General features: G+C 37.8%; 5 protein-coding genes and 2 long non-coding RNA genes across 10 annotated transcripts; 2 read left to right on the forward strand and 5 right to left on the reverse strand.

Moving 5' to 3' along the window:
- Positions 1–23,264: 23,264 nt before the first annotated feature.
- On the reverse strand, positions 23,265–28,116 carry LOC113058479 (uncharacterized). The gene is made up of 2 exons (XR_003277976.1): positions 26,491–28,116; positions 23,265–24,127 (listed from the first exon to the last, which is right to left on the reverse strand). It is a non-coding gene; the product is annotated as an uncharacterized LOC113058479 (long non-coding RNA).
- On the forward strand, positions 25,395–27,237 carry LOC113058480 (uncharacterized). The gene is made up of 2 exons (XR_003277977.1): positions 25,395–25,783; positions 26,338–27,237. It is a non-coding gene; the product is annotated as an uncharacterized LOC113058480 (long non-coding RNA).
- Positions 28,117–28,201: 85 nt separating the features above from the next.
- On the reverse strand, positions 28,202–32,909 carry LOC113058481 (protein ABHD15-like). The gene is made up of 3 exons (XM_026226421.1): positions 31,856–32,909; positions 29,666–30,018; positions 28,202–29,121 (listed from the first exon to the last, which is right to left on the reverse strand). The coding sequence occupies exons 1-3, from the start codon at positions 32,351–32,353 to the stop codon at positions 28,566–28,568; spliced, it is 1,407 nt and encodes a 468-aa protein (XP_026082206.1). The 5' UTR covers positions 32,354–32,909; the 3' UTR covers positions 28,202–28,565.
- Positions 32,910–54,592: 21,683 nt separating this feature from the next.
- On the reverse strand, positions 54,593–56,998 carry LOC113058484 (refilin-B-like). The gene is made up of 3 exons (XM_026226428.1): positions 56,235–56,998; positions 55,964–56,043; positions 54,593–55,850 (listed from the first exon to the last, which is right to left on the reverse strand). The coding sequence occupies exons 1-3, from the start codon at positions 56,421–56,423 to the stop codon at positions 55,535–55,537; spliced, it is 585 nt and encodes a 194-aa protein (XP_026082213.1). The 5' UTR covers positions 56,424–56,998; the 3' UTR covers positions 54,593–55,534.
- Positions 56,999–57,136: 138 nt separating this feature from the next.
- On the reverse strand, positions 57,137–77,372 carry LOC113058482 (vacuolar protein sorting-associated protein 53 homolog). Of its 2 annotated transcripts, none has more exons than XM_026226423.1 (22): positions 77,208–77,372; positions 76,151–76,231; positions 75,747–75,796; positions 75,571–75,637; positions 71,066–71,152; positions 70,385–70,500; positions 70,174–70,293; positions 68,168–68,246; positions 67,915–68,058; positions 67,683–67,825; positions 65,745–65,886; positions 65,520–65,615; positions 64,997–65,091; positions 63,836–64,078; positions 63,305–63,452; positions 63,132–63,214; positions 62,939–63,017; positions 61,961–62,109; positions 61,783–61,852; positions 61,563–61,700; positions 59,170–59,274; positions 57,137–58,494 (listed from the first exon to the last, which is right to left on the reverse strand). In XM_026226423.1, exons 1-22 carry the CDS (start codon positions 77,292–77,294, stop codon positions 58,321–58,323), a joined length of 2,496 nt encoding a protein of 831 aa, XP_026082208.1. In that variant the 5' UTR covers positions 77,295–77,372; the 3' UTR covers positions 57,137–58,320. The 2 variants fall into 2 exon arrangements, with proteins under 2 accessions (XP_026082208.1, XP_026082207.1); XM_026226422.1 differs by having other exon boundaries at positions 65,520–65,618.
- A 173-nt stretch (positions 77,373–77,545) lies between these two features.
- On the forward strand, positions 77,546–81,044 carry slc35f2l (info solute carrier family 35 member F2, like). 3 transcript variants are annotated; one of them, XM_026226424.1, is made up of 8 exons: positions 77,546–78,015; positions 78,642–78,817; positions 78,901–79,028; positions 79,238–79,397; positions 79,483–79,639; positions 79,731–79,783; positions 79,869–80,023; positions 80,782–81,044. In XM_026226424.1, the coding sequence occupies exons 1-8, from the start codon at positions 77,939–77,941 to the stop codon at positions 81,040–81,042; spliced, it is 1,167 nt and encodes a 388-aa protein (XP_026082209.1). In that variant the 5' UTR covers positions 77,546–77,938; the 3' UTR covers positions 81,043–81,044. The 3 variants fall into 3 exon arrangements, with proteins under 3 accessions (XP_026082209.1, XP_026082210.1, XP_026082211.1); XM_026226425.1 differs by having other exon boundaries at positions 77,934–78,049; XM_026226426.1 differs by having other exon boundaries at positions 77,942–78,015; positions 78,617–78,817.
- Positions 81,045–83,239: 2,195 nt separating this feature from the next.
- LOC113058485 (max-binding protein MNT-like) lies at positions 83,240–100,803 on the reverse strand. The gene is made up of 6 exons (XM_026226429.1): positions 100,532–100,803; positions 95,636–96,176; positions 95,445–95,486; positions 94,669–94,780; positions 85,758–85,950; positions 83,240–85,000 (listed from the first exon to the last, which is right to left on the reverse strand). Exons 1-6 carry the CDS (start codon positions 100,602–100,604, stop codon positions 84,219–84,221), a joined length of 1,743 nt encoding a protein of 580 aa, XP_026082214.1. The 5' UTR covers positions 100,605–100,803; the 3' UTR covers positions 83,240–84,218.
- Positions 100,804–101,846: the final 1,043 nt, after the last annotated feature.

A 101,846-nucleotide genomic window follows, 5' to 3' on the forward strand; every position in this document is an offset into this window, starting at 1 on the left:
TTAACGTACCATGAATCACCCTCAGTCTCTTAAGGCCATTGTATGGTACTGAGTTACAATCTGTGCCACTTAGGTTACATGACACCCACTGTGCAACAGGCAGACTGCGGTACATTGACCCGGTAAAAGCAACATGCCACATGCCTAAGGGCAAAGGTCAGGCAGGATCGCGGGATGCTGGAACAGTGTCGCAACACGGATGTTTCGTCAGGTGAATGATCTCCGGCTTGCATGGAACTCAAGGTAATCTGGTTAAGCAGCTTTAACCCTGCGGATGGGGGGATTTTAGACGAGTTGTAAAACCCCTTTGCACCAAGTCTGGATCTGTTCTCTCTTGCTTGTGTCCAAGCAGTCCATGTGGAGATAAATGTTTCATCAGTCCACCCAAATGGACTTCGTTTCATGAACAGATTTTGTGTGAATGAGTGTGGAACATGGCGTGTGAAACATGGAGTACCAATGAATCTTAAATTCCTATGTTCATTCCAATTTAAATTGAATTAAAGTCTGAACAAGTTGTTCCAGATGCAACTGCTTCATAAGAAAAAATATTATAACTTCAAAGGCCTCATTTATAAAACACATACAATTGGACTTCACAAATATTCATGAATTTTAATCACATTTATTTGACAAATCTGATCTTCTGAAAATAATAATAATGTTATAAATGCCTGCACATGTTAGGCTTGTTTTAGGTTTAATTCTGCTATCCGACCCTGTTTTGACTAGGTCTCACTTGTAAAAGAGGTTTTAACCTCAATGTGACTTTCCCGTTTAAACAAAGGTAAAAAACAAAACAAAAAAAACATGTTGTACAGAAACCAGAACGTCTTTTTCTTTTTTTGTGCATAGATACGTTTTTAAGAACACTTTGGAAACTGTATGTTCAAATTGAAGAACATTATACATCATTATAAATTAGACATCGGACTCCTGAATGGCAAATGGTTCATCGTACAGTATGTGTGGTTAAGGCCCTGTTCAATTTGAACATTTTCTAGAGAACTGAAAGTACATGGAAGATCCCTTGCCAGTGATCTGAGCACCTTTCACCCTGGTGCAAAGTAACTGTGAGGTATCTGACCTCTGCCATTTGGGATTATTTTGAACTAGTGGAGACCTTTCAAGCTCAAGCTTAATTAAACAAAAAGGGCTCTGTGACCTGTCTCACATTGGTTCCAGTTCAATGCAAGAGGTCTGCAAAAATACATTTCGACTTGTACCTCATATGAGAGCAAACAGCATTGACATAAGTCAGTAGTTTATGGGGATCGTAGCGTGCAAAAGATGCTGCCATTTGGCCGGTCCCTTTAAAGAATTATTTGACAGGCAAGATTCAATGAAAAACAATTCCCCGACTAATAATATTTAGATTTAAGAGTGTTTTGTATCACAGTTAGAAGTGAAATCAATTAGTACCACTGTATTAAATGATGGGAAAGAGTCTTTAAAGGCCTAGCTGTAAAACGGCTCCAACATAAGAAGATTAATCATCCTACATTCAACTGAATCTCTGCCTTGTAAAGCTTTCACAAATACAACAAGAAAAACTAAGATGTAGAAATCCTGTTCACATTCATACAGAATTTAGTACCATAACAAAATGTGTCACACATTTCATTTTAAGTAAAAATAAACAAGGCAAGTCTTCCCAAAAGCCATTTTACTTCTTTATTTGAGCATCATATCATTCAGTCACACTTTCCATATTGAAAATTTGGACCTTCATAGTAATCTAATCTAAATATAGCTGTCAACCCTCACTGACTGACTTTAAAGAGGAATTTCTGTTAAGAAGCATACTGTACTTACCACGGCCTAAGTACACCTGCAACACAGACAGGCCGAGCTTCTTACGTGTGCCGTCTCTTTAAGAGCAGCCGAGACGACGACCCTCAACAATCTTTTAATGCACTTGTGGACAGATTGACATTAGACAAGAGCGGATCATGTAGGCGATCGTCGCCCATGACCTGAAGAAGCCCTTGAGAGAAGGTACGGTTACATGTGCAAAACTGTGACGTATGAGAACCTGTTGAGATCTTGTAGATGTTTGGAGAGTAAGGAATGAAGAGCATATTTCCGGCACGCGGCATCTGGGTTTGCTAAATACCTAGAATATTCTCAGTTTTCATCTGGCTGGGAGGATTTAGAGGGATGCATTTTCATATCCTGTTTTCTGTGCTGAAGAAGTCGGCCTTGAGGAATTTACGGCTTGCGTAAGATCAGTTGACGTGATGAGGATGTGAATATAGGCAGATCTGTGTGATAAAGGTTAGATGCGTACATGCACAAACACATAAACACACACACACGCCATACAATGGCCTCGAAAGGGAAAGAGGAAGTTACATTTGCTCTGCAGTCTTTCATCATTGTTCCCTGGAGGATTCCTGCAACTTTAAACACACAAGCACATCAACGCCTAGGGGGCATGTCTCCAGAATGCATGGAAACATCTATAAGTACACAAATTTTAGTAGTACTTTATGTTTCCGCCCACTAAACATCAGGTCCCCTATTTGCTACATCAGAGAGGAAGATGGCCACCTCTGTCAGATTGGTTGAGAGCACAGAATGCCACTCCTGTCCTGCTCCACACCCAAATAAGGGCAAGGGACCCTCACCGGGCCGGGAATGTGACTGAGTCAGCATGGACTCCGTATGGTAGCCTTTGTTTATGCCTCATAATAACGAACGGCCAAGCTCAGGCAGTTCACGTGAGCTGGCTGCTGGAGGGAAAGGCAAAAATGGGATCCGTCTGATCCAGGATTGGTTGATACTGCCTGATAGACTGTCTGGAATTATGCTGTTACCTCTGCATTGCCATCTCTGTGCTGACATGCCAGGAAAGAGCCAACCACAACAGTTCTTCAGCTGGCAGCTTTAGCTGGTACACAAGGACATAAAGCTTGCCAGTGAAGAACTGCTGCAGGTCAGCCAGTGGCCTTCCCAGAGTCTGTTCCCGATACTCCGCAGAAAATGTGGTAATAGGCTAAGGCATGATCTGCAGAGGCAAATAAAGAAAGGACAGTTTGAGGAGAAATAAGATAGGACAATAATAGCAAGTTAGCTGTAACAGTAAAAAAAAAAAAAAAAAAAAGGACAAAGGAAAATATTAAAGTCCATTGTAATTCTTCTTTAAAGGGTTAGTTCACCCAAAATGAAAATTATCCCATAAATTACTCACCCTCAAATCATCCTGTGTGTATATTACTTTCTTCTTTCAGATGAAGTCGGAGTTATATAAAGAGTTATATAAAACGTCACTTTAAATGGCACTCAACGGGTGCATCAGACAAAATAAATGTAATAAAAAAGCACCCATCCAATAAAAAAAACAAAGAACAAACAAAAAATTTTTTTTGAGATTATTAAATTATGAATATGGATCAATTCTTACAAAAACGCTTAGATTCTCTACAGGAGGCCTTTGTTCAACACCCCCCAGAGCCGTGTGAGACACGAAAAAATAACTTGAAGAGTCTTGAAAAATAAAAGACAATTTTTTACATAATTCCGACTGTATTAGTCTGAATGAAGAAAGTCATGTTGACCTAGGATGATTTGAGGGCGAGTAATTTATGGGCTAATTTTTATTTTTGGGTGAACTAACCCTTGCAGATAAGGTAAAATTCAGTCGCCAACACCAAAACCAGTGAAACAGAGTCTTGAAACCAATTTTGATACCAAAGCAAAAATCTAATATGCTATTCAAAAAAAAATTGGATTAAAGAAAATGTATATACATTTTTAAAAATGCTTCATTATCCCAATTTAGGAAACATTGCTTCAATCAATCTAGGAATAAAGAACAAATTAAATTATACAAATATAACAATTATATATAAATTCATTCAGTAAGCAAAGAAATAAATGAAGAGCATTTTACATTCTCTTTTAGGGTTCTCTCGCTAGAGACAGAAAGGAAGAGAGGAAGAGCAGCGGTCTAGTCATGTGTTCTTTGCCCCTGAGGTATTGCAGGCCTGCTACTGCTTCAGCATTCATTCACTCAGCTCAGCTCCTGCATTTAATTGAGTACAGATAGATCTGCTGCCTGTGCACAGGACCCAAGCGTTTGATCATGCTTGAACTGTTCTGCAAGGAGACCATCTAACACTCACACCAAATTAAAAGTCTCTCTTCATCCAATTGACTTAAAGGTTTAGTTTCATTTTCAAACAAGTCTGCTTCATTTAACTAAAGAATCTCCTGTAAGCAGCCAAAAATCAGGCCATTCACTCTTCTCTCGGGGAAGCTCATGAAGTATGGTTTCATTTCCTTTCTGACTTTTTTCTCTCATAGACAGGCCATCTCTGGGCCTCACTCTGCCATTGATCTTGAACAGTGCTAAAGGAGGATATAAAGCTCTGTGCTTTTGCTGCAGTTCAAGGACGAGTGCTGGATGGGCAGGGCCTCTAAGGACCCTCTGATCTCACTGAACCACAGAAAAGGGTCCAGTTTGCAAAGCACCGACTGGCTCTAGACTAGCACTCCCACACACACTCAGCTTTGCTCCATCGGTCTCTTCCACACACACGTTCTCACTGACAACTCGGAAATGCCAACTCTTGCCAAACAGCATGGACGATTTGCCCATACTCCTTGAGCTGCCTGATAGAAAAACAAATTCACAGGGCGTTCACACTGCACAAATACGGATTGGTGTTGGGACAAGACAGACATGTTATGCATTCATTAATGTGTTCAAAACAGCTGTCTTGTTCGCGCTTTCACTATATACTGTAGAGAATGTTACACAATGCACATTAGTATTCATTTCAGACACTCCTGTAGACAACATTCCAAAAACTTCCAATTTCATTCCAAATATAAATAAATTAATTGAATGAATACCTTAATAATAATAATAATAATAATAATAATAATAATAATAATAATACCACACACACACACACTCTCTCTCTCTCTAATTAGATTTTAAACTACATGTGACTGGGAAAGCACAGTACATTGTCCTCAATACTGATAAAAACAAGATTTTTATTTTATGTTCGATACTTAATAAATGACCAATATTAAAATACACGTGTCGAAATACACTAAATTAAAAACACATTTAAAAGTTAAATCAATTGTTTGCACTGTAAATGCTACAAGTGACTTAAGGGAAACCCCATACAATATGAAATATGGAAATTCATTTTTCAGATTTTACTTTAGCAGTATTATAAAATTTTTTACATTAAGTGAGTTTTGGCAAAGGCATTCTAAAATAACCATAAATGTCCAATATCAGCTGATGATAACCAATATTCTATAGATATAACGTGCAACATTAGAAAAATAAAACTAAAATAATTTATTGACCCATTTTGAGTCTAAACAAAGACACAGAAGAAATGGATGCTCACTGCATCTATTTTGTTTGCAGTGACGGAAATTACATTCGGCTGCAGTGCCCCCCTTCCGCTAGGTCATAAGTCTGCTGTTATCAGACACCGGGGCGGTTGAATCGTCCTTTGTCTGAAGGCGGAGATAAGATCCTCCTATGTCCAGGACACTGCAGGAAGGGAGGGCCGTCAGCTTCAGTTACAAGACTTGAACACAATCACAAACTACTGTCCAGAGTCACACTATAATGTGCTCTCTAAAATCGTGACACCCATGGATTTAACCCCACAGAATGGGCGGCACAGACAAAATGGAGCTGGATAACATGCAGTTACGGAAAATCCAGACACTGCTCTCCAACCCACTCCTAGGGTGAAAAAAACCCTGTATTTTCACCGGTCCTTTGCATGGTCTTTGATGTCCCCACCCAGTCAAGACGCTCAGAGAGCAACTGGCTACAAGTAGTCTGCAATGGACACAATGGAGCATGTTTAAACTCTTGCGGTCTCTCTCACACACTATGAATCACCAACATATACAAACACACAATGCCTACAAATCCTGTCGGACAGAACACAGTGTTCCCAAGAAGTGATTTATTTGTAAATCAGTGGAAGCTTCCCAAACAACTACTGTCAGGCTGCTCTGCAAGGCAATGGGAAATTGAGAAGTATGTGCACTTCTCTCGCTCTCTGCACTTTCTGCTAACATTTTCTTCCCTATAGCCCTTCCTACCAATTTACCAATTAATCAATACCCAACTGATGGCTCAAGATGGGAGGTTAGGTGGTGCAAAAAGCACAGTTATACCTCCATTTCTAGTGCTCCTTACTGCACCTAAACTGTTGCATCAGCTCTCTAGCGATGGTGTCCAAGACTGACAGCTTTCTCACATTACTAGCAGACACTGAACAGCAGGTTAAAGACAAAGGTGGTCTTCAATCCAGCTGGCAAAGATGGTGGTATAGGGTCAAATGGGCTTGTCCAACATCTGCAAGACCATGGAAAGAGGTCACAGATCAGATTTTTCGAAGCAAGTCCTGTTACACCCTCGGTATAAACAGATACTTATTCACCTACTTTATTTAGCCATTAGTCGTTAAATTCTTCAATGCTCACATAAATTGTTCCCAAAATGAGCTATGGATCAGTGCATTACTCATTCCCTTCAGCTTCCAGATGACTAATCAGGAAGTGACCAAATGGGCTTGGTGAAGAAGGGAGGGGGTCTTTAATTAAAGTGAAATCCCACATTTATCTGAACAGAAGCAGCGCAAGGTCATTTCTAGAGCCGAGATAATGATTATTAATGGAAACCGGCATTGAAAGACCCAAGCTCGCCGTTCATCAGAGACAAGGCCAATGGTGAAGAGGTTACATTCCTTTCATGCTTGTCCCGTCAAGCAGGGGCTCTCACTGGGACTACAGTAGAGAAAATGAGAGGAGAAAGAGAACACCACACCCAGCAGTTGAAAGTCTCTTGTCTTTCTGCTACTGTGGAAAAATGCAAGGTTGGAACCATAAACTGGCAGAAAGCAGTAAGAATCTCTGGAAGGAAACCGCTAAATCCCTGAGGGATACGAGAATCCATTTTAGTTGTGAAATGACACAGCATGCAAGCAGATAATCTGCATGTGGGGGAAAAAACAGCCCTTTCTTTAAAACCGGAAGTCAGTGGCTGCAGAATTTTTTTTAACAAATCTCCACAAACACACACCAGAATTTAAAAGATCCCAGAGTCTGCCATACAAAGCCACTTTTAGTTTTTCTGAAAGAGAGATCTCCATTTGGTCCTAGTGTCTGAGTGTCCAAAGCTGTTTTTGTGTGACTTTAGGGCAGATGCCTGATCTCATCCAGTCCACTCCATTACCCATTCTCCTCCATGTCCCGCAGGTCTTGTGCATTATTCACCAGCCTTTACATGTGCACAGAATAGAATGACCATTTTCATTTCGGCTCCATCCTTAATCAGGCGTCACTTTGCCTACATCAAACCAGGCAATCACCGTTCCAACAGCGATGCTTCAAATGCTGAGGTGGCTCCAGTAATTCTGCCATGAATCACGGCATGAGTCAACCAGCGGGCAGGGAACAGTGAGAAATGGAGAAGTGCAGACACATTGATAAATGGATGCCATTCACTAATGCACAGATGAAAAGACTAAAACAACCAGCAGACACCAGGAAGGAGAAAAATTTACCTGTACCTAAAGGGCTTTCCAATGACGTTTGTTTGTGAAGTCAACAAGGTAAACAGGACAACTTACCAAGGGCTCGTCCGGGACACAGACTTCATGTATATATCCTGCTCCTCCTCTCAGCTCCCAGACTTTGTCTTGGTACAAGCGTGCTTACCCTGCCAATCCAAAATTGATTAAGTGAGCACGGTCACAAAAAAAATAAAAAGTCTATATATAGTTCAGATGAACACAAATCTTCACGTCATGACCAAGTCATTGCCACAGAAAGCGCTCAAGGAAGGAAATCTTAGCCTTAATCTGAAATGTGTAGCCAAATCTTGATCTTATGTAGGAAGACCACAAGATATCACCCGAGGAACCCCAAAGGAAAAGGGGCGTGGCATATTTAAGTGTGCATTTGCATCCCAGCAGCCCCACCCTGTCACTGCTTCCTCAGAATTAATATGATGGTTGTGCAAGGACTCAAAGAGCTGCCTGCTATTCATGCCTCCGACATCCAAGACAGACCGCTCTAAACCGCTTCCTCCAGACACTTGACAAACAGAAAAACATGCAGGCAAAATAGTTTGATATTAAAGAGGAAATTCCATCTGGGTTATACAATGGAAATGACTGTTGGACAACGCGGAAGCGGCGAAGCCATTTCAGGAATTCATGTAATCTCCGGCTAATCATCAAGACTGAGGGGTGGGGATTCTATAAATCTCGAACAAGAGCTCCTGAATCACACATGTAGCCAGAGGAAGTGGTCAGAGCCTTTAAGAGTGCGATGAGCATCCCACACATAGTCACACTGCTGTTAGAAAGGGGGTCACAACTTTCTGGAATGAATGGAACATACTTACACAACACTGAAATCACAGGCACATGCATAAATGAACTGCAATGACTGCCACATAATGCAAGGTACTGCCTTGAGAAAAATAGGGAAGTTTAGAACTTGGGAGGTAATTGTGCTTTCTTTAGCTCGTTCCTCTGAAATGCAGATTGCAGCACCAAAGAATGCAGAACATCTGGGCAAGATTAAAAACGAAGCTTCAGCTTCTTCTCGTTATTTTGTGAAACACAGCTTGTGGCACAGCCAAATACCAATTTAAACCTTGTTCTGTGAACCTGATGATTTAGGTTCAGTTTTAAAAAAAGAAATAAATAAATAAGAGAGTGAGTTCTGGCACATCATTCTACAGCCCTGCTGCTTGTACGCGTGTGTGCATGAGTACATAGCTTTAGCAAGTCCAGACCTCCTCCCCGCTCCTCTCCAATGCGGTTACACTGGACTACATTCTACAGAAGAACATTCTGTATTAGCAGCTCATGCAAAAGGAAGCTGATGGCAGCTGGTAAACCATGAATAGGCAGTAACTCAAATGAAGCTTCTTTCATAATGTCGGTTGTTGTAATGACAAAGCATTGCCTGTTCTCACCCCACCCCACCCGCCGAACTCTGAATCAATGTTAGCAGATATCAGAGCGGCAGCTGCCTCTCCCAGCACAGCAAAGGAAGCAAAAGCTTTGATTTGACTCGAATTATGCTTTTAATACTGTGCCATGGCACGGCAAATGACTCAGCCAAAATTACTTTCTGAGTGCAACTGATTTGGTGAGAGTATGTAGTACTGCGATTGAAAATGACACAAAGCTATTTAGATATGCACCTGTACCCAAAGGGCTTTCCAATGACGATCGTTTGTTTGTGAAGTCAACGAGGTAAACAGGAAGACTCACCAAGGGCACGTCTGGAACACAGACGTCACAAATACATCCTGCTTCTCCATTCAAATATATCCATTTTAACATTCAATAGTTTTTTTTTTTTTTTTTATGGTAATGAAAGAAGCCTCTTATGCTCACCAAGGATGCAAACAGTTGATGAAACATACAGTAAAAACAGTGATACTGTAAAATTATAATTTCAATAATATATTTTAAAATGTAATTTATTCCTGTGACAGCCAAGCGGAATTATCAGCAGTCAGAATTCCATTCTTCAGTGTCACATGGTGCTTCAGAAATCAATCTAATAGTCAGATTTAGTCTTAAGAAACACGTCTTATTATCAAAGTTGAAAACAGTTGCTTAATATTTGTGTGCAAACCGTAATAAAACTAATTTCAGTATTCTTTGATTAACAAAATTCACTGTCAATTTAATGCATCTTTGCTGAATAAAAGTCTTAATTTCTTTAAAAAAAGTTTTTATTTAAAAAAAAAAATCTTACCCCAAACTTCTGAACTTTTTAATTTAATGTTCTATTTCAGTTAAATAGCTAAAATATACAGATATGAAATCTACAGTCTATCTATCACTTATCCAAGGACTAATTATTTCCTTAAGAAACACTGATGGAATTATATTCAACAGGTTCATTCCTGCAGCTTGCCCTCCCACCCTCTTTTCTCAGTCTCTCACCCTCTCCATTGCACTTTCTGCAGTTCTTTCCGTTGGTCAAGTCTCTGTGCCATGCATTCTTGGGATGCCTGGTACATATGGTATAAATTCCATTCTGTCTGCAGAGGCCCTCCATGCTGTCTGAGATACGCCGTGCTGGACTGACTCCACCCTCCCACAGAGCTGGCCAGCTCACACTCTATACTGCTGAGGTGAACTAGCTTGGCTGCCTTAAAAGACAGACAGACACAGAGAAATAGTCCGCAAGTGAAGTCAACAGGTTTAAAAAAAAATACAAAATGTTTTCTCTGTATAGAATGAATGAGCTCGTTATTTAGAGTTTGGGGCATCGTATGTGTACGCCGCCTTGTATGTCGAGGACAGAAATTCAAAGAAGAACAATAGCACAAAACCCCAAACTGGGTCACTTACATGGCGGTGTGGAACACAAAGCCTGCAGCCCATTTAATCAAAGGGAGATTATACAGGTCCCTCAGGGTAGACAGCAGAAGCAAACTCACTCGAGAAGTCTACAAGTCTCTGACAGTGCAGAATCATCGCCTCAAATAGGCAGCGAAAAGGTACTGCTAGGAATCTAACTGCGTAATGTTACGGGGGACGAAAATGTGGACAGAAGCTCTGCAGGCTCACTTCCTGAAACCTTGTAGCACAAACCCGTCTGTGCGTCCAGCATTTGGTCCCACAGGACTGTGGGGCTGCACAGACGGGAAGCTCCACTGTCCTTGAGACAACAGCAGACCTTCTTGTGAGATCCACCCCTCCCACACTCAAGAAAACTACAGCAACCTGCCAAACAGGCAAATCACTGTCACAGCCGAGCTTCATCTGCAAAAAAAAACCCACTCACAGCCTGTGCTGCACGATACTGCACCAATTACGGAGGCAACAGTGGAATGTATGCCAAAAAAAAAAAAAAAAAACTTTTAAATGTCCACAAATGAGAGTGTAAAAAAAATCTTAATCTCAAAGAGGCCTGCAGAGAAGTGAAAATGTGTAAAATGGGTGTGGTTCCAAAACTCTCATGATAAGACATTTCTCATGTCCACGAATGCAGTTGTCTGAGTTACATGCTGTGTTTTTTTTCTCCAAACAGATTTATTCATGAATCTCCATGAAGGCCCAACGTTAAAGAACCAGCAAAAAATGAACTTAGAAAAGTTCAATGTTTTAGAATGGCCTCACAGTAAAGCCAATAAGTGTCAAAAACTAAACAGAGGAAGCATTTTGAACGGCAGATACCTTAAATAGCGATCAAACATCCTTCTTAGTGATTTCTCCATTTGGTTTACAAACTGTCCAGTGAGATTCAAACTCCTCTGTTATATTTCGGTATATTTACAGCCACGCTTGGATGAAGAATAAACTCAATTAGCAGCGTACACAAGTGCAAGAGCAGACAATGGGTTCACAAAACAAATATTTTCTAGCAAAAAGACTCTTGAACTCCCACCTTTAGCTCCACAGACTCTTGAATCAGGAAATAAGAGTTGCTCTTACTGAACTCATTGCATTGAAAAGATTGCAAGAAAATTAGACCTCTACGCACTGATCTGAGATGTCCAACCTTTCTACTGTTGGTGATTATCCTGGGCAAGAGAACAAATGTTCCTTTTTTTTCCACAAACTGCACTGCGCTGCTTCTTTAATGAGCTATTTCAATCTGAACTTGCTTATTTTAAAGTGGATACAAATGACATGTACGTCATTTAACAGCCCTTAATTTATTCAGACATATTGAATTTATTCAGGGTGGACGCCATTTAAATTTTCACAAATTAAAACAAGGCTGCAAGGAAAATCTTTATAGGCTATATTGTTTTAAGGTCATACATCAAGCTCTTAACACATTTTTTCAGAGTTTGCTTAGAGACAAACAATGTTACATCAGCTGAATGATCGAGACTGAGCTACACAATAACACATTAAATACCTCAGTATAGCCTCGTTTTCATTTGAGAAAATATAAAATAGGCATCTACCCTAAATAAGGTGCGTAGACAGAACAACTTACCACTTAAACTTATGGAATTTAAATAAACATGAATTCTGAATACAGTTATTTAAAAAACATTGATTTATAAAAAAAAAAAAAAAAAAAATCCATTTCTTAAATGTAGTTTCAGTGCATTTAAACAAGTGTCTTAAAAACCGGACAATTATGCATATCATATTCAGTCATGTGACCTTTTTTGCAAGTCTCAGTAAATTAATAAGATTTCATAATCAGCTCTAAGTTCATAAGCAACAAATAAAGGAAATAATGTTCTTAAGCTAACATTAAATAGTCAAGGACTTTCTTAAAATAATAATAATAAATCTTTAGATTAGGTAATCGTGTGGTTTAGATTAAAGATGACTAAAAGGACAATCTGTTTTTAACGTCATAACCTCACTCATCATCTTAATTCTGCTAATGCTGGTAGGTAACAATATGGTACGTCATGACTTAAAATGTATTTTAATTGAAACAATTAACAACGAAACCAATTAAATCAGATACATCAACATGAGTTAAGGATGTTGGTCAACATTTTATTGCTTAACCCGATCCACTAATTCAAGATATAATATATTAGAAAAATTGTAGAAGCTGAAAAGATGATTTGATATCAGTTCTGACATATCACTCTCACCACCGGTAAAAGCCACCCCCTTAACAGTCATATTTCATAACTTACCTTCAGCAGTTGGCCGTCATTCAGATGTAAGAAGAAATCCATAATGGCATACTGTTGAAACGGAGGTCTCCACTCCAGATATTAGGCTGTGTGTGAAAAGGAAAAGTGAGATAAAGCAAACACACAGATAAAAAAGTAAACAAGCAACCTAAAGAGAGAGAGAGAGAGAGAGAAAAAAAAAAAGAGGACAAAACTTGTATATAGCTACAGTATTGCACCGTACAGGGTGGGGTCTTGAGGAATTTACCATGATCACGAATCTGAGACGATGTTTAAGCGTTGTGTCATGGACAAATCCATACTTATACACTACTATCCAGCTACCCAAACTAATTTTTTGATCTTCGCCATCTCTCGCAGACTAAAGCAGAACCTCCTGTTGCTCCTGTTATTCATCTTAAACAGACGTAGACCAAATTCGCCGTGTTATAAGCTTTATCTTAAAGTGACAGTTCACTGTCCTTTAATAACACCCATATTTTTACAAACCTGGTTAACTTTCGATCCGCTGTATTAAAAAAAAAAAAAAAAAAAAAAAACGAGAAAATGTGAGGCGCAATAAGAGGTCAGTCACCTTTCACTTTGCAATATTTCTATATTCAATGAAAGTGGATGGGGACTACGGCTGTCATCCTGCGTTATATCTCTTTTTATGCGGCTCATGCAGGTTTAAAACATGAAGGTGAGTACATTTTGACTAAATATTCATTTAGGTTAATTATCTCTTTAAGGCCTGTTCCTTGCCCTCTTAAGAAAGCTAAAAATTAGCATAAATAGAATACAAATAAGAAAAACAAGCAAAGGAAATAAAAATCACGAAGGAAATACGTCAGGCGATATGAGTTTAATGAAATTAGTGCAACGCCCACTGTAATATCAGTTGTCTGTGTTAATAGGCTACAGTAGCGTTAATTCTCAGACTTAAATAGCGTCAAATCGATATCGGTGCAATATTGAGTTTTTCGACAAATACCTTTGAGCGAAAACTTCTGAATGAGAAATGTGCAACACCTAACGTTACTTACTTCACTGGTAGAATTCTCTATTTCTCTCGTTGATCGATTCGTATGTCACGCTGGAAAGCGGTTCGAAATCCCAGTCACCACGTAAATCTGGCGTAACGTCCTTTATTTTCGCAATGGTTTTTCCCCCTCATTCTGACCGTCTACTAGCGTGCGGCTCACGCCCTGCACGGCTCCACTCTGAACGCTCTCGCGATCTCTTCCAATGGAATGTAACAGATTCCATTTGTTCTAAAGTGGGTTCACACACTTCCGAAAAGTTCGAACGAATGTTGCAACGGTAATCGAACGACTGGTCTCCGTTGTGTAACCGAACGCTTCCTGGATTTAAATATCTCCCCGGTGACACGCGTATCAAATCCTCGCGAAACCCGTTAAAACCCTCATGACTCCGTTCAGACGCAGTTCTGGCGCACAAACGACATTTAAAAGCTCATTGGGAACTCAAGTTCGATTCTGACCCGGGTCATGTCCCGATCCCATTTCCATTCTCTCTCGCCCACTTTAGAGTCTCACACTAACTGTAAACAAAGGCCAAATGTAGAAGAATTAAATATAAGCTCGGCTACAATTTAAGTAAATCGTCTTTTAGCTGAAAGCCACACCTTAACCTCAAATCACTCCTGACATCAAAGAGCTGAAGCGCGACTTAGCTAAAATATCTAATCCTAACCTACTCAAGACAACTCGACAGTGTTACAGAAATCATTAACAATATAATTACTCAACTTCAACATGACACCATTAGTCTTGCGTCCTAAATTTCACAATCTAGCCCACATATCGCTGCGTCCTCAGTCTCCGCTTTAACTCTCCTCATACCGGCTTCTCCTCTCGATCAGCTGGCAGCGCAGTGACGCCAAGAGCAACAGCTGACCAATCAAACCCTAACGTCAAAGAACAGAAGGAACGCCCACTTATGACCAATCATGAATGTCAGGCCTGCACACCAATGCCATGCTCTGACTCAGACGGGTGTAAAGCACACTGTCCAATGACGCGGTCTCTCCCCGACTGGCGTTTCACGGCTCTTCTAAAGAGCAAATGACTGAGCTCCTCTGTAACCAGGACTGGATAACTGTTTTCAGACTCCTATTAAATCTTACTTCACTTTGATACAATTTAGACTTGTGAGTAATGTCTTTAAAATTTCCACAGACGTTGTTTTACTCTTGTTTTTGAGACATAACTCAAGCTGTGAGCAAATTCTTTTTAATAGGTCCATAGTCATGTCCACATTATTTTCTGTTATATTTCCAACCTTAGTAATCTTCCCTATTAAAATGATTTTACACAAATAATTGAATAAAATTATCTTTAAACACGATGCAGGCTACACTGACATAAGATGAAGACTTATATTATATAAGCTGTTTTAGTTTACATGTAAGGGTCTGTGATATGATGGCTGCCATGTTGAGGTCACATGACTAGGAATGTCCCCTTTATTTCTGTAATCCACTTGTTATCAGATATTTGTGGAATTATTTAACATGGCTCAATGCAAATTTCTACAATGGCATTAAAGTAGAATAGGCCAAAATAGAATGAATCAGAATGAATTCAAGATATGCAGAACTGACGACAGTAGTCAGGTGGAAAACTCAGTGAGGAAAAATGCTGCATTTCATTTTCTATAAAAATGATTCCTGAGGTTTCTGGAGAAATTTAAAGCTGACTGCCATTTATGCTATTGCTCATTTTGTGGACGGAAACCTTAATTGGTGGCTTGCTGAATCTAGAGGGATTTTTGAACAAAAATGCAAATTCCTGCCACTGATGGAGAGAAAACCATAGAAAAATACAGGCTTTTATTCTACAATCAGAATTGTAGACATTGCCGTCCTTTGTTTTTGGCTACAAATATAGGATAATGGAGGAGAAATAAGGAACATTGTGTTGTATGGAATTCAGGAGGAGGATAATTAGAATTAGTTTTTTTGTGTTATTGTGGACATTGGTTTCAGAAACTCCAAAACATTATCAATAACAACAAGTTAACTTAAACGTTTGCTTGTGTGTAACCCAAAAAAAAAAAAATGCATGCAATGCATGTGCATTAACTCAAGAATTTAAATGCCATTCCATTCATAATTCTTGTACTGCACAGTCAGTTCAAAATAGTACAAAAAAGTGCATGCATTTTATCATATATATCATAACTGAGGGATTGAGAGGGTCTTTTCCCACATGACTAATGTCCAACTGCCCGGTTACTATCATAAGGGCAGTGCCTCATTTCATTCCACATTCCCACACCACAAAGGCTGATGATACATGAGGGAACATTTTGAACAATATTGCTGGGCAACTTTGGGCAACAAGGTGAGACACAGGGCATACGATAAATCTAAAGTATCCAGATAGAAATTTGCTTCCCATCCTCAAAGGCAAAGTGCCCCAGCAATATTGCTCAAAAAAAGTTGCCCGGCAAACCTGCTCAAAAAGTTCATCTGTATCAAGTACCAGCCTAACTCTGGGATCAAGTCCAGCAACTCATTTTCTCAAACTAATTTGAGGAATTATTATACATTATCAAAAACTATTAACTGAACACCATGAGCTATAATATTAGAGGTAACTAGAGTTAAAGAAGGAAATACTTAGTGAAGTTAATGTGTTCAGATCTGATTGGAGACTCTTTGGTTGGATACTGTGTTGGCGATGGTGACAAACACCTTGGAAAAGTAGTTTCCTGTGCTGTTCCCACATGGTTAACATTTCCTGAAAATCTATTTATAATTTATGTTAAAAAAAGTGTTATTAACTTTGGTAGAAAGGTCATTACAACCCAGCCACAATATTCCAAATATAAATGTCATGCAAATGTGCTTTATCTTCACAGGTGCTATCTGTGAGACATCCTCCATCCTGTTACATAATGCAGACATTAAGTATATCTGGTGTAAGTCCTGGAGGGTACTTTCTCTCCCTGATCCTGATTAGGTGAAATACATTAATGAAAGCTCTGGCCCACTGTCTGGACATGTTCCTATCTATTAGACACATTACAGTGTTAAGAGATTTAAAACAAACCTCTATAATTTAGCTATTAAATGTCGCTCAGTTTGTCCCCATGTGACAAAATATACACAATTTGTGAACATGTTATGCTACTTTTATAGTAAATGTTGTGTTAATATACCTGGTGCACAGAACCGGTCTCTCCTAGGACACATTAATCCAGCCCTTAAATGGATTCCAGGAATCTATCGGCCCACTCCCAGGCAAGTGCCTTCCTGCATGAGTACAGCGATACACGTCCATGATGAGAAAATATTATGTAAATGATCTCGTCCTGAAAGGATCCTGTTTCATCCTTTCCTTAATATATAATATCAATTTATAAAACAAGATTTAATAATAGAAATGTGGCATTACTTTTCACATGAAAATTTCTTATGTCTATGGCAATTGTGCATTGATAATCTTTTTATAGTTCAATAACAGTAATATAAATATATATATATATATATATATATATACACACATATTTATACACACACACACACACACACACATATACACATATATATATATATATATATATATATATATATATATATATATATATATATATATATGCATTAAAGGTGTAAAAAAAAATGTTTTTGTCAAATAAATATTGTACTCTAAACTTTCACTAGCATATTCTTAACTTGGAGGCAATATAGTTTTGCATACGTTGTGCATTTGTAGTAGTCAGTTTGTGAAAATATGCAGTTGACATTTCATCACATGTTTGCTGTAGCACTTCCCATGGGTGTGATTGGCTTTTAGGACGCTTCTCACGGACCTAATAATCAAACAGTTCCCAACAACACATCAAATTTGCATTTATCCGTCCATAATACTTATTTAAAATTTTAAAGTATATTCTTGTTTACTTAAACGTTTAATAAGTATTTGTCAGCGGCAGGCTTTTTCTTTGTAACTCACCCTAGAGAAAATTTAATTTCTTATAATGTTTTACTTATCAAGATACCCCAACTTTTGACAAGCCCCACCCTGTTACTGTGAAACAGCACCTTGTAGAATCAGAGTAAAGCCACTGTAACTTTAAGAGCTGACTTTTGCAAAAGATAACTGATTAGTGGTCCTGGCAGCCAACCACACAAGCGACTGAGTGAAGACTCAAGCCAATGAGAAGTCCTGCTGGGCGGAGGTTACAAAACCAGCCTGAACCCAATGACTCAGCACCGGCAAGTGCGTGCGAGATGACACTTAACAGCAATTTAAAGAGCCAGTGCTCACCATGCAAAAGTAGGTGAGGGTAAAATACGCACTCCTGAATCACAGCAGCTGTTCCCCTCCCTGCGAGCAGGACTGTGAACGTTGTTCAAAGTGACACGGCTGAGCACAACTTTCAGTTTTTGGCCATTTTCTGAAAGGACCACACCTACGCACTCATGATAGACACAGCATGACTCAGCACAGGCCATCATGTCACATAACCGCACATGACTGGCAATTACAGTCATGATGAATGCTGGCTAAACAAAAATAATGGTTTGTGATGGAGCTGCACAAAGGCAGGAACCTCGAACACGACAACTGTCTGCTGCTCAGCGAAATATAAATCTCTTGTTTGTTTCACATCACCATAAATATTCAAACAATCACAGGACAGACAAAAGACAAAGCTTTTCATTTTCAGATGAGTGGGGATTTGAGCCACATCCTGAATGTTGTTCTTAACTGGATAGTTGCAACAGCCAGAAAGGCAACACCTCAGTGACAAGGCACTAGCTATATTTACATCATGTGCTGTTAACCTCAAGCTGACTTGTACAGCATTGCATTATCATGTTTTTCCACCCTTTTACATGCTAAAACAATGTTTACAGGAAATCCTTTTTACAACAGAGAACTCAGAGTGAAAAGACTTTGGGATGCGAGGTGTGATGAATCACCAACACATTTAAAAATGATAGTTTTGGTATAGCATATGATCGAGCCACGGCTAAAGAAATGAACACTGTGTCCTGATTTTAATTAAACTGAATTATTCAGCATTCTGTCAGCCTTCCTTACCATGAAACACAGCAAGACCTATAGCGCAGTGCATGGAAAGGACTACAAACAGGGATGCTGAACCACAGCATTCAAGGGCAATCTGTATTAGTCCCTATAGCTAGCAGAAAATCTAAACGGGGGTATTTGATATGCTACTAACAGAAAAATTCATCATTAATCAAAAGGATTATGTAAGCAGGATTATGTATAGATAAAATGTATTTATTCATTGGTAAAAATATGATCAACTGTATAAAACCATTTCACAAAAATTGTGAAAGGAGATGATTTTTAAATGAGTTATTATTCACACACCTGTTTTTCAATGTGTACTGTCTCATGATTTTATAAACAATCAAAGCAGAGGTATATTCCAGTCATCATATGTATAAATTACATTTTTAATCTATTTGTGAATAAATTATTAGATAAAGAATGAGCATCATGTCATTGACCCAAGTATTTTATTATTCCTTGCATCTTTATGGTTTTACGTTACAACAAAGGTTACAGGCTCATAATAAATATGACGTGATTAAGAGTTGATCTGGGCATTTTTTTAGGGTAGTGTTTGCTAGTTTTTACACATCATTTGACCCCTTAAACTTGTCTGCTGTTCTGTTTCAATATAATAACATCCAGGTGTTTTCTCATCATATTTGCCGTATTTATGTTCTATTGACCATGCCATGTGAACTGACCAGCCCAGCAATGAAAGTTTGATAGGAATTTATCTCCTTTTCCAAAAGCAAGGCCAAGGCCTACATACAGATATGATTAGCCTTGTTCATGCAACGGAACACTCTCTCCTTGAAAAGCTGAGTTTCAAAACAGCCAAACTCTGTTTGAAGGCAGTAAAATAAAGCAAACGTAAATGCTCCCAAACCTCTCGCCTTGATTTCTTTATCAGGGAACATTCAAGCTTAATGTTCACTAATCAAGACAACCCAGACAACAAAGGAATGTAACCAATACAAAATCTGACACCACGCTGTGGAAACCGAGGTGCAGTCTTGCAAGAGAGGAGTTGAACTTGACGTGCCAAGCCAGACGAAGTTAAAGTGCACCACTGCATCACTAGTCCATTGAGTTTAGCGAATGATCTACCCTAAATAAAATGTTACGGTATAAATGAACGTGTTTCAAAATGAGAGTCCAACTCCGAAATGATATGGTCATTTTATAGCAGAGTTGTTGCATCACTGCAATGCTGGCAATTAGTTAACCAGCACATGTTTTTGAGAGTTATGGAATCAACAGTTGGTTATGTAATGGCCTTGATGGCTGGAGGTGCGATACGAGTTAGTTAAGCATGTGACAGTGATTTGAGTGTGCGTGACCCACATTTACTTCCCAGCAGCCTTAGCCCACTAGGTCACCCATGTCATGCTGTGCACAATATAGAGTTTTTCTTTTGAATTCCAACAATTCTGTCCTTAATAATCATCGTTATTTAATACGAGCAAAAAACAAAAAAAAGATCACATACGACTGACTCTGAGATCCTAGATGTCCTTGGAAACGTGTCACAAGCGATTGTGTCAACCAACAACACTGTTTGTTGTGCGCGCATAATTCAAGCCTATATTCAAGTAAGACCTCTCGCAGAAGGGTAAAGACCTCAGCCTGTCCCTAATACACACTTTTTTAAACAGCCTGCACCTGTTTAAAAAAGCAGCAATCCGCCAATCTTACAGTCTGACCCAGATCCAGCAGTTCGCCCAGCTGATTTTCCACAAATAGACCCTGGTGTTCCAACTATAGCACAGTGCTCTGCTCAGCACTGCACATTTACATAACCTGGCAGGCTGGGAAGGAAGCGCCACATCGCCAAACGATGACACTGCACCACCCCACCGTACCTCACCCTGAAAACAGCAAAGACACCTGAGAATTCCCATGTGCCCCGTGGGCCTCGTGACAGAGCTGCTCTCATTCATATCCAGGGCAATGCCTTTAATCTTCATAGCAGTAACCTGTAATATCTGCTGCAGTGCACCTCTGTTGTAAGCAGGGCCGGCACAAGCTCAAATGCCGCTCTAGGCAGAGCACGATCGTGCCGCCCTCACCTCACACTCACAATAAGGTATCCTTAAGATGCATGTAAACAAATTTATATTTTCTTTACCTATAAAATTACACTTAAATAAAAACGTGCAAACATGTTTTCAGATTTTTTTGTTTTCATTTTGAATGTGAAAAAAGTACACAATGCAACAGCTGCATATAATTTCTGTTTTATAATAGATAGTGTAAAGAAATAAAACTAAAAATGCACACAACTTTTTAGCTCATAAGTACTAGAGGTTTCAATTTTTTCTTGACTCATACACACAAACACACATTCACACAACTAATAGCCTACATTTCAGAAGAGTGCGCGTCAGGCTTTCACAGCAGCAAATGCTTTGATTGCGTCCTTGAGTTTAACAGTTTCAGCAAGTTCGTGCTCAATTGCAATTGTTGCTAGTCCATTAAAGTCTGTCTTGTGTCATTGTACTTCGGAGATCATTTTTAATCAGTTTAAGCTTTGAGAAACTGCGTTCTCCAGAGCTCACAGTGACGGAAAGAGTGAGAAGCACTCTCAATGCTACAAAAACATTTGGAAAAATTGATTCCATCCCTTTTTCACAGATGAATTTAAGCGCATCCAGTGGTTTAGATCAGCAACCAGGCGTGTGCCCAAAGCAATCAGCTCTTCATACAATTCATGCCCATCAACATCCCGCGACTCTCCATGACTCAGGGCCTTTTCCAGTCTTAAGCAATCCTGAATAACTATTGTACAACTTGTAAGTGTGGGGGGTGAGAGAACCTCTTCCTGGATGCTGTGGGAATTTTCCATCTGTGGAGGAATGTGAATCATTTCTCACAGAGATGCTGATGTGCAGGTCTCATTTGAATTGTCACATCCTGTTCTTTCCATTTTTGTCAAGCGTGACATATTTGCCGAGTTACATTATGTGAGTTTGTAAATGCTCCCAAACCTATATTATACAGACTGGTTTCATCTGTGGTCAGGATTGGGAATGTCATTTGGACTTGTTTAGTTCAGTTCAAAAGTTTATGTCACACCCATATGGACGTAAGTGGAAGTTCTGTTTATAGACAGTATGATAAAGGGATCCACTAATGCTTGTGTGTTCTTGTAAGCACTGTGTGATTTATACAGTGGGTCAAAGGTCAATTTTCCTTTGGTTATTTTTATACATGGTGGTATGGTATATTCTACAGAAGGCCAGGAGGGCCACAAATAAAATGAAATAATTACTTATTAGAAAATGTATTCAAAAATAAAAAGGAACATAAGTAATTACTTTCAATAATTAACTTAGACATATTTACAACTCTTTAAAAAAAAAGTTTAATGTATTATTTTATTAACTAAAGTTTTTGTACCTTTTTATTATTTTAAATAATGTTTCAAAGCAACTTCAAATAAATAGACATTTAATTTTAAATAATTAAAACATTAAATGTATATTTAATTTTCTATTTGTAAAGTGATTAATGAATCAAATATTTTATTTGTTACAATTTATTTGTAACATTTTAAACATTAATTTAATCAGCATTTTTGAATGTTTTGTTTGTCATTTTATTTATTTACATTTTTATTTCTGAATTAATGCACAGATAATTTGAATCCTTAATTTTAAGTGGCACAAGTACTTCATACATCTTAAGCAACCCACATTTTTGACATATCTAGCACAGTTAATCAAGCTTCAGCTTTCCTAAAGATTTTTTTTAGCATTAAGTTCCTATGGATGAGTTTAATCCTCAGTTGACGTCCTCTCTATAATTCATATCATGTTTGGCCTTGAGGTTGCCCTCTTCTTTTAAAGTACATTATAGGCTAATAAAACATGCTATAATAAACAAACAAACAAATAAATAAATAATTAATTGCATCTTCTAATGCTTTTTTCTGGAGGATTTTTCATAAGATACGAGAGAGACAGGAAGCGGGCTGTGAGACATCAGGCCAAGACCATTTCATGTGGAGGTAATGAAACACAGCATCTAATAAGCTGGGGGACAAGTGCTGTACTTTTCCAGGTATATGGCCTGATGGCCATGCGGGTGTGGGGCCCGGCCCACTTCATCGCTTTGTTATGAGTAAGAGAAGCGGAAAGGTGCTGCCCTGCGGACAGAAGACACAGATGTCTGATGTATCCAGGGTACCCGGCCACCCTCCCCCATATCCTCTACAGCCAGAGTCTGACATCCCAAGGACGGGAGCCAGGAGCTGCGCAATCCCTGCAAGTTTCCAATAAATCAGACAGATTAATTACGGAGCCAGGCATGTGAGTGCTTCAAGTCTGCATCTAAAAAGAGGACAGCTCTATAATTGGCAGTGTGCATCAACACAGTGCAATACCTTCCATTCAAAAGCATGACTTACACTCACTGACTCACTGATAATGTACAGAAGTAATGCAAATTATGCTGCTTACATTATACAATGTATAACTAACTTTTTTGAGAATGTTATTAAACATCAGATAACTTTGAACATTTGTTCATAACTTTGAGAGAAGCATGAGAGTGCAAGTCCACATGTAACACCAGTTGAAGGCAGTGACTGACCAGAGTTTATTATTCCAGTGAGCCGTGAAAAAAAAGGCTGAAATTGTATTTTTCTGATTACGTAAATTGCATTAAAACCATGTGCAATCAGTTCCTTATTTGCAGTGTTGTTCAATCCTGCGATGAAGGAAATAGAAAAGTATTTCATTAAAAAGGTTACAATAGTCACATATACTAAGACACTGTTAAAATTTGTTGTGTTATTACTTCAGATGTTTAATCCTATCTCTTTTGAACAACCCTTGATTGTAACAGTGGAAACTGACGTCCAAGCTCTTTTGGCCTGTGCCTGGTATATCTGATGACAGTCAGCAGTCAAGTGCTTGCAGATCATGCTACACAGGCGTGAAGTTGCACAATGAAAAAAAAAAAAAAAAAAAAAAAACAACTAATGCAAGTCTTCACCAGAGTGGGCAATACCACCACACAGCCACTGGGAAACATGGCCAGCTTCTCCTTCTTCCTTCTCAACCAGCCGTAAAGATCGCAAAGAATGCAAACCACGGCTGAATCAAAGTTGCAAGGATGTAAGGTCCTGATCTGGCCCCCTTCAGACAAGCCAGGCAACCTGTCGCCCTACATTAGATCTCCTGCCATCAATCCTCCTCACGTCTCTGCCCAGGGGACAGGCATTAACCAGCTCTTCTCCAAGTCACAGCCAAAGATACTGAAAGATTAAAGCAGATTTAGGTATGGGAAGAGAGAAAAAGAAAAAAAAAATAGAGCAAGAAAGATACACAATACGTGTTAGAGAGTGAGAGTTCACTAGTACATCTGCGTCATGCACATGCGAAGAATTTGCCGAAGGCTTCTGCAAATATTTGCTGCTTGAGTTGGGAAATGGTCACACCTGGGTAGAAGCAACAAAGGGCAGGTCAAATAACACAGGTGTTGTACTCCTACAGAGTCCAGAGAATGCATCAAGAAGACAAACAAAACATCAGCCAGAAGCATGTGGTCTTTTGTTCAAACTTCTACTTTAAGCTCACCTGTAATAAATCTTTCCAAAAACAAGAGGTATCCAATCCATTTAATTAATGCGGAACATGCTGTATAGATGTGGCCTTTCTTACATCACCCAATGACGGGTCAATATTGATGACCTACTAATGACGTGCATCCCTACAGCGCTGTAATGCATTCACTGTACTGCTGTTGGAGAACTGTGCTGAACTTTTAACACGATCTGTGAAACCCCATTCTTTTATGCACACCAGGACAAATGCATTGTATGAATTTCGAAGCGGAATTATTTAGGCTACCTGTGTCATGTTTCAGCTTAAAAATAGGTGCTAAATATAAACTTGCTTTCCGAGCCAAAACAAGTGAGCTCTGCGTCAGGGTAACTGCCACTCATGCCTGTACTGCCGTTACCCATACTGCCATCTGCTGCTGGAACACACTTGTGAAGCATTGTGCACGAGTACGCATGGAACATCAAGATCTTCACACATTACCAACGGAAAAAAAAAGTTGTCATAGGATAAGCCTGTATAGGATTATAATGCATGTGAATTGTGGATAAAACTGCAAACATCACTGGAAAAATAATGTCATTTAAAAAAATATCATATTCACTTATAACTTTAAGGTCATTTCATCTGATTTGTTGATTCCCTCTAAAATACTGCTCGTTAATTTACTGACATATTCGTTGTTGTTAACTAAAACAATAAAAAAAAATTCATTCATTGAAATAAATCAGAAATAAAATAATGTAAAAATCTTAATTTAGATTAAATAAATGTAAAACTAAATAGAAATATGAAAAACCTATACAAATGACAAAACAATTAGCCTACTAAAATTACTAAATTTAAACTATAATTACAATGAAAACTGAAAATAATATAAATAATATAAATAAAATAATATAAAAGTATATAAATAATATTAAAATAACATTGTGACACACACTATATGGCCAGAAGTGTTTAGAAAATCCACTAACTAACAGGTCTCGGCTTCACACATTACTAACAAGTGCATAAAATCAAGTGTACAGCTATACAATATTTTATATTATATTGTATAATTTACAATATTGTAATAAATCATAGTACCAAACACTTTTTTTAGTACAAAAATGTTTTACCTTTAAATTGTCAATGGGGCAGGACCCACAAAATGATATAGGCTAACATAATAATGCCCCTATGCAAAACGAACGGCCATAAACAGTCAGGTATGGATATTATTCTTAATTTCTGTTACAAAATGTAGATAGGACTGTAAAAAGTCCAGTTGTAATAGTTTTAAGAACTTACCAATGAACACCCATATTGGGGGACAGTTAATCGAAATAAATAGTGGTTACTGACCTGTTTTCAACTATTTCTCACTAGATGGCACCATAAGGCACTTCTGGGAAGATGCTTGAATTTATCAATGCGTGAGTAATTGTCGAGAGCAGCAACATACAGACATTTACTTCAGTAAACATTCTTGCTGGATCTATAATAAAAGTTGTAGTTGACCTCGGATTGTGGAGTCAATGGTAAACAAGGTAAGCAATCAAGTCATATTAGGCGCTAATGTTATTACCTTAACGATTATTAAAACTGATTAAGGCATAGATAATCGATTATTATCTTATAAACAAATTTTTGGAAACACAAAAAGGGCAATTTAAAAGAAATTTAATTATAGTGCTAAATGTAAAGGGCAGTTTTTTGTTCTCTAGGACATCTCAAGGGAAATAAAAATATACTACTACTGTTAAAAGGTTTTGGTTCAGCAAGTAAAATAAATATTACATTTATTCAGCAGTGACAGTAAATACATTTATGATTTCTATTTCAAATAACTAGTCTTCTTTGAGCTTCCTATTCATCAAACAATCCTGGGACAAATGTATCATGGTTTCAAAAGAAGCATGAAACACCATAACTATTTTCAACAATGATAATAACAGGAAATGTTGAGAACCAAATCAGCACATTAGAATGATTAATGAAGACTTGTGTAACACTTAAAAGACTGGAATAATGACTGCTGAAAATTCAGCCATCACATGAATATGGTAATATTTCACATTACAGTTTTTACTGTAATTTGCAGAATAGATGCAGATAAATGCAGTCTGGGTGAGTATTGAAAAAAATCTTTCCAACCCCAAACATTTGAACGGTTCTGTAGATGCCCATAGAGTCATAGTGCTATCAAACATTCATTACAGAACATATGTGAAGACTGTACCAGGATGATACTGACCGGAATGTTGACATGATTTGGTACATAGGTTTATTATGAGCAAAGCCAGAAGAAGAGACCATTTCGAACTGCCTATAGCTTGCCGTAGTGCAGCCTGTCAGCGTGAGCGTCAGAGCTGGAGTCTGCAGAGACTGTCTCTTCTAATCATTCCTCCTCTCTCTGAGCTCAGGCTTCAGGCTGAAGCTATATTTGGGTCTGCCCAGTGAAACTGTGATCATGCATCCAATGAACTGTGTAATCAGATAGCATAGCTTTGTCACTACAGTCAATGCACATGCTAAGAAATGCTTCGGTTTTGTTCTCACTTTTAGAAGTCTGCCCTCAGGAACAGTTGTGGGAGTAAATGAATCCCCATTTCAGTTTCATGCAGTCCATTGCATAACCTATAATTCTGACGCCCTGTTTACTAACAAAACCTGACTCGCATACATGAATGTGTTCAGCTGAAACCCTTTAATTAAAGCTAATTTAACACACAAACAATGCGCTTTGACACCAGAAAGACATCGCACATTTTTGAGATGGAGATAGAAAGGGCAGAAAAGAAAAAAATAAATCAGGGTTGGAGCTCCACCCATGACAATGGGAGACGAGCTTTCCTTGAAACCTCAGAACGACATCATGTGAAACCCCAGCAGTGCTGACTGACCCTTTACTCTGAATCCACAGACTACTCCTCTTATGGCAGAGACAAGTCTAAATAAACTAGCAATCTCTGAAAAAAAAAAAAAAAACAGTAATGCACAGTGAAAATGACAGAATGTCACTTTTCATTATTATATGCAGAGAATGTATTTAAGCAGATGGGGCAAAACGTACCAAAAGGAGAGGCTACTATGTAGCCACTAGCGGTTTGAATATTCTCATAATTTTGGAATGAAGTATACTAAAACATTCATGAGGTGCAGTACAAGCATTTGGACCAATCTCTGAGAAAGACAAACTAAACTTTACATCTAACGTATATACTGTCATTCAATGAGACAGAAAAAAATACATAAATTATATATTTTCTTTATATTAATCAGTATTTTTAATCATAAAAAAAATCTAAACTTGTTTTCAGAAAATAGATCTTGAATTATGTTTTTTCTTTTCTTTTACTTTAATTGTCTTTATTAGTTTTCCACCTTCAAACTGTTGTTTTGTTACTACAAATTTTACAAAAATAAAAATTCCAGAGGACTAGGAAATGTATTTCAGGTTATCTAATCAAAATTGCTTTCATTTTCTTACTAAACTAGCAAACTGTTATTGTCTTGTTTTAACCATAGCTTAAAAATAAATAAATCTAGTGAGCCAAAAATTAAAAAAAATATTAAAATTTAGTGAGCCAAAAACTGCCAGTCTGGTAAGAAATTTGACATATCCAACTCTTATCTAAAACCAAAAAATACATTATTTTAAGGATTTTTTAACCCAAAATACTGATTTTTTTTGCCACAGATATGAAATTTTGAAACCATGATTCAGTAACTTAACCTTTCTAATGTTCTTCAGCTTTTGATTTAGTTTTTTACCGTATTTTCCGGACTATAAGTTGCACTTTTTACATAGTTTGGCTGGTCCTGCGACTTATAGTCAGGTGCGGCTTATTTATCAAAATTAATTTGACATGAACCAACAGAAAACATTACCGTCTACAGCCGCCAGAGGGCGCTCTGTGCTGCTCAGTGCTCCTGTAGTCTACACTGAAGACATATACGGTAATGTTTTTTCTTGGTTCTTGGTTCTAAATAAATGCAACATATATATGTTTTTTTCCTCATCATGAAATATTTTTGGACTGATGCGACTTATACTCAGGTGCGACTTGTAGTCCGAAAAATACGGTAGATAAAAATCTAGCGTTTTAACATCCTTAAAGACAGGCACTGTCCGTCTGTTGACCATGGTAGTCCAAATTTTAAATAGTCCTGAATGTAAACAGATATTTTGACTCTGCTGCTGTTTTCTTGGCTGCAACAAACTATAGGTCAGACAATGCTTTCTAATTTCCCCTTTTCTGGCAGTGTTCTTTGCTACTTCAGTCTCTCCATAATCCCAAAGAAAGTGGGGAGCCTGCGAGCACAGCATCATCTGGTGTAGGACCGCTGCCAGTTGTAAATGGTGTGAATGTTATGTGTGCAGACGGGCAGTCTTTTGCATGTGCTGACGCTGCGATGGCGGAAAGTCTTGCCAGCCCCACTCAGACCCCTCCGTCGGGCCGCCAGTTTGGCGCGCTCCTCAGCGGCAAAGAAATCAGTGGTGGCCCGAAAGAACTCCAGCACGGCCTGATGGCTCCAGACTGTCGGGCCCTTGTCTGATGTGGAGAAGCCGCAGTGGCCTCCGTGGGCAGTCAAAAGCAGGAAGAAATGTGGGTTGCTCTCAAAAAGCTCTAATGGAAGCGTGACCTGAGGGTCCCCACGGATGGGGTCGTCCTGGCTGCACACACACAGCACAGGAATGGCCACTTCATCTATGTCCCTCAGTGGGTCGTTATGTTCCCAGTATGCCTCCCAGCTACCTGCTCCCTCCGTCGTCGTCCCTTTTAAACCTGAATGACAGAAAAGTGCCTCCTCCATTGCCTTCAAAGAGCAGCTGGAGAATAAGTTGTCAGTGTGGACAAGCTCCCCGAGGACCGTTCTATACCTGCAGATGGGATTTAACACAATATCAAGTATAATCATTATAGAGAAGAGCAGCATCACTTAGCGTGATTTATCATCACTGATTTAAGTTACAACTAAGCAGGCAAACTGTTCAGACCGATCGCAGAAATCAATAGCACTGGATACACATCACTAGTTGCTATGGCAACAGTATTTTATTTTAATTTGGATCACAGAAACACCTGATTGTGACCAATCCCTATGAAAATGACAAACACAGCTAAGTCTAATCTATATAAATAACACTCAAATGCAAAAAAAATAAAAAATAAAAAAAAAACTAACAATAAACTGCCAAAAGATATTAAGGCTACATTTACACTAGTGGATTTAAGTTTTACACTGCATAACTTTTGCTATGGTTATGCCTGTCGTTTGCACTATACCGGCATTAGGGTGGAAAGAATTATGGAGTGAAGAATGAAGAACTTCAAAAATACAACTAGAGATTCTAAAGAGTCCTGAACATAAACTCAGGTATTTTGAGGAAAGTGAGAAAAACAGAATCCTCCCTTTAACCCTACCTGCTGAGGCAGATTTTTTGGTAAAGCAGTAGAGCCCAGTGGAACAGCCAGGTCGGGCCACTCTCAAACCAGCTCTGGAAGCGGAAAACCGGAGACAGGCAGGCCGCAGCAGTCACGTAGCTGGAGGAGCCGCACTCCCCCAAATAGGACAGCAAGAGTCCTGAACCAGTGCTCTCACTCACGGCATAGATCTGGCCTGCCGGCTGTCGGTACCGAATGTAGCGCACCGCTTCCCTCAGGTCAGTCGGGTCACCAAACTGCTGCAGCTTCACAGTACAGAGCGGCGTCCCGTTTTGACTCCGGCGGTTGAAGATCACGGGGAGGTAGCCGTGACTCAGAGCTGCCTCACAGAGCTGAGGAGAAAAAACAAAAACCGTCACATGCCAGACACAGCACACAGGGGTCATACTTGTGCATATAAACAGAGAGGTTTTGCTTGAAACTTATCCACACCTGTAATCAGCAGTCTTGGGTTAATGTAAAAATAAATATTCTAACATTCAATTCATTTTGAAGCAGGATGCAGCCACACAATTCTGTTAGATATATATACGCATACATAAACCTATATTTTGCTACCATAATGTGGTCAGTAGTTTTCTTTGTCGCTGAATTGTGTTAACATCAGGGTTGTGTTACATTCTGTTCCTTGATGGAAGGACCAGCAACAGCACTGACAAATTCCACAAGCCTGAAGAATCCTTATAAATAATCAATCCAACAGAGTACAAAATATCACAATTTCCTATAACCTTGTGAGATCAAGGAAAATATAAAAGGATTTTGAATAAAATTCTATACCTTAAAAATGTTTGATATTTATTAATTAAATTCTTAAGTAAATCTAGGCATCACAATGTACAGTTATGTAAAATACATATTCATTCTGAGATTTCATGTAGAAAAAGGATCTGCGTCTCACCACAGTATTTTCAAATCCCTACTTACGTCAATGACCTCAGCAGCCAGGAAACACACTAGCTCTTACTGCAGTACAGTGTTGCTTTGCGATGTGCAAATTTGGTGCAGCCTCTTGCCTAGCATGCAGTGAACACCTTGTAAATAACATTCATCTGAAACACAAACTGAAGTGGACTGCAGTAGTGCTCAACCCCAAACAAAACCTTAAAATGTGTCTATTTGAACATACATGTAGACTTACATTTTACGGCCTTGAAACAGACCCTGCCAAACCTATAAAACTGAAGGGAACCATATCCATTACTTCATTGTTCTAGATAAAAATAATAAAAAAGTTTTAGTCAGTCTAATCATGGCCCTATGTCAAGAACAGTTTTCTCCACAAAAAAGAAAAAAAAGAAAAAGCAAAACATGGTTGAGCGAAATTCTCACTACTTGGCATATGACTTACAACAACAAGTATAACTCCACCCCATATAACCCCATTTATCCTAGACGGTATATGTGGACAATAAAACGGTTACACATGTGAGCAAGTCTCATTTTAATAGAGGCATCACATAACCTGGACCAGACTGAAAAACACCTTTTGTGTTTGTATATGTTCTATGTGCACATGTACTGTTAGTCACAGACTTTATTTTGACTCCTTAAATCAAAAGCTGTTCATTTTGAACATCTGGATGGGCCTACAACTTGACATCACAACAGAAAAGCTCTACACAGGTTTTTAGGAAACAGCTGTAGAGATTTTGCTATGATTTAAATGAAATTACACCAAAAGGTTCTTCAGCCTGACAATACACTGTAATAGAGAAAATATCAAATAAATGTTTCAGCCAAATTTGAATCATGAATTTGTGAAGCAGTATAAAACGCTGAAATGCCAAAGGTTATAACCGGTCCTTTTGATCTTTTGAATATTGGTCCAAGATATTTCTTTTTTAAACATAAAATCAACATCCATCTATTCATCTATATATGTATTCATCTATCATGTGTAAAAAGACCAAAGGTAAAATATAACAACTGGTTCTTTTGATCTTCTGTATTTAGGTCAAAGAGAACACGTGTGTAAGTATGAATGGCCAGATGGATGACATAGACAAAATAACATAGATACAATTACATTATTTTAATAACTAAAACTGCTTTTGTGTGTTGAAAATGTTACAAAGCCTGTTTTCAATATAGCCTAACTGATATGGTATTCACACCACACTCTATACCTCTAAAAATGGGGAATTTTGTTTTCGAAAAGACAATTACCTTTAGCACATTCCTCGTGATTTTCCCAAAAGAGTTGGGAATGATGAGCAGAACTGGGCTTGTGGAATTACTGGCGGTCCTGCGCCTCTTGTGATGTGCTGCACCAACAACAGCCCAATCCAACGCCACGAGTCCATCATCACTCAACTGCAAATGATCTCGGATGAAATGCACCGGACAGTCAAACGGCCACAAAGCGCCGAAAACAGTCTGCAAAGACGAACTCATTCGCCAGTTCCATTTTGGTATCGATAGAGACTTGCAAAAACTCATGCAATGTTTGAGAAGGTAGTTTGCCAGTGCAGATGGTTTGCATATCAAGTCGAGCGCGTCTGATTCACCTTGTCCCTCAGGTTTCGAGTCGCATCTCTCCGAGGATCTTCTGCTCTCGCGCCGTGGAAGAAGCAGCGTGGAGTGACTCGCTCCAAAACACTTTACCACTGGCCAGAGTATGGCCATTAAAACCATAAAGCAAGCAACAGCAATCCATTCCAGCATTTGAACGGCTGCAGTTGAGAAACCTGCAAAAAAAAAAACTACCTCCAAAAGCTTCCGATGTTGGTTTAAAACCCTACCAAATGATATAAGCGAGTCGGTTTGGTGTTAATTGATAGCACACTGCACAGGTAGCAGCCTTAAAACGAATGCACCCTCTGGTAGCGACTAAATAAACTTCAAAGTTTCGAGGCTGGATGGTTTTTATCCTCATATCCATTAATTCGTCGCTGTACTCCAGCATGGCACGTTTTCCCATAATCAAAATTTAGATCAGAATTGCTGCCATAGTTCAAAATGAAGCGCCCGTCGCTGCCTCTCGCTGTGCTCCATCAGATTATTCAATCGATTCTCTGTTCGAAATCAACTCTTCACCTGCATCCGCTTGTCAGACTCATGCAGTCTTGTGGCATTTTTTGTGCTCAATTCAGTGGTCTGCCACAGAGCAGCTTTTGTAATGAATGACTGTCAGATAGTTTTCTGTGTGGAGTCGCATCACACACACTCTGGCTCGAGCCCGTGAAGGAACGCCCTCTCCAGAAGATAATATTCATCTGCCATACTTTTAGGCTGATGCTGTAATAAATCGGACTTGTCCTTCTTGTGATCGTGTTTCCTAACAGCTGTTGTCGATTAGCCTAAATTATATGCTTAGATTACTTGAATTTAAAGGTGCTGTAGGGAACTTTTGTAAAACAAAATATTTTTTACATATTTACTAAACCTCTCATTACGTCCTGACAGTAGAATATGAGACAGATAATCTGTGAAAAAAAAATCAAGCTCCTCTCGCTCCTTCCAGTGGTCCTATTTCCATTTGCAGTCACAAACTTTGTTTGTGTTCAAAATGTAGAAAAATGTATATAATAAGCGAGTACACCATGAATCCATTTTCCAAACCGTGTTTTTGGCTTGTCCTGAATCACTAGGGTGCACTTATAATAAGTGTTTATATTCGGACTATTTTAGATTGCTTCAGGGATACCGCGGCGGAGTAACCCAGTACCTTTGTGATTCTTCATAGACATAAACAGAGAGAAGTAGTTCCGGCTACGATATTCTTCCGCAAGACGCAAGCAGTTCTGTTTATTAACCGCTAGAGCGTCAAAAGTTCCCTACCGCAGCTTTAAAGCAAAGAAAGCTTTATGTAACCCTCTAATGCGTTTAAACGTCCCTCTTTAAAAAAAAATCAAATTTTCTAAATGCATTATGGCTGAATGAGTGGGGGTTTGTAATGCAATAAACAAAGTATACACTCTAAAAAAATGCTGGGTTGTTTCCACTTTGGGTCAATTTTTTAATTAAAACTCCAGTTTGGGGTGTTGCCACTTGAGCTATTGTTCTCAGTCTATTCTTGTTGCCTTCAGAATAGACACTGAAATGTCCTATTAATGCCAGCTACATTTTTATAGAGCTGCAAACCAAACATCAGGATTAGGCACCATGTGACATTAAGTTTTGTTTGTTTGACATTAAGGCTAAAGCTGATTTTCAGAGGAAATATGGATTGGGGATTACATTTATTGTGTGTGGTATTGCTACAAGATGGAGAGATTGTGTAAAGGTGTTGGATTATTGCTGTCTAACAACCCCTTCATTTATTTAACCCGTTGGTGCTCCTTATTTAGGGGTTACACTTAAATTCTTCACGTTTAAAAGTTACTAGATACCCTAAGTGTAACTCAATGTAAATAAATAAACAAAATTCTTAGTTCAGTAATATTTTTTATTTATTTATTATTTTTCCCCCAATTCATGCACTATTTAAGCGACAGTCCACCAAGTCCTGGAGAAAACACTTCCCTTTATTTTGTTTTTGCAGTGAAAGACTGTGCATCTAATTAAATTCTATTACTTTGGCATAAATTCACTTTTCACTTGGTAATATGACTAATACAGATACAATATTTATCCCAGTGTTTGCTCCATTTGTGAATAATGTGCATTTCCAGTTTTGCTAATTGTATATATATTTGAAAATGCAACCTAATTGTAAAACATTTTGCTGAAATGGATCATATTTGATAATCATGTTTTACCATGATTTTTTCTAAAAGATTATGTAAAGATTATGCAAGTAAACCTTGCTTCAGTCCAGTAAGTGTGTATCTTGAAATATATCTAACCATATAAATGTTATTGTTATGTTTATTCATAAAAATCTGTAAACATTTCACAGCAAAATGATATGTATCCCACAACTTGAACAGGTACTTTTAGCCTTTAACATGCTGCAAAAGTATCAATCAGATGACGAAAGGCTTGAATCATGGTGACAATTTAGAGATCTTAGAAATGTATTAAATGATACAGCATACTTTATATGAGGCCAAATGTATGTATATTTTTTTATACCTTTATGTACCTTTTGTATGATAAACAATTTTGTTACTATGTATATCCAACTTGAATACTGGGGCCAGACCTCTGGTATAGTCCTCTTGGTAATCTGGCAGGATATACAAAAACATTGTGTTTTGGAATGCAGCTATATTATACATGTTTTCCGCTAATGTCACACCCACACGGGATTCAATGACAATGAAAGTTTTCTTTTGTTATGCAGGAAATGTCTCAGAATAATCTTTGAAAAAGAAAAGACTACCTCTGATTGCCTTGGGTGGACAGTGAGGAAACAAAGCATCCAAATGACAAATGAGGGAAAGGTTTTTCAATAGCCATGACCTTCAGGGCACAAATCCAACTCTCTGATCACTTTGTAGAGACTGTATCACATTTTCCTTTGTGCCCTGGCCCTCTTTTATGATTCAGATCTTTGTTGTATGTGATTTCGATAACACACCTGCATTCACTGGGCCATATAAATATGATGAAAGCCTGATGTTTTTCCTCTGCTGCTGCCCACTGATGCTGATTTCAACTGAAATACTAAAATTGAATCTAAGCCTACATAATGGCTTGAATTATAGAGCAATACCACCGTATACATTATGAATGCGATATCTCCTGCACAGGCAGCTGATCGTTCAGCACAGTCATGCAGATTTAATTCACAGTGAGTTGAACCTGAACTGAAAACAACATTCAATCTTTCCTATTTAAACTAAAATGAAATTAAAATATGTACCGAGTCAACAGAAATGTCTGCTTTACGGCTCAGCGCTTTGACAAAATGAAAGTGTGCTCACAGAGGGAAAGAGTTTCAGTTTGCATTTAACCAACAGCTCCACTATAATTGTACATGTATTTCTGAATTAAAATGAATTGAAATTTGTAATAAAATTTAATAAAATTAAATTTAGACAATCCAGATAATAAATGAATGAATAATAAAATAAAAATATACAAATAAATAATAGATAAAAATCATGTAAAATCTTTAATAATCGATACATTGTAAATAGATAACAATATTTCTAATAATAATAACATATACATTAAAAGATAAATGATTAATATAATAAATAATAAAATAGAAAACTGGATTAATCTTCACCGTGATAACCCAAACCTACTGACATTACTAGTAAACAGCACATGCACATAACATAAATCATGTAATTGCCAGGAAAAGTGTCTAAGCTCCATCATTACAGTAAACAATGAGTTATCTCCATTCCTCCTCTCATATATCACACAGCCAGCATGCCACAACTGTTTATACGTGTTGTGAAGAGCTGAAGAAGCTCATATATTAGCAGAAAAGATAGGTTATATATCTCTGTCGCCTTGGTCTGGTCGTTCCCGCTCTGAACCCCACTGATAATAGTCACTGTGACGTCAACCATCAGACGCACACGCATGCTTTAGAGGGATGTAAACAAACATCTCATATGATAAGCACAATAATCCTTTCTGACCCACCACTCCATGCCTTGTTCTGAGTGAAGGTTACAGAATTCTGCCAGCTCTCATCAAACTGTCTGTGAGAGCAAAGCTCTGGTTATGGCCCTCGCTGCTGCAATGGGTTTGCAGACAAATTGCAATGGTAAACAGCTCTGGGTGAAGGTAAATTTGAGTATCTCACTGTGGTGTACGAGATATTTCCCTGGTCTTCTTCATGACATGGACTTCCTCTTTATAAGGAATCTATTGAGACCAGGCAAATTCAAAAATATGCACTATTATTAATTGCTGTGTGCACATTTTAATGTGATTTTAACCATTAAAGTGCAAGAAGATGTGAAAGAGAACTCAATTCAGTACCTGTGCACTGTTTTCGGTGCTGCGCACACATCATTTACACATGTACAATGTCTCTAATATAGTGCGTGAATACTAAATTTAATTCACTTTCCGGTCTTCTTGTGCTTGAGGGGAAAAATACACACAAAATTGTCAAAATATCCTCATAAACATTCCCTTTTTGTCTTCGGTGAAAGTAAACAGTTGAGAAAGAAAATGCATGTGTAACAATTAGGGGTGTAACGGTTCACAAAATTCACGGTTCGGTTCGATACGATTCACTGGTGTCACGGTTCGGTTCGGTACGTTTTAGATACAGCAAAAAGAAAAAATTGCCAGATAAATTTCCTTGATTTTAAAAAAATATTTTATTTATTAAAACTAACAAAGTATGTTTTTTTTTGGGGGGGGGGGGGGTTTACATTGAACAATGATGGAGCTATTCTTTACCCATCTTCTATGGTGTTTTCTTAGCAGCATACTGTATAAAACAAAAACAGCTCCTTATAAAAAAAAAAATGAAAATGTTATATTGTTGTAGTTATGAACAAATACAAAGATGCAACTTTTTATATGGAACTCTATAACTATTTATATTGAGTGTGTTTTTACTCAATTGGTTCTCTAAAGGGCTTATGTTTTTTGAAAAAAAAAAAGCAGGAATTATGGTCTGGCTGAAATGGGCTCGTGAAGGAATATTGTAGGCTAACGGGGCTCAATTACATTAAACATGTTCTTAAAACCTGCGTTTTCCACTACAGAGTGCGCTCGCTCACTCAGTACGCGCTGAAGGCTCGTTGAAAAATGGCTAAAGGGTCTTTCACACACGCGGTATGCGCGGCGCTGGACCCTGGGCTCAGCGTTGTCCTTCAGATACAACGCGATCTGGGACTGAGTAGCCTAACATAAACATATAAGTTGGTGTTTTTTTTCTTCTTCTTCGGGAGTGTCAGGGGCGTTGCCTGTTACGTCGTTTGGGTTATTGGACTACCTTGTTGAACGCATCTCATTATATTTCACAATTTTTTATTTATTTTCCAAATATAATTAATTAGTCCAACAAACCGTTCGGTACATAATGCGTACCACGTACCGAACCGAAAGCCTCGTACCGAACAGTTCAATACCAATACGTGTATCGTTACACCCCTAGTAACAATATGATTGATTTGTGCATTCGGTCTTAAAGGGGCAGCAGCCTAATAAACCTGTTGCCATCTGTGTCATTAATGTTAACCAAAGAACAAAAGAAAAAGAAAAATGCTGACCTTGACTAAATAACTTTTGTTACTTTAATGAGGATTAATCCATATTTGAAAACTTATGCAGTGTTACTTGACATTTGATTTCAATTTCTGTATCTGAAAATTGTTCAGTTGCATTTATTCGAGTTATTGTTAGATCATTTATTTGTTCTTATTTTTATTACTGACTGTTCACCTAATGTTTTAAATCTAGTCTAGTTGTTTTTGCTGTGGTATTTTTCTTAAAACCACAGCCAAAAGTTTTTGTAAGTGTTTTGTAAGTGTTGTTTAGGTATTCATGGTATTCAGCTGCTAAAGAATGTTTTGCAAAAAGATAAAATAAATAGATTTGATATGTCAGTGTTTGATGGTTTTTTATACCTTATTGGAATCAAAACTGGGAATCATTAAGAATAAAAAATGATAAATCTGAATAGACCGTAGATTTGTGAGGTTTGAATGGAGTTATTTTCAGGCCATAGTTTCTGTATTCCTCCAGCTGCACTTTAGTTATAGATGTGCATAGAATCTAATGACCATGAGCTTCCTGTAGATCCTGCCTGAGCTTCAATAAACAGACATTAAAGAAATCCAGGTTATACTTTAAGATTGAGATTAAAAGGAGATTTTATTGCGCAAACAGCATGAGGTTTTGAAGTATTAAATAAAATCCTATTGAAGGGGACATGCTCTGGATCTTGCTGAAGCTGTCTTACCTCTAGCAATGTTAGCTGAGCGCTGCAGGCAGCTGCGGTTCAGATCTCCATGGTGACCCAAGACATTAAGTGGCAACAAAAGTAGATCGGATGGTTTCACATGCTGGCATTCATGGGGGATTTAAACAGTCACAAAATGTCAGCTGTCATGGAGTCTGATATCATGATTACATTCAAGCTGAGTAAAACTACAGAGGTACTTATGTTGAGTGTACTTAACTAGAAAAGTCAAGACTATACTTTTTGATGTTTGATGTTATTTTCTGTCAGCTGCAAGGCCACATTTATTGCAAGCAATCAAGAAATTAAATCCTCAATGTGTTTTTATGGAAAATTTATGGAAAGAAAATTTAATTCAAAAACAAGTGGTAATAAAAAGGTTGAAAAGTGAATGAATGCGGTAAAAATATCTAATAAATAATTTGTATTTTGAATAATTATTATTAAATAGAAATATTCAATGTTATTTAATGTACATAAAATTTAATATAATATTTATTTCATTTTGATAATTATTAATACAAATCTAAATAATTAATTTGCACTTGTTACTGTAGTAATTTACTTTCAATATGAATTTGTAATATAAGATCAAATAAAATAATCCTGATAAAATATATATTTTGAAAGTCAAAATACTTTATTAGTGTCAACCACTGTTGATTGGCAAAAGTTATTTCTTTAGTCTGTCATGCATGAAAATAATAAGATATGTTTTTCAGGGACATTTGAAAACGTGTTATGAAGATATGGGAGCATTCAAGCCTCATGGCACACTCTTTCTGGTTCTCTCTCTCTCTCTCTCTCTCTCTCTCTCTCTCATTCTGAGTTTATGTTCATGAAGAGAAGATTAATACACACCAGAGTGATGAATGCGTCTGATGAGCCATGGAGCAACAAGCCACAGATCGGGTCTCATTAGACATCCCCAAGGGGAAATGACTTCAACCACACGGCTGCAGCTGTTTATGTGGATGAGGAGAAAAAGACGAGAAAGAGACAGACGGAGCACAGAAACATAACAAACCTCCATCACAGAAAGAAACCTAGTTTGTTTTTTTGTTGCTAAATTTCATCTTTCAAAAAAAATAGCTCAACAAAACTGTAAAGATGTGTGCATCCGTTCTTCGTGAGTGATCTTTGTGTGCTGTGAATGTGTGGTAAACAGAACACTGTGGGCAAGTACGGAGAGAATGAATGGGCTGAAAAGGTTACTGTTTGTTGTACGATTCTGGCCAAGTGATCCAAAAGATACAAAAGGAGGTACAGAGACAAAAAGGTCACTTTTAATTTCCACTGACGTGTGTGTGTGTGTTTGCATTTGTTCTTCCAAGAAACTAAAAACTAAAACTAGGGAAATTAGAGACTCTGTGTTTTTGATCACAAAACTAATACATAGAGCTCATTTGTGATCAGTACAGATACAGTACACACAGAACCAAAGCAGAGGATCTTTAAACTGAAAATGTGTTAACCGAGAAGACAACTCTGTGCCAGATCTCTAGGCCTGTTGTCATCCTGAAGTAAATGTTCCAGCAGATCATCCATTCCCTGCAGTGTTGTAGAAGATTGTATTTCACCAAAGCAGAAACCTCAACTTCTGCTCTCATGGTTGTTTGTCTCAAAGTAGCACATGAGAGAGTCACTGAATAACCCAAACCCACCCTGCAACACAAACGTTCATTCTTCTCTTTGATCTTCCTGTCTCTTTGTGAATACATTGTGGGATATCTCAGATCAACCCTAGACTCATGAACATAAAAACAGAAAAGATGAAAACAAAGTGTTATGAGAGCCAAATGAAAGCTGACTCAACACAAACTCTCTGATCACTGCGTGTCTCTCTTTTCTCTGCCTCAGAGAAGGTTTTGGAAACTTCTGTAGGGGTACAGTATTACAAGGTCTCACAAATTCTGTTGAGTCAAGAGATCTATTTCTCTGTGTGGAAAGCTGAAACAAACCCGTCTGCGCTTCAACGTCAGTTATAAAATGTGTGCAGACTGATAAAGGGAGCTGAAATGAGTGACTCATTGTGCGTGTGCATGTGTGCTCAGCTCCACAACCTCAAATAAATACTGCCGTCTAGCTGGCTTATGGAAAAACTCTCCTCTTCTGAGTTTATCAGAGTGGGTTTGGGTACATTAGGCCTGTAGTTGAAGGTCAAAGTGGAAATTGTATTTTTCATCCATTATTTAAATTCTTTATACTTTGAAATAGTTATATATTTGTTTGAAATAGTTTTATTATAATTTATCATTTAATTTAGCAACCTGCGTAATTCTGTGTAATTCTGTATTCTGTGTTCAGAATATTTCATAATAGTGAATTTCAAATGAATTTTCTTGTAAAAAGTACAAAATAAATAAAACATATATATATATATATATATATATATATATATACACACACACTAGTTGCTATAAATTACTATAAAAAATTATATACACTAGAAAGAAATTTATATTTATTTATTATTATTATTTACAACTTTGAAAAATCAATAAATTCCAGAATTTGCAAATCATTAAGATAATTTAAGATAAATGATCATTTATTAACTTTCACACAAACTAAGTAATAATTTAGAATATCTATATAACATACACACACAGATAATGCTTTCAGATTAATAATAAAAGTTAAAGTTAAATTATTTTTTATTTTATGCTATTATTTAATTTAAAAGAATAATTGCAAGCTAAAAAAAAGTTATATAAAATGAAACAAAATTAGCACAAAAGTAGTTGATGCATTATATTCCAAACATTTTAAGATCATATAGAAGAGTTTTGTCAAACAGGCAAAAAATTAAAGTCTTCCCCTCCAACATAGTTCTAAATTGTGATTTTAAGTGAATAAAAACATACATTTTGCCTATTTTAGCTATTATATGACTTCAAAAGACTTTGAAAGGAGTAAAAAAGTTGTATTAACCACTTTTATCATACTTTTTGGAGCTTTATAATAACCATGCATTTTTGTTGCATGGAAAGGAGAAGATGGGATATTCATTTGTTATACAGTTGCAAATGCATGATCAAAAACCTCGACGTGAGCTGAATTGTATAAGCACATTCTTTTGAGTCAGCTGTTCTGTGCAAAAGATCTCCCTGCTCACACTATATCTCTTTCTGCTTCATAGGGAATTATTACAGTGATGAAAATATCACAAGCACTGGGACTTCTGCATATCAAAGTAAAAAGAAAGAAGGCATGGAAGCTTAAAGGGAAGATTCAGTAACCCGTGCTGCAGTCAGTGAGACACAGAATGAATAACACATCCACTCCCCATTCTTTTCAAAACACAATGACCGAGATCAAATCACAGCCACAAATAACAGAAAAACCTCAAACGTGCCAGTGAACATGTGAGCTGTTTACTCTCCTTTTCCTCCATTATTTCTTGGTGCTGCCATGCACTCACGTACACATCCACAGCACAACTCCAAACCTCGTGGTTCAGTGACGCACAGATGAAGGGAATGAAAAACAATATATGGCTCTTGTGAGTGATTCTTCAACTGACGCAGAGCCACATGTGCCTCCCACGTCATTTCATCACTGAATTTAGATTAAGCTGTCATGAAGTGATTAGTTTGTTTTATAAATACTGTTTGTGGGATTTGACTTTTGTACTTTTTCTTTTGAACTCTACATGACTTTTCCATTTAAACGAAACATTCTCCGTACCAAGAGTCACATGCTGCTTTATCTGGTGACAAGCCAAAAGAAACACAGTCCCATGGGATGCTCACGGTAAGGCTTTCCCTTGTTTTTATGCCCTAGTAACAATTACCCATGAGGCATGAGCAAGTGTGTTAAATGAATGTTGTCTGACGGTACATTTTCTCTTCATTCTTCTTACAGTTTGAAGTATAAACATGTTAAAACAAAAATACACTTAAATTGTAGAATACACTTTCTGCAGTAGTTTTGGGCTTTTTTCGACAAGTTACTTTATCAGTTATTTTTTCGACAAGTCTTTATCAGTGAGCCACTGAATCCTTTAAACAATTTCTTTTAAAAATCAGTTCATTGAGTCATTTTTTGATAATTTTTTTTTTTTTTGTTATTTTAAAACAAATCACTGAAGCATTCACTCAACTGATTTGTTCTGGAATGAAATGCAACTAATTGTGTGTTGCTCTGAGACATGCAGCAGTTGATAATGTTTTTGCTTTATTTGTTGGCAGAACAATATTGTATCTAAAATAAAATATTGCATAAACACACACAAACACTCAAAAGTTTGGGGTCAGTAAGGATGAATTCAATTACTCAAGAATGACACTTAAGATTTGTGTCACTACAAAATATTTATTTTTCAAATAAACGCTGCTCTTTTGAACTATCCAACAATTAATCATGAAAAATGATATAAACGTTTTTTACCTGCCATATTAATAAATGTGTTTTTCAGCATCATGTCAGAAGGATTTCAGAATAAAAGATGTAGCTTTGCTATCACTAAAATAATTGACATTAAAAAATAAATAAATAAAAAAAGTGTAATAATTTTTCACAATGTTAATATTTTACTGTATTTTTCAAATCAAATAAGTGCATTATTTGTGAACAAAATAGACATCCTTCAACAAACTTTAGCGACCACAGACTTATGAATGGTACAGTGTAGTGCTGCATTTATTAATCATTTCAGATCATTCAAACACAATATGAAAAACATCAACTCACAAAGAAAAAAAAAGGGAAAACTTTTCAACCTCAATTTAACATACTATTCCCCCAAAGTCCAGTATTTCCCAGTGATGTAAGCAGGAAACTGCTGACCTAGAAAACTAACATCCATCTTCCTGGACTTTCACACAGAAAACCCGTCGTTACTCGTCTCGTGACGGTGAGAATGATTGCTATAAATGTCCCCTGTGAACATGACCATTGTGTATACAACACTCTTTAACACCACTGCTTATTTGTAGTAGGCCACGCTTAAGATTTTCAACACATTATATCAAAACTTTGCATGGCACACTCTAAATTTAAAACAGGATCCATGTATGACATCACAGGTGTTAAAGAACTCTCACGAGGCCACTAATATCTTCTCCTGCGTCACACCAACCAGCACTCAGATACTAACAGGTGAATTGTGTTAGTGCTCATTAGCACAAAACACCATCTGCTTCTCTTGCTCCCTGTATATTCCTGTTCTGGGAATCACAAGCTCTAACCCCCCCCCCCCCACCCCTTACTGCTGGGGCAGAGTGACAGACAAAAGCCGCTTTGTCAAAGAAACAAGCTACTTTACATGTGCCACCACAGAGAAAAACAAGCCAGGTGATTTTTTTTTTTTAAATCACAACCAAGAAGAACATTGTGTGTAATTACTGTTACAGGACCCTTGTGCCTGACAGATGAGAGCTCAATAGCTTGTTTTGTTCCACTCAGGGGGCACTATGTGGCAAGAGGACAGTACATTCGATCATGGGAGTAATTGCATGAGCGCTGTTGGCTGTAATTCATGCTGTCATAATACAAAGGGAACGGCACCTAATGCACTATAACACATATAGAGCCATGTTATGAAGTCACTTCCCAGCAATCTCAGCTAAAGTCTTACATTACATGTTCACATGCAGCTTCGGATCCAGCTATTGGGACGCAAGCTGAATGAACAATAAGGCATAGATATACCAACCAATATGACAGCAGCTCCCGATGCTTGTTTTCAAGGCAGATTTACAATCATTTAATTGAAATGCATTAGTCTTCTGAGCAAAACTGGCGTCTAAAGCACAAACACTGACTCACTGTGAAATAGTAGCCATCTGTGTTATTTGAAAAGCCTGCATTTTTGACTGGGGATTTTTTTTAAATATATATACACAGTAAATAATGAGTTTTGGCACGTTACATGTGCGATGCAAAAAGAGTAAAAGAACAAACGTGGTAATTAATATAGCTATATAAATATGACAGGCTCATAACATAAGACATGGAAAATACGTAGAGTTGCAAAGGGACTTTATTTTTCCATTTGAAATTTGGCAATCACTGTGCACACTACGAAAGCGAGAACACAAACGGTAATGCAAGATTTGCAATTGCGATTGGATTACGTCGCATTTTATGCTTTTGAAAATAGTCCAGAATATTCTTCCATAGAATAACACTTTCAACAGTGGGTGAGTAAATCATTTTTCATTTACACAGTTTCACTCACATAATTTTGCCTTTCCTTTTAAGCAGTGGTGGACGAAGTACACAAATCAAGTACTTGAGTAAAAGTACAGATACATATGGTAAAATATTACTCCAGTAAAAGTAAAAGTACTCCTTTTTCAATTTTACTCAAGTGAAAGTACAAAAGTACTCAATTTTTTATCTACTTAAGTAAAAAAGTACTGCAAGATAGATGTTTGCAATTTTACATAGGCTACTTAATTTAATTTTATATTAGCACATTTTTTTATAATCCTACTGCTCAAAATACCTGGGATTTTTTCCAAAATAACCACTATGTGGAGTCAAAATATATTTTTGTTGTTGATATGGACTACGCTGATGAGAGTAATGCTCACTGTGAAGCTTACACTGTGATTTACCTGAGAGAAAACAGAGATGACCATCTGATTTTCACCAGTAAGAACAAAGTATTTTAAAGTTAGTTGTTTTTCAGAACATCAAAGTTACAGTACAGACCAAAAGTTTGGAAAACTCATACAAAGAGTTTTCTTTATTTTCATGACTATGACGATTGTAGAGTCACACTGAAGGCATCAAGGGCTATTTGACCAAGAAGGAGAGTGATGGGGTGCTGCGCCAGATGACCTGGCCTCCACAGTCACCGGACCTGAACCCAATCCAGATGGTTTAGTGGTGAGCTGGACCGCACACAGAAGGAAAAAGAACCAACAAGTGCTAAGCATCTCTCGGGGAACTCCTTCAAGACTGTTGGAAAACCATTTCAGGTGACTACCTCTTGAAGTTCATCAAGAGAATGCCAAGAGTGTGCAAAGCAGTAATCAAAGCAAAAGGTGTCTACTTTGAAGAACCTAGAATATGACATATTTTCAGTTGTTTCACACTTTTTTGTTATGTATATAATTCCATATATAATTCCACATGTGTTAATTCATAGTTTTGATGCCTTCAGTGTGAATCTACAATTTTCATAGTCATGAAAATAAAGAAAACTCTTTGAATGAGAAGGTGTGTCCAAACTTTTGGTCTGTACTGTATATATGACATGATAATAAGGCCTGAAGTTAGGAAGAACATTTTAAGGAAAAAAATAATAAAAAAAATTTCATAATGATTTTTTCCTTCTCAAATCTTGTGGCTGAATAAAAATTTTGGACATTTATAAAAATTACATCAACTTAGCACCAACAAGCTTGTTAGCTAGACACTTAGCATCAGCTAACAATATTTACTTATTTTCAGTACGATGAACATTCATGTCTGTCTACTCGTCTAGTTAATCAAAACAATATACATATGTATAACGTTACTGTCGATAAACAATATAAAAACAGACGTCACATAGGACATTTTAATAAAACTGTTAACATTATGGCAGCGGTGAATTTGAACATGCATGAGTTATTGTATTTAATCTGTGTTGTTTTAAGGTTTTTTTTTTGTTGTTGTTGTTTTACCTAAAATTGATTTGTCTGCATCGTCTGCACTCGAGCATTTCAGTGGGCTTAAATAGATCTCTCTTTACAACGGATTTAGTTCCCAAACAACTGACAGTTTTGACCTAAATATGATTTTCAGTTACAATAATTAATCCAAAATTTCGACATAACTTACTTTTAGCAACATCAGACGCACGCGCGCTCACAAGATCTCCCGGTTCTTACTTCTGGGGACTCGCACTAAACGGTTCATTTGAATCAGTGAGTGGTCGACTCCAGAACAGCTGCAATCGGATCATTCTAATTCGTAAACGAATCGTTTGGTGTGATTCGCGATCCGATTTAAAAGTTTCTTTTGAAAAGACTCAGTTCGTTCATGATGAATCAGACAACGCTTCTGCGTGTCGGAGCACGTGATATATTATAGGAAGTAACGATATGTTTTATGAAATGTAGTGAAGTAAAAAGTACGATTTTATGCTTTGGAATGTAGTGAAGTAAAAGTAAAAGTTGCTCAAAATAAAACTACTCCAGTAAAGTACAGATACTTGAAAAATGTACTTAAGTACAGTAACGAAGTAAAGCTACTCCGTTACTGTCCACCACTGCTTTTAAGTGCTTCAGCTAAGAAACTGCTCGAGTAAAATGAGTAAGTCCAGGGAGAACATCTTTTTAATGTGCGTGATTTGTCCATCTACATTGGTTTCTACATTATTTGTCAAATTTGTTCTCTGCTTGAATTGCCTAATGTCCTCAGCTTTTACAAACTCATGAGCAGGCTAAAAAAAAAGCATATGAATTCATATCTTCTCACCTTGTGTGAATAAGCAAAACATGTGTGGCCACTAGTATTTTCACCAACAAAAAATCATTTTTTTCTATGTTTTGCTGTAGTTTGTCAGTAGTTAATATCAGTTTACATTTCCAAACATTATTTTTGCCATCAGTTGTAATAATCCAGTGACATTTTTGTATGCACAAGGAGTCTGGCAGCAGACAGTGCTCCACACAGAGATCTGATCTCACCATCATCAGTCTGTCTGGAATAACATGAAGAAACAGAACAAACTGAGACAGACTCGATCCATAAGCCAACACTCTTCAAGAAACTTACCTGCAAAGCTACTTAAAAAACAATACGCAAGTCCACCTATATTAGGACAAAAGCTTTTTTTATGTGCATTGTGTGGTAAAACCAAATGGTGATTTAATTTAGTTAATAGAAGTTAATTAATGAAATCTATGGCATTGATTTTAATGGCATCCTCACTTTACAGCATTTTTACACCAGTGCAATCATGGTTTATTTAGTTAGAAGAAAGTGACTGTTTATTAATTTTTCATATTAGAGAACTGTCCTTCCTGACCATTCTTTAGAGTAGTACCTTATCGCCTCAAAAAAAGTAAGTTATCAGACTGACTTGTGACCTACATAAGGAGCAGTGTTTCTTTCTGTGCTGCGTGACGGAGATAAAACCCTGTTACAGCACTTCCTGTGGGGCACGGTCACAGTCAACTGCCATTTCATTAACCCAGCATATTTAAGAACTATTCAATGAATCTCTCATGTGCACAAGTGCACCTGTGCCACTAATATGCACATGCTACTTTTCCTTAAACAAACCCACACAACTGCACTCACATTCTCATGAACAACGCCTACTCTTATCTCAGCCCCTGGATCCCACGTGCTTTCATTTGTTTCATTTGGAGTTAAAGGCGTTTTTGCTAAAGGACGCTTCAGGGTCTTCCCCGCTGACTGTGTGCAGTTCTCTCTCTCTCACTCACTCCCACGGAAAAGAATGAAAAATGAGACTCCCCCTTTTTTTTTTACTTTCCAGGACGCTAGCACAATTACTCTGTTAGGACAAAATGTGAATGCAATCAGATCTGCAATGTTTTAAGGTGGTGTGCGAGAACCTTCAAGGCTGTAATGCACTAATGGGCCTTATGCTCTGCCAAAAATGTAGAAGAGTGAATTAAGATGTGCTTTATGGAAAAAGAAAGCGACTGGTATCAAATGACCTGAATGCATTCAAAACTCTTCTTAGGTGTCCACAAGAGCAGAGCGAAGTGAAAAAGTTATTTAGGCATTTCACAAGTTACCTCTGGCACCAAAAATGTATACATTTGGCCACACCTAAAAATTTATGAAATTAATTGCTTTAGACAGCTAAATATTATATGCTAGACTTTTTTCTCCAAAATATAACTTTTGCAGGATACCTTCTGAGTTACTTTTAACCACTTTTAACCACTAACAGGCCGTCCAAGATAAGACTGTTTGTTCATCAGAACAGATTTGGAGAAACTTTTATTTAATAATAACATTTCCCGCAGTGAGAAAATCCATCCTCTGTTGTCCTCTCATATCCAAATCCACTGACATTTTTGTTTAGAACTGTTTTTGCTTGTAAATGGTCCTTGATTTGTGGATATTTCTCCAATTCAGATGAGACCGCTTTTTCACTGGAGCATCTTTATGAATTATGCATTTTAGATGATTTTAAGTTCAAAACGCCATGATGGATTTGTTTCTTTATTGTTTCACAAGAAGTTAATTGATAGATTAGAGCTGTTTGGATTATTGAGATGTTTTTATCAGCTGTTTGGACTGTATAAAGAAGTGTCATTTTTCTCACAACTATCTCCCTTCCTCCATCTTCCTATGAGTTAGTCCAAAAGCAGACTGATATTTCCATTATATTATCAAAATGCTGAGGTCAGTGCAGCAGATTCCAGTTAAAGCGCAGTGTGGCACTGATCCCTGGGATTAAAGCATCAGATCTGGAGCCGGTGGTGATTTCGTTAGTTGACTAGTGATGACAGTGAGATTGGGTTTGTGGACAGCCGGTTGAGTCCAAGGTCTTTCTCATGTTTTGCTTCAGCCTGGTTAAAAGGCCTGTGGGATTCAACTGCTCCATCATTTGACTGTGTGGGGATCTCCACACTGGTCAGGGTGGAGCTGAATTCTGACTCGGTTGCATTACTGCAGCAAACACACCTTTGTCACTCTGTAATGAGATCTGCGTCACAGGCTTACACTTTTAATGGATTTATTGCATAGTTTTTAGTCTGTGCCATGCATAATTTCTTTGCAAGAATATTTTTCAGTTTACTTATGAAAATGCACCATATTTACACTACAGTAAACTATCCTTGAGAATTTGTTAACAGGTGAAGCAGCATATTTTGCATGTTTTCCTGATAACCTTATTGCCATATTTTAATTATCATAATGCAAAAAAGATGCCTCTTACTGTAATGGAAATAGATTTATGTTTATTATATTGTTTTATTTTAAAGTATTTTTACATCTCAGTCAAATTGTTTGTACTGCTAGCCAGTAAATCTATCAATAAACTGATCAAAAGTGACAGTAACGAAGATTATTTCAAGGACATTTTTTTTCTTTCTATTCATCACATCCTGAAAAACGTATCACGGTTTTCATCTCTTTTCAAAAAGAATGGTAAAAATGAATAATAAAATGAAAGGTTTCATATTTATTCAAAATAATATTAGAATGATTTCTGAAGTGTCATGTGACACTGACGACTGTCACATATTAAAATATATTAAATCAGTTATTTTATTGTAACAAAATTTTATTACTGTATATTTAATCAAATAAATGCAAACCTGATGAGCATAAAATACTTATTTCATTAACATTAAAATAAGAAAAAAAGTTTTAAATATTACATAATTGTACCATTTAGTTTTAAAGTATTTCAAGTTTTTAGAATATATTAGAAAAAAAAAATGCAATATTTGAAAGATGATCTTGTACGGTTTCCATGAGATTTACTCTCTGTGTAATATCCTAGAAGAATGATTTGCCAACAGGGAATGATGTAATCCATTCCAGTGTAATGACATTCATCAATGTAAATTATCCCACTGCAAAATTAATTATTCCAAAGTCCTGACAAATTTATACCTGCATTTGTTCCCATGCACAGCATCACCCCATGTGTTTGGACTTAATCTGACACATCATTTAACCCTTTTTCTCACATGATAGATAAAGGAGAAACGGAGCCTTTTAGCTTCTTGTCTGTACCTTTATGCAACCACCATTCAGAGACCCTTTTATTGGGCGTCTTATTGATCAGGAGAGGCAGGAATTGAGTTTGGTTCAAATCAGTGAGCAACACAAACACAGCATGAACCAATGGGCCACATAAGTATTGCATGGCTCCTCTGCCTGCCAGGTAACAGGAGTTGACAAAGGGCTGAAGCACTTTACTAAGTGAGCAGGAGTGCTTTTAAGAGCTTTGAATGAGGGGTCATTAGCGCCTGAGTGACTTCATCAGACCAGACCGTACTGCAATTTCCTTTAGCTGCTGCATTGAGGAAGGTGGTGTGCTTTAGTGCGGATATGAGCAAACACAGCACTGGGAATAGCTCTTTTAGCCTATCATCCAACACAATCTAATAACGGCTGCTCTCTGCCTCACGGGTGTTCGATGCCTGAGCATGGCCAAAGCTGGGAAATATCATTATCGGTATTAAATGAGAGCACAGCTTCTTCTATATTGAGATTTGCAGTCAGTTGCATGCTTATTATGAGGTAGGCAGGAAGGAAATGAATAAGTGGATTCATTATTAAAATAAACATGCCTCCGGAGGGTGTTTAAAACAGTTTTTAATAAATGGCCATTCGCAAAGGTCCCTGCACACCTTGAACCACCAGCCTAGGAACAAATTCAACCATTGTAGGGATTGACTAAACTGTTTGTGTGATTTTGGCTCAGATGGTGAGCACTCTTGAGGGAGTATGACCTCTTTTAAATGCCAGATGTGTCATTCATAGTCTCAGTGTGTCACATTGATAACAGAAACATGCTCCAAGGCCTGCGCTCGGTGACGACACACAGAATGCCAGCGCTGAGGTCAGTGCCAGTGCAGATGAAATTTCAGGACCAAATAAACAAGCATCTCTGTATCAACACTAGATTATCACTATGAGAGATCTGCTAATCAAAATATGGAATTGCCGGTCTTTGCCACACCGCATCACTGATTTAATTTTAGCAGCTGTCAAATACAGTCTGATAATGTCATAGTTATCAAACTGTTTATCATATTATCATGTTACAGGTATGGCTCAACAAATGCAAAACATTCAGCGATTCAGTAAATAAGAAATAGTGAAATAGCACCATCTCATGGCACACATTTGATCATAAAATACAAATATTTTGTTAGTGATGGACATTAACTTTTAACCTATTAATAACTTCTTTTACACTATTTTTAAATAATGGCTATAGTTATTGATGCACATCTCTGCTTAAAAAAAAAAGTAAAGGAGATAAACATAGGGAAAATAAACTTCAAAATTCAAATGTATTGTAATATTAGAAGTTCTGTATGCAGTTTGTTCAATTTATATGTATTATTTATTTATCTGCATTATGCATTATATATTGTCCACTGAAAAACACATATCCGTTCCACTAGCTAAGTGGCCAAAAATTCTTAATGCTCACAAAGTGAGGAAGCTTTTAGCTTGCTTCCATAAAAAAAAGCCATTCTAATCAAATCTAATATCACATGCATTACTATAAATTCACAACAACAACAACAACAAAAAAACATGTGCCAAGTTCTCAGAAATTCAGTTTTTGTATTAATTTTTTTTAAATCTATTTCCCATGGTAAAAATTTATTTTTTCCTAAAATCATCAATTATTAATTCTTTAATATCATTAGTTTTTGGGAGTCACACCACATGATTTACTATTTCGCTGGTTGCACCACATGACAAAATATGGTCAAATTTTAAATATGCAGTTGAGTTAAAATATTGTTTTACCTGTGTTGTTATTGTTCACTAAAACTGATATTAAAACAATTACTTTTTCCCCATAATTTAAATAAAACTGAAATAAAATAAAATGTAAATATAAACTTTTGGAATGTTGCCTTGCCGGCTAAATGAAATAAGTTTACATTTAAAGTACTAAAATTACTAAAATTGAAATTAAATAAATCAATGCTAAATATAAAAGTATATAAAAATGGCATATAAATAATACTATAAACAGATTCTTCTTTATTCTTCAAAGATATAATTATAAACGATTATGCCAAACTACTTAAGATTAACTAATTTCATTCTTTCATGAGGCTTTTTTATTATGATATCAGGACAGTTGTATCACCCTAACATTTATGACTTTATGCCCACCCAAAATAATAAAAAGAGAAGGTGTATACAGGTCATTGTATGTGTGAATTGCATTTGTTATTCTTAAGAGCCCGTCATTTTGAGTGTATAAAAAATATGTTTTATAATAAATTAACACAAATGAACTGTATGGCCAAATGTATGTGAAAATTAAGTCCAATGAGAACAAGTGAACTTTTCACAAAAGCACAGTGCAATGATTTACTACTGTATGAGTGAGGACAAAAGCCATACCTGCAATAAATAACCTCAACTCACCTGGAAACAGTTGACTTTATCTTGTGTAGAACTAAGCAAGGAGCTCTGTTTGCGTGTCTTGAGCTCATTCAGGACCCGCTCCCCCTTCTGACAAAAGCACAAGAAATAACAAATGCTGCAGTTCAGCAGAATAACTTGGGTTCCATGTCTGCACACAATATCAAACCATTTTCCATTAAGCATCATCCAAATGACTTGTGCCCTGATGAGGTGGACGCACAGGGGCTATCAAAGTTCACCAGTAGTGTTCACCATCAGCTTCACTACTGAGAGGACACTGGGGCTCTCGAAAGACATAAAATACTTTGTTTATATGTATAAACTTCAATAACAATGTACAAGTTTTCAGTGGAAATGCAGGTAAAAATATACAGACGATAAGACAAACAAACAAACAGAAAGATACACACACAACACGACAGTGCCATCCTGTGTCCAGAATTAGAAGTATTACTACAATCACAAACTATTGACCAAAATAATACAAATTTGACCGATGCTTTGTTTCTCGTCGAACAGTTGTTGTGAAACAGACACACACATCCATCTGAAAACGAAACTAAAGTTTTAAACCATTACATCAACTGTTTCAGGAACATAATTGTTTGCATTATTTGGCATACGACATGCTCGAACATTTCCCTACAATGTCCCTCCCCCTTCAACACCTTTAAATGCATTCGATTGGCTAATGCGTTATGCCACGCCCACTTCAAGTCAAACGTTTCCACAGACGTTTTAGGTGGATGAATGCGCAAAAAACGCTTACTATGAATTTTGGTATAAATTTACCCGGTGGCACATTTTGAATGAAAAATAAACCGTAATAAAATCAATCATACTTATTTATATTTCCTCTTGGAAAAGTATATTTCCGGAATAGATGCAATGAAGATTGGTATAAAAAAATGCAACAGTGAGGCACGGAAAGGAATGGCGTTTTTGACGTCCGGAAGTTAGATGTAGTTCTTTCCAGTTTTTAAATAAAAATAGAAATTAACATTTGAATGAAACAACGATCATGAAACACAACTGTGAATCAAAACACGACAGATCAGACCGTCAATGCTAAATTAATACAGGTGGGTATAGTTTAACCAGGGATTATAGGAAAGATGCTGTTATAGCCACCATCATTACAATAATTTAACATTAACATGATGATCTATATCACAGGTCTCTTGGCATTTTCACTCCGGTATCACGAGAGGGTTAACCCTTAAGACACTTCAGCGAAAAACAACACTAGTTGAAACCCCCCATAACAGACAAGAGTGTGTATAAACCCCAAAACAACACATCTAAGATTATGAGAGAGCTGAAGAACAAGCCTGGAGGACACACATGCTCCCAGAAGACCTGGAAACAGCAAACAGAGAATAGACAACACAACAAGCTGTGGGTATCCGCAGCCAGGCACAACCAATCTAAAAAGATGCCACCGAAGACAGCCATGAGCCAGTCCCAGGAGAGTCTGAGGTGGGTGGGAGTGCTGGCTGACCCTCTGGAAGAAGAAAAGAGGATTGAGATTTATAAAACCAACAGAAGGAGGCAGTATCTGGATGCTCAAGATGATCTCATGGAGAGCTTGGCCTGTCCTGACATACAGTAAAGTTATTGTATTAATGAAACTTATACATAGCACTATATAGATTTTAAAACAATTGCCTTCATATTTAATCTGAACGAAAGGCCTTATTTGTCATACTATATCTGTAATACTTATTCACACTTCTAGAGGGCTCTAAAGAACATCAAATGAGAAGATTACTAGTTGCACTACTTTGTATTTGAAGTAGAGTCTTGTTATCTAGCATGATTTAAAAAAAAAAAATGCAAACATTAAGGACAAACAACACGTCACTTTAAAAATGTATTTATTTCATTTGAACTGTTAATAACCATCTTAAAAGAAATTGGAGTTAAAAATAAAAATTTTACACAGCTACAGATTTTAAAACCAGCACATTTGTGTCACACACTTGATCAATGACTGTGCACAGAATTATAGAGAATTAAAACATGAACAGGAAATAAATAGGGGAAAATGCCACTGATAAAAAGTTTTTTTTTTAAACTGAAATGCTGTTATTTACATTATAATTTATTTCAGACACTGGTCTACAGATGCCTCAGTCTGCAGTTTTGGGCATGACTGAGTTCAGTTCTAATGTGACCCCACTTCTCATTTTCCTTCATGCGGACGATAAAGAGACTGACTTCCTGAAACCAAGCAGAGCTGTGGAAGGCAGCTAGCCTTTATATAAAGAAAACTATGTTTGACAGCATAAGTGTCCTTATGGATAATTACAGTAGTAAAATACACAGACAATGTTAGTTTGAGATGGAATTAATGTTTTCATCCAGATACACTCACCACCCTCTGTGCAAAGACACATACCCAGTTTCTTCAGAAAACACTTTTTAGGCCATAATATATGAACGTTACCCTTTTACAGCTCAGTGAGATTGAACCTGTGAAATAGAAACATATGGAAAAATATGTACTGAATATCCACCTTTGTAAACCAAACCTAAACTGCACCATTGCATTATTCTAATACTTACTTTATGATCGGACAAAAGTTTGCTCTCTAGTAAATCATGTATTTCTGTATGGCCAATTATGTGCCAAAATCAAATCTAACCTTCAAACCAACGATGGCCCAAGATCAGAAGAGAATATCTGAAACCCCATTAAATAAATCAACCACATGTCTACGTACAATTAAAAACCATTGTTGTACATTACCATTGATAACTGATGGAGAAAACACATACAAATCTCCATATGCTGCTCCAAAGCAAACCTTCAAACAGAGCAACACAGTTGCTTACACTTCCTTCAGCTTAAAACAAACTAAAACTGCGCATCTGTCTAGGGATCCCCTTTCCAAATGGCAAAATTTTAAGTCCGAGTTTCCTTTTTTTCCTTCTTGGGTCTCAATGAATGAAAGGCGGTGGTTTATATATGGTGCATATGGGCGTAACTTCAGGCACAGATGCTCGTGTGTCTTTTAAAGACTAGCCTGGCAATCAGAAGCCTGCATCTCTACAGCAGAGAAGAAGCGCTTGGTCAGCTTGTGCCCGTCATATTTGAGCTGGGTGGTGTAGAAGGTCCGGGTGTGTTTGGGGTACACTATGGTGGTGCTCTGGTAGCGCTGCACCCGCTGACGGGGCTGGAACTCCAGCTGGGTCTTGTAATGTCTCCAGGTGCTCTGAGGCAGGGCCAACACCGTCTGGCTGCACATCTCCAGACCCAAACCCATGGGCTGCAGGGTCACGTCCTGGATGAAGTGCCGATCTGAATCATAACGCACTGATGACGTGTATCTGTAATAATATGTGTAACAAGTTAGTTTAACATATGAAATGCACCTGCCCAGAGCAAATCACCCAAATCCCCAAATCATGTGATAATCACAGTAAATCACAGTTTTTTTTACCTTATTTCTTTCAGTGGCAGAGAATCAAGTTCAATTCCTTCACCATAGGACAATGCATGCAAATGGCGATTATTATGAACCTGTAATTATATATTTTTTATTATACATGCATACAAACATATCATTTTAACTATATATCATTTGAACTAAAAATGTATTTACAGAAACATTTAAATAAACCTAAATACCAATATTTAAAATAAATAACCTAATAAAAATGACAAAACACACATAACTGTTTTGTTAATATTTTTGCATTAAGGAACCATACCACATCTGGCCCTCTGTTCTCGTCTTCTGTAATCGGGGTACCAGCCCCGGCGCCCTGCAGTAACCAGACGCTCGGGCTCGGGCTCGGGGGCAGACCGGAGTCAGGACTGTCCAGCGGCCGATCAGCTTTCAAATTCATATCCAGCGGATCGTCGTCACACACATTCCGCAGGTTCAGTCTTCCCACCATTGCTTTTAAAGTTGCTCAACACTTGCGGGGCAGTTCCACAAGTTCTACAAATAATGCAGTTAAATCGAATTATGCGCAAAACTGCCTTTCTCTGTTATTTTCGCGGGGTAACCAGGGCTGACAGTGATCCGGGCGGAGTAAAGCAAACCAGCTGTGTGATGATGCCGTGAACGATCGTCGATAATCCGTTTCGTGGCTCTGACTCACCGCTCCCGTTTCCTCCGAGACTTTGAAACGCAGATCTGAAGCTGCTGCAGATGTGTTTGTTGTAGCCAAGTTCAAATGGCTTTATAAAAATTCAGAGCAAAATGGAAACATTCAGTCAGGGGGTCATCGCCGGGGAAGGTAACGCAAGTTTCCCTGCTTGTCAGTCTGCCTGCATTCAAAATTGTCCGCACTCAAAGACATTCATTGTTTTACAAGCGACTGCGAGAAGGGAGACGCCTTTAAAACTGCCTCCCACTGCTGATTGGAGTCCCAATTACAGAGAGTCAGGAGTTCCTCCCTTTAAACACTGGCCAACTTCACATCAAGCTCAGGAGCAAGTAGAGTTAAAAAAATAAAAATATTCACACAAATCAGTAAAGAAAAGAAAAAGAAAACTGTTTCACTGGCATCTATCGAACCATCCATCCACCCATCAGTTTGTCTGTCTATTCATATATCAGTCATACAGTACATAAAATAAAGACCACGGTTTTGTCAAAGCCAGTAGTCAACAGATTTTTTTTTATTGACAATTAATATCTGCAGTTGATATTAAAAAGATGTCCTATTCACAGAAGCCAGGAATGTTTTCGTTATAAATCACAGCGGAAATCAATGCAAATAATATTGCAATCAAACATTACAGTAGCCCATCCGACATAAATCATACATTCACTGCAAACATTTTAGCTTTGATATGCACTGCTGTTGAGTTCTTTTAACAGGTACATGCCATGTGCAGAGAATAAACAATTACGAAGGAGAGGGTGATTATGGATTCAATTAAGTAAACTGATTCCATGGTTCAAATAAGGAGTTATTAAAAGGACTATAAAATAAGTTATTTCAAACAATAGAAAAAAAAACTAATACTTTCTTTACACAAGTAAACAGCAGATGATACAAAGTAAAAGAATGTGTGCACAGTCATATTTCTGCATTGCAATAATCTCCCATGAACTACTGTTATTGTTTGTGGAGAAAATATGTCTCCCATGGGAAAGTGTGGGTGGTAAATATTTCTTGCTTACAGCTCCTTTAGGGATAAGACATCTACAATAGGTTTATTTTTTCACCCCAACCTGGGCAAGTATTTCAAAAGCCAAAACAACTGGTTTGTCATTTCAGCAGGAGACAGGAACTCCCAAGCGACCTGAAATCTCACTCTCCTACTCCACATGCACCTTTACACAGAGCACAGCCAAGACACACAGCTGTTTATGGTTACAGTGAGGGGACAATTATAAAAGCCCAGGATTTAAATCATTTTAATGTTGAAAACCCAAACCAGAAGACTTTGCGCCAGGATAGCAGCAGGTTACTTTTCTGAGCCACACTGCCCTCTGATTTGCTTTAAGTACAAGCATATTTCAGAGAAATGTGCAAAATAAATGACACTGTGGGTATTAGTGTTGTAAAGTGAAGGAAAAAAGGGGGGGGGGGGGGTGACTCACACATGCCAGTTATGCGTGGAGGTTGAGTCAAAGGACTTGAATCATAAAGCTCATAGTAATACAGTCATGAAAGCCTCAAAGTTAAACCATGATCTGTAAGCAAACATCAATACAGAAGACATAGCAGTGCTATTTATACACCATTCTCAATATGATAAAACTGTTGTCAGGCCATGCTGAATATCCAGACAGAGCACTTGCATTACTAGATTGATAGGAATAAAGTTCCTTCAGATTTACTGAATCCTCTTTTTAATGAGCTTTTCCAGTTTGCGGATCCGGGAAGATTCTTGTTCAGGGGTGGGGGCGCTGAAGGACAATGATGGGCCACCGTCTGGTCCTGATGGCGGATTAGACAACCTCTGTCTGAAAAGCTCCAGCATGGTGCTCTGCTCACTCCGTTTCAGGCCCTACAGAATTAGGGGGGGGGAAAGAGGACCCTTTTGACCAATGAATTTCAAAGATCTTTTCAATCATTTATGTGCATAGCTTACTGATGGTGGAGCGATGTTCATTTAGTGGTTGTGAAGTCCCATCGGTAACCAGTAACGTTGTTATGTACCACAACAATCTTATTCCAAAGAGCTCTTTGCCTCTACCCATCAGATGTTTGTATACTTGCATTCAGAGGTGGGAAAGCCTTTTTTCTAACCTATCTACATTCACTAACCCAGCTGATTTTAATTTGCACTGGTGAGAGGAAGAACTACTTGGTGAAATCAGCTGCTGTCTTGCCTTGCCTTGTCTTTCCATACTTCTTTTTCTTAGAGTGTTTGATTGTTATTCCCGTCATTCCACTTTATTAAACAGAACTTTTTTATGGATTGTAATATTATGATTTTTCTGCATATATTTTTTGTGTTAATAGCATCATCTGGTCTAAATTTCATGGGAATTGCTGCATTGGAACGGTTTAATAAAAAAATTACAAAGTTGACGTGTTGAATACTTATTTCCCCCAATGTTACATACAATGCATATTACAAGATTTTATCAATTTTAAAATTCCTTATATGTGGAATCCCTGATTTACTGGTGGTGGGATCTCATGAAATATGAGGATGATGCACATAAAACAGACTCACCTTCATATCTAGAATCTTTTGGAACGTCTCAGGATTGCTGTCAGCAAGGAGCTTGATGTAGTTGTCCACAAAGACCACGGACGGCTCGTGAGGGGCCATGACCACCTGAGAGGTGAGGAGAAACGCGTCAGTTAAACTCCAGCTGGGCTTTCCAAACTCAAAACTAACATTTTGTTGGGAATAATGAGAAAGTCTCAATTGAGCAGTAAAAAGAGGTTAAATGGGGTACAGGCCTGAATTGTGAATTTCTTTCTTTTCCCTCCAATTTTGAGAGTGGAAATAAATGTTTAACTGTATATCTTGCAACTATTTAGATTTGTAAGAGGGCAGAAGAACACATGGCTGACAGATGCAACTTGGGGGGGGGGGGGGGGGGGGGGGCATTTTAATCAGCACCCTGTGCAACATTCCCCATTATACAGTAACTATTATTCTTTCTTTTCTTTTTACTCTCAGTACATGAACGCATAAGCCAGGATATGCGGATCAGGGTCAAGGCAAAGTGGGACACGGAACACTTCGGATGGTCTTGAATTCTAAACGTTCCTTCCTTTCCACAGAGTGATTTACTTAGCGACCGTCCTGGAGACAGGCCAAGGAAAAGCCTCGAGGAGGCTTGTTGTAGTTACCTCGTAAAAGAGAAAGAAAGAATAGAGAAAACTAGAGGAGGGGGAGAAAGTCTGCCTTTCTGTTCATTTCCAAAGGAGCCACAATGGAGAGAGACAGGCAAAATAATAAAAGAAAAAAACCTATAAGACTGTGGAAAACAGCCACGTCTCACAGGCAGCAGCAGCAGAATGCTTGGCTCGCAGTGTCTCCTTCAGCTTCACATCTCTCTGAGGTTTGGACCCTATGATGGGCAGGAACTCGTTCCCCGCCAAGGAAAGAGAGAAAAAGTGAAGACATCTTTAACAGATTACTCTCCACGTTTACCCAATAATGAGCATCATGTGGAAAGCCAAGCCACCACCAGCAATGAGGTCCTATTTCACCCCTAAACCACTTAACGGGTGTCGCACTTAACTGATGTAATTCATCAACGATTAAGAAAGAATGATGACAAAGCGAGACTGTGGTGGCAAATGATTGTGCTATTGTTCCACGAAGCAGAACACAAAAAATAACCAATGCTTTGTTTGGCCACATGGCAGCAGAAACATTGATGTTAAGAAGTGTACTGAAGTATGAACCGCTCTTCCAGGAACTTCAGAACAAAATGCTGATGAAGATGGTAATTACCTAAGAGGCACCTGGGGCCCAACAAAGCCAATCATTAAATGCCAACCAAATTTTAAAGACCCACCATATGCAAGGGTTTCTTAAGCAGACCTTCAAGTGTCTATGAATGGCCACTGGTCATGTGCTTATCATGTTTGACTTGTGAAATCTGGCTGCTCGTGTTGTGGGAAGATCAGGCTGTCAGTTCACAGATAACTCCGCTATTACAGGGATAGTTCACCCAAAAATCCCTTACCGTTGTCATGTGTGTATTGTTCATTTGTGTTTTGAAAATGAAAGAAAGTCTTTTGGGTTGGGAACAAAATTTTCATTTTTGGGCAAACTATCCCTTTAAGTTGGTTGGTTAGTTTTTTAAAGCCATGACAGCTTCCTTGACTTTTTTTTTTCATGACGAGTAACAAGTTTAAATACTATTAAAGAACTATATAAAAACCTATATAAAGTTAATTTTTGTTTTGCTAAAAACTCAAGAAGGATTTAGGATTGACTTTCTTCAAAACATGTTTACTGAGAAATATAATAATCCTAAGAGTACTTAAACCAGCACAATTTAATAAAATTTGTTTAAGAGATAGTGGACTATGGCACTGAGAGCGTGATATATTCATATAAGACCAATTAGAGCTGAACCCATTATGAGCATTAGGTGGATTAAAGCTGAATTCTAGACAGTTAAAAGTCCAGGAGCAGGAAAGCCCCAGAGAGCCTGTTAAAAGCCCATGGAGCATGCATAGGAGATAGCTGGAGATGCTGGAGACAGCTGGATGCTGGAGACAGTGGTCAGGGAGAAGAAGGATGGTCTGGAGATCAGGGGGATGAAGATCCACTGAGAAACAAGCTATCCATTCCTCCAGTTGTATTTGATACAAAAGAGCTTATATGTAAATATAAATTGAGATCTATGAGTGAGGATTATTAAACTGTGGACTGCTAAGCTGCAGGGAGGAAAGCGAAGGCATGCGAGCACTTCCTGTCTTTCACTGAAAGCTCATTAAACCAGATGTGCACAACTTAGTAAATAACTGCGCTGCACCACGCAGAGCTTTATGAGCAGCTGATCATTTAAGACTTTCCTGTATTGAGCTTCTCAAGAGCGAACCGGGTGAGCAAATTCTCAAATGTTTAATATCTGGGAATGCATGTGAGGTTCCCACCTTGAGGATCATCTCCGCTCGAGTCATTCCTTTAACCACTATTTTGGTGTAGCTGGCCGGGGCTTTACGGACCACCTGAGAGCCAATGGAGGGGAGGTCTAGAAGAACGGTCTTGAGGGAATGTGTGTCCAGGAGTAACTGTTCAGAAGAAAGAAAATAAAGACATATGTTTTGAAGGTCCATGAAACCCAAACATCCCAGTGTCTAAATCCCTAGCTACCTGCTCTGCTCCAACCATGCTGATTGGCTTACACCTGAACAGGTGGTTGATGAACTTTGGAATGAAGGAGCTGGAAGGTATGGATGAAAATATAAGAGTCAGTAAGAGGTTAACAAACGCTGTGAACATTATGATGAGCCTTTGTTGCACCGATTAGTGAGTGACTCTGGGTACTGACTTGGTGAACTTAATGCAGAACTGGGTGAAGTATTTCCGGGTGGAGGCCAGGTTGTCTCTGATGATGGGCACATTTTGTTTGATGTGCATGATTACAGAGGTCACATACGGGCTTTGGTCTCCCACATGTTCCACACTCTGCCACGGCATCTGTACAAACATACAGAAAGTCAACTTCAAGGCTAGTATATTACTCTAAAGACTCTCTGGACATTGTTAACATTGACAAAAACTAAAAAAAAAGTTTTACAAACTGAAATACAATCAAATAAATATTAAATGAAAACCTCACAATGAAAACACTGAAAACTAGAAAAGTTCCCTTGGCAACTAAATGAAATAAAATAAGTTTATGTTGAAGCTCCAAATTGACAAAACCTAAAAAATGAAAGCTAAACAGAAACTAACAAAAAATGAGAAAAGCACATAGCAAAAGTCCTGAAACTTAAGATGAAATTAAAATAAAAGCTGAAAATATAAAAATAAATGCAAAGAATAAAAGAAAAAAAAGACAGCTATTCAAATTCTGCCTGATAACAATAAACCAAATTATTTTCATGTTATGGCCAATAACCTGGTTAATATATAAAAATTTTTTTTTTACTATTTTATCTCATTTTAAAAATAAATAACATTTAGACATCACATCATTCTAATGTTCATTGATAAACATTTTGAGATTTGCTAAACATTACATTCAACAGTGTTATTAAAGAGATCGTTCATCTGAAAATGAAAATTACTTTAGGGTGAGTAATTCATGGGATAATTTTCATTTTTGGCTAAACTATCCCTTGAAGTTATTAGTGTTTTTATAGATTAAGTTTAGGTGAATGTTAGATAACAGCAAAGGTCATTTAAATAACAAAATCAGGGAAATTAGAATTTCAGTTAAATATCCAACATCAGCAGGTATGATGAATTAAACCATAAAAACTTTTAATATCATCTGAGGACTGCTATTGTAATGATATGTTACCTTGCTCATTGCTGTGAGGGCTGGATCACATGCAGCATCCAGATCCTGAACCAAGAGCTGGATACTGTTTGAGATGACCCTGCCAAACAGAGAGATTCATGGGAAAATTACTTAACAGCTAGCAATTAATTTCCTTGGGCAAATATGTTTTTACTTCGTATTGGGCATCAAGTTAAGTGTGAATGGTATTTACGTGCTAAAAGTGTCCATCTCCCCAGTTAAATTGATTCTCTCCATTAGGGACTTGTCCACCTTCTCCTTGAGCTTCTCCTCCAGCTGTGGTCATGATATAGGACATGTGCATTATTAAAAACAAAAGACCCTATTCATTTGTAACATGTGAATGAAGAATGTGTAGTGGGTCACCTGCTGTGTGGTAGCCAGGCAGTATTCAGCCGTGCTTAAGATGCTGCAAATAAGACACAACTCCTCCATTGTGAACTTGGCCACTTCTGATCCCTCTTTCTCCTTCAGCAAGCTGCTGATGGTCAGACCACCACTACTGGTGCTGGTCCTGCATGAAAACATGCACAAACATGGTTACCAAAGTACCCTTACTCAACCCTTCTGCCGTCCCGCTGAAAGAAACAAAGAAAAAAAGACTGCATGGAAACCACAAGACAGCTTCTCGAAAACAAAGATCTTTTTTGAAACTTCTAAAGACAATACGGGGTAAACCACACAAGGCGACGGGTGGTTTTTTTTTTTGCTTTGAAGAGCGGTGCAGAGAAACCCCACAAATGAGACCACACGGAGACGACCACTCGCTCTCCTCTCGAGCATCACCACAGTACAATACCCCAAATAAAAGCCCCAGTGACTAGGAGGATCGAACTTCAACCATAAAAAGAGGGAAAAAAGTAGTCATGCGAGGACCAGTCAGGTGGCTCGACTCACTTTGGTAGGTTCCCAGAGAGGATCTTCCAGGCATATTCGCGCAGATACTTCTGGAAGATGGTGGTCAAAGCAATCATGGGTTCTCCGGTGCTCAGCTGCGAGCACTGGACCATACACTTCTTGTAGTACACGAAGAGATCTGCACAGCTGGGGAGCACAGCACCTCCCTCATCTGTCCCTGATTTAGGGGGACCCTGTGCCCGGAAATCAGCAACAAAACGGTCGATCAGCTCACCAAGATTTCTAATAAGACAGAAAACAAAATGATTAATGACAGTAGGACTAGACGGAATTTGCAGAATTTATCTGCATTTCCTGCACTCATTTTGAGGTAAAATCTGCATAATTCTGTAGAATGGATTTAAAGATTAAACACTGAACATATTAAACAGAACAGAATAAAAGATATAAGACTTTTATTGGTAATTCAATTGGTAATAAAAAGCAACATGATAAAATAAATAAATATATTTGCAAGGTTTTTGGAGATAAATTTGTTTTGCTGGAAAATCTACCAAATATTTTTTTTTCAGAAAACTATAAGTTAAATAAAAAAAAAACAAATTAAAAACATGGTGAATGAAAGCAGTCAAGTTTGCAAACTACTTAAAAACAAAGTGAAAAGCTAACACCACATACAGTCTCTAACTATGACTAAAATCTCAATGTGTAAATGTTGCTTTGAACAGCAATGTATTGTAAGGTCATCTCTCTCAGCACTGAGTAATCAGTTAGATGCTAACCCCAAAAGAAGAATGTGGATCCTCTCATGCCAGACAGGTCAGAGTGAACTGGTATAATGCAAGTCATTGTTAACAGAAAGGTCATTCTGCTTTAAGCAGTGCCAACAGAGTGTTACACGGGCCAGAGAAAGGCTTTACAAAAAGCCCTTTTCTTGGGGGCCTTGTGGGATTAGAGAGAGGGTAAGCTAGAAAAAGAGAGGTAAAGACCGGAATCATTTTTTGCCTCAGTAGTGAGGCGGAAAGAGTCAGACAAGGAAACTACTTAAAAGAAGGGGGTACAAGAAAGGGAAGATCACAAGTGCTGAATCTGAAATGGAAGTTGGGAAGGAGGACATTAAAATGACCCTTAAATGAATGGACTACTACTTGTGTGACTCTGAGCTGATGACTGCACAATGTTCAAGCACATTTCACTCACTTATCCTGCGACTCGATGTAAACATAGAGATGAGGCTCAAAGCACTTGGACACGATGCCATGGAAGGGGTTGTCTGGAGCCTTGGGCTTCTTTGGCTGTGAACAGCAAAAAATTACTTAATCAAGAATTTCTTAAAAAGTGTGTTATTTTAGTACCATTGAGTTACTATTTTACTGTTTTTGTCTTAGCTTTAAATATTTTGAATAAGATTTTTTTTATATTTGCTTTAATTTTAGTTTTTGTTATTTTATTTACATTTTGTTTTGTTTGTTTTTAAGTGCCCCTTTATGCCATTTCCAATATTGCCTTTCATACAGTGTATAATGTAGCTGCATGTGAATGTAAACGATCTGCAAAGTTGTAAAGCTGAAAGTGAAAATTAGAAAGAAATGTAAATTGCATGTTGGACTGGCACCAAATGTGGTATCAGTTTCTATCAGAAGATGGGTGGAGTGGACTGCATGTGGTAAAAATGTGGTTGTTGTTGCATAAGAGCGTGAAAATAAAAGTTAAGCAGCCTCACTCTATCCAAATCTTCATCCTTTTCTGATACGTTGTCCTCTCCTGACTCGTCTTCCAAAAAGGGGTTTGTTGGTTCAAGAGGGGTCTCAGGTTTTTTCTGCTGAGAGAGCAAAGGAGAAGAAATATCACAAAACAGCCAGATTAGCAGCATGTTCATGCCCCAGTAAAACCTTTTTGTGCTTGGCAGCAAACAGGCATGGCATCCAAAACATGGTGGTGGTCTCACCCCAGGCCCGTTGTTTAAGGTGCAGCCCGAGAAGCGCTTAGCCAGCAGTCCTTCAAAATTGGTGGTCCTCTGAATAGCAAAGAGCAAAAGCTTGACCTCGATCTCCCTGGCACGGGCTCGCATCAGCTTGGCCAGCTCGGTTCTGACGAGAAAACAAAAAAACAGACAAAGACACAAGGTTGTCAGTAAAACCTAATGTGCCAAGTAGGACTAAGGCTTCAGGTCACTGCTTTTATAGGCCAGTGTCTGCAGAAGCATGGTTTGGCTGTTAAAGAAAACCACAGAGGATCAGTGTTGTATTCAGAAGAAAAGATCCAGTTACTGTCAGCTTAAAAAAGAATCGTTTTGTGAGAAGAAAATAAGCCTACATAGGGAGAAGATGATGGTGTGGTGTATCCATTCTTACATAAAGCTTTGTCCCAAAAAAAAAAAAAAGAGAAATATATTAGATTGGATTACAGTGGACCTCAAACGTTCTTTCCAGGCACTGATGGTTTTGTAATGACTCTCTTGAGAGGAACACACTACTTTAGACTGTCAGTACCACTACTGAAATCCCAGACACATAACCAGTTCCTTTCCATCTAATAATTCATGTCATACTGCGCACAATTATGTCTTTTATTAAGCCATGCCATAGTTTGGAAGTCATGCCATAGTGGGGAAGTCGTGGCCTAATGGTTAGAGGGTTGGACTCCCAATCGAAGGGTTGTGGTCTCTAGTCTCGGGCCGGACGGAATTGTGGGTGGGGGGAGTGCATGTACAGTTCTCTCTCCACCTTCAATACCATCACTTAGGTGCCCTTGAGCAAGGCATCGAACCCCCAACTGCTCCCCGGGCACCGCAGCATAAATGGCTGCCCACTGCTCCGGGTGTGTGCTCACAGTGTGTGTGTGTGTGTTCACTGCTCTGTGTGTGTGCATTTCGGATGGGTTAAATGCAGAGCACAAATTCTGAGTATGGGTCACCATACTTGGCTGAATGTCACTTCACTTAGTTGTGTGCTGTCTAATGTCTAGTCTTCCAAGCTAACCACTAATGCACATGTAAACCCAAGGTGTATTTTCTCAATAGGGTTATGGCTACACTCACACAATGTCAGAATTACGGTAATTACAACTCTACTCAGAACTGTCTCCAGACTCATTAATTATTTGTTTCTATGGCAACACTCATTAAGCCACATCATATTGTTATTGAATACAGCAAAATATATGTAATCACTATAAATGCTACACCTCTATATTCTCTTTTCATATTTTGAAAAACAGTAAAATTACATGAAATAGTTAACAAAAAATGTACAGTTAGCTACATACACTAGTGTTCAAAAGTTTGGGGATTTTTTTCTTCTGCTCAGGAAGGATGCATTTATTTAATCAAAAACAGAGAAGCAACAATATTGTATTACTGAAATATTATTGCAATTATTATAGTTTTAATTTCTTTCAGAAAAAAATTAAAATCTTACTGCACTCAAACTTGAATGGAAGTGAAAGTGTAACCATCTTTAGTTACAAAGACATAACTATACCAAGGATATTTGTATTCAGCTTCACATAACACAGACAAGCTTGAGAAATTGAAGCTTTAATAGAACGTTTACATGTAATTAGAAGATCGACTTATATGTTTTTTTTCTACTAAAAATATAAATAATTCCAAAAACAATAAAAAATATATCCCATGTGCAAATGCAAACTACTTTTTGTGAATAGGTGAATGTCTTTTTTGCCAAAAAAAGAAAAGAAATCATCCACCTTGAGTGAGCAACATTTTCATAGCGTTATGGAATGTTATACTGAACATTTTATATCCCAATATTTGCATAAAAATGTGGATGGAAATCTGACTAATGACATGGATGGTTTTCAAAAGCCAAGAACTTATTCCAATATTATGTGAATGCAGCATTAGTGTGAGATGTTTGATCGTTACCTGGTGATATGACAGAACTCCACAGCGATGCGTTCAGTCATGCACCACTCCTCAGGAAACATTCGCCCATACTTTTCTTCATAGTCCACAAGCTGACGCTTGATCCACGCATAGCGCCGGTCTATCTTGTCGAGCCACGCCACCTGTACTCAGGACAAACAGCAGAACAGACCATAAGTGTGATGGTATAGCACAATTTCAGCATGTACAGGATGCACAAGGTGACACTTACATCCTGGTTTTCTTGGAAGAGCACCAGGTATTCTGAAAGGTGCTGCCTGAGAAACTTTTTGATGATCTCCTGCTTAATCCGAGGATCCAGGACATTTGCCACCAAGCAGGCATCTCTGAGAACAATGCTAGGGCCTCCAGATTTCTGTAAATATCAAACTAAATGTGTCACAGGAATGATAGAGAGACTGGCTAGGCACTAATACTGAGAGGTGATTATTTACGATCTTTTCATCAGAGCTCTGCATCTGTACCTTTGACCCCTGGGCAGGAAAAGTCTCTTCAAAGTCGGCCAGTATCTGCGTGCCAAGCTCGCTCTGTGCCGCTTTAACTCTGAGGAAGAGCAAAACAGATGGGTGAGTGTTAGGATTCACTGCGGTCTAATGAGTTTTAAAAGCAATAAATTCATGATACCACAGGTTTAGAATCTAGAGCAATACAAGCGTCATTTCATAATACTTCACAATAAATTTGTTACAACAAATATAAATCTCAAAAAATGAAATTGATAAAAGAAGATTAAGAGCATTGAGTGGAATAAATCAAGGGCAGGTTTCTCATTTTCTTGTAAATACTGTTTGATTAAAATCAATGATAACTGGCAGGTCTAATGTATAGATCCCATGTTTTGAGAAACATTTTGTTTTGCTTGTTTACTTTCATAAATCCACTGCGTTTACTTCGTCAACAGGCAGTTTGACCAAAACATGTCAGCTGACCTTGACCATTGAATTTCGTAACTAAATACGAGATGTTTCGACATTCCTAGTCATGGTCTATCCCTATGTACCAGTCTCTGTTAGGGCAATGTGAACAGCTAGTACCTAGATCCCTCTAAATGATGGCATCTCTTAGAACAACTGGCACTGGGGAAATAAATGGAACAGAGAGAGAAATAACAGCTGCTTGTAAGAAAACAGATGTCAATTATAACTGTATTAACGAATAAGGCCATACTGTACTTTGGACCAAAGTCTCAGAAATCTAAGAGGCAGTGTAAAGTAAGCCCAATCCCATCAAAAGGGTTTGAATGAACCACAATTTGATAATTAGAAGATGCTCTTTTAGTTTCTGGATTATTTGCTTGCGCAAGCAAACTCAACACAAGTGTCATCCAAAATAAATAAACAAGAGAGATGGAGACACATGTGCTTGCCAGTCAGACACCAGTCTTCAACGTGGCACATGGCTGCCAATTTGCTCTCTCACCAGCTCCATTAAGACCTCGACAGTGTCTGAACCGCAGCACATCCCTCAGCTGCCGCCCCGATCAAACATCTCTGGCACACCTCAAAACCAACCAGACGTCTCCATTTAAGGACAGTCGGGCTCAGAACGAAAGCATCTCAGTTTCTCTATATTTGGCATGAACTAATATTAAGCATCACAAAAATCCAATTAGACTTCACAAGAATTTCCTCAAGACATTTTTGTCCTCATAATATGTGGTAAGCTTGTGTAGTTCAAAAGAACAGCGATAAAATCAGTCCATCTGATAACCAAAGGGGGCTAATATTATTTACATGCTAAATTCCTAAACACAGTCCCCACCCTCATCAAATATAATCTCTTTCTACAACACAAAAGAAACCGACGAGGAAAAAAAAAAAACAAGAGTCAGGCAGCGGTCAGAAACCAATGATGTACTCTGGCAAACTTAAATGCGGTTTTAACAAAACACGGGATTCGCTTGATGTACAAATGCATGCTCAACCAAACAAACTCTCATCATCACTCAAGGATGGTGTTTAACATATGAGGTCTGTCTGCGAAAGCTCTTATGAACCAATGGGGTAAACATGTCTAAAAGGGCACTGAAAAGGAACTGCAGATACATGCTTTTCCAGAGAAACATTTAGAACCTGGAACAATCAGGGGAATTGTTTTTCCAAATCAAACACACCCTTCCTTTCCATCTGCTTATGATACAACAGCTTTATCAGAGCATCCAACATAAACAAGCAATGCAAAGAGCAGAATCATAGGAACTGGAGACCTGTTTCTTTCATAACAAAAGGCCCAGTCTCTAAGCCTGCAGGGGACAGGGACTGCACCACCCAAACTAGAGAGAGCACCTCCTCTGGGAAAGGCTCAAAACAGAGAGCCAGAGTGGGAAAAAAACTTCAATAATGAGACAGATTTCCTTTCTGTGCTGCATTTTCAGTAAACCTAAACAGGATCTACAGACTCGCAGAACCATGATTTAGTCAAATACACAGTGTGTGAGTGAGGCATGTGTCCTTAAGCCTTGTGCTCTTACCTTTCTGAGAGCTGGCGAATCTGGGGGATGCCCATGTACTTCTGGAAGTGCTCGAGCACGTTGACTACACCCTGAAGGAGATTGGCCACCTCCCCATACTGCCTCTTTCGAGTCATAGCTCTGAGAAGGTACAATTAGACAAGCTTTAAGCACACTGTTAGGACTGAGTAAATGGACTAATCATGGGAGAAGGTATCTTGAATAAACATACTCAAGAGAGTCCACTCCGCCAGCCAGCATGTGCAGGTGATTGAGGGTGGTAATAGAAGTGGTCAGGTGACGCTTCGCATGGTCCAGCTGCTTGATGTCCCGTGTGATCTCTTTCACCTGAAGCACATTTTTGGATACAACATAAGTTCATTTAGGCATCACAGTAATATACAGTGTAAAAATGGACGTTCATTTTGAAATTTGCTAATAATTACATTTGTTGATTACATATTATATATGTTGGCAAAGGTAACCTAAAAGTTAAACTAGAAGAAATAAACATGCACTTATTTATTTTTTCTTGTTCAGTAATAAAACCTAGTTTTTTTTATCAATATTTATTCAATACTAAAAACATTTTAATATCAGCTAATAACCTTTATGGCTCCAACATATCATGCCTTCTTTATATCGCTTCACCATATTGAGGACACGAGGACAGGGCTTTGCTATTGTTCTCCTGCCTTCCTCCCCTTGCCCTTCATTACATTCACAGATGGCCAGTGTTACCTTGGGTTTTTAAAAGAAGTGCTGTGGACAAAAACCACAGGATGTCACAGTTTCTTGTGCCTCGGTTACCCAGTCTGTTGGGGTGGGTGAGTGGTAAATGGCTATTTACTCTGGGTTGACCTTCAGGCCTTAAATGACTAGGATCCTGTCTGGAGGGGTTATTTTTACTCACCATTTGCTCCGATTTCTCCGCTTTGTCTTTGATGTCTTTGATTTTTCCGAAGAGTTGCTGGATGGCTTTCTGGGCCTCCTCCAACGCCTGGAAGAGGAGACAAAAGATTTAAGATGACCCAAAACAGCACCGTGGTAGCGTTTTTTAACAGCTCGCTGTCAGTTTGATGTTTTCCGTGAAACAGCAACCTGAAGTTCACTGGTTTGAGTTGAGTTTGTTTTGGGCTGGTTAGGGGATTAGAAAAACAGACACTCAATCTAAATCTTTTCACCACATCAAAAGCAATTAATAATGAACTCATATTTAGTATGAAAATAGAGTCTGAATGGTGTTTTAATGGACATGCTTCCTGCCTGCAGGCCTGACCTTCCATCCACTGTATTATTTTTAGCAGGAAGATCTCTGCACTTTAACAGGGTGGGGACCAAACCACACGGCCTGATGAAACCAGTTTTTACTTGACATTCTTGCAGGCAAAGACTGTAGCAGTTGTGCTGTTGGCTCTACTACAAGTTGCCCCACCTGATGCCACCACATCACAAGGCTCCTGGCTCGACACTGATGGGATCTGATCTTCCTGGCCACTCGAATGCAGAGTCACGGCCAGTGGCACACCTCCCACTGCAGCCACACTGCCAGTGTTTGGACTCTGACAATGCATAATTACTACTTCGTTGCCAGTGTACTTAGAGAGACGTGCCTGGGCTGAGAGCAGAGAGACTTTGACCGTGTCTTTTGTCTCACTCCTTCACAGGCTAATGGAATGCTAACAGCCGGCACCAGCTGCCACCTGGAATTTACCATTTTTACAAGCCACCAAAAACACGGAGATGCTTTGAGCCACACACACACACACAGTGCATCCTCCTTTCTAAGAAAGGATTCTTTAAATTGCATTATTGACTTAATATCTGAAGCAAAACTAAAGCCCGGGTGTTAACTAGGATGCATCTAGTTTAAAGTGCCATATTGTACAGTAGTAGTGCAAGTTAAGAAGCCATCCAGATCTGACATCTGAAAGCAAGAAAGATGAACTGCTTGTTGAAGGATAGTCCCTGGGTTTCCTCCTTATACTGCTGATCAGGAGAATGAGAAAGTGGTTTATTTGGATCTGGCAGGAAGAGCAGCAGCTGCTATGCATGTGGACTCTATTTGCAGTTTCAGGATGTTTTCCCCCCCAGATGGTTTAGGCAGGCCACAAACTATACAACGACATGGATGCTGGTAATGGATGCATTTCCCTGAAGTGTTGTGACTCGACTGAAGAATATGTAGAAGTGTTGAGAAAGAAACATGTTGGTCATTAGGAGAGCTTAACAGCTGCTGACATGCAGGAATGAGAGCGTGCGATTATTTCATCTGTGATGATTATGTTGTCAATCATGTACAGCATTCCACACATGCATTATTGGTAATTGTCTTGCATGCAATTATTTCCTAAAATGCAGAAAATATTAAGTAAAGAGGCTGGTTGTCCCCTTTTAACTTTAACCCCATACTGCACAATATATATTATCTATATTATATATAATATATATTATATATTATAATATTATCTTAGAGTTACAATTTTCTTTGTTTTGTAAGATATTAAGCATGCTGGGTCATAATAAAATGGCAATTTTTAATGACTATGGTCATTTAAAAATATATTTTCTGCCATGTGGAGGATGCACATTTTTGTTTTGCAATCAAACTATGATTCACATTTGTTAGTGAGTAACTTTCATGTTAAAAATCTGCATATATCAAGATTTTTTTTTTTTTAGAATTAATTGCTTAAATATTGCCTAGAAGCAACACTGAATTAAAAATGTACATTAATGTAAAAAGATTTGGGTTCAGCAATTTTTTTTATAATATCTAAAATATATTTTATTCTGCAAGGATGAAGTTGATCAAAAAAAGACTACATTGTTACAAAAAATGTATTATAATTTTAATTTGCAGTTTTAATGAACAGCACATACATATATATATATATATATATATATATAAATAAGTGTTGGATTCATTTATTAATTTTATGCAATGTCCCCCCTCCAAAAAAATGCCCCAGATGACTAAAACAACTCCTAAGACAGGGATCGGACTATGCAGTAAACTTTCCATCCTGTGTTTAAATTAAATATTTATACGACATTCTTGGGGAGGCTCTTTCACGACATTCCTAATAAGCAGCTCCAGATGCCAAAAACTACATGAGACATCCTGATCCCAACTGGCTCCCTGACAGCTATAAACCTCTCATCTGAATGCTCCATCTGGGAACAACAACATGGCAATTTTTTTTAATATGGAAATTTCTGCAGCACTGAGGAAAATAATGTATCTTACCACAAACCCTGCGTGAGACAAAAGGGAAGGCACAGCAAGGGTAGTCCTCAATTACTTCACACCAAATGCTTTGGCCCACTGTTGACTTTCCTTTATGAATGATATCACACATCTAACAAGTTTCCCCACATTGTCAACTGCTTTTCCAATTCAGAAAATGTTTCCAAATACATTGTTGTCAGTTAACAATAGTCTGGAATAGTACTTTCCACACACTGTAAATGTTCTGATAAGCACCACAATAAATATTGTTCAGATAAAGCAAAGACACGGAGTACATTTTTTCCTTTTTAACAGAATAAAGTGTGGTGAACAGCTAATTATTCCACTGAATCCACATCAAAGAAAAAAAAAAAAAACATTACTTTCATTCATTTTATTAACTAAAATAGCTCAAATTAAACTGAAGTAAAATTCATTACAATTAAAATACAAACACAAATTAAAAACTACTATTTATAGAAATTACAAAAAAAAAATACTAGAAATAAAAAAAGTGTTTCTGTAGGTTTTATGGTATAAAGTAAATTGACTTCAATTGACTTTGACTTCAAAACTAAGCAAAAACATTTAAAGGAATAAATTGAAGGGAATATAATGTCTACAGAGCAGACAATGAATTGTATTAGCAAAACTTTAATGTTTCAACAATTTCCAACAGATCTCCCTGATAAAAAATAAAAATAAAAATAGATTCTTCCTCAGCATTTTTTTTTTTTCAGTTCCTAGGTCCTTCTTGTCTTCTGAGAAATTTCAAAAAATGTATTGAGTTTATGATTAAAACAAGAAACTCAAGTAAAAGGATACTGATTTAAGAAATGTTTAGATGTCTGTATGGGGAAAAAAGACAAACATACTGAGGAAGTTTTTTTTTGTAGTGCATGAATCATGCATCACTTTATGAATTTAAGAAGTCCTTTTCTGTTTTAAGACCTGCGAAAACCCATGCAAAATGAAAATGGAAAATTCAAAATATTATATTAAATACAATAGTATCTCAATGATTCAGAAACAACACTGATCCACAGAGCAGGCATACAATAACAGTCACAGATTGGTATTATCTCAGATACTATTTATCAGGCCCTCAGCTTCATCCAAACTTCAAAGAGCCCCGACCCAGTCGCAAATATGGCACCAAATTACCAGCTCTAACTTTCTATACCACAGTAGAGTACGTGAAAACACTCGCTTAACACAAACACATTCGTCCACCTCCTCCACACTGCTAGAAATGTCATCAAGCAGACCCCTGGAATCCTGTTCCAGACACGGATGTCTCATCTCACTGATAAATACTGCACAGACTAAACAAAAAAGCTCTGCAGCGGGTCTTTCCAGTCCTCTCCCTCAGTCTTCACCATTACTCTCAGTCTTGAGCTCTATATAATCCACACTTCCCCGCCGTTACATCTGGGGAAAGGATTTTTCCTCTGCTCTGTGGAAACACCTCAGAAGGTTACGGGCCGTGAGACTTGTGGCCCGGCGTTAATGGTGATCCATTCAGACACAACTAATTTCTGTGTTTGCTGTTAACTCAGGAACAGCTGAACCCTGAATCACAAGTCTAAACTATGCTGCCTCACCACATCTCAATAAAGGGGTCACATTCCACCTCAGCCTGCCGCTTTGTTTAAGAACAGATCTGTGTTGAATCAACATTTCCAATCCTGGTCCAAGAAATAGCAGGACACTAAACCATAAAGTGGAATGGAATTGCTGCTGAGAACAGGGAAATTCAGAGTAAAGTGTGCCTTCCATTCCAGGAAGAGAGAGCGTCTGGGACTCTGAAGAGCCTCGACACTTCCGGAGACACGAGATGGAAGAGATGCACAAGACATCGATGGTTTTGAGAGCCATTGTGAAGCGGACAGAGTGGTTTACCACGAGGAGAGTTCAAAAGCTGCTTTAACAACTACAATGATTTCATTATAGTAGAAAAACCCATATAGCTCTCCCCAAAATTCAAACACTATCATTGTTTCATTTTGTCCACATAATGAAAGTCAGTGGGGTCCAATGTTGTTTGACCTTCACTGTATGGAGAAATGTCCTCCAAAATATCTTCTTTTGTGTTCCACAGAAAAATTACTCTGGAACCCTATTAGACTGGAACCCCATGTGGCATAATGTTAAAGACCTTATGAACGTGGAACCAAAAGACTCACCTGTCTGCCATCCTGCCCCACATTAGTCTGTCCCCTCACCACTGTCCTGATGTTGTCATCCAACCGTCTGATTAAAAGAATTATTTACAATATTAATTTAATAAGATGAAAATCTAAAGAACCGCTATATAGCAATAAATGCAGACAATATGAGGGTCTAAATATTAAAAACTCACCTGATTTTAAGTCGAATGTTATTCACAACTTCATCTATATTCGCCAAAGACTTAAAGAAAAAAATAATTTAAAATCAAGATTTGGAGGGAAAACATATTAAACACTCTTTTAATAATCAACATCTTAATAGTCACTTCTTCTTGCTCAGAGAGAGCAGTGCTCTCTAGTGGCCAAAAAATGCAGACATTCAATAGAGGAGAATTTATATAGTAATGTAAAGAAAAGCATTAACATTAGTAGCATTATTGGTCAATTGCATCAATATGGGTGACCGTGACACAAGTGTTAAATTATGTTTATTATTTATTTGCATTATTGAAGCTAATAATATGTAACAGTATAATGCTGCTTAGATCCAGAGCTTAAATACACATAAAGCCCAAGTATTCTAATTCAGACTCACCTGTTCTGTTGGAAACAAGCTGTTAATGTATTCAACCGCATTGAAGTCAGCTCGATCCAAAGGGTCCTGGCTGGGGAAAACCTACAAAATGAGCAGATAACATTTGATGTAGCCGAGAATCAGGCGTCCACAAGTTTTCTAAAGACGTTCTGTGAGTCTGAAGTGACCATCAAGCTTTTCCACACAGCAATCCGATCAGGTGGCACCTTAACAAATAGATCAAGAGATCCAGCTGTATTACTGACCTTACACAGGAATCATTGGAGGTAGCGAAGAATGATTATGGCTTGACAAACCATTATATTATTAAACAATTCTGCACAAGCTCTCCAACTTTGATGCTTTAGTCACAGACTTTCACCCTCACTGTAATAAACATTACTCAGGAAGCTGCCATCAGACAGATCTGTTTATTAACTAATGCATTTCAGAGTAACGTTACTTCTACTTAAGAGGCATTCATGGCCCAATAGTCACTTTAACTATATATTAAGAACTCGAGAACTCTTTCAGAGATAAAACTCCTGATATTAAAGATAAAACTGTTGACCTTTTTAAAGGTTTTCAATATTTGTAGACAATCAGCAAGCCCTTGGATCAAGGGTATAAACATAAGCTATATTTAGTAGCATTTTTTAATACTATCTTTCATCAAGTAACTTACACAGACTAACATTAGTCCATTTTACGATTCTTTAAAATTGACTTTTTTCATCTTTTAAACGTACTCCCTTGATGAAAACCCTGGATATGTCAAGGTGTCTCCTGTTTTGACACCTGCCTTCAAATCACAAGCTAGCAATGACTGCTTTGCGATTGCTGGTCTGTATGTTAGCTTTAAAACTGAAGTCAGTTTTGACAACAGCTGTCTACGCAAACTAATAATACGTAGCATGATAAATAAAGAAGACATTACTAAAACTGTGAGTATTAATGGAGACTGTTTAAACTGGCTATTAGCATCTCATGAGAAGAAAACAATTGACAGCTTGTGTGCTTTCTCTCTCTCTGACACACTGCAATAAAAACAGACACAACGCCAGTTCATCCGGGTTACCTGCTCAATGGCCAGCTGCACTTCTGGAGTAAGGTGTAATATCGCCTCCAAATCTTCCACAAACTCTAATTCTTCGTCCTCCATCATTGTGAACAATAACAGTCGTTTTATTTCCCTGTGCTGACGTGAATGCTTCTTTACCGTGTCAATGCGCAGGAAAAATAGCGTTTATTAGCGCCATCTGTGGTTCTGGAGGCCCAACACGAACCACGTGATGCTGGCTAATCATATTCACTTTTGATAATATAGTTATAAAAGTAGTGTTTAACTGTTTTCATGATATTGGTCAATAGCGAATCATCTGAAATTCATGTAAAGCTGTAATATTATATCATATTTTAGAAAAGTGTATAGATTTCAAAGTTCCTAGTTCATTCATTCATCAAGTCTGAGATGGAGGCATGAGGAGAAGCAGATTTATTATAAAATAGTGAGGATTAAAACTGCACAAAAGAAAGCTAATTGAGTGCACAAGAGGATCTGATTTCCAAATGAATGTCTCTTATGAGTCTGTTCTTTTTTTTTTTATAAATAAAACACAAACAGCTTAGATTCGAGTCCATTTGTAAGTTACAGGTTTGTGCTCTATTTCTCTCTGGCACCCATTGCTTAAAGTTCAAGATTAGCTCACTGTGAATTCAAGATCTCTGCTGCTGTGTACTTTGTTTCCCAAACTGTAAATGATTGATCTTATTAATCACTGAGATTCTGTCTCAAAGCTCTCAGACAAGATGCCTCAGGAGCAGGACACTACTCTTTGCAATAAAATAAGAGAAGGAATGACTAAATGGAGGGATATTTTCACATGGTGAGTGGATGCAAATTTCCATACAGTGGCTTCTGTAAGTTTCATTCTGTTTCCTTTGCTCTTTGGATCTGAAGTCATGCTGTTTAACATGATAGCCAGGGTTTTGTATTTTAGTATGATTTATACTATTCAAGTATTTATTAATATTTTGAACAAGCTTTTATTTTTTTACTCTTTCATTTAAATTTATTCGTTTTAATTTTAGTTAAAGTTTTTTTTTATTAAGTTTTTAATTGTTGTTTTATGCTTTTTATCTACTTATTTTAATATTTTCAATTTTTTTATTAATTTTAGAACTTCAGTATAGACTTATTTCAGTTAAGCACCATTTAAGTTTTTTTTTTTAAGCTTGGGTTTTTAATCTAATATTTATATATTATTTTAACAGAAAATGGACTATTTTTACTGGTTTCAGTTGCAATACTGTCAGGTTTTATTTTTCAGTGAACCTTTTACTTATTGTTATTGTCATAATTAGCAATGAGAAATGTTAACATTAAATGTATACAATTATTATTATTAAACAAAACTAATAATGTATATTTTAAACACTATATATGTTATATTCAGAGGATAAAACCCCTCACCAATTGGTGCACAGTTATTCCAGCCAATGTTTATCGCAGGCAACTGTTTAAAACTCTGCTGATGGGACAAGGCCTCTCAGCACTGATCTGTGGGACTGCTGTAACATCGCAGTATCTGGCAACCGTTTACTATCTGAATACACCCATGCTGCAGAGCTTCATTAACTACATCCTCCTGGGCATCACTTACACCACTGCACTGATCTTCAGACGAGGTATTCATGTGTTTCAGTCTTGTTCTACTGGTATCCTTTTTTTTTTGGCATGTAATATTAAGGAAACCTTTCTTTTAATGCAGGTGATGGCAATATTTTGCAGATATTAAAGACAAAATGGTGGAAGTATCTCTTGTTAGGATTGACAGATGTGGAGGCAAATTACGCAGTGGTGAAAGCATATCAGTACACCACATTAACCAGCATACAGGTGACAGCTTATTCTGGATCTGATGATATACACTGTGCTTACACTACCACTCAAAAGTGAGGGGCTTTTGAAATATTGTTACAATTTAAAATAACTGTTTCTATTTACAATTTATTGCTGTGTGATACATTGACAAAAGAAGAATCTGATTTAAAATTCTCAATACAAGCCGTTTGTTTGACTACCTGGCCCTATTGTCTGCATTTCAGCTGCTGGACTGTTTTATTATCCCGGTTTTGATGATCTTGTCCTGGTTCTTCCTGAAGACCCGCTATAGGATCATTCACTACGTAGCTGTATGTATTTGTCTGGCTGGGGTGGGAGCCATGGTGGGAGCAGACATCCTTGCTGGCCAGGACCAGGGATCTTGTGAGGAGCACGCTGCTTCTCCAAAATATAACTGAACGGAAAACATAAGCGAAAATGTAAACATTATTCAATCCTGTGTCAACAGCAAGTGACATTCTCCTCGGTGATGGTCTGGTTCTAGTCAGTGCCACTCTGTATGCCATCTCTAATGTGTGCCAGGAATACACAGTGAAGAATCTGAGCAGGGTGGAGTTTTTGGGCATGGTCGGCCTCTTCGGGTCAATCATCAGTGCAATACAACTGTAAGATTTGTTCATGAACCACAACAACAGTAGAGCAGTTGCTGAACGTCAGTTCCACATCATCTGCACTGTTTTATTTTGTCACCTACAGGGGGATTCTTGAACATAATGAAGTGTCTAGAATTCAGTGGACATGGGAAATTGGTAAAGTACAGCAATGCCAAATAAAACCCCTTTCAGTTATGTCAATGACGTCATCCTAGGCTTGATTGTTGGCCTCTCTTCTTAGCTCTTATCCTGGCTGGATATGCGGTCTGCATGTACGGCTTCTATAGCTTCATGCCTTTGGTGATAAAGATGAGCAGTGCCACAGCGGTCAATCTTTCCTTACTCACTGGAGACCTCTTCAGCCTCTTTTGTGGGCTCTTTTTGTTCCAATACGCTGTGAGTAAAATACTTAATTGAGACATAATGTATTTTACATTACAAAATTAGTTATATCATTATATACAAAACTACATTTTTGAATGTCATTTGGTGATTTGCCAGTAACATTTTTCAGATTATATGTTAAAAACAGGTCTCCTGCGTATTATTATTATATATATTTTTGTATAAAGCAAATTTTAAATAAATAGAATGTTCAAAAGAACAGATTTATTTGAAATAGAAATCTTTATCTCTATTTTAAACATTAGTATTGTCTTTACTGTAATGTTTAATCAGTTGTTGATTGATGCATAAAAGTATTCATTTCTTTCCATAAACAAAAGATCCTACTGGCCTCACATTTGAACAGTAATGACTATAAAAGAAAAATAAATTATGAAATAAAAAAATATATATATGCACCAGTGTGCATTTTTAGCATAAGTGGCAATAGTATCTAGATGTGTCCTTGTATTCTTATCTCAGATATTCTGGGTCATTGTGACATGGAGCTTTATATTTCTTTAATATGTGAAGATTTTTAAGTCCCCGGTGTCCTCTGCTTACTCTTTAACATTCCTCACCAAAAAAAACAAACAAAAAAACTTCTTAGCAATTCATTTATATACTGAATGCACTACACACTTCATGTGACTCTTACCTGTTTTATATTTAAATTAACTTCTTTCAACATCTTATTTTTGTTTTCTACAAACGGTCCTTCAATGTTTTTTGACTGAGGTATTTCAGTCCACTTATTTGTTCTTTCTTAGTTCTCAGGACTGTATATTGTGTCACTGGTGGTGATCCTCGTTGGTTTCATCATGTTTAACACCGTCCCTACCCTGAACCCAGCTCTTGCCCCGTCATCTGATGAGGAAGGGTGGGACAATCACGCCGCCGAGTTTGATAACGACAGCACTCAAGGCTGTGTGGATGAGATAACCTGTGCACAAGCAGAGCAAGATCAAATCAAGAGTCAAGTGAATGAAAGGCAGTCAGCATGTGTGGTCATAAACAGTGTTAAAATGTAGTTTTGTTAACTCCATGTTAAAACACACCTGAACCTTTTTTTTATCATAGTTTTTTTGTCATTATATTTGAATAGTGATTATGTTGATAAATCAAATGAATAAACTGCAGAAAAAAAAAGAAAAAGGAAAGAGTATGACACAAATGTTCTTATCTCATGACATCAGATCATTTATATCACTGTTGGCAAACAAACTCATATTTATGGCCCAATAGATCTGTGAATGCCACTGTTGTCACTTTAAACTGATTTTAAGAATCAGAAAAAAAGTTTGAGGAACCACAACATACAGCAATTAAATGTTACAAAAAAAGCATAGGCAATTTTGATTGATTCATTGCGTGTATAGCTCGACAGTCCAATGTACTAAGGCACATGATTAGATTCAGAACATACAATAGTTCAACCCAAAATGAAAACCATTTTTCAGTTTAGTTCATTAGATTTCAGTTCAAAACACCAGCTTGTATTTTTAAGCAATCTCAAAAAGCTTGTTTAATTGGTTCAGGCGAGTTTGGAGCTAAAACCTTTTTATACAGAAACATCAAAAATAATCAGTTTTCTTTTCCATGTCAACTATATGGCTTTACTCAAACTGCCAACTGTAAGTGGTTTGCCAAATGTTCTGTTAAAGGTCAAAGAAATATTGTACAGGTTATGAATTTAAAGAAATTTAAATTCTGTAATCATTTACTCATTCTCTCCAAACCATCCGGTTCTTCTAGAACACAAAAGTATATTATTTATTTATTTATTCTTTGTCCATACAATGATATTTAAAAAGGCATGTTGTTTGGTTCCCCGCGTTCTTCAAAATATCGTTTGTGTTCTGCAGAAAAAAAATAAATCATAGTTTTAAAACAAGTAAATGATAAGTTGAATTTTTGGGGTGAACTATCCTTTAAGTTCTCTATTTGACTGTCAAGTGTCCAAAAATAACTACTAAACAAAAGGTAAATGTATCAAGATGTATTTTTTATTGAACATTTTTTACTTATTTTTGCTCCTCTTATAACATAATTTACAGGCTATATACAACTTGAACTTTCTCCATGGGGAAAGCACACACACACACACACACACACACTAATATATATATATATCAGTGTGGAAAGAGGTTTGAAAATTTGTTCTACATGGTCCCAGAAATTGAAAATAACATATATTCATATACATATATACACACACACACATAAAAATGAGCACTGAAACAAGAAACATCCATCTACATGCAAAACCAGCCATATCAATTAGTCTAAGAATGTGTACATCCTACAGAGTACGAACACACAAAAGTAAAACCTGACAACCAAAATAAAAAGTTCAGTGTGTTCTCTCTCACACATTTACAGAAGCAGAACAAATGCAGGGACTCTTGCGCAACATAACACTGTGATTGGTAAACATGGGTTGCTCATACTGGAACAACCGACAGGGATCACAGTGTTAGTTTTAAATCAAATCTCTTTGTACATACAGGCTGTGCTTTACCTGCAGGTCTGTGTAGCGTTCAGTGCGGCTCAATGCAGACTTTCTCCCGTCCAGGAATCCTGCAGCATCTCTCGGACTCTTACAACTGTCCTGAAGCCTAAAAGATGTTCATTTAAGGAACACAAGCTGACATCCATCCACCTTTCAACTGCAGCATCATTTGTCACAAAAACACAAGCACAAAGCCTCCGAGTAACACATTCATTTCACACACACAGATGCATGTAGATCTAACACTTCTGCACATATAATAACCAACATTTATCACCAGTGGCAAGATGAAGGCATTGAATGTGTTGGAATACATTCGCAATGACATCCAGAACAAGGTTGCGAAGTCGCAAACTAATGGTTCTCCTCAGTGGAGCTGAATTCATACACCTCTGAGCTGGATGCAAGTAGGTGGCTTTGTTAGTGAAGAACTTAAAGAGTGCAGATGCAGCAAGAGAACAATAGGGGGCAGCATTGAACAGGACTCCAGATTGACTTTAAAAGGCACTCCTGTCAGATTCCCAATGACTCATGTGACAGTCACACAACAATAGTGTCTATGCCAGCTAGAGCACTACAGATAAATCATGTAAACTCTGTATTTCTTATGGAAACATCTCACACACGCTCCTAGTGTCAGCTACATGATTGACTATAGTACACTGCAAAAATGATTTTCTTACTCAGTATTTCCATCTTGATTTCCAGGAAAAACCTAAAATTTTTAAATTAACATATACACTTGCAAAACAAAATGACTTGAGATATTATTGTTTATCATTTTTCTTACTCCAACAGTTTTTGTTAAAGCATAAACTCACTTAATTTTGAAACATTTAATATCTTAATTCATCTTCCTTCGTAAGTACATGTGTCTTGCTTTAAGAATTTACAAATATTAAAGAAAATCATTTCTCCAGTGTAACGATGATGGTAAACTGATTTTAAATCGACAGTTCAACAACAAAGAGACAATTCTGTCATTATTGATTCAACAATGATTTTCTTTATTCTGCAGAACACAAAACGAAGCTATTCTGGAGTGTTTTTGTCCAGGGGCTGTGTTGTCCTGAACCCCTCTGTCTTCTATTGTACTGACAAAAACAGTTCTTCATGTTCGTGTTTTGCAGAAGAAAGAAAGTCCTACAGGTTGGAATGACATAAATGATCTCTTTAAGAACTGTAGGGACTTCAGGATTTGCAACAGTCACAACATTAAACCTGGTCTAGCGGAGCTGAGAAGAGTCTTCAGATGAGGTGTGCTGTTAGTTGAGGAGTCCGTGTGAGGTATTATGGGGGCTGTCGGTTCACAAAGTCATTTAAACCAGTAGTCACACACATCAGGCTGGCTGAGAGTCAATCTAGGCTGGGATCGCACCACAGGTTCATCATAATACACTCCACTAGAGCCTAAAACACACCGAGTAGCACACAAGCACTCTAGACTCTGCCTTAACCCACACATTAAGATAAAACATCTCTTTTATTATATATCATTATATAGTATTAGACATTCGATAAATTTCTGTGTGTCGCTTTTTGGGTCTTTATATACTTTCTTGTCATTTGGAATGTACGGTGTCCTTTAGCTGTATAGTTTGTTTGAATGCAGTGCTGCATGTCTCAAACGGGGCAGACAAGGTGGGCCAGTCTATAAGTGTCTATACTCGATCTATGAATGTGTATGTCAGCACTTCAGGCCAGCTTTAGCGTGCTGACTGGGAAGGAGGGCATGGTCACCATGGTGAGGGACGGGTTGAGGACGGTCTGGCCCACCAGTTGAGGGTGATGGGTAACCATGTGAGCGCCCACTGGCATCTGCTTGCCCACCATGGTTGCTTGCGTGCTGGTCGCCGAAGTGCCATTCATCTGGCCGTGAGAGAGTGTTTGTGCGATGTGGCTCATGACGGCCGGCTGTGTGACTGTGACAGGCTGAGAGTATATTGCTGGAAGATGGGCCACAGTGATGTGGCTGATGGATTGAGGTCCGGGGGCCAGCTGCACCGAGCTTGAGGAAGAAGGGGCGATGTGGGCAACATGCTTGGAGGCCGGCTGGATCACCCGGTTGACGGTTTGGATGACTGAGGCGTGCGACGCCGAACCCGCATGGGCGATGACGGAAGGCTGCAGGCTGGTCGCGGTCACTATATGGGTCTGGGCTGGAGGTAGTGTCTGCAGGGTCACCACCTGGGCGGCAGGAGCGGATGCCGGGCTGTTTGGAGCCTGTGCTGGGGTTGAGGTCAAAGCAGGTGCTGTGATCGGGGCCGCGGCGGTGGCCACAGGGGATAGTTGAGCTGAGGGAATCGGGGGTAAAGCCTTAGACAGTCTGTGAGGGATGGCGATGTGCTGTGTTATGAGGGATGACACAGGACGGGACTTCTTTAAGTCTGGCTGAAGCGCAGCAGGCACTTTGGGTAAGGCGCTGGGCATGGCAGAAAAGATCTCGTCTTCGATATCTTCAATGTTGTCTTCACCTTCTGTAGATACGAAGCCAAAACAAAAACTATTAATGTGGATTGTGAAGTTAAAAAGTCAACTTTTTGTTAATTTTCATTAGCTTCGAAGCTTTTTAGTGTATTCTTTACACATTTTAAGGATATATACAGTACTGTTTAAAGGATAAGATTTTCATGTCAATGTAAATTTACTTTTCCTTACAAATATAGCAGAACATTAATGCTGTTGAATATTAATATTATCTTTTTTCCCCTTTATTTATTTATTTAATTTATTATTTTTAAATAATAATATTTTGATTTTCTGCTCAAAAAACATTTCTTCTTTGTGTTGCTTAATATTTCTGTGGAAACTGTGATGCTTTCAAAATGCTATGCCATTTATTTCAGCCCCAAGGTTTTTTTGATGTGTATAAAAGTTCAAAAGAGCTGCATTAATTTGAGTGCATTAATTTTTGTAACATCACAAACCCCTTTAATGTTACTTTTGCATTCATTTCTTTATTAAAAAAAATAATAATCTTACTGATCCTAAACTTTTGAATGGTACAGTATGCAATTAAAAACATCTTTCGTGGGCTGAAAAATATTGATGACTTGTCTTGTTTTTTGTTGTACTTGAGTTGAATGAATGAGTGTCTGTACTAAACTTAAACTAAAGTGAATCACAGGACAAATTAAATTAATTTATCAAGTGATTTCGGTTTTTAAGCTCTGTCGGAAAAGCATGTTGTCATTAGCATGGAAACCTGCAGACGAGGCCTTCTCCAAGACTAACCTGAGGCTGTGGAGGTAGAGGCCTGGTCATCATCTGGCTGGACAGTCTGTCGAAGAATGCGCTCGATCTCCATCACGTCCAATTGCTGACTCAGCTCATTCTTGAGCTCGGCAAGTCTCTGCTGCAAGGCGATCTTCTCCCGCGCTAAACGCTCCATCTCATGCTCGTAGTCCTTCTCCTTCCTCTTCAGATTCTATAAGGGGAAATGGAGAAATAAATAACTTTTTCCACATGCACTAAGGCAGGGTGCATTTAAAGTCTACAGTCTGCAAAAAGGCACGGTTGCAACAATGAAATGTCTGGCTGTACAGCAAAAAGCAGGAACAAGAATACGAGACCAGCATTCACATGCACTTAGAGGTCGTTGGCTATTTCCTTAATACTCCATCCATCATTAAAGAAGTCTAGCTAAAGCAAAACAAGAAACAAGAAACCAGTAAGAGCCGTAAAAAGCTGGATGGGAGAGAACTTAAAATAGAGGAAGATATGTTCTAATGTAGATAAATATATTTGCTAGTAGTAGTTCATAAAAAATAACGTGCAGAATAATAAACCCAGTGATATGTTATAGATATGGGTAAAAAGAGACATACTATCATTACAAGATGCTAATTTATATATGTTTTATTTCTTTATATATAAAATAATTATTATTATAATGTAATACAATGTAACAATTTAATAATGTATATTTATATGCATTTACCTGTATAATAAATGTATTGCTCTATGTATTTATGTGTTTGTAATATATATATATGAGAGAGAGAGATTTGACATACAAATACATATGTGTGTGTATGATACACACACACACACACACACACACGTATAAATTTATATCTTGCTTTATATATAAAAAAATATATATCATATAAATGTATATCCAATGTAATCCAATTAAACTGTATAATACACAATATATAATTTATAATATATAAAATCTCATTACTTATGTAATTTTGTTCCTCTTGTAATTTTGATCCTCTCTCTATATAAAATAACTGGTCTTGTCCAGATGTATTTTTTGATGATGATCAAAAAAATCTCTCTTTTTGTTTCTCACATCTTGACAGAGCACAGTCAAGGCTGCTTTTATTAATGTCATTTCTTATAAGGAAGACATTTGGGAATTTCGACTTGCAAGTAAAAAATATCACATGCTGTTCTGGCATAGACGCAAGTTTCTTCTTCCTTAAAGCCTCGGCCCAGCACACACCTCCCCCACTGTCTGTTTTTACCCTGCCACTCTCTCTTACTCACACAAACACGTGGATGACAGCACCTCCCACTTCTGGGAAGGCATTCACTTGCCGTGCACGAGTGCACACGCTGAGTAACATCAGGGGGAGGAGCCCATCACACAGGAGCCTGGCCAATCACATGTGGACATCTGGGTAGTGTAAGCGTGCCTAACAAAACTACATGTCTACATACCCACAAAAACACACAGATACTGATCCAACTTCACAAACGTGAGGTAAACTGAAGATCGGAGAAACACGAAACTCAAGACACACTGTGGGCACAGGGCTGTGCAGAAGTGACCCAGTTTTCCTGCACTGTCAGCTGACGCATGAGAAACAAACAGGCAACGAGGACACAGCAGCAGCTAAGACCTTTAAGAGGATGGAGAGAGAGATTGAAGAGTCTATGCACAAAGAAGGGGAACTTAAGTAGAATTAAGTTTAAGAAGGGAATAATTGACAACGAGCCGACTAACTATTAGAAAATAATTCACAACCGAGGTGGTGATGCAACCACAACTCGAAAATTTTTAATAAAATAATATGGTAACACAATACAATTAGTAACAAAACAACTATTTTATGCAGTTATAATAATAATCATTATTATAACAAAAATACATTAAAACAAGTAGATATTAGTAATAATAATAATAAAATCCTCGGCAATCAATAATATGTCTGATGGGAACAGAAAGAACTTTGAAGTTAAAATTGTATAAATAAGCAAATATATAAAGCAAATTATATATATATTTAGCAAATATAACGTTAAAATATTCAATATACAAATTCAATATACAAATACATGCACAATATAATTTTTTATACTTATGTAACTTAATATTATAATAATAACTAAACAATCATACGCAATGTATGAATAATAAAAAAAAATAATAATAATAATAATAATAATAATAAATACATATTTTATATATTATTTTGTACAAATATTTTTACATACGTATTTTAATAATAATATTGACAATAATAACATATTACAAATATGATTCTTTTAAAGCCTGAACTCTGAAAGCTTGGGTTTAAAATAAATCTCTGTGAGCATTTGAGGGATTATGCAAATGAACCACTTAGTTAAGTCACTGAAAGAGACAGTCTGAATTGATTCATAGAAATTAATTTAATGTAACATCTCTTTAAATCAAAGATGTTACAAGAGTAGAAATTATTATAAAGCTAGTCTAATGATATGCTCTTTAGAAAACTTAAAGGCCAAATAAAGAGCACCATTAAATTACTTTTGATATGTACCAACAAAATAAGTGAATATAAAATATAATATATTTAAAGAAACTCACTACTGACATTAACCCTCAACAATGAGCAATGACAATGGTCACAGATGGACATATCACACAGCTCATTCTTTTCCCACCCCACGTGCACTGGACAAGCATGGCCCTGAAGAGATAACAATAGCGTGGAGAAAAGATCCAGGCCAGTCATTTGATATGTGTACAGGTGTGAAAGATAAAGGAAGACTTGCAGCTCGGCTCAGCTCTTGTGAATAATGACAGGTCACTGGGCCAATTGATACACGCGCCTCATCCTTTCCAAAGCTCAGAGTGCCCTTCTGCATCTCAGAGGTGTCAGTGTCATTGTCTGAACAAATTAGGTGGTGGAGTACTCTACTGTTGTCAAGGCAACAGCTGAAAACCATCACAGTTGCCATGGAAACAGATACAGTGAGCAGGCAGCAGAGTGTGACAGTGTGAGCATGTGTTGTCTGCAGTGGGTAGCAGTATAAAGCCTGTTTGACTGAGCACCTCTCAGCCGCTCCATATATAGGTCTGGTGTGCTGGACACAAGCTCCATGTAACAACACTAACAGAATGAAACAGAGCAGCAGAACTTATGATAGAAGAAGACCATCTTCAGGAAAATGTGTGACCTCAGTCGATCCATTAGTTAGCCTTGCCTTTATTTTAGGCCTAACAAAAAACTCCCTGATCTTTTGACACATAAGAGGCCATTGTACTATACAAACATCCTGTAAGTTTCAGAACTTAAGGTCTTTGCACACCGAGTCCGAAAATTGTGCATGCATTTTTCCGTTTTTTTTTTTTCCCATATTCAGTATGCTTTCCTATTAAAAATTAATGCTATGGATGCGAAACTGTAAAAAAAACGAACCCGATCCAAAATGTATAAGATGAACGAAAGGTTGGAGGCAGTGGGTAAACATAATTGACACAACGTAAGGTCGTATTTATTTTTCAATGTCTGAAAATTTCAGACTCTAAAAACAGCTTATATTAAAGCCAATCTGCCAAAAAGAAGGTTGTGGAATATGCCACTTTGTGATGTAATAGTGTGGCTAAACACCGCCTCCGCAGAAGATCAATGGCTGCTTCTACTTCGCTGGCTGTTTAGCCCCGCCCACCGATTCTCACATGTAGTGGATGAATAAGGAGAGAGGTAAACACAGGTCTACGCAGAAACCAAATGATAAAGATGTCTCCGAACACAACAAGACACTGTCCAGTGCCAAGTTGTTGAAAAACAGTCTTTGCATGTGTTTTTCCACTGCCTTGCTTCTGATCTCAACAAATTTGGATGAACTTTTTAATTGAAAATCCAGACCACATCAGTAATGATTTGGTCCTTTGTTCACTTCATTTTAACACAGATGTGTTTCCAAACAAGGCACAGTTTGGACGCAGGATTTTCAGAAAGACTGAAACTAAAAGACGATGCTGCGCTGACAATAATGGATCCGGCGGTAATGCCACACCACATAAGTGTGAGTAACTGTTTGATTATGTGGTCATTATTGCATTGTCTGTTATTACAGATCGTTTAAGCATTTTAAACCTAAATCACAGCAGCATCCATCTGTGAAGTATGTAGACTTTCAAACATTTACAACTGTAAGCCGATCATAACAGTGGGCGTTTACTTCTGAATCTACAATCCTCAACGCCTATTCAAACTGAGCATTCCAATGAGGAGGTCAAGACGGGACAGAAAATAGTCTGTTACTTCTAAATTATGTTGTCTGATGTCACAATTTTGATAACATTATAACAAGACCTCAGAGAACAGTTCATACTAACTTTAAAAAGGCAGTTCATGTCCCCTTTAATACACACTATCGTGGAGTTTGGAAGTCTCTTATGCTCACAGGCTGCATATATCTGCACACATTTCTACCATCACACAAATCTAAACCTGATTCTCAGTGCAAGCTTAACATTACATCTGCACCCATAAAACAGCCATCCCTGGTCTTTTTTACAAGCGCGCCCTCCTTCCTCTGGGGTCCCGGCGCATTCCTTGCTTCACTAGTCTCCACTAGGCCCTCAGTGACCCCTCCTCCCATCGCTGAGGAGGCATGTTGACAGCTCTCGGGTCTGTATGCTGCATCAGGAGCAGCTCCAGCCCACAGCTGTACATGCCTGCCTCTATTAGTCACAAACACACACACACACTGGCCTGCTCCACAAACACGGCAACCCACTGAACTCCTGATCCGTGGACTGGGGCCCCTTCACTCCCTCCCTCCTGCTTCCACCCAGAACAGCTAAACAGTGTGTCATTTTGTAGTTTTTGGTAATATTTCAAATGCGATTTTAAACCAATTAATTTTGCTGTGTTTTTGTAGAGCTTTAGGTTTTAGTTTATTTAGCTTTTAGTTATTTTAGTGGTCCAACTTTAACTAAAACAAAATGAGAAATGGAAACTAGCTGAAAAAGCACAAGTTTACTTAAAGTTAATTTCAGTTAATGTTTATATGGTTTCAGTTTTAGTTGACAATAATAACCCTGCTCTTGACTGAATATGAGATGTTATCATCTTCTGCACAGTAATAACATCATTTGGATGGTGTTTCAGGAGGAGATGATTGTGAATCATGGTCATATTCATATTCTGGATGATATGGAGGTAGAATCAGGTCAGAGAAGAACATCTGTGGGAACAGCAGCTCTCAAACTAAGAGTCTACTCGGGGGATGAGATAACATCAGCTATGTTTTTCGTTTGTTGGAGCATGAGCCCGCCCTCCACCATTGGTTTGCTATCATCAGTTACTCACTTAAGCCCCGCCTCCATGACTGTGCACATGTAATCACATGCATGTGTGTCGTCATGTTTATGTATATACAAGTGTGCATGCTTATGAGAGATTTGTATTAGGTAAAAATGAACTTGACAATGTCACACGCAGTGTTAAATAGGGGAAGGGGTGTTGTCCTGTGTTTACACTCAGTTCTGAACAAATAAGGGAGAGAAAGAGAGCCATGTTGCAGCCACTCTTCCTCATAAACAATCCTGCAGTAAAGGAAGTACCGTGACTCCAGAGGCATTTGGTAACTTGGTCTGTTCAAGACCTGTTGGTCCTAGACATACATTTTTTTTAACTCCTGAACCGTTTTCAACCTTCATAATAATAATAAATGAGTATTTTGTATTTTTGACCAAATAATTGCAGCCTTGTTGAGAATAAAAGACTTTCTTTCAAAAACATTATAACATTTTACCAACCCCAAGCTTTTAAAATGGAAGTGTATAAAAAAGTATAAGCCAGGAGGAGGACCAGGGAGTTTACATTTAAGCCAAAAATGTACATAAAGGTCAGAATTAGCATTTTATAATTGCACTGAACCAGATGGCCAGTTGCATTGTAAGAGAGAAGCATTGTCATTTTCCTAATAACTCCCTTTGTGTTTCAGAGTGGAAAAAGCTCTAACAGTTCTGAGTAACATGAGGATGGATAGATGATAACAGAATTTTTAATTTAAAGCAAATGATCTACAGATGGTGCAACTCAATTGGACAGACCAAAATTAGACATGTAGAAATGAGGCTGAAATTTACCAAAAATACTTGTTGAATCAGCTACATTGAAACTGCAGTGGTTTATACAAAACAAATGGGATTTTTAGCACACACAGGAATCATGTGATCCAATCGCACAAGGAAAAGCCACTTGTTTCTGTAGAGCATGATATAGATGACCAACTTGTGCTGACAGACACTGCTACACAAAGACAGGAAATGAATCAGTAGGACTTCACATGATTCATTCTGGTTTTACTCATCAATCACAACCCTACAGAGACACCAGAACTGATTGCAACATAAACCCAGTGCACTAATATTTACTCTATGCAACTACATCAAAAGATTTCACATCGTGCCAAGGACAAGAAAACTGACCTTGCAGATTTCACAATCAACAACAAAACAAAAATCTCAATACTATTATCTGGATTAAACAACACTACAGTCACTGGAACACAATGCACTGCAGCTTGCTAAGAAAAACATGTCCTGCAAGCTTATGCACCTAATGCGGGGTTTCTGGGATGTGGCTAAACTGAGATCGAGCTCGACGAGTGTGCCGTGCTGCAGCAGGAACAACAGCTGGAGGGGGCTGTGACCAGGAGTGACGTCACACCGCTCTGTCTAGCCATGTGCTCGCTGCTCATGTGGCCGTGGCAGGGAACATGATGAACTGAGTGGGGGATGGAGCAAAGAAAGCACAGAGGGCGGGAGAAATGGGGGAGGAGCTCTGAGCTACTAGACAGAACTGGGAAACTCCTGAGACTCACAGGATAACATTTAAAGCAACAGACATCATAATTCATTCACAACATGTAAAGTCTGGTTTTATGGGACATGAAATGAGGCTAGTATAGCATGAAATCCAAATCTGCAGTTTAATACAGCATTTACAGTTTGTGCATTTCAAATCAACATTTGCAAGCCATATGAAGCGTAGGTCAAAAACACAAGGACTACGTGTGACTACTTCCTCAAGATTTTCCACGATAAGCTAATTTCTCTCAATATTCAGATAAATGGAACAGCTTTTATTTTCACAGTATGTTAGTGTGGTTTTTAGAATTAGTATTAGTGTGTAAAAGTGTATATTTTAGTATTGTTACAATACTATTATAATATTTCCTAAATTATTTGAATTAGCTTTTATTTTTTAGATTTTCCATTATTTGGTTACATTTAGTTTTAGCAATTTTGCTAGCCTTATTTTTTTTTGCTAGACTTACTAGTGGTAACACTTCATAATAAGGTTCCTTTTGTAAACATAAGTTAAAATGAATTAATTCATTAATAAAGCATTTACTGATCTTAGTTAATTTAATCAGCTAATTTTTTATGGAACTGAGAAAACAGGATTTAACAATTAACCATTGTATTGGTATTAATTAACATTAAAAACAGTGAATAAATACTGAAACAAATTTGTATTGCTTATTGCTCGTTAATCTATTATATTTATTGTAAAGTCTTTTCTGTTTTAGACAAAAATAACAACAGTCCCTGTCTTAATACAGATAAGCATTGTCTTCAATCTGTCCCGTGATTAATCAGTCACTTTGGATGTCAAAAAGCAGATTTGCCACGACGTCACAGGAGTCTGTGAATCAGGTGCCAATAAAGATGAGTAATCTCATCAAACAATCCTCTTATTCAGTTCTGGGAGGAGCTGATTGGTCAGTGAGGGGAAAGTGGGAGGGGCTTCAGACAGGAGCGCATGCTGAGGCAGACGCGTGGAGGTGAGGTGCGCGTGCCTGCCTCCACCTGTGGCCCGGTGGATGACCTGAACCACACGCTGTGCCACTGCCACCTCCAGAGACCATCACAAAACAAGTACACAAACACAACACAACACTAATCATAAAGAGAGAAGCCCCGTGACCTGCAGGCACTCATCTCTCAGCAGGAAAAGAAAAAAACAGAAAGGCAGAGGGAGATACATTGACTGGGAAACAACTCAAATCACTGACCGTCTAGATTTTCTATGAACATTCAATCAAATGTAGATAAGTTTCCCACAAACCTGTCCTTCAAGAAGACAGTAATTAATGAGTGTCATTAATAATAAAACATCCAGAGTGACTAACTAGAACTAGTCACACTACTAACTTATCTTTTTTTCTTCTAGTTAAGGCACTATTGCAAAATGGTGTCGTTTTTTCATTGACAAGGTACTTTATCCCACAAGTGATGTAACAAAATGTTACATTTCTGTTTTTGTCATGCCGTATCTGAATATACTTGAAACACACTCCTACATGTTCTCTCAAATGTAGGAAGTCTGCTTCATTTTAATAAACGCAGATGCCAGTAAATGGACTATAAATGTAAACAAACTGGTTGAGAGAAAGACTTTTTCCACCAGAAAGCACTGTTTCCACACTGCCCTAGTTTCCGGCATGTCGTGTGGCTTGGCTAAATCAAATCCTTTGATTTGATTGGATTGGATTTCTACGTCTCCTAAAGGGTCTGTCTGTAGGCGTGCATATGTGTGTGCATGTGTGAATGAGGCGCTGGTTTAATCAGAGCATGCCTTACAATCTCAGTTTACTGACGGTTAAGAGAAGGTGCGCTGCGCCCACACTACAGGAGAGCAACCATCCATCCTCCCTCTGCAGATAAACTCGATTAGTGAGGTTTAATCTCACGCCTTTAGCAACATTGGAAATATCTCATTTTCAGCTGATCAATCTTCAGATTAAAGAACTGTAACTAACAAACTGAAGACTTCCTCAGCGTGTGGCGTTCCCTCCTGCTCTTGCATTGTCAAAGTCTGATGACACGGGCTGAGATACAGATGTACAGCAGACAGTGAACATGTAAATGAAGATCTATCAGCGCAGGAAGTGTTGATCTTACCTGAATGAATCTCAAAGCACTTCTTAGAACGCTCAGATTGGAGGTCTTCTTTTCGTCAACATGAAGGATGGTTTTCTTCAGGGTGTCAAAACACTCCTTTAAGTGAGCACGTCTGAGAAAAGGAGATCATTTATGAAAAAATTATAATAAGGGTTTATGTGGTATCAGCACTTACTTAGAATTAGATTTATATAAACATTTATATTTTGTGACAGGTCTTTTGAGATATAATAATTAAGTATTATACAGTATATTCATTTTTGATTGTCACACACACATATATATACACACACACACACATATACATGTGTGTATATATGTATGTGTGTGTGTGTATGTGTGTGTGTGTATATGTGTGTGTGTATGTATATGTGTATATATATATATATATATATATATATATATATATATATATATAGATAGATAGATAGATAGATAGATATAGATATATATATATATATATATAGATAGATAGTTCACATATGTAACAGGTAAACAGGTATTTGTTTAATATACGTTTAATTTATACAATATGCACACATAAATATTATTTAGATATTCATCTACTAGAAACCAGGTATTTGAATTTGTAATAATATTTCAAAGTATTACTGTTAATACTGTATTTTTGATCAAATAAAGAGCATAAGAGACTTCTTTCAAAGAAATGTACAAATCCTGCCAATAGTGCACTTTGGAAGGATATATGTACGTGGAAAAACATTATGTGAAAGGCACTTAAATGGTAAACCAGGAGCAAACAAGGATGACCTTACCTATTTTTTTCAAGTTTATTGTGCACTTCTCTCGTTCCTGCCCTGTAAACAGAGGTCACATGGGCTTTAATAGTTAGCTCTCCAACATAACACAAACTCAGCTGTAAAACCAACTATAAAATTCTTCACATGATTCAGTCTTAAACAATGGTTAACATGGTGATAAATAACAGCTTCACATCCTGACTCACCCTCCGGGTCTCTTCTTGCCGTCCAAATTACGGTGGTCATCGGGAGGGCTTCCTCTGACCGCAGGGCTGGGTTGGGCTGAAGGAGTTCCAGGCTGAGTGAGCAGTGCATGCTGGGAAGCTGTGACGATGGAGCTTGGGTAGGTCAGGAGCTGCTGGGTAGGTTTGGTGCCATTGGATAGAGACAGTGACGTGGGCTCTCCCTTCAATTGAGACGAGATGAGGGGGCACTGGTGCAGTGCCTGCTGGTTTGGCAGTGAATGGGTGTCTTTTCTGGGTGGGGTAAGGCGGGGTGTTGGCGACGGGCTGAGAGCTGTGGTGGGAGGAGTGCAGGACAACACTGGAATGGGGATGACCGTGATGGGCACTGTGGGGGGAGGGGGAGGAGGCTGGGCCGGGGCAGGTATACTGCGGTGCTCAGGTCCAGACTCCTCCACCCAGGTCACATGGTTCATTCGGATGGGCTGAGTATGAGAGTTCACTTCTGCTCTCCGCTTCTCCGCCTCCTGCTCACGACGCCGTCTTTCCTGGAGTTCATTCTCTTCTGTTGAAAGAAATATAGCGACATTTTCATTACTTGTTCATATTCAGAACCTACTGGTAATGCAATGGTTCATATTTATATTTACATAAATTTAGGCACCACAACTGCACAGTTAGAAAGACGGATATTCATTCTGAGATTTGCTAAAGATCACATTTAACAATGTTATCAAATTAAAAGTGTTCTGAAAGATTAAAGGCCCGTTCACACCAAGCACGTGATAACGATAAAGATATAGTTCTAAAAATCATTCTCAATATTAAAGAATAGCGAGTCCACACCACAACTATAACGATAAAGGCACAGAGAAACCATATCATTGGAATCACTTTCAGAAATTTCTTTTTTTTCCCTGATGAACAATAAAAACATTGCCAACCAATCAAAATCAATCCTGCTGTAAAGAGCTCGAGAATTTAAAGCAGCAGACGTGCGTCCGCTTAGAATACACAGACGATATCGTTCGCTGGTGTGGACGCTAATATCGTTATCTTTATAGTTATCGTTCTTGGTGTGAACGGGCCTTAACTTTGCGCAAGTATTAGATGACAACAATGGACATAAATGTAAAAAAAAAAGTGTGAAATGAGAAAAATCCATCTTCAATTAGTGTTATTTTAGTATTTTTAATATACCTTTATAATATCCATTCATCTATGAATTAGGTTTCGTTACTATTTTTATGTTTTTGTTTTAATTTGTTTTAGTAATTTTGTTACACACTTTCAGAATTTGAATTATTTTTTTATATTTCTATTTATCATTTTGTATTTCTATTTTACTATTTGTATTAATTAGCTTTATTATTTGTTACAAATTACATTTATTTCAATTAGTTGCCTAGCCAACAGGTTTAAGTTTTACATTTTAATTTATTTAAATGATCAAAAATCATTTTTGTCCGTGTTAAACAGTTTGAGTAAAATTCAGTATTAAGGGATACCAATAAATAAAAATATACATATCAGCCAACATGGTAATAAAATATGACGGTCAGTTTTTTTTTATTATTATAAGTACTTAGTCTATACATTTTTAGTTAACATCCAAAGCAAGCATAAAACATAATAAAATAAAATGGATGTACTCTCTGTGTGCAGTCTCTCTCAGTGTAATCCAGTAAACAGTGTTCAAGGAAATATAGAGGACTGAACTATATGTTGGACACTGCAGGTAACCTTTGACCTTCAACATATGATGTGATGACATCTCATTTAACTGGGGCAAATGATGAAGACGGGGAAGCCACAAATCAATATGGGCCTATAAACCAGCCTGAGATTATATCTAGCTCAGAGTGAACTCTAATAAAGGAGCTTTTGTGTGCATACAGACAAATGAGTGTTACTGGTTAACAGAGGAGGATAGAGATCACTGTTAGAGCACATGGTGTACAGGCTTCAGGCCAAAGTTTCTCTGGTCTACATGGAAACATGATGCTGGTTCCCCTCCTAGTACACTCCCTTCTTCAGGCAGGCCTGCTCCAAAACACCACAGGACAGCCTCCTGAACCTTTGCCAAAACTTCAGCATCAATAAAACAAGCTGTTGCACCCAACATGACACTGTTTAAGAAACAACATGGACACTGGAGAGACACACAAACTACTTTTTCAATCAGAGAGTAGAACTACGTAATACACTAAAGGACTTTCACTGCTGTTCAACGATCAAGCAATTAAGGAAGTTACATCTATTTTAGGTGAAAGGATTGGACGCAGACTGAATTCAGGTTTTTAGGGAAATGTTTATCCTCAGTTTAATGTGCAAACCAAGGCAACTAAAAGTAACCCACTCATAAGACTGTGTTTGTGTGGGTTTGTGTTTGTACCAGAGCAACCTGTTTCTCTGAATATTCGAAAATTAAAAATAAATAACCAATTTAATAGAAAACTACAAATTAAAAGATTGGGGTCAGGAAGATTTATTTTTTTAGGTTATTTTAAATAAGTGTCTTATGCTCACTGTAAAAACAGTAATATTTTGTTAATATTAATCATTTAAAATAACTAATGTATGTGATGCAAAGCTGAATTTTCATTATAATTTCTCCAGTCTTCAGTGTCACATGACCCTTCAGAAAACACCCTAATATGTTGATTTGCTGCTCAAAAAGCACTTATTTCCAGTATTGAATATTTTTGTGGAAGCCATAATAAAACATTTATTTTTTACTCTTTGATGAATAGAAAAAAAAAATTGTTTCAGTTCATAGTGACAGAAATTTCACTTTAAATTGCATAAATAAATAAATTGCATAAACGTTAAAATAAATTGCATAAAAGCTTTCAGTATGTGCTTTACATTACTGCTTTCATTATTCCGACTACTTTAGCACACATCTAATGATATGTATAACAACTTGAATTGGATCAAAAGCCTTAAAAAAATAATCACCAACATAACACGGAAGAAAACGGCTTCATATCATCCAATTAATAGCAATCAAAAAATTAATCATTGCACAACATAATGCTACCAGTAAAAAAAAAAAAATCCTTTTAATGACGAGGGTAGTAAAGAGGTCACAGGAATTCAAGGTATCCTAGATAAACTGAAAAAGACACATGGGTGTGTGTGGAACGCCATGAATCTCATTAGGGTGAAAAGCCGGACAGCATCAAATCATGTGCACTCAGAGCATAATGAGACTTTTAAGACGGGCATTCTTATCGTGTGTGTCAGCGAAGGGGGTGGTGAAAGTGCTCCAACCTAATCTCAGCCAATCACAGCACAGCAATCCACCCCCATCAGTCACCACTATCCTATTTGAACATCGCACGCTTCCTCCTGCTGAAAAGAGAAGGGGGAAGGAGGGTTCCTCTGGAACCAAACAACCAATTACCAGAATACACAAGGAAGCACAATACACATGAAACACCAAGTCTTTCAAATGAAGTGTGACTGTCCCTTTAAATACACTCGCTTTCCTGACACTAGAGCGGTGTTAACAGCTGATTAAAGTCATTACTGATATCTGTAAGAGGAGAAAACATCTCCCACATGCATAAACGCATATCACGGTTTTACTCTTCTGATTGTGTCAAAAAAGAGAAGAAAAGCCCTCAGATTCTTCTTCACATAATTTTCCAGGACAACACCCGACTGTCTAAAAAGTATTTTTGTGTACTTATTTAACGGCTATAGAGGGCAAAGGTGTAACTGCACACAGGAAATGACGGTCCACCAGTGTAAAATGTAATTTACAGCCCAGCATGACAAACTGCTGGCTGGATGCTTTTACAGAGTCACATGCAGAGTAGAATTACAGTCAGCCGTGGTGAAATATACAGAAGTGACACTGACCAAGAGGATTTCTCTAACAAGCTTAGACTGGAGTAAAAGGAGAATACATTTGATATATCAATGAGGCATAGAAAATCACCTAAAATCAGCAAATATATATACGTTTTTTTTTCAAATAGTTAATTAGATTTATCCTCATAAATAGATGATTAATTTATATATCAGTATCTCCACTGATTGCATGGTCAACAAGCTTGTCATGTAAATTACTCCTAAAATGTCATTCTTCCAGTATTTTTGATGGAGCAGCACGATGAACCACAACTGCATGAGTGGGTTATATAACTGCAGTACATTTTGGAAAAGCAAGCAGGGGGTTACTGTCCTACTTTCCCTCTGGTTGTAAAGCCCCGCCCTCCAGGCGCGCACATGGAGGGAAGGGGAGGGGTCATTCCACGCGGATCTCACATGAGGGCGTGGCTACGACAGACACGTCACCGAGTCGCTTCAGAAAGCGCCAGCGGACTCATGCAGCGAGAGCGGGAGAGAAAATAACAGTGTGAAATAAGCAAACCGTGCACTATTGCGGTGAAAACACTGTGTGAAATTCAATAAAACATTACATCCATTCAGCTCTGCAAAAAGGGTCTAAAAAGAGCCGCGTAATGTGATACTAGGGTCATTTTGTAAAGCGCAACTGAACTGGCACTCGCGCACGTACTTGTAAGCCACCGCCCTTGAAAGCAAGCAGGTATGTTTTCCTACATCGCCACTGCAATGAAGTATTCAATCACGCACTATCCCAACAGTCAATGCTGATAAACATACAGTATCTTCATTTTAATACATGGCTGTCACTATCCGGTACAAAGTAAGCGTAACCATACTACACTGCAGTTTCTTATTAGAGAGTCTTATTATCGGCGAATTATAACATGACAATATTTAATGTCACGTACTCCACTGAATCCTGCAATCATGTGACATCCCGTGCAACAGTGTCTCATATTAACCGGATACTGCATTAGAGAACAACACTGATCCATTAAAGTGCTCCTCTCTCTGTCATAAAGGCTCCTATCCCCATATGTTCCGTTTCTTAAATCTTACCACGTGCTTTCTGTTGTTGCAGGGCTTGCAATTCCAAAAACTTCGCCGCCTCTAAAAGCGTCTCGATGCTCATCTCCGTTTCTTGTTATGGTCCAAAAACGATTGGGGAAATTAATATAAATGTTAAATAGACAGATTCAAATGCTTCTGCTCTGGACCCAATCTTCTCGTCTATAAAAAAAATAATAATAAAAGGGAAAGACGTGACTGGATCCCCCTTGAATTCAGTCTTCCACGCACGTAGAGGAGTCACAACAAGATGGCGAGGGTTATTCAGTCAATATTTCTGGCCATTTGGCTCCGCCCTCTGCGCTGATGCCCCGCCCCCACACGCTGGTCTTTCAAAACATGGAGATTGCGGTGCTTTCATACGCGCGTATATTCGACGAACTACGATTGAACATAAACTGACATTATGTCAGTAATACGTGTGCCACCACGTTTCTTCTATGTTGGTTACAATTCCAAAGCAGAACGCTTAATATATAAACGTCAGATCCGTGTTTTCCGCAATACATTTACACATACCACACCTCTCGCTGATTGATAAAACATGAGATCAGAGCAGCCAATAGGAAAGCAGCCACACAAGGAATGGAATCTGCTCACGTGGATGTCATTCTGCGCGCTTTGCACGCCAACTTAAAACGAAACTGCAACCTGCATGTCGACCTAGTCACCATTCAAACAGATGGTGAGCGGTGATAAACAGTCCGCGGTAACAGAACTGTGACCATGATTTGGCTGTGATCAAAACGCAATTTTTCTCAAAAGGTGTTCAGCAATTTCCCACATGACTATATATAGTTATTGCCCATGTTTTCAAACCAATGTATCCTATTTCATTCAAAAGGAAAAACATCACAAGAACAGCAGTGCATTTCTGATTGTCTCTCTCTGGTAGAAGAAACAGCCTTCCACATGGGAACCAGAATCCTGTTGCTTTGTGGTGACTGCTATGCACGTTAAGTCATTTTTCATTTCCTTTTAATCATTTGAGAAGGTCAAAGCAAAGTGTAACCAAACACACTCATGAACCTGCACTATCCTCACTTTCAGAGACTCTCAAATGCACGGAAAAAAGCCTCAGAATCTGCCCCTGGAGCTTGTTTACGCTGGAGAGCTTCACGTGACTCCCAGCACTTATGAAAGCCTGGTCCTCTCAGGACGTTTATGCTAACTCAGACTTCCTGTGAAACAACCAAAAAAGGCATTCCAGAGACAGAAAGTGCACAGGAACACAACCTATTGAGTTTTTGGCTTTTCATATATTTTGTCTAATGAATATATGGGGACAATCCTTGTCCAGTATTTG

Source organism: Carassius auratus, chromosome 40, assembly GCF_003368295.1.
Source record: "Carassius auratus strain Wakin chromosome 40, ASM336829v1, whole genome shotgun sequence".
NCBI classification, from domain to species: domain Eukaryota; kingdom Metazoa; phylum Chordata; class Actinopteri; order Cypriniformes; family Cyprinidae; genus Carassius; species Carassius auratus.

Bases quoted from the DNA above. Each gene is read 5' to 3' on its own strand.
- LOC113058484 (XM_026226428.1), bottom strand. From the start codon at position 56,423: ATGGTGGGAAGACTGAACCTGCGGAATGTGTGTGACGACGATCCGCTG. The intron at 56,044-56,234 runs GTATGGTTCCTT...ATATAATTACAG, and splicing joins AGAACAGAGGGCCAGATGTG to GTTCATAATAATCGCCATTT. The intron at 55,851-55,963 runs GTAAAAAAAACT...ATATTATTACAG, and splicing joins CTGCCACTGAAAGAAATAAG to ATACACGTCATCAGTGCGTT.
- slc35f2l (XM_026226424.1), top strand. From the start codon at position 77,939: ATGCCTCAGGAGCAGGACACTACTCTTTGCAATAAAATAAGAGAAGGA. The intron at 78,818-78,900 runs GTATTCATGTGT...CTTTTAATGCAG, and splicing joins TGCACTGATCTTCAGACGAG to GTGATGGCAATATTTTGCAG. The intron at 80,024-80,781 runs GTGAGTAAAATA...GTTCTTTCTTAG, and splicing joins TCTTTTTGTTCCAATACGCT to TTCTCAGGACTGTATATTGT.
- LOC113058485 (XM_026226429.1), bottom strand. From the start codon at position 100,604: ATGAGCATCGAGACGCTTTTAGAGGCGGCGAAGTTTTTGGAATTGCAA. The intron at 95,487-95,635 runs GTGAGTCAGGAT...CTCTGTTTACAG, and splicing joins GGCAAGAAGAGACCCGGAGG to GGCAGGAACGAGAGAAGTGC. The intron at 94,781-95,444 runs GTAAGGTCATCC...TCCTTTTCTCAG, and splicing joins AATAAACTTGAAAAAAATAG to ACGTGCTCACTTAAAGGAGT.
- LOC113058481 (XM_026226421.1), bottom strand. From the start codon at position 32,353: ATGCTGGAATGGATTGCTGTTGCTTGCTTTATGGTTTTAATGGCCATA. The intron at 30,019-31,855 runs GTAATTGTCTTT...TTTTCTCCTCAG, and splicing joins TCACGAGGAATGTGCTAAAG to CTCTGTGAGGCAGCTCTGAG. The intron at 29,122-29,665 runs GTAGGGTTAAAG...TCCCATCTGCAG, and splicing joins CAAAAAATCTGCCTCAGCAG to GTATAGAACGGTCCTCGGGG.
- LOC113058482 (XM_026226422.1), bottom strand. From the start codon at position 77,294: ATGATGGAGGACGAAGAATTAGAGTTTGTGGAAGATTTGGAGGCGATA. The intron at 71,153-75,570 runs GTGAGTCTTTTG...CTCCTCTTCCAG, and splicing joins TGGGGCAGGATGGCAGACAG to GCGTTGGAGGAGGCCCAGAA. The intron at 68,059-68,167 runs GTACAGATGCAG...TGATATTTACAG, and splicing joins TTCCTGCCCAGGGGTCAAAG to AAATCTGGAGGCCCTAGCAT.